The sequence below is a fragment of the Callithrix jacchus genome, chromosome 4 (assembly GCF_049354715.1).
Source record: "Callithrix jacchus isolate 240 chromosome 4, calJac240_pri, whole genome shotgun sequence".
In the NCBI taxonomy this organism is placed as follows: domain Eukaryota; kingdom Metazoa; phylum Chordata; class Mammalia; order Primates; family Cebidae; genus Callithrix; species Callithrix jacchus.
This window is the reverse complement of record NC_133505.1, coordinates 45963999-46086179: the sequence shown is the minus strand read 5'-3', so window position 1 is coordinate 46086179 and position 122181 is coordinate 45963999. Positions and strand designations below refer to the sequence as shown.

Sequence of the window (122181 nt, the reverse complement as noted above, 5' to 3'; positions counted from 1 at the left end):
TCAGAACCTCAGTTTCCTCTTCTATAAACTGGAGACCCTAATCACATCACAGGGTTCCCATGATGACATGAGCCAGTACATGACCGTCCTTTGAGGACTACGGAGTGTTCTACAAAGGTGGTATACAGCAATGGATTGGGAAAGGACAGTGGGAGGCTGCCTTTAACCAGTGGGCAGCTCAGTCCCTCATCAGGCAATCGGGTGAGGTCAGCAGGGTGGTTAGGAGGAGGCAGGCCAGGCATGGGCTGGCACCGGCTCACCAAGCCTGGGAAGAGTGGTTGGGGCTGATAGACTGAGGCCTCCTGCATGCCTCTCCCAGCTCAAGTTGAACAGTGTGGCATTTGATGGTGCTGCATCCTGGATGTGCTGTTGCCTCTGCACATGTGTGTGTACATGCGTGTGGGCACGGACCCAGCAGGGAGCCCCAGCTAACTTCCAGAGTCAGGAGGTGGCAGGTGTGAAGTCTTCGTCAGGAAACCTGCTTCTCAGATGAATTCTATCCCGCCCTCCTGTAACGTTCAGTAAAGGTGGTTGGAGTCTTTGGAGCATTTGGTCTGTCTGCGTGTCTGTCCTGATGTCTGTAAGCTGTGACTGTGCGTGTGGGCCTGGAGGGGCTGAGTAACAGTGCCAGTGAGCCCCACAGGGAGTGGCCACAGGGTCACCGTCATCACCGGGCTGCTGTGGTTATATACCATGGCCTGCACTGCTGGTGCCGATGGCAGTGGTGTTGAGGGTGGGTCAATGGTGGCCTCTTGGCTGCCCCTTTCACACACTGCAGCCATTTTTCCTGCAAGTCAGGCCTTTCCTTTGAGAAGGAATGGTGATAAGGGGAGGCTGGGAGGAGAAGCAAGGCAGAGGAGAGGCGTCCTTATCTCTCAGTACCTCGTGTTCACACAGCAGCCCCTCCCTGACAGCCCAGCTTTTGCAATATCAATTTCTTCCTCCAGAAAGCAGTTCACTTTTTCTGGTATGATCGGGAAGGTCACAAGTGGGAAAAACTCCCTCCTATGGGATTTTAATCTAGGTGGGGTGAACATACCCTGCTTGGCCTCCCTCCAGACCTTTGTTTAAACTGTCCCCACCATCTGGAACACCCTCCATTCAGACAGACATCTCACCTTAAAGCCTCAGCCTCAGCCACGCCTCCTTCTTTCCGCCTTCCTAGGTCTCGCATGACAGAACTGGTTTCTCTGTTACCGGTGTGCTCCCGGGTTGCAAAGGTGATTATGTAGAAGCTCCGTATGGCTTTGAGGCCAACAAATCTAGGTGGGCCAGACTACGTTACACCATAAATTGGATCAATGACCTTCTCTGTTTTAGACTGTCAATCCTTACGGTTTGACTTTGTGTGTCCTGAGACACCAGGGCCTGCTACAGTGGTGTCTTGGTAAGTGTTCAACAACCATCTCTCTGGGGGAAAGGCCTTGCTTTGCAGTCTGAGTGTGGAATGGAGAAGAGACGCTGCCAGCTTGTGAGCTGGTAGGGCTTAGAGTACACAGTTGCTGATTCATCTCCATGAACCATAAATGCTAACATCAGCTAGTGCCTAGCACATAGTAAGCCTTCAATGCCTATTTGAATGAATAAATGATTATATAAATGAATGAATGAAGCCTTGGGTGGGTAGGTGAAATTCAATCAAGTGGCTAGAGCAGTGGTGACTCATGGCTGGCTTTGGGGTGGTCGGGGGCAAGAGAGGGGGTGGTATCTGTTGGGCAGAGGCATTGGTGGCTGGCACCAGGCAGATCCAAAATGTCACAGCCCCCCACCCAGAGGGCCCTCCTGCCTCCCTAGGCTTCCCCCATGCCAGGCTGCTTTGCATTCCATCATAAATATCCTGTAATGCTGCTGAATGCGGTTTTCTTGTTGGGGATTTTGTTTCTTCAGTCATGACAAAAGCCTCACTAATGAGTTATTGGAAAAACCAAGCCCCGCTCCAGGACAAATGGGCTGGGTGAGCACAGAGGGGGAGGTGCCAAGTATGGCAGCCTCGGCTGGACAGGAGGCTGAGCGAGTCTGTGAAGACAGCCGTCTCGCAAGAGGGGATCTAGAGCACCCCAATAGCTTTCAAGTTCCCAGGGCTTACAGTTTGCATAGACTCTCTCCAGGAATCCTCCGCAGGCTGGCTGGGTAGTGTCATTAACATCCCACTCCTCCAGGGGTTTCTGCCTCAGGGCCTTTGTACCTGCTGCCCCTTCTATCTAAAACGCCCTTGCCTCCAGCTTTTTACCTGTCTCACTCCCTCACTTCACTCAACTGCCCAGAGAGACCTTCCCTGTCTGCCCTGCCTAAAGTGATATCACCCCTCATTCTCCACCCCCTTGTCCTAGTATCATTTTGTCTTCCTGGCACCCACCATAACCTGATGTCTTGGGTGATTTTCCCAGAAGAAGGCCCTAAGACAAGGATTGCAGGGCAAGTGATACTTGGTGACTCCGGGAAACACCCACAGGGGAATGGGGAAGTGAGACAGGGGAGGGAAGGAAGCCCATAAGGGGTGCAGCATTTATCCATTTACCACCGTGGGGAGCTGGAGCTCAGTCTCACTGGGGAACCCTGGGGGACAGGTTAGGACATGTCCTCTGGGACATCCTGCCTGAGGGGTGAGGGAGCTGGTATTTATGCAGCTCCTGTGGGTCACTGCCTGAGGGCTGCTCCGGGGGACCTCGGGGTCCCTGCTCCTTCTGGCTGCTATGTGGGCAGGCAAAGAAGGCCTTGGACAGAGGCACGCAGTGATCCACCCATTTTTCCATTTAACCCCTCTAACAGCCCTATGAAATAGGCACTATTTTTTTCTTTTTTTTGAGCCAGGGTCTCACTCTGTTGCCCAGGCTGGAATGCAATGGTGCAATCGAAGCTCACTGCAGTCTCAAACCCCAGGCTGCAGAGGTCCCCCCAAAATCAAGATGAGTCTGGGCAACACAGGGAGACCCTGCCTCTACAAAACATTTAAAAAATTAGCTGGGCGTGGTGACATGCACCTGTGGTCCCAGCTATTTGGGAGGCTGAGGTGGGAGGATTACTTAAGTCCAGGAGTTTGAAGCTGAAGTGAACTGGGATCTCACTGCTGCATGGCAGCCTGAGTGACAGAGCAACCTTATCTCAAAGAAAAAGAAAAAAGAAAAGAAACTGAGGGGGAGGCCAAGGCAGGCGGATCACGAGGTCACGAGATCGAGATCATCCCGGCCAACATGGTGAAACCCTGTCTCTACTAAAAAAAAAAAAAAAAAAAATTAGCTGGGCATAGTGGCATGCGCCTGTAGTCCCAGCCACTCAGGAGGCTGAGGCAGGAGAATTGCTTGAACCTGGGAGGCAGAGGTTGCAGTGAGCTGAGATTGCGCCACTGCACTCTAGTCTGGCGCCTGGCGACAGAGGGAGACTCTGTCTCAAAAAACAAAACAAAAAAAGAAACTGAGGCCCAGAGGGGTCCTCAGGGTCATGATGCCATTGAGTGGCAGGTTGGTACTTACTACTGTTTAATGTTCTTTCTCGTGTTCCATTCCCCACGGTCTGTGCAAATGAACGTGTGAGTGTGTGTGGGAGACAATCTGTGTGTGTTCCTCCTTTGCTCATTTGTTCATCATGCAGAGCTCAGGGACCTGTTGTCCTCTATAGATTGAACAGAAATTATATAAATAATGTTAATATCGTCTTGATTATGTGAAAAGCTGTGTATAGAAGAAAGATGGAAAGGATCGATAATACCATTTTAATGATTATCATGGGTGACGGGATTATAGGTGATTTACATTTCTGTCTTTATATGTTTCTGTTTCTCTCCAGTTTTCTGCAAGCAGCATGTATTATTTTTACAATCAGAAATAAATGAATGTTATTTTCAAATACAGTTTTTAAAAAAATAAGTTCTTTTTGTGTTTCCCCTGCAACCTCCTCTGTGTGCGGGCCAGTCAGGCCTCACCCGGGGTTTGCTTTGCCTGACCAGACCTCTGGGAGGTCTCCTGCGTGTGCCTTTCAGCTTAGACCCCTTCATCCAGAGGCCCTTAGACTCCTCTGCATTGGCGTGGGTTTGAATTTACTCTGCAAAATCCGCATGCAATAAATGTCATAGTTGTTTTTTTTTTAAGTCCAATAAATTCTGATCCCAAATCTCCAATTGCCACCGTGCTGAGAAATCAGACTTAGTTATGTTTAGGGGGATTCTCTAGGGTCACAAGAATTTGGGACCCAGGAAAAGAGGCCCTGTGCCTTGTGGTTGCCATGGTAATTGACTTCTGTTGCTGTGGCTCCTGAACCCTGGGTCAGGCCTCAGGCAGGCCCCGCTACCCTGGAGAGGTCTTCACAGTAGCCCTCTCAATGACCACAAGTGGGCCCCAAAGACCCTCAGCCCCTCAGCACACAAATAACCCCATCTGGCACTGCAGGCCAGAGGCACACAGACAAAGGCCCCAGCTCTGTCACTTCCCAGCTTGGGGAGGCCCCATCTCCCTTCTCCTTCCACTTCACTCTCCATCAGGAGACCTCCACCTCTTAAACCTAACTGAGTTGGGGCATCCCTCTGCTTTGACAACAAAACCCAAGGCTACTTAAGACAAACTCCCACCCCCAAAACACCCACACTCAGACACTGACTTCAGTTCTTTTCTTGGGATGGACGATGGAAGGTCATTATTGTTTTGTGCAAAGGGAAAACACAAAACAAAACTTCAGCATAGATCCTGGCTGCACAACTCATGCCTGAACCTTAATTTAAGGCTTCTGAGACCTCTCCTTGCCAGGTCAACCAAAGACAGAGGAGCACTTCCGTGCGGGGGGTATAGGATGGAGTCAGGGCAGTCCCATTTCCCACTTTGTAGAATCAGGGTTGGAGATGGAGGTGTTGAAGCCCAGGAATTGGAGTCAGAGAGACTCGACATGCAAACCCAAAGTAGATGCTCAGTAAATTCTTCTCGTATAAATAAATCCAATTTTGGGCACAGTCCTTCACATCTCTGAGCCTTACCATCTTTATCTCAAGAATGGGCATCCACTCTGTCAGCAATGGCTTGATTACCCGGCACCCTTTAAGGTATGTGGGATATAGCAGTGAACACAACAAAGCTCCTCCTTGACAGACGTTCCATCTTAGTGGGTAAGACACAATAAATGGGCCATGTCATATCTGCTCCACTAGGATGGGGTGGCACCCAGCCTTTGTCCCCTCATCCTAACTTCATTGCCCTGAGTGGACTTCTAATTGCCTCCCCACCTCAGCCTCCCAGAGTTCAGTGATTACAGGCATGAGCCACTGCACTGTGCTCCTCATTTTCTTAATCTGTACACTGAGGTAGATGAAACCTCATTCAACCACCTTACAACATTTTTGGGAGGGTCAAATTCGGGTCTTTTATTGGCTGTAGTGCTATCATTAGGCCATGTGGTGGAGTAAAAATAATTAGGAGCCTCAGCTTCTGGCATTTAATTTGCTGTGTGACTTTGAGGCAGTTCCTTAGTTTCTCTGGTCCTTAGCTACCCACTTTGCTAAATAAAGGAATGCATTATGATTCCTAACAAAACTAATAATGTTTAGTATGCTTACTATCTGCCAGGCACTTTGCCTCTCATGCTCCATATGCATTTTCTCATTTAATTCTTCCAACAGCCCTATGAGGGCTGTTCTTTGTTTGTTTGTTTGTTTTTTTGAGATGAAGTCTTGCTCTGCCACCAGGCTGGAGTTCAGTGGCACCATCTCAGATCACTGCAACCTCCAACTCCCTTGTTCAAGTGATTCTCCTGCCTCAGCCTCCTGAGTAGCTAGGACTACAGGCATGCGCCACCACACCCAGCTAGTTTTGTATTTTTAGTAGAGATGAGGTTTTCCCATGTTGGTCAGGATGATTTCCTGACCTTGTGATCTGCCCGCCTCAGCCTCCCAAAGTGCTGGATTACAGGCATGAGCCACCGTGCCTGGCTAGATTGACACTGTTCTTTTTTTTTTTGAGACAGGCCTCACTGTGTTGCCCAGGCTGGAGTACAGTGACTTGATCATGGTTCACTGCAGCCTTGACCTGCTCGGCTCAAGGAGTTCTCTGCCTCAGCCTCCCAAGTAGTTGGCACTACAGGTGTGTGCCACTATGCCTGGCTAGATTTTTTAAATTGATTCATAGAGATGAGGTCTCCTTATGTGGCCCAGGCTGGTCTTGAACTCCTGGGCTCAAGCAATCCTCCCACCTCGGGCTCCCAAATTGCTGGGATTACAGGCATGCGCCACCGCGCCTAGCCTTGCACAGGTCTTATCACTGTTTTTCGGATGAGCAACTGAGATACAGAGAGGTTAGGTGGCCGGCCCATGGTTGCCCAGCTAGTAAGCAGTGCTGGGATGAAAACTAAGGACTCCTGAGCACTGCTGTCCAATAAAACTCCTGCGATGAGAGAAACGTTCTACATCTTCGTTGTCCAACACGTAACCACGAGTGTGACTGTGAGCACTTGAAATGTGGCCAGCGTGACCGAGCAACTGACATAGATAGCCACTAGTAGCTATGCTTTGGGCAGTGCAGCTCTAGTGTGCCAGCTTTTGGTCCGCCTTCTACGTGACAGGTGGCACCAAGTAGGGGTAAAGAGTATAGACTCTGTCTCTGGAGCCAGATTCTCTAGTTTGATTGAACACAACTTACCAGATGCATGTGACTGAACCTCTCTGTTCCTCGGTTGCCCATCTCTAAAATGAAGATGACAAAGCATAAAAGCGAATGGTCTTTATCCTGGGCATCTGATGCTTATGAATTGTAGCACCCTTCTTCAGATAAGCCTTGGGTTAGGGGATAAAAAGGGGGACAGATGAGCAGGCCAGACCATCCTTTAGTGACTGAGTGGGCTGGTCCCTGGGGGTTCCTTCCAAGCCTGTACCAGGCATGGATCCCAAAGGCTCCCTGGGATGGTGGGCATGGAGGGTCCCTAAGGAGAGCTGGGAGAGCCACATAATAAGACAAGTTAATCAAAAGGGCAGCAAGTCCCCAGGGCTCACAGCTCTGTTCTCACAGCGAGCATGCATGGGAGAACAGCGATGACTCCTTCCCCCAGTCTGTGAACCCTCGGCAACGTGGCCTGCAGGAATGGGGGCCAGACCAAGAGTGACCTGGAGGGTGAGGGACCAAGACAGGAGTTGGGGGCAGGGGTTTGAGGGTGGGTTGGGAAGAGAAGGAGCGAGGGAAGTGAGGTACAGAGTAGGATGACATGCCAGCTTGTCCTGGGGTCAGGTCAGAGCCGAGGGAGTGGCAGTAGGGCCCCCACGTTGCACTGGGGGTGGCAGGTGGGCGCCAAGTCTGTCGTATCCTATGTGAATAGCGCCCCCTGGAGTTTATGCCACGCAGCGGTCGCGGGTGTGCTGAACGCCTCCAAGTTTATGCCAGATTTTCCACCCAATACCCTCTTTTACATGGATCAAAAAGAGGTAATGGCTAAAGAAAAAATAATTGTCTGGGAGGGTTAAACAGAAAGGGAGCAAGGAGAGTCACGGGCCCTGTCCCTGGGGCCCGACCCCGGCCCCTCCCCTCCCAATACAGCAGATTGGCCCCCTCTCCTCCCCTGCTCCTTTCCCCTCACACCCCAGCCGGGCTTTTCAAGTTGGAGAACATTTGATCCTGCTTCCCGCGGAGCTCTGGGGAGAAAGTGAGAAAGACCAGCTCAGCGAAACTTGATGCGTTCCACTGGGGCTGCTGAGGCCCGGGAGCAGATGGCAGAGGACAGAGCCATCCTCAGCCTGGCAGAGCCCCCGTGCCTCCAGGAACGCACCTGATTCAGACCTCTCCTCCCAGACAGCATCCCGGAAGGAGGCAGCAGTGGGGGTCCCTGCCCCCTGCCACTTGTTTACACAGGGGTTTCCCAGGAGTTCTGGGCCTCACCTGCCTTCTTCCCTTCCCCAAGAATCGGTTTTCCTTCAGCCTGCACATAACTCCAACATTTCTTCTTATCTCTTCATTATTTGTATTTGTCCCTAATCTACATATGGTGTGGATAGTTTGGGGCTCTGTTATCCTGGAAATTTAAGTCTTGCCCAAAGCCTATTTTTGTTTGAGTTGGTCAGTTCACCAACTCAGTTCATTTTATTATTTATTTTTTTTGAGACAGGGTCTCACTCTGTCACCCAGGCTGAGTAGCAGTGGTGTAATCATGGCTCACTGCAGCCTTGACTTCCTGGGCTCAAGGGAACCCTCCCATCTCAGCCTCCCAAGTAGCTGGGACCACAGGCACACGATGCCATGCGTAGCTAATTTAAAAAATTTTTTTTAGAAATCAGGTCTTACTATGTTGTCCAAGTTGGTTTCAAACTCCTGAGCTCAAGCAATCCTTCCACCTTGGCCTCTGGAAGTGTTGGGAACACAGGCGTGAGCCACCGCACCCTGCCCCAGTTCATTTTAATGAGCATGAAACAAATAGCTACTGTGTGTTTAGCTTGGCACTGGACACTGCGAGTGGTCCAGACATGAGTAGGACACTCACTCTACCCTTGAGCTCACAGCACACATGGAAACAGAGCACAGTGGACGAATGCCCACTCTAAGCCTGGGGTGAGAGGGTGTCATCCACGAGGCCAGAGTAGCAGGTGGGGCCTTTGGAGAGGAGCTGATTTCTAGGTGCCCTGAAGTCTCCTTAGTCAGAGGTATCTCTCTGGGGGAGGCCAGTAGAGTCAGATGGGGCTGGGACTTCTTGCTGGGGTGGAGCCCGGCTTCCAGAGAGAGGGTGCTCTTCCCTGTGGGTGCCAACGGCTGCATGCCAGCTTCACAGTATCTCCTTCAAACAGGCCTCTTTCCCAGGAGCCCAGAAAGACATTTGCATTAGGAGAAAATGCCCAAATAAAACATCAGGCTACCTCCCTTGGGCTTCGCTGAAATTTGGAAGGCTTCAGGCAACTAGGCTTAAACAAAGGATAGGAGGCCGGGTATGGTGGCTCTTGCCAGTAATAACGGCAGTGTGGAAGGCCAAAGTGGAAGGATTGCTTGAGGCCAGGGGTTCAAGACCAGCCTGGGTGACGCAGACAGACCTCATTGCTACAAAAAAATAAAAAGTAGCCAGACGTGGTGGCGTGGGCCTGTGGTCCCAACTGCTTGGGAGGCTGAGATGGGAGGACCACCTGAGCCTGAGGGTTTGAGGCTGCAGTGAGCTCTGACTACACCTGGGCAGCAGAGTGAGATGTTGTCTAGAAAAAAAAAAAAAAAAGCTCTCAGTAAGAGCCTAGAAGGCAGAGTCACCACCTAGTACCTTCCTCGTTCTCCATCCTCTTCACCTTTGCCCATGTAGCGAACACTTGGTTGCTGTTATAGTATATCTTTCCCTTGATCTATAGCGTGGCTGGATTTTTATTCCAGGATCTGTAACTCTATAATAGCAGTCTTCCCCCATCAGACTGCAGGCCCTTAGGGCCAGGGCTGTCTCTTCCATCAGACTTGGGCTACCTGAGAGCAGGGCTGTGTCTTTACCGGTAGGATGCCTGCAGCTCAACTGGGTGCCCCTGTGAGATAGGCAAAATGCTTGGCTCAATGAATATTTGTGAAGTTAATGAATAGTCAGAAGAACTCCACTTTTCCAACCCATTTCCTTCTTCCCAGACCTACCCAGTGGGGAAGCAGAGCCTGGTAAACCAGTGTTTCTTACATCTGCTCAGAGTGGGAAGACCATATATTTTAAAGTCAGTATTAAGACAAAATTACTTGTGATCTACTGAGCTATCAGCTCAAAAAAGTTTACAAAACCTCCCCTTTTCCAACATTACTGTAGACAAAGGAAGCCCAGGTGACCCTCACTTGGGAAATGGTGGCTCCAGATATCAGGCCTTGGAGAGTTCAAAGGCTTTGGAGTCTGGTGCTGTGAAAAATCTCAGAGGTGATCCAAGCACATTTGCTGGTTGTGGAAATGAGAATCCAGAGGCCAAAAGGGGAAGGTCACACAGTGAATCAGGGTGTAGTTGTGACATAGTGGGAGAAGTAGTTGTGACATGTGCCAGAAGTGGGAGAGGACTCCTGTCTCCTTTGCATTCTTCCCCACATCCAACATTCTAGAATCGGTGACTTCTATCACGCCCTGTTAAGCTAGTCAGCAAATGTCTGCTCACCACTCTTCACATCTGTCAAATGGAGGGGGCCACGTATCTTAACTTACCTCGCAGGAACATTTTAAGAACCAGATAGGATAACAGATGTGGAATTCCTCGGAAATTTCAAATATGAGGGCACCCATGGAGATGGCCGTAAAGTAATTTACAAGACAATCTGAATACATTGGCCTTTCAAGCCTGGGTGTGGTTCCTAGTCTTGCAATCTAGCCTCATCAGTATTCATTCATCGATTCATGTGATAAGCATTTACTGAGCACCTACTACTGGCCAGGTACTAGGCCAGCAGCTGGGGATACTGTGGCACCCCCTTCCTTGCACAGCAGCCAGAGTGAGCCTGCTAAGTTAGTTAGATCCCTTCCCTGCTCTGCTGAAGACCCGGTCACAGCTCTTATTGGGCTCAGAGTAAACCCAACATCCTGTGATAATCCCAAGATCCAAAGACCTGCCCCCTAAATCTCTCTGATCTCAGCTCCTTCTACTCGCCCCTCACCTTCTCAGCAGCAGCCACATCTTCCTCACCACCTCAGGATGTTAGTCCTCACCATCCCCTCTCTCTGCAATGTCCTTCCCCTAGATACTGGTGTGGTTAGGTCATGACTCTTTAAGGTCATGACTCAAATGTTAGTGGGGTCTTTCTGGATACCTTCTCTGACAGTTCAGCTCTTAACATTTCCTACTCCTTTCCTTAGCTTTAGTGTTCTCCTTCATACTCTGTACTAGCCAAATACTGTATTTTCCCCATTTCTGTAGTCCATGGTCTGTCTCTTCGCTAGCTTACAGCTTCCACGAAGGCAGGGATTCTTGCCTGGTTTGTTAACATTGAGTCTGCAGTGCCTACGGCAGTGCCTGGCACATGGTAAGCACTCATTAAATATTTGTTGAATGAATGAATGGTGAACACATAGACAAGGTCCCTGCTCTCATGCCGCCTGCTTCCTACCAGCAGAAGGCCTGCTGGGGGTGTGGGACGAGGAGGGAGTGGTGTGGGCTACACACCCTGAGTGACATATGTCTACAGGGCCCCTTTTCTCCAAGGGTGTCACGGTGGGATTGCAATATCACCAGTCTTGAGCCACCACAGTTTATAACAGGAGTTCACTGCCTACTAATTAGCAGCTGGAGCCATTAATTGGCTATTTGTTAGAGCCCGAATTAATAAACTGGTCTTTCAGCGGGGTCATAACTCTCCCGTTCCTCGTCCCCTCCCAGTCATCCTTCCCCCACATGACCAGAAAGCGTCTTGCTCTGAGATTGAATCAATACCTGCCACTGTATAATTTTCAGAGACAATTTCTCTTGCAAGGCGACGACACCATCTAGCAGACTCTTCCCCTCTCTCTTTCTTTCTCTCCTCTTCCAGGCTGTCACTCGCCAGAGGCGAGCTAGTGGCAGGAGGAGATGGGAGAGCTTTCTAGTAACATGCTCTGACAACAAACTACAGCTGCCCTGCTTGGTCAATGCCTGGAGCCCCTGGTTCCCTGGCCCCTGGCTGGTGATGCAGCCTGGTGCTCAGCAGTGAGTTCCTGAAACCTCCTGGGGCCCAAGGGCTAGGTTTTCTTTGAGGCAAAAATAATTTTTCTTTCTAGAGGGAAGTGACCTTAGAATGATCTTGGGTGGAACCCAAGACTTGGCAACTGGGTGCTGACCACCAAGCTCCAGACAGCCTGGCCTCAGGCTCATCCTGTGCCCTATGGCTCATCTCAGCTCTAACAGTCTAGCTCTCATGTCCCCCTGCCCTTTGTGCAATTTGGGGGCCAGAGTATTGCTCTCTGCATCTGTAAAGGGAACAGAAAACACTTCTTGTGGAAACATTACTAGATATCTAGGCCCTTGCACCTCTTTGGTATAGAACAGTGGGAGAGGGCAAAGTCACCCAGCCAAGCTACTGAGATCAAAGCTCAGTTTGGCCCCTCAGCAGCCAAGTGAGTCACAGCATCTCCATGAGAATAATAGCCTTGTCTCACATAGTGGGTATGAGGATTAAATAGTTAATACTACACAGTGCCTGGCACACAGTGTCAGCTGTTATTACTCCACTTCTCTCAACCTCTCTGGGAGAGAGGGATCTTAGTTTAAACCTGGGGAAACTGAGGCCTAGAGAGGTTAGAACTGGAACGCAGGACTGATATCTAGGGCTCTTTCCCTTCTCTGAGGTTGCCTCCCATTGTCAGACACCAGGCTCTGTCAAGGCAGCAGGCAGGGCATACTTGGGGGAGGAGATGGCTGAATTTACAGGCACACACAAACAGGCTGTCAAGGTATTTACACTGCATATAATTAGCTGCAGAGTATTCACAAGTGGATTAGCTACAGCAAATGTTCAATCCCAGCCTGGCTAATTTGGTTCTCTGTTACCCCCACCCCCTCCATTATGAACCTTCTCTCTCCTCCAGGCTGGTGTGTGAGTTCAGAGAGGGCAAACTCAAGAGAATGTCAGCTGAGTCAGTGCAGTTCCCTCACCCCAAAGCCAAAGGGGAGCAGTTGACTGCTGTTTGGTGTTGGAACAGCTAATTGGAAAATCAGAGGGCAGTATCCCATGACATGGAGAAGTACACATTCAGCTCAGAATGGGCAAAGCCAGGAAAAGCCACGGTTGCCGTGATCACGCCCTGAGAGCTTCCTGGAAGAGGTGGCGACTTCCAGGAACCCTCTAATAATGGGAAGAGGATGACAATAGAAGAAGCTACTCCTCATCACTCCCTCAGTTGGCACCACTTCCTTTTCTGCCTGGATGGGAGCAGTGGTTAGGAAGAGGCATGGTGGCTGTGTATCTCTGTGGGACAGAAAATGAATTTTTTTCCTTTGAGGTAACAGTGGGAGCTGGGGAGTGAAAGGATATCTACCCTGAGGGTATCCCAGGTCTGTGATATCTGGCTATGATGGGCATCATTCATGAATTCACTGAACAAGTCTGCAGCTGGCATCTGCTGGGTGCACTGCATTGAGCCTGGACCCCACCCCCAATATCGACCTTGGATCCACGGGGTAGGAAGGAGAGAGAAGAGGGAAGAGGGCAGGAGGGAGACACAAACGAGTGGAGGTGGGCTAGAGAACAGGAGGAGTCTTGGGATGTTCTCGGGCTTCCCGGAGGTGGACAGAAAGGGGACTGAGAAAGGGCGATGGAACCTCCCAAGCCACCAGGCACTTCCCGACACCTCCCGCCCTCCTGCTCCCCTCCTAGCAGTCGGGAGTGCGCTCTCCCAAGGGGCTAAGCCTAGGGGAGTCAGGGGAGGAGGGACCCAGCAGAAAATGGGCCTGGGGAAGGAGTGGTTATTACTATTATTTTTAAAAAATTTATTTGCCGAGACAAATTAACCCTTTTTGGGTGTGCAGATCTTTGAGTTTTGACAAATGCATAGAGTCATGGAACCACGATCAAGATACTGAGCAGTTCCAGGGGGCGAGGGGAGGGAGGTTTGTAGTCTCCCCGCTTGTTAGCTGCTGCGATTGTCCGCGCTCCCACCGGCCGCCCTAAAACAATCCTTGCGCACACGCTGAGATATATAACGGCGACAGGTGGAGCAGGTGAGATTAGCAGGACCCGGGTTGGGCGCCGGGCGCGATCAGAGGCGCCGGCGAGGCCACCGGTCTAGTTGGCCAGCCTACGCCCCTCCCCGCGGGCGTTTGGGAGGAGCGTTCTCCGCACCCCTGCTCCGCAGGGGCCCCTTCGCGGCGGCTGAGACCCGAGTGCCGGACACCCCCGGCCGGAGCGGGGCCGGGGCTCGGCAGCCGGAAGGTGTGCCCCCGGGGCGCTTGGGGGCGCCTGAGGTCCCGAGGGGAGGTAGGCTGGGGAGAGCCGCGAGCCGAGGAGAATGTGGGGTGACTTAGGGGAGCTCTGGCGGAGGGGTCGCGCGAGCAAACCTGTTGGCAACCTGTGGGCCGCAGCAAGGGCAGGAGCTCTAAGCGCGACCTCTCCGCCAGCTGCTCGGGCCTGGCCCCCGCGCGGGACCCAGGGAGAGGCCCAGATGCCTGGAGAGGGGCGGAGGCCTCCGGAGCGCGGGAGGCAGCCTAGCAGACCCACAGCCGCGGCCCGGCTCGCGCGGCCTCAGGACCCCAGGAACCGCAGGCGCCCGGCCTTTTCCTAGGGCCCCCGCTTCAGTCCCGGCTCCCGAAAGTGCTGAACATTTACGAAGTGTGCAGTGCCCTGAGGGCTGGGGTCCCCGGAGCGATCTCCCCCCGTTCTTCCCGGGGGCGTGCTGGCCTCGTTGCACCGGGCTCGGCCAGCCAGGCTGGGTGTGCAAGGAGGGCGAACCGCGAGTGTGCGAGCGCGCGGCTGCACAGCCCGCTCCGAAACCCACGTCCCTCCGCCACTGTCCTCTGGATAGATGGATCCATTTCTGCTTTCTGACATTTTCCTGCTGGGCGGGGTGGGGGGGGGGCGAAATGTTAGGGGGCGGAGAGAGGAAGAGAGAGAGAGGTGGGGGAGAGGCGAAAGGGAAAGACTAGAGGGAGAGGGAAGAGGAGAGAGAGAGAGAGAGGAGAGAGGGGGGGGAGAGAGAGAGGGGAGAGAGAGAGAGAGAGAAAGAGAGGAGAGAGAGAGAGAGAGAGGAGAGAGAGAGAGAGAGAGAGAGAGAGAGAGAGAGAGAGAGAGAGAGAGAGAGAGAAAGAAAGAAAGAGAGAGAGAGAGAGAGAGCAGGCAGTCTGCTTCCCCCAACCCTGTTTTGTTTTCTCTAATTGGTCCTGGGGGAGGCGAGGAAATTGGACAGAGGCTGGGCCAGGCGAGCTGGGCTGCCTTTAATTGGCTCCTTTTTTTAACTGGAGGGGAATCAAACAGGAGAGCGAGCGACAACGGGTGGGAGAGCGAGAGACCGAACGAGGAGACGCGAGGAGGAGGGAGGAGGAAGGGAGGGAGGGAGCGGGAGGAGCGCGGAATGAAAAGCTCGGAGGGGCGAAAAAGCTGCACAGCAAAGCCCAAGTTGCTGAGCGAGCGGAGCGCTCCGGCGGCCCAGAGCCGAGCGGCCGCCGCGCCCCGGAGCCCGGCCCGGCCCCGCCCGCTCTGGGCCCCCGCAGTCCGAGGCCGCCGGGCGGGGGCGGGGACGACCAACTTGGGGCGCGGCGCAGCCCGGCTCTACCCAGAGCTCGGAGCCCGGGAGTGCCACGGCCGCGGCCAGACAGCTGGTGCGGAGCGCAGCGAGCCGAGGCGGCGAGCGGCGCCCGCGCCGCAGCCCCGGCCTGGGCGAGAGAGCGAATATTTTTCAAACGACTCAAACTTTCCTCCTTTCCCCATTTTCTGGGGCCCCTCTTGCCTGGAATTGTTCTCCAGATTCCCGCGGGGCGCCGGGCTGCGATTCCTCCCACGGGTTTGTCGGCGGCTCGGCTAACTTCGCGGACCCGGGGACCCGCGGCGCTAGTCCCTGGGCCGAACCTAGCCCGCGCTGCTCCCCGACTCTGGAGGGCCGGGTCCGGGGCTCCTTCGCTGGCCGCCGCGAGGGCGTTCAGCCCGGCCCCCCGGAGTGGGGCCGCTGAGGCCCCGGCGGCGGCCGCAGGACTGGAAACAGCGGATTAACTCGAGCGGAGCCCGGGCCTCCCCAACTCCGCTCCGCTGAGGGGCGGCCCCAAGGAGGGGAACGACAAGTTTGTCAGTCGTCCGTGGTCTGTTGGATCGAAGCGCCGCCACTGCCGCCGCGGAGAGGTCCCCGGCACCCACCATCCGGTGCGGATAGCCCTGGGGACCCGGGGCGGCTCAGCGGCACCCGGGGCTTGGCCAGCGCCCCCTGCGTCCCCACGCGAGCAGCAGCCCCACCAGAGGAGAAACCTGGGTCGCCGCCACCTCCGCCTCTTCAGCCTCCTGGTCTCGGTGGCCGTGCTCTCTGTCACCTCTCAGGGAAAGGGGGGGATATAGGGGCGTCGCGGGTCCCCGGCGAATGCGCCCCCCGCTGCCTCTCGGGCTGCGCCGCCTCGCGGGGATGAAGTACCGGCCGTGAAGATGGAGGTGACCTGCCTTCTACTTCTGGCGCTGATCCCCTTCCACTGCCGGGGACAAGGAGTCTACGGTAAGAGCCCGCGTCCCGCTCTACCTCGGCTTAGCCCGGCGCGGAAACTTTGCAAGAGGCGCGAAGTGCGCGCTGCCGGGGTTCGGTGGAGACCTCGACTCGGACTCTGGAGTGGATGCCCGCGTCCCCGCCCTCTCCAGGGCTCGAGGAGACCGAGCTGCTTCGGAGCACAGGGGCCGTCCTAGGGTCTGGTGTGAAGCCGGGATGTCAGGGGGAGGTACCCACTTTCCCACACCATGCTAGAGGCGGGGATCACTAGGAACCCTTGAGAGCATTCGGGAGACCCGGACAGACCCAGCCCAGGACTGGTGCAGCGACTCGCACCGAAACCCGTCTTGGCACGGCCTCCGGAGTAGAAGCCAAGCGATGCATGTTCCGGAGTTGAGCGCGGCTTGCGGGCGAGCCTGCTGTCAGCACGGCGGCCGGGCGGCGGGCTCGCCTTCCTCGCTGTCGCTGCGGCTTCGCTGCTTCTACTCACGGCTTGATAGCCTGATCCAGATGCTGGCATCTCCTGGCTCCGGCGCCGACGACCCCGACATCTCTTTTTAGACCTTCCCTGAGCCAGTTCTTACTGTCCCCAGTTCCTAGCTACAAACTCAACCCCACCTTCCTTCTTCCTGCGTACACACACACACACACACACACACACTCAGCCACCATCCCCAGAAAACGGCACACATCCACCGGGATACGTGTCCAAACTCTGCCTCTTGCCACCCAGCCTTGCTCCTGCGTCTGCATGCCTCACTCTGGTTACCAAGGGAGACTCTGGTTACCCCTTCCCCCCTCCATCCCCTGGGTTTTCCCAGGGAAGGCCCAGGGCATCATTCATTCAGTCACCCGGTGCTCAGACTCCGGCAGTGCCTTAACCCCGTAGCGCAAAAAATCATTCTCAGGGGCCCAGGGGCCCTTACTTTGCTTTATCCTGACTGCAGGATGGCTTGTCTAGATCCCTTTTTAGTGATGTGTGGCTGGGGTGGGCAGGATTTTCTCTCTCTCCTTTTCTGTTGGGTCAAAGGGTTAATGATTCCTCTTTAGATCAGGGGAGTCTGACCTATTCTTTGTGGGGTGGCATAGGCACTGACCACCGGCTGCCAGCCTCAGGTGCTGAGACTAAAGCATCCTGGATGGTGAATGGCCTCTCTGCCTGTGCCTGGCAAGAGGAAGGTGTGTCCTGAAGGGTGTCTGGGAGGTGACATGCTCCTGACCCTACTCAGCTAGCTGGCTTGGGCTTAATTCTCTGGTAAGACTAGCCCAGGCATCTGGCCAAACTCTGCTTCTTAATTAGTTTGTGTATCTCTTACTGCCTGGCCCCTCACAGAGGCCAGGAAAGGCAGGAAAGAATGCAGCAGGGACTGGGAGAGGCTGGGTTTCGGGGAGGAGGCCACCAGGCAGGTCCTGGAGGCCTTGCCTCTCCAGGGCAGATGAAGATGCCAGTGGACTGGGGGTTTCTCTTTCTTCTTTCTCCCTAAGTCTTCCCTACAGCTCCACTGCCTCCTCCAAGGTGCCTAAGAGAGATGCTGCTGAGGTCTTTGACTTCTCACCACAGCCCTGGGGGTTGGAGAGCGTGATGGAGAGCCCTCCCTGCGTGCTGCTGTCCTCTGCTCCACCCCTCCTTCCCTGCACCGTTGGGTGCATTTGACAAGACCAGCTCCTGGTCATCCCGGTCACCCATCCCTTCCAGCTTCTCTAACCTTCTCTAGGCTGCATGAGGGTCAGCTCATCTTCAGGAGATTCCTCTGTTCCTAGTCTAGTAAACCCCCCAATGAGAGTGGGGTTTTGGAGTCAGTCTCTGTGGACCCTCATTTCAGAGTACTCTAGGGCCAGGATTCATCCAGAGGCTTATCTATACTCTTTTTCTGTGTTTTCTCTCCTCCCTTCTGTGCCTAGGTACCAGTTCCTCTCACTTAGAGCTAATCAAAGTGGGCTGGGTGCACTGGGGCCGACCCCAGACCCTTGGGTGACATTCTACTTTTCCTTTGAGAGCTTGGCTTCAGGGAGTGTTGGGGCCTCAGGGGAATTGCTGGGTAAAAAGTCTGTATTGAGGTGGATGAAGGCAGGGAGAAGATTTAGGAGGAGGAGGAGGATGACAGGAAGTCACCGAATTCCTGGTGATGCTAGAAGCTTTGGCCAGATGTAGCAGCAGAAGGGAGGATCTTTGTAAGACCAGGGCTGATTTAAGAAGTAGGTCAAAGAGCTGGGACTAGTTCTGCCCCCCTCCCCAGCAGTCTCTCGGTACCCCCAAAGCAGAAGAAACGGCATGAGAGTCCAGGCGGCATGCAGGGACCAGGGATGGCCATCTGGCCAGGCATTGCATCCAGCACTCAGTGTGGTCCCTGGCCCAACAGCAGGAGCTGGGCAAGTATTTGTTGAATGAAGGAAGGGCCAGAGTTGGGAGCAGGTTGGAAATTCTTTCTCCACGAGAAGTCTCTCTAGGACTTGGTTTCCAGCAGTGCAGTGGGGTCTCTGCTTAGGGCGAGTCACAGAGTCCTAGGTTGGCAGCCCTAGAAGAGAGAAGAGGCTGGAAGCCTAGTGTTACTCAAGACACAGGAGAAAAATGCGTGTCCTGGGGAGGGAGCCCCTGCCCCTCTGCCTCCAGGCCTGTGTGGCTGAGGGAGGGGCAGATTTAACTCAGAGGCTGAATAGAGGGGAGGAAGGTGAGCAAGTGGTAGAGGGCGAACCTGACAGTATTTGGCCTAAGCTGTGTGTCTCTGCTGAGGCTGGTGGGAGGCAGGTGCCTGGAACCCTGCGTCCTGCTTCCCACTGAGGTCCACCGCCTGCCCCAGGATCCATGGTCTGCAATAGGCCTGGGGAGGCAGCACCCTCAGTTTGCCAGGTGGCTTTGTTCTTTGGGGGCACAGATGCTACAACAGCCAAGTACTGGACCAGATGGTCCATTTGGAGCCGGTTCCCCCTTCCTCCTCGCCTCCCAATCTCTTTGCCCAGTTTGTTGTCCTCTGGGGTAGATCTTCTGATCTGTTTTCTGGCAGGCCAGGGGGCCCCAGTGGCCTAGTTCTGGGCAAAGGCAGTAACCAAGTGATGGAAGAGGAGTATCTTGTGTTCGGATAGCATCAAGGAACACCCCTGCCTTCTGTCCTGGCTGCTTCTCCTCCTCTCATAGCAGCCAGACCTCTAGCCAGGGGCAGGTCGGTGGGATTCCTCTCCCTTATAAAAACACAACAAACCTCTGAATTATTTAATATGCAGAAGTGGGAATTGACATTATCCTTAAGACAGGTTGTTTGCAACTTACTGGTGGAAGTCAAAATATTTCACCAAAGGTGTCATCAGAAACTACTATCCTATGCTAATTTTTATAGGAACATGAAGACAGATGTTGAATAATTTGACAAGAGCAACATAGCTTACAGATTATCACCAAGTCAGGTTTTTTTCCCTCCTCTGGGGAGCACGGAGAAGAAATTTCAGGAAGTGAGTGTCCCAGTGTCATCTCCTGGGTGTCGATCCGGGTGTGGGCACTTGAGGTTTTTCACTAGAGTTCCTAGCCCACGCTTGAAACTTTGGTTCCACGGGGCTAACAGAGGCTCAGAGTTCTCTTAATGTCCTCAAGAAGATCCATGCTTCTGTTCTTTCTTTCTTCTCACTTACAGAAATTGCACAAGCAAGGGAGAGCACCTTGTGACCACAAATCCAAGCTGCTTTGCCGGTATTAACCTCCCCACCCCAAGTTGATGTTGACCCCTTAGCCAGTCTGAGGGCTCCCCAGAGCCTTGGTGTCAGGCTGGAGAGTCCCCCCACCCTCAGGTCAACATCTTCACGATGTCCCATCCTATACATTACAGGCTGGGAATCTGTGCTTCATGGGCGGGCGGGGGCTCTAGGTCAGGGGAGGTTGGTTAGAGGGGATTTTATTAGGAAAGCATCCTTAAGGGAGTGAGCAGGGGATAGCTGGGAGCTACTTGGCTAGGCCTGGCTGTGAGCCGCTGGGGCCAAGGTGGCAAAGCCTCATTTAGAGCCTGGTATATTAGCTCTGCTTTGCTGAAATGTGGAGGGACAGGCTGGGGGAAAAGGGGGTGGGATCTGTAAGGGAGAATGGAGGGAGCTAATCACAGCCGCCAAGGCCTGGCAAATGAATGATGCAGGAAATCAATACCTGGGGGCGGGAGTGGAAATCCGGGCAGTGGTAGCAGCCTCAGCTTCTCCCAGCTGCCCAGGAGGCATGGGGGAGGGTGTGGGAGGAGTGAAATAGAGACAGGAATGTGGAAGCCATCCCCCAAAATGCCACCCCCCCCCTGCCCCTCTTCCCTACTTTCATCTCATGGCTGGGCTCATGGAGGGGTGGGCTAGGAGATGACCCACCTGGTGAAGACAGAGGACCTAGGAGATGGAGTCTTGGGCCTCTCAGACCCAGAAGAGCCCTGCCTCACCTCCTACCTCTGGATACCTAAGCCTGACACGGTCCCAGGTGCCAGGTGTGTGTGTAACTGCCTAGGGGCCCTGGCCAGTGCAGCGGGTGCTGCTGCTCCAGATGTGGCCAGCAGGGGGAGGGCTTGGCCACCACATTGCTTCTTGCCTTTCCTGGTCTCCCATGGGCCTCACCCTGTTTGAGGGATGAATTATGCTCATTCCTCAACCTGCGACTGAAAAGGGCTCCGTAGGGCCTTCTGGAACTCCAAGCCTCCCTCCAGCTCCCACATACTCACTCCAGTGTCCCTAGGCACCTGCCCGTGGCCAAAGCCACACTTCCTGTACTCTCAGCGGAATCAGGTTTTCCCTAGGCCTGCGTGGGCTCTTGCCCTGCTGAGGTTGTGGCAGGGGGTGCTTGTGCCCTTGCAGAAACGCCTCCATATAAACCTGGGGCACGGCCCCTCTTCTGCATCTCCTCCCTGTGGTCAGAAGACCCTGCTTTGCAGGCATACATCTGCTGCTAGAAGGTGCTATGTACCCATGGGCTTCTCTGGAATTTAAATGCTGATACAGGAGGCAAGAGCAATGCCTAGCTCAAAGGAATGAACATTTTTGTTTTTCAACAATGAAATCTCATTTTTCCTCAAGTCTATGAATAACACTATGAGTAACTACTATGAGTAACATGTGCTCTTTGCAAAACAATCAAGGAATACATCGAAGTATAAAGAAAGAAAGAAAACCTCACTTGATAACCCATCATTCATTTGGTCATGGTTTTTTCAGGCATCTTTTTGTGTGAGGGGGAGTGAACCTTTTAGGGAGGATTGTTGATTTTAACAACAATCCCTTGTAAGTGTGTAAGTGCCATGTGACTTACCATGTCGGCAGCCTTTGCTTCCATGACATTCTGAGAGGTCAGCACAGTGAGTCCTATTGTCTCCATTTAACAGATGAGAAAACTGAGGTTCCAAGAGTTTTATTGGCCTGCTCAAGGTTGCACAGCTGGTAAGAAGTAGCCCTAAGACTCAATCCCCGTGGATCTTTTGATTTCCAGGGAAGGAAAGCAGTGTGGTGTTCACTCTTCATTCATTAAATGTTTTCGAACCTCTACCTTGAGCAAGACCCAGTTCTGGGCATTGACAGGGAGATGAATAAGATGGAAGGAGAAGGGAATCACATATAAGATGGGGAAGATTTTGATAAATGCCATGTGACAAGGGCAGGTAAAAGGCTGTGAGAATTTGAAGGGTGAGGTAATTGCTTCCAAGGCTTTGTGGAAGAGGAAGCATTTGAACTGGCCTTGACAAATAGAGGTAAGGATTGAGAGGGGCATCCCAGGTGGTGGGTACATTGTGGCAAAGGCCTGGAAGCTAAGGAACCTGAGTGTGTGAGGAGTTAACTGTTCAGCTGGGCTGGAGTATAAGCTGAAAGGGAATTGGGGCTGTTAGGGCCAGAACGGTAAAGGGATAACATTAGAAGTTGCTAACACTGACTGTGCAGGCTGCAATCAGGAGTATGCGTTATCTTCATTCTCATCACAACTCCTTAAGAGAGTCATTCGTCATTCCCTTGTCCAAGTGGCAGACCTGGACTTGAACCCAGAACTGCTCACTGCAAAGCTGTAAGGAGGACGTTGAATAGGGAGATGAGTTGATGCAAGCCATATTATGGGCCAGGTGGCCATGCTGCTGTGTGTGGAAGGAGGCTGTGCTGAGGAGACTGTCAGGAGGCTTTGCAGTTGTCCAGGGGAGTCATAGGGAGCTTTCTGCAGGAAGTGTGTTCCGGGCTGAGAAATAGCCACTGCAAAGGCCCTGGAGTAGGAACCTGCATGACCTGTTTGAGTAAGAGTGAGAAGTCCAGTGTGGCTGGCACAGAGTGAACCAGGGGGAGAGGGGTAGAAGGTGGGGCTGGAGAGTTAGTAGGTCCAATTGTTTGGAGCCTTGAAGGTGATGCAAGGACCCTAGATTTCACTCCACATGAGATAGGAGACCATGGCAGGGTTTTGAGCAGAGAAGGGACATGAACTGATACCTTTTTAATAGAACCTCTCTGGCTGCCATGTAGAAAATAGATTGTAGGGGTTTGAGGCTGTTGCAAGAGGCAAGACACAAGATTGTACCATCGTTAAGCACTAAAAGAGTATTGGAAAGAGTTCAGGCAAGGAATAATAGCTGCAAACGTTTCTGAGTTTGGAGCTGGGAGACTGAGCACACAGTGATAACAGGGTGAACAAAAGCCACTGGACGGCAGGCAGGTTTGGGGAAGTGAAGTAGTTAAGAGCCTCAACTTCTGCATAAGAAACCTGGGTCTGAATCCCAGCTCTGCCCCACACCAGCTGTAAAAGCGCAGGAAGTTACATCTGCTTTCTAAACCGTGGCTTCTCCACTTGTCAGATGGAGATAATCGTACTCACTGCGTGGGCTTGTAATGAGACGGTGCCCAGGAAGCTCTGAGCACCGTGCCTGGCATGTAGCAAGGCCTCAGTAAATAGTTTTAATGACAATGTGAGTGAAGTTTTGAACTTTATGGGATTCTGGCGCTGGGACATCTGGGAGGGATGTTGGCAAATCGCGTGGACATGAGCACTGAGCTCAGGGGAGAGATCAGCTTGGGAGAGGTAGATTTGCAATCTGGATTTATGTCTGCAGAATGATGTGGGTAGAAACCATGAGGTGGAAAACAATTACCAGGGAGGAAAGAGTAGAGAGAAGGGACTGGGCTGAGGCTAGAGCCCTGGGGAGCACCAATGCTTAGGGGCAGGAGGCAGCCTGAGTGGGGACGTGGACCCGAAAGTCTGAGACAGAGTCTGTGAGAAGAGGAGGCAGAAGGAGAAAGGGCCAGCAGGGGACTGGGGAGCTTAGTGCAGCTGCAGCACGGAGTGAGGCTCCTCAAACCTTCCCGTACACAGGTCTCCCCTGGGATCTTGTGGAAACGCAGATTCTGATTCAGTGGGGCTGGAGTTGGGCTGAGATTCCGTGTGAATCTGGGTGGCGCCGATGGCTGCTGGACTGGGGATTGCCCTGTGCATAATGAGGGCTTAAAGTAAGAAGACTGGACTCGGGTTGGAGGGCCAGGTGGGCTGCCTCTGAGGGTTCTTGCCCAGTGGCCTCACCTCTCTGAGCCTCAGTTTCCCCATGTGAAATCTGGTTCAGGCATACTTACCTCTTGGGATTACAGAGAAGCCCAGGAGTGATAGCACTTTGTAAACCTGAAGGTGAACTATGGGGACTCTGTTTCACGAGCGCAGAAAGGGTGGCAGACAGATGGCAGGGAGCTCTGGGTGTGGGTGGCTTGTGGAAGTAGGAGGAGGCATAGGCTGCGCTTTTGAGAAATGTGGCAGGCCAGGGAGGCTGGAATAGCAGCTCCCCTTACCCAAGCCCAGCCTCTTGCCTGTGAAAGGCTGGAGCTGCAGGGGTGGGTGACCTTGGTGGCTCAGTGGTGGCTTGAGCAGACTCGAGGGCACTGCTTGGCTGGCTTTGAAGATTCCACCCCAGGCTCTTCTTGGTTCCTTTCCAGTACCAGAAACTCAGCCGAGATACGTTAATTCTCTGGAGGATTGGAAGCTGTGCAGAGAAGTGGTTCTCAGCCCTGGCGCATGTCACAGCCACCTGGAGAGCTTTCTCAACAACAGATGCCTGGCTCCACCCGGACCTCCCGAATCAGAAACTCTGCAGGTGGCATCAAGGCATCTGTGGTCGTAAGAGCTGTTTAGATGATGCTTGCGCACAGCTGGTGTAGACGGTGTGTCTGGAAAAGCCAGGCCAAAACAGATGTCTTCTTCCCTTGGGCTTTCTGAGGGCATTTCCTGGTTTTCCAGGTCACTAGCCAAGCTTGGTTTCAGCCAAGTTCATCTGGACTCTGGAGTCTTAGGAAAAAAAAGTTCTACTGATTATTTTCTTAACTGTGAGCAGGGAGACTTTCACTTTAGTGGTTCCAGGCCAAGAGCTCGGGAGACTGGCCCCGCTTCTGGCTTCTAACCAAGGGACTTCCAGTCCTAAGTCTAGAGAGACTGAAGGAGTCTCCTTCAGAAGCATAGTTTTCTTTGATTTTTATTAGGTAAATTATGTTACCTAATGTGGGTAACATTGTGAATAAACAAAATGTGGGCCTTTTGTTTATTCTCTTTCCTGTTTGGTTAATAACAAAGTGAGGCCAGGTGCAGTGTAATCCTAGCACATTGGCAGGCTGAAATGGGAGGATCACTTGAGCCCAGGAGTTCCAGACCAGCCTGGGCAACATAGAGAGACTCTGTCTCTATTAAAAATAAATGAAAATTTCAGAGCTGGAGCACGAAGTAGCAATTCAATGTAAAATCAGCAAAATGTATTTTGAGACAGGGTCTCGCTCTGTCTTGCAGGCTGGGGTACAGTGGTGTAATCATAGCTCACTGCAGCCTTGATTTCTTGGGCCCAAGCAATCCTCCCACCTCAGCCTCATCAGATGTTGGGTCCACAGGTGTGCGCCACCATGCCTGGCTATTTTTTTTTTTTTTGATTTTTAGTAGAGATGAGGTCTTGTTATGCTGCCCAGGCTGGTCTCAAACTCCTGGGCTCGAGTAATCCTTCTGCCTTGGCCTCTCAAAGTGCTGGGATTATAGTTGTGAGCCACCATGGCTGATCAAAACCAGCAGACATTTAATGAGTACCTACTAAGTGTCTGGAAGGGTAGTGGGTCCTGGCTGCAGAGGTGAAATGACATCTGTCCCTAAGGCTTTCACAGCTGAGCTGGTGAACTCAGCTGTGAGCTTTTCTAATGCCCTCATTTTCCAGATGGAGGAGCTGAGGTTCATGTTGATTGACTTGCCCAGGGCCCTACAGTTAACAGGTGGTGGAGTCAGGGTTCGAACTCAAGACTGCCCAATGCAAAGTCTAGTGCCTATCTACTTCCCCAAGTGTGAGGTTTCTGAAGGCATTCCCTGGCAGATTTTTGTTCTCCAGCCTGTGCTGTGGCACATGCGTTGGCCCCAGGGAGCAGCATGAGGTCCCCCAGGCCTGTGTGCTAGAAAGAAGGACGTTGCCAGAGAGGCTTAAACAAATGCTGTTGATGTTCTCAAGCCTCCAGGTGGGTTCTCCAGGCTCCTTTCATCTTTGTGCTCTGCTGTCCTTACGGTGGTAGTTCTCAAACTTGGCTGCATGTTAGAATAACCTGGAAGGTTTAAAAAATCCTGATGCTGACGGGGCACAGTGGCTCACACCTGTAATCCCAACATGCTGGGAGGCCGAGCCAGGTGAGTCACCTGAAGTCTGAGACCAGCCTGGCCAAACATGATGAAACTGTGTCTCTACTAAAAATACAAAACACTAGCCAGGCATGGTGGCAGATGCCTGTAATCTCAGCTACTTGGGAAAGTGAGGCAGGAGAATGACTTGAACTGGGGAGGCCGAGGCTATAGTGAGCCGAGATTGTGCCACGGCACCCCAGCCTGAGCAACGAGTGAAACTCCATCTCAAAAAAAAAAAAAAGTCTTGATGCCCAGGCTACACATCATACCCATTAAATCAGAATGTCTAGGGGAGTGAAAACCAGTCATCAGCATTAAAAAAAAAAAAAAAAAAGTCCCTACATGATTCCAGTGTGCAGCGAGAATTGGGAACCCTGCCCTTTAACATGGTGCCTCAAGGTCATCAACGGCTGATGGGCCTCAGCCATCATGACACATTCCGGGAAGGAAGACAGCAGGAACCTTTAAAAGGCCCATCAGCTGAGGCTACTGTCCTTAAGGAGCTTTCCCAGAAACACCATACAGTGACTTCTGCTTACATCTTCCTGGCTGTTCTTAGCTTCAAGGGAGGCTGAGAAATAGGGGTTTTTAGATGGGCACACTCCCATCTGAGAAACTATCTGCATTCAGTTACAAAGAAAGGGAGAGTGGATATTGGGTGGGTCATGAGCAGTCTTTGCCACAAACACCCATTTTAGGGGCAGTTGGTGTCTTGAATGAGAGGGGATTTAGATGAATGTGGCTGCTTTCCTCCCCACCTCACCCAACTCTGCCAGCCTAGCTCAGGTAGGGGTGGAGGTAGGAGGATCCTGGCTGCTCTGAAGATGCCCAGAAGAGATCTGAGGGAAGACAGAGACCCAGAGCAGGGAGGTGACTTGCTTGGGTCACCCAGACATTGAAGTGAGAGTCCCACCAGCTTCCCATCTGCCAGTGCCTCTGGACACTGTCTTCACACGTCCATGGGATTGTTGATTTCTCCTGGTTGGTACCTCTTTTCACTAGCAGGTGTCTCCTTTCAGCCCCAATAGCAGAGGAGCTCTGTGGTTCCAGAAGCAGCAGCCTCCTGATTTCTGGGAACAGAAACTGAGGGGCTGCGTGAGAGGCCGCGGGCTGGAGGTGGTCCAGCTCATCTTTCTGCCTTTCAGCAGGCCCATACCTACGTGAGACCAGGCAGCCCCACTGCTGTTTGCTCAGTGTCTCTCTTCCTTCATTTTGGGAAGTTCTTCTCATTGACCTTATTCCAACTTGCGGTAACAACTTATCAGAAAGAAAGATTCAGGAACTCAGACCTCTGAGTTGAACTTGAGTAACTCCTTGGCCCTGAGACTCTCCCCAAGTGATTAAAAAATTTTTTTGAGACAGTCTTGCTGTTTCACCGGGGCTGGGAGTGTAGTGGTGCCGTCTCAGCTCACTGCAACCTCCATCTCCTGGGTTCAAGTGATTCTCGTGCCTCAGCCTCTGAGTAGCTGGGATTACAGGTGTGTGCCACCGCACCCGGCTAATTTTTAGTATTTTTGTAGAGACAAGGTTTTGCCATGTTGCCCAGGTTGGTCTCGAACTCCTGGGCTCCAGCAATCTGCCTGCCTCGGCCTCCCAAAGTGCTCAGATTATAGGTATGAGCCGCTGTGCTGCTCATACTGGCTGCCAAGTGATTCTTTAGAAACTCTTGATGAAGGCATTTCCCCATCTCTGAGAGGGATACTGAGAGGGATAACGGGTAGAGATGGGGGAATGAATTGACTTTCCGTGGGCTCATCTACTTGGGTTTGGTTCTAGTGTTCTAGTAAAATGCAGGGGACCTTGAGGAGGCCAGGTCACCTTCTGGCAAGAGACATAAAGCCCAGAAGGCAAGCTGAAGGTCTGTGCCATGGCAAGACCTGAATTCCCTTTTCTTTCTGGAATAAGACCACAGGGTAGACACAGAGAAGGCCACAAGGAAGGGCACAAGGATGTGGCAACGAGTGAGCTCAGCCGTCAGCCAGTGGCCTTCAGTGACCCAAAGCAGATCTTCCAGATTCAGTGCCCAAAAAAACTGAGGCCACAGAAGGCAAGTGGCTTGTCAAGTTCACACGGCAAGTAGGAGCCAAGGCTGAAGTTAAGAGTCATGTCAAAGGACTTTCTACGGCTGGGTCTTTCTCATTCTCCTGTCACCTTCTAGGCTTGGGAGAATCCAGGGCGTGTCTACATGGCATTTATAAGCTCATTTTGTGCCCACATCTCTTGAATCCTTCCCCCTTCCCTATAAACCTCATTTTTTATTCTCAGATCTCATTGCATTCAGACTACGGGATCTGGGGTTCATTCTGGGTCTAGAGCTCTGGTTAGATGTTAGAGGCCCTTGTTGGAAGTGTCAGGGCACCCCCCACCCTTGTGGGTGGGAAGCTGAGCCTGCTCCAGTTCCAGTGTGAACTGGAGGTTGCTGCCAGTCTCCACCGGGCCCAGCATCTTGTCACACTGCCTACAAGTTCCACTTCAGAGTTATTAACAAGTTAGCTGGCAGAAGCACTGCCACTGTTTCTAGAAGTCCCTCTGGGAATGCCCAGCAGCCCTAAGCCTTCTCCCCATGGCACAGGTTGATTGATCAGATGAGTTGGATCTTGAGCCATGGGATTCAGGCAAGGAGGTTTCCAGGGGAGTGATGGGTGGAGGAAGAGGATGATGTGGGGTATTTGATAAGTGTGGAGAGGGGTCGTTAGGTAATCTGTGGACTCTGTGTTGTGGCCATGTGAGAAATTTCATGGTGGACACCGTGGACAGTCAAAACACACTTGGACTCGTAGTCTTAGTTTGGGTTCCCCCAGAAGCAGACTGAGATAAGGAGCTGAATGCTGCGATTATTTAAGAGTCAAGTGCAGGGAACTCTGGTAAAGGAATGGAGAAGCGTGACCGGGAAGCAAAGGAAACCAGTGAAAGAAGCCGTATCAATCAAGTCAGTCACCTCAGTGTCCCATGGGGGAACTCCAGCACATCGCATGAAACATGTACTTCACAGTTATCCCACCATAGGGATAACATCTAACCAGAGCTCTAGACCCAGAATGAACCCCAGATCCCGTAGTCTGAATGCAGTCACCTCAGTGTCCCATGGGGGAACTCCGGCACATCATGTGAAACATGTACTTCACAGTTATCCCACCATAGGGTGAGGGAGCTGGGGCATGTATACACCTACCCCGCATCTGTCACTGGGCGAGGCTGCTCCTGGGGGCGTTAATTCCCGGTACTCCTAAACCACTGTGCACACAAGCAGTGTGAGCTCTAGTGGCTAGAGGCGGCCCTCAGGCAGAGAGGCACCCGCAGGCATTGGCAACTGGGAGTTGGCTGGCAGTGCATTGAAATGTTTAGGAGAGGGGGTGCAGGTGGGCCACCAACAGTCTGTATTACAGCTTGCCTAAGCCATGGCCTTGCTTTTTCAGAGCCGGCCTGCTATGTGGAGCTCTTAGTTTTAGGTCTCGTGTTCTGGGCTGCATGTAAAGCCTCCATTCCAGGCTGAAAACTCAACCCTGCAGCCACCAGATCTGTGCACTGCTCATTTACTTCCTTGGATTTTGTGGCCGGGACCCAAGTGTGTCGATTTCTCTAAGACTCTCCTGATAGCATTCAGGCTCTTCCTGAAGGATGGCTTGTACTTGCGGAGGACAGGGTTGAGCATTGCTAAGAACAGATCCAGAATCTATAGGGTCCTTTGGGCATTGCCATGAGAGGCCCCATGTTCTCTATCTCTCTGAATTCAAAACCATGGAAGTGTGGAGTGTCTAGACGAGAAGACTGCTCCTCCTCCCTGTAGGCAGGATTATGGGTGAACCAATTGTTAGGGGTTGGAGGGTAATAGGTCGACTGCATTCTGTCTACTTCCCTGCCCAGGAGCCATGGGCTATGACCAGAGTGGCCTGCACCCCTGAACGTGCCTGAGCCTCATGAGTCCAGTTCAGAGCAGCACTTTCACCCTGTCTTATATTTCTATCTCTTCACCAATAACTGGGACCTGAGATTAAGGAACTAATTCAGTATTTACTAGTGCCAGACTCTGTTCTAGGTGCTGAGGGTAGAGCAAAGAGCAAGACAAAGAGATGTTCTAGAATCACAGACTCATAGAGTGACAGAGCTGGGGGAATTTTAGGGCACATCTAATCATTTGTCAGGAGAGAAATCTGAAGCCCAGAGAAAGCAAGAGAGAAGTCCTCAGGCCACACAGCAGAGAGAGGGCTCAGCTCGGAGTCATGGAAGGTCAGAGGTAATGGGCTTAGAGGTTGCCTGTTTCTACCTGCTCAGTTTTTGTTGTTGTTGTTGTTTTATTTTTGTTTTGAGATAGAGTCTCTCTCTGTTGCCCAGCATGGAGTGCAATGGCACAATCTTGGCTCACTGCAACCTCTGCCTGCTGGGTTCAATTGATTCTCCCTCCTCAGCCTCTGGGTAGCTGGGATTACAGGCACTCACCACCACGCCCAGCTAATTTTGTATTTTTAGTAGAGATGGGGTTTCACCGTGTTGGCCAGGCTGGTCTTGAACTCCTGACCTCAAGTGATCCTCCCACCTTGGCCTCCCAAAGTGCTGGGATTATAGGCATGAGCCACTGCACCATGCCCACCTGCTCAGTTTTTAGAGGCAGGAACCAATGGCCAGAGCCGAAGGGTCTCACCGAGCTGGTGACCCTGCTGTATGTGGCAGTGAATACTCTCCTTGTTCACACCCATCTCCCAAGCCAGATCTAGATTCTCATTTCCTGAGAGGTGTGTGTGTGTGATGTGGGTGACAGTAGTAGGCAGGAGACATAAGTAGCTTTCTTTTTGTTCAAGCCATGCACCTCTGCTACTGTGCCTGCTGGCAGAGTGGCCTCAAGTGATACTAGGAAGAGCTTGCTACTGAGGGGTGCCCTGATGTGTCCAATGCACTGACACCCTTGACTGGTTCACTCCCTCCTTTCTGGGGATTGAGGGAGCAGGGGCTGCAAAGCTGGCTGGGGTGAGGGTGGGCTTCATCCCCCCATATTGTCCCCTCCCCGCTTCTGTTGGAGATCAGTGTGTGTGTGTATGTGTCTGTGTGTATGTGTAAGTGTGTATCTGTGTAGGGGACCACTGGTATGAGAGAAATTGCTCTCACTGGGTACCTCGACAGAAGCTATAATACATTCTCCCAGTTCTCTCTAACCCAAGCAAGTGCACATTATTTGTGTTTTTTGTGCATATAATACACACTGGCATGTGTACGTTGTAGGTGTGTATGTGTGTGATGATGTTACACACAAGAACATGTATGTATGTGCAGGGAACTATGCATGTGTGTGGCAGGGGGGCCTGTAGACCTGTTTGGGGGCTTCTCTGGGTCCACCTTTGTCCCACTGCCCCTCCAGATGGCCTCTGGTCACCTTTGCCTTGTTTCCAAGGTAGGGGGTAGGCATGGACACCCAGCACCCTGGGTCATCAGTCAGAGACTTATGTCCAACCTAGGTATGGCCCCCAGCACCCATCCCAGGAGAACTGAAGTGGCGGGCTGGGGCAGGCCGAGGCTGGCCTGGAGCTCCTGGCTAATTTTCCTGGTCTCAAATCGATCCAGCAGCTTCTCCTGAGTCTATTAGCAGTCCGCGAGTGAAAATATCCCCCATCGAGAGCCCTGACCTGAGACAGGGAGGAATCCATAGCAATTTGTTCAAACAGAAGAAAGCGTTTCCCTCTGATTTGTATTCCAATTTATTCCAGGCAGGAAGGGGGTCAGGGTAGGAGGGCAAACGCAGGCACTGCCAGAGCTGGGCCCAGGCTCGTCCCCCTTAAACCCCCATGCCAGCCGGGGTGGCAGCTGGTCCTGCCCAGGGTTCCTGGGGGTGGGGGCCTGAGGAGGAAGGGTGGGCCCCAGTAGGGGACAGGGAGGGAGGTCTGCCAGCCTTCCCAGCAGGCCCTGCTTGGCTGGAGAGCTCAGTTGTGGATTTGGTTTTCACAAAACACAAAGCTGCCTGCTCGGAGCCTCTCTCCCGGGCACTGGGGCCTGCGCCAGGTGTGCGCTCACTCGCTGCGCCTGTGCCAGATTGGGGGCTGGGCTGGGTGCATAGAGACTGTAGCCTCAGCTGGGCCAAGTGGCAGGGGGGCTGCTGAGGCTCAGAGGTGCTGGTACAGCATGGAGAGCCCTGAGCACTGCTTTCTAATCCAGTGCTCATGCTTGCTTCCCAGTCTGAGAAAACAGGGGTTCTCTGGTGTCCTAACCAGGAAGTCTTTTGAGCACCTATGCTAATTACAGCTCTGGCTGACATTTATTAAGTACCTGCTGTTTGCCAGGCACTGGACTAGCACTGCCACTTGTCTAGTCCTTGCAGGGTCCTTCCTCATGTGCCTCAGTTTCCTCTCTAGTGCTCCTCCCAACCGCTGCATACCTCTGTCACCTCCATGCATCTCTGCTCAGCCCTGCTCACTTCCTCTTGGGAGGTGCTTCTCCCTTCTGAAGCCCTAGTGGCTGAGGGTCTCAGGGCTGATGCCTCTGAGCAATCTGGCTTCCTTTTTCCCTAGTTGCTTCCTTTGGCCCCACCTTGCACTCCCCATCAGGGCGCAGGCCTCCACAGAGCCACTGGCAGCATGGCAGCTGGAGAGGAGGATTCTGGGAAGGGTCAGGCAAGTGTTCCCCCACAGCTCACCTTCCATCCCCACCTTTGCCTTCCTTGGTGTGTCAGTGCCCCCCTCCCCGCCAGCCACCAGGGAGGGGAGTAACCAGAGAAGTTCTTCACACCCAGGTGTCAGCAACTAGCAGCTCTGAGGTCAGCTGTCGCACATGACTTGCCAGGCTTCATGACACCATCGGGGTCTAATTTCAGTAACTAAAAAAAATGAAGTTGATGAATAACCATCTCTTGCTCAGATGGGAGTGTAGGGAGGCCGTGTGGCCTGAAGGATAGGAGAAGAGTCTTTTGAAACAGATCTGGGGTGGAGTTCTGCCTTGGCCACTCACTGGCCGTGTGATCATGGGCGGGTGTTGCACTATGCCTCAGTTTCCCCATGCACGAGACAGGGCGAATGCTGGTACCTTCCTCAAAGGGCTGTGGTAAAGGGGAAATGAGGAATGTGTGGGAAGCTGCTTCAGCCCGGTGCCTGGCCTGTGGGAGTCAGTGACCACGGCTGTTGGAAGGAGACTTTGCTGAGAGAGGAATTCCACCGCCGCTGGGGCCTGGCTTAGGAAGCTGCTGCTGTCACTGGCCGAGGCACAGAGGCTGCCACCAGGGAGGCAGCATGGGAGGCTCTGTGTGCAGGCATGTGACACAATATTGGGACAGACAGGGAACAAGACGGAGGCCCTGGCCCAGGAGGAAGGGTGGAAGAATTCCAGACTTCCTCCCATTTTCCTTTCAGGGAAGTTTACAGCAAGAATCTTCCGTTAGCTACTTTACAGGGCTGGGAACAGGTGTTTTGCACCAGCTCTTTACTGCCACCCACCCACTGTCCATTCCAGACCTCACTTTCCTCCCAAGGAGCAGCCTCCCTCCTCCCACATCCACAGCCCCCAGGTATCTCCTGATAGGAGCTTTCCTGTCCCTGGCTGTGACTGACCTTGGTCCAGTCATTCTTCCCCATCCCCGAGTCCTTCACTTTTCTCCCCCAACCTACTAGATTCCAAGTCATTTACAAGTTGTTCAGAGGCTCAGCATTATAATCAGATCCTATGGAGCCTGTCACTTACGTGGTTTCTAAAATTTTAGCCCAAAAAGGAGAGGAAACCCTTCAGTGATGGAGAAAAAATAAGAGGCTACATAAGCAGGAGGGCAGGTATTGTGTTTCCCGGTTTATAAATATACCTGATGCTAAAGAAAATATGTTCCTAAACTTTATGTTTCCTGAATTGATGCTTGAAAAAAAAGATTGTTCATCCCTATAAGGGATTTAATGTGCTGTCGCTCCCAGGGGTGCTCGCCTTTTGAAAGAGAATAAACAAGTGACTATTTAACATGCAGGGTGTTGATGAGTGTTAGGAACACACAGAGCAGGGAAAGGGATTGAGCATGATAGAGGTGGGGCAGGCATGCTGTCTTAAACGGGGTGTTCAGGGAAGGCCTCTCAGAAGAGTGCTGAAGGCAGGGATGGAGCAGGCTCTGGAGAACTGGGGAAGAGCAATCCAAGCAGCGAGGCAGGCTGTAAGTGCAAAGGCCCTGAGGTGGGAGAGGGCTGGGCCTGCTTGAAGACTGAGGAAGACAGCAATATGGCTGGAATGGGGAGGGTGGCAGAACTGGAAGTGGGGCTGGGAGCAGATGGCAGAGGGCGTGGTGGGCTGTTGAAAAAGCACTGGCTTTGACCCCAAGTGAGATGGGAGTCATGGCAGGGGGAGCAGAGGTGAGGTGGGGTCCCCTGCCTGCTGGTGGAGAACAGGCTGCCCCAGGCAAGGGAGGACGTGTGGAAGACCGGTCAGGAGGCCGCTGTCATAGACCAGCCAGGCCTCGGTAGTGGGACTAAGACTAGGGTAGCATTGCAGAGGGCAGATTCCCGATTGGTTCTGAAGGTCAAGCTGACAGAGCTTTCCGGTGAATTGGGTGTGGGGTGTGGGAGGAGGAGAAAAGTCATGGATGACTCCCAGATTTCTGGCTGATACTTAGTTAACAGGAATCAATGTGTTCCCACTGGTAGAGATGTCAGGGGCGAGGAGTGGCTCCAAAGCCTTGTGGGTACTGGGGGGCAGTGAAAGTTACTGCTGGAGGTCAATGGATAGAGGGGGCATAAAGCTAATGAGGTCCCCCTTACATTTCTGCTCCCTGGTTCTTCAACCTCAGAGCTGATTTTCCTGTGGTCTCCTGGGTTGAGGCCAAGACCTGGCATGGAGGAACCAGGTAACTTCATATGCAGAAATGGCTTTAGGGGTTGCTAGAAGTTGGGTTGTAGCACCCCAATCTCCCTCTGCTGCTGGGTGGGGTACTTTCCAGGAGCTGGAGCTCTACCTAGGGATCCACAGTGACCAGAGGTTGGGAGGGTCAGAGCCTGCCTGGCTGTGGGAGAACACCCAAAAATGCTGTCCTTCCTTCCCTCCCTTTCTGTGCCACTGTGGGCTAAGGCCTCACCAGCTCTCAGGCTGCAAGATCAATTTTGCTTTCGTTATTGTTATTGTTATTATCCACTTAAACAACTTCATAGAAAAAAAAAAAAAGAAGAAGCCCAATGATCATCACACATTAACCATTCATTCTAAATTCCCTGCCCATACCTGTCAATTTATTTTTACATAGCAGTAAACAGTGGTCCGTTCTGCTTTCTCGGCTGACTTTATCTCCTACGCACGTCTCCTGCTATTGACTGAGCCCTCAGACCTGTCACTTTAATGGCCTCAGGGCACCCCCTACATCGATGTGCTGGAGTTCAGGTCACCATTTCTCTGCTGCTGAGCCTTTGGGCAGGAGCCAATTTTCCTTTCTTTTAAATAGCTCTGCCGTGAATATCCTTATGTGAATTACTTTTTCCTTTTAAATTATTTCCTTGGGGCCTATTCCCCAAAGTGAGATTGCCTAATAGGTCATAAGATAGGAACAGGTTTATGGGTCTCATTTCGCACTGCCGGGTTGTGTGACAGAAAGTTTGAGCTGCTGTTGTGCACAGCCCAGCCACAATGGATTTCACCATTTTAATTTATTTTCACTGGTTTAATAGGTGCATTATGGTCTGCTTTTTAACTTCCAGTTTGCACCTCCTGATGCCATACTTGGGTCTTTTGGCGCCTAATAATAATAAGACCTGATCTATGCAGAACTTTACAGTTTACATGATACTCTCTTAAATGTCATCTTACTTAATGACACTGTGAACCTAATGTTACTGGCCTCTGTTTTATATGGGGAAATGGGGGCTTATGCAAGTTTGGTGCTGGAGTGGAGCCTCTCACCTGTTCGGGCAGATTTGGTTGCTTTTCCACTGCACCGTGTGGAAAGGATGCCCTCCCACCTACCTCCGTCCATTCTTTTTTTTTTTTTTTTTTTTGAGACAGAGTTTCACTCTCATTACCCAGGCTGGAGTGCAATGGCGCAATCTCGGCTCACCGCAACCTCCGCCTCCTGGGTTCAGGCGATTCTCCTGCCTCAGCCTCCTGAGGAGCTGGGATTACAGGCACGCACCACCGTGTCTAGCTATTTTTTTGTATTTTTAGTAGAGACAGGGTTTCACAATGTTGACCAGGATGGTCTCAATCTCTTGACCTCGTGATCCACCTGCCTTGGCCTCCCAAAGTGTTGGGATTATAGGCGTGAGCCACCGCGCCCAGCCTCCGTCCATTCTTATGTGAGTGCTCAGCGTCCCCAGATGCCCACTTCAGCCCAAATCCAGTATCCTAGATGTATTTCCTCCCCTTGGCCCCTACATCCAGGCCTGTGCCAGAACCCCAAGTTGAGCCTGTGCTTGAGGGTTGGGGGTTAGCCCTGCGGGTCTTGGAGGGAGTCATGTTCCATCCCTTTGCCCCTGGACTCTTTGATCAGGTGGGGCTTTGGGGGCTCCTTACTTTAGCAAAGGCACTGCCCCATCTCCACTTCCTGGCCCAGGCTCTGCCTTCTGGGTTGGAGGCCTGTGTGACATACTGGATCTGGCAGTGTGTCTCCAGTCCCACCCTGGTGGTGCCCTATCCCTAGCAACTGGGCTGCAGACTCCTAGAGACCGGGCGCTGTCAGGCTTCACCCTGGAATAGGAGGGCCTTCTCAGGGCAGGCACACTCTGAAGTATGAGTCTGGTTTTATTTCAGTCCCTTCTAACTGTACTTCCAGTGTATCTACTAGGCAGTGTGCACTGGGCACAGGGCATTCCAGTTAGTGGAATTAGTGGATTTCACACACAATAGGGAGCCCTGTTACATTCATTTTATAATTAGGAAGCTAAGGCTCTAGACTAGATGGGTAAATGATTTTGCCTCAAGTCACCCAGAAATTACTGTTTCTGTGGTCTTGGTTCAACAGGTATGCTTTGATGGGTGCAGGCCTGGTCAGATCTAGACCCTGGGCTGCTTCCAGGGACCAGTGCCAAGTGAACCACAGTGTTGGGGCCTCCAAGACCAGCAGAACTTGGTGGGGCTGGAACTTTTCCTGCTGAGATCCAGGCAAGGAAATTTTACATGAATAACCATGAGTAATCCTATGTCCATGGGATCCATATCCCTGGGCCAGGAAGGCTCAGACCCTGGGATCCTGGGAGCCATTCTCTGCCCTGATGGGTGGAAGCCTGTCTTTCCCACCATCATCCTGCACATCTCATGGGGAGAGTGTTCCTCCCAGTGATTGCTACTTTCAGCCTACCTTGATATTCTGATCTCTCAGGATTACAAACTTTCCATAATCCTCCAAAGTAGACCTCATTCGGTTTCATATTTTTTTCTTGCAAGACTTTGGAATAGGTTCCCAAAGCCTCCTGGTCTATATTATTAAATGGAAATAGAACTGAAATTTATTAAGTAGCTGCTAAGTACAAGTCATTGTGTGATGTACTCAATGTGCATTGTCTCATCAAATCCTCACAACAACCCAAAAGTTATCTCCATGGAAGCCTGAGATGTACTATTACCCCCATTTTGCAGATGAAGAAACTGAGGCTAAACAACTTGCCCAAGGTCACTCGGTCACTAAGTAAAAAGTAGAGCACTCCTCCCTGCCCCTCATCCTATACCACTCAGCAGCCCCTTCGGATTTGCATTTAAAGACTCTGAACAAGCAGTGCCCAACTTGAGGTATAGGCCTTTCTGCATCTTTCATGAGTGTCCTGCCTGTACTGGTTAGAGATGGCCTATGTTTCTCATCATTAACAAATTTTTTTTTTGAGACAGATACTCTCTGTGTTACCCAGACTGGAGTGCAGTGGTGCGATATCTGCTCACTGCAATCTCCACCTCCCAGGTTCAAGTGATTTTCCTGCCTGACCCTCCCAAGTAGCTGGGATTACAGGTGCTTGCCACCACGCCCGGCTAATTTTTTGTATTTTCAGTAGAGATGAGGTTTTACCATGTTGGTCAGGCTGGTTTCAAACTCCTGATCTCAAGTGGTCTGCCTGCCTCAGCCTCCCAAAGTGCTAGGATTACAGGCATGAGCCACCGCGCCTGGCCATCATTAACAGTTTTAATCCTGGCAGCCTGGGGCCCACCAGAGAGAAAGTCCCTTTATAGTTTTCCTCCGGAGACTTAACAGACCTCATTAAAGGGCTTTCCTGGTGACCTGTGCGGACATCCTCTAGTTCTGTAAGTGGATGTGCAGATTAGACTTCCACTGATAGACCATGAAGAGTCTGTGAACATCACCTGTCACTCTCAATACCTGTGTGCCTTCCAATGAGACCAGGATGTGGGTGCAGTGGTGCTGAACATCCCCAGGGAATGGGACATAATGGACGGGTCACCGCTTGCAGCAGAGGAGACTTGTAAGGGCACTAGCCCCTCCCGGAAGCTCCAGGCTCTGCAGTGAGAGGCTCTGCAAATGGAACAAGGCCCTGCGAACTGTAGCAGGCCTGCATCTGACTATGAAAGCAGAGCTTGTTTTTCTCTCAATTGTGGTGGCAGGGTGGCGGCCTGCACACTGATCCTTTCAGCTATGGCTGGCTGCTGTATTCAGTGACAGCGCTCTTATACACCAGAGGTCAGAGACTCATGCACTCTGGTTAGGGAGAGATTTTTGCAGCCAAAGGGAAAGTTGGCCGAATATGAGTTTGGTTTTGATTAGCAAAAAAGGCCTTGTGGTGGGGAACAGGCTTTAATATGGTTTGCAGCAGGGAGAGGGCAGAGGCTCTTTGCCCAGAAGGGCTGTGCCTCATTTAGCTCTGTGTCCCAGCGCTGAGGGCAGAGATTTCACGTAATAGGTGCTCAGAAAATGTTACAGAGCAAATCAATGAATCAATGGCAAATTAAAAGGTGATTGTGTATGCCCTTTGAAGGACTGGGAGGACAGGGAGCTAGAGGGAGGATGGGGAGGGAATGGACTTGGACATGGGTCTAATGACCTGAGAGAGAATGCCTGGAGCTGGATGGGCCAAACGTCTGTCACTGCTTTCCCTCAAGATGTTCTGCGTTAGGGCAAGGCTGAGGGAGATGGTGTGGGTGGGTCGGGACTCTTTCAAGCTGGCTTTCTGAGCACAAAACTGGAGCCTCCCCCAGCCTCAGAGCACCCATGAGAAGTCACCTGGTCTACCCCCGGCTGGCAGTGAACAGAGGACAGGCTCTAGCCAGCTCTGCAGAGAGCGGGGCTGTGGTAAGGGCAGAGCAACCCCCGGTGCAGTGAGCACAGAAGGGGGGGTTAATTTTCCTGAGGGGCCCACGCTCGATGGCTCACAGTCTGTAGAGAGGCTCAGAACACCATCCCTGGCAAAAGGAGGCCCAGGCAGAGCAGGCCAGGCGCCTGCCCAGGAAAGCCTCCTCCCAGGCCCCAGGCCGCCATTCTCTGAGCAGCTAATTAAAAGAGAAAAGCCTGTTAATATTTCAGCACTGTTAACTCCGCTAAATTATTAAGTGTCCATTTGCATTACATGCATAAAAGGATCAATAAACATGTGCATACCAGGATCTGGGAGGGCGAGAGGTGTCATGGTGAGGGAGGGGTGGTTTCTGTGGATGCTGCATAGCATCGGTCCCAGCAGGAACATGGAGACTCCATCCTGAGCTGTGAGCCCTGCGCTGGGCTAGGCACGTGGGAAGTGGAAATGCATGGCGGTTAGTGTGAAAGACGGAGAGTCAGGCAGACCTCAGGCCAATAGGGTGTCCTTGGGCAACTTATATAACCTCACTGAACCTCAGCTTCCTCATCTGAAAAGTCCAAACCATAATAGGGTTATTAGGATCAATAAATAAAAGATATAAAGCACTCAATATGTTGCTGGCAGAGTAAACATCAATAAAGGGTAGTTATTGCAGTTAATGTATTCTGCGGATGGGGGTGGGGGGAGACCTGAGACATAGCACGAGTCTCTGGTTCACAGCAATCCCTCCCTGTTCCCTCTCTGCCTCTCAGCAGGCCTTTATAGGCGTCATTCTCCTTCAACTTTTCTAGCTGTTCGCTTCCCTATCGCAGAGTCTGAGTGCCGTAGCTCCCTGTTCCTCAGCACCAAGTTTAGCATCTCATACTAAAGGTTTGTTGAATGATTGCCTGATGGAAGTCAGGACAAGAACATAGATCCCAATTCTTTGCCACCCCATCCAGAATACTCAGTGATGCTTCTGGGAGGTGGCTGGGGTGGTGGCACCTGCTCTGTCATCTGTGGGCAGATAGAACCAACTCTGGGCGGGGCATTTTGCAGCCCCTCCTTCTCCTTTTGCCCCCTTGCCCCTCCCTCACCCTGCTCTTTGGTGGTTTTCCAGCCTGTAGACTCACTTCTCTGGAAGGAGCCAGAAGCAGGAAGAAGGCAACAGTCCTCTTCATTGATAATTGTCTGAGCTTTTGTTTTTTTGAGATGGGGGTCTTGCTCTGTCACCCAGGCTGGCATGCAGTGGTGCAATCATGTCTCACTGCAGCCTCGATTTTCTGGGCTCAAGCAGTCCTCCCCCTTAGTCCCCCCAAGTAGCTAGGATTACAGGCATGTGCCACCATACCCCATAAATTTTTACATTTTTTAAAAAAATTAAACTTAAAATTTAAAAATTTAATTTAAAATTTAAATTCTTTTCATTTAAATTTTTTTTAATTTAAATTCTTTTGTAGAGATGGGGTCAGGCTAGTCTTGAACCCCTAGCCTCAGGCAATCCTCCTGCCTCAGCCTCCCAAAATGTTGGGATTACAAGCATAAGCCACTGTGCTCAGCCTAAAGGAATTTTTTTTTTTTTAGATGGGGTCTCACTCTGTCATCCAGGCTGGAGTGCAGTGGTATGATCTTGGTTTACTGCAACCTCCATCTCCTGAGTTCAAGCCATCCTCCCACTTCAGCCTCCTGAGTAACTGGGAACATAGGTGTGCACCACCACACTGGCTAATTTTTTATATTTTTGGTAGAGACGGGATTTCACCATGTTGCCCAGGCTGGTCTCTAACTCCTGAGCTCAAGCAATCCTCCTACCTCGGCCTCCCAAAGTGCTGGGACTACAGGCCTGATGGTGCTTTTAATCCAGGTTTTCCTCTTGTCTTACTGTCTGTCTTGTGTGGCCCTCACCCTGGTGTTGTATCCATGTGCATTTGACAGCATCCCTACCTTTGGCTAGCAGCTGGGCATGGATTCTCTTATGGGGGATGGGGGTCTTTGATGAAATTCCCCCATTTTGGTGGGAATGCTTTTCGGATCCTTATTTGGCAAGTTGGAGTCTGTCTTAATCTGACTCCCTGAGAGTTTGTGGCTTCCTCATTGGGCCTGCTGGGTGCTGGAAGCCCCCGCCCGTATATATATGTTTAGGGTATATACTTTTTGGGAAGGGAAAGAGTAAGCTGTTGGGCCAGAAGCATTCTGCCTCAGCTGTTCTCATTAGGATGCTGCCCCAAGGGTGACATCTCTCATGCCTCTTGGCTGTTCTCAACTAAGTCACTGGGGGTGGGGGGACATGTTAACTCCTCAGCTGGTAGTTTTGTATTAAGCTTTTCTCCACTAGTTTTACAGAACATTGCTGCCTCTCAAGGTGTTTAGGTACTCTGCAAAGAAGGGTTTTTTTTTGGCCAAATACATTTAGAAAACACTGAGTTAAACCAATTTACATGGATGTGTTTACCGCAGGACTTTTCAGAGCCTTTAATGATCTACTTTGTGTGCTAAGTCTTTCTCAGAGAGTGAGAGCGAGAGAAAGAACGTGCAGCATCCTTACTTGACAGTGAAAATCATCTCTGATGGACGATCAATGAACACTCTGTGGCACACAGGTTGGGAGAGGCTGTTTTCCTTTTCTATGGGGTTTTGTTGATAGAAATCAGGAGATAAAATAGGAAAAATCTCATAGACCAGAGGCAAGGAAACACACTTGGTTCTGAAATCCTGTTCGGTTTTCTATCCACCGATACAGTGTCAAGCAAAGGTAATCAAATCCAGCTGTGCCTCTGAAATTTCTGGGGACAGTAAACAGAGTCCCAAGCTAGCAGGGGAAGGCCTGGGTTTGAGTCTTGGCTGTGCTGCTGACTTCAACAAGGCATTTCCTTGTCCCCTTCCAGGCACTGGTCCTCTTCTCTGCCAGTGGGGCTAAATATGACTTTCCCTTTCTGCTTCTCAGAACTGAGGCAAAGAGCTTGGAAATATACAGTGGACCCCAGGAAGGTACCAACTGTCATCTGTGGCAGAGAAGGCCGGGTCCTCTCATGCAAAGGGCTTGCACGCTGCAGGGGACGTGAGTTCATGGGAGGAGTGCAGGATCATTTATAGAATAATAAGGCTGCCTGACAGTTTTAGATTCCATACTGAGTACCAGGCACTCTTTTAAACACTTTACATGAGTTTCCTTATTAATTCCTCACAACCTCATATTACAAATGAGAAAACTAAGGCTTAAGTAACTTGCTGAAAGTGTACTAGTTCCATGAGAAGAGGGATACTCAGAGAAGGCTCCAGCCCTTCCCGCTTCCCAACCTCTCTGAAGCCCTGAACAGCCCCCAGCATGAATTTTGAACATATTAATGAAACGTCCCTACCCGTTTAATGTCTGCTTTGAGCATTTCCATCCCTGGGTTGCATGTGTGGGAGCACACAGCAGGTGGTCCCCTGTATCTATCTCTTGCTCTATTTCATATCTTGGGAGCTGTCATTCATGGAGAGAGCACATACTATTTGGCCAGGTGTGTTACATATATTGCATCAACCCCTCACACCAGCCCTGGGAGAAGGCATCATTGTTCTTATTTTATAAATGAAGAGGCTGAGGCTCAGAGAGGTTAAGTAATTTGCCCAGCATCGCCCAGCATAAGCCAACTAATGGGTAGTAGAGCCAGGAATGTGTCCCTGGAGTGGTCTGACTCCACAGCTCTGCTCTTTCCATCTCTCTAAAGCAGACCTTTCCTCGCCCCATGGTTCCTTATCACATCCCTCTGTTTTCGAGTCGTCACAGCATTTAGCACACTCTGAAACCATCCTGTCCATGTCTGTTTCCTTTTCTGTGATCCATTTCCCCAGCAATGCTCTTTGAGAGCCATCCCTTGTTTGCTTTTCATGACAGTATCTCCAGCACCCAGCACAGCGCCGGACCCAGCAGCGTTTGTTGTTCAACAGACTGAATGAAGGGATTATGTCATGATGCATCTTGAATCATCCCTGCCCTGGTTCCCTTCCGAATCCGGAGATGCCACTGCAGGCAGTGTCTTCCTAGGGTGTGTGGAGCTGGATGGAGGCTGAGGTTCAGTGGGGCAGACCCTTTGGGGTTTAGGGTCAGAAACATGGTTCTGACCATTCCAGGGCTGACCTGAGCTATTGGGAGGCTGACTTATGTTAAGGAAACTCCGTGGTGGGTGATGAGCAAATTGAAAAGCTGAGGACAAGGGGAACTAAGTAATTTGCTACTAGTGAGGACTCATTTCGGAAGGAAAACTATGCCTGGAGCCAAACCAGCAATGGGAAGTGGCTCATCAAGTAAGAGAGAATCAGTGAGTTGGGTAACTGTAATAGTAAGTAGATTATCCTGGATAATCTCAATGGTTAAATATCATCCCAGGATGGCGGATGCTGTTTTCTAAGAATTGAGGTGTAATTTAGAAGGTGTAATATGGTGAAGGCCAAAGCAGATACCTTGATATGTTTTTACTTGTGTATCTGGACACTGTGTAACCACCACCCAGATCAAAATTCCAACATTTCCATCTCACCAGATGGGATCCCTTCTGTTCCCCAAGAAAGTTCTCTTGTGTCCTTCCCAGCAAATAATCTCCCACCCCACCCGAGGGCAATCACTGTTAGGCCTCTGTTACCCTAAGATCCATTTTTCTGGTTTTAAGTTTTAAATAAATGAAATCACACACCATGTATTCTTTTCTGTCTGTACAATTACAATACGCTGTATGTTTGTGTCTGGGTTCTTTCACTCCAGTTGCGCCTATGAGATTCAGCAGTGTCACGTCTATCTGTAGTTCACTTTTTTCACATATGGGTAATACTCCTTTGTATGAAGATACCAGAATTTATTTACTCATACTATTCTTGGTGGACATATGGGTTGCTCTTGTTTTTAGCTATTACGAATAAAGCCACTATGAATATTCTCGTACTTACTGTTTGGTTTCCATAAGTACTCATTCTACCCAGGAGTGGAATTGCTACATCATGGGGTATGTACCTGTTTACCTTTAGTGGTGCTGCCCAAATTTCTTCCAAAGTGGTTCTAGCATTTTAGAGTTGGGCGGTCTTAATGCTTAAGGCCATCAAAGGGAGCTGAATCATTTTTTCTCTTTTTAGACAGAATCTCACTCTGTTGTCCAGGCTGGCCTGCAGTGACATGATCATAGCTCATTGCAGCCTTGAATTCTTGAACTCAAATCATCCTCCTGCCTCAGCCTCCTGAATAGCTGGGACTGCAGGCACACCCCCCCATGCCTGGCTAATTTTTGCAGTTTTTGTAGAGACAGAGTCTTGCTATGTTGCCCAGGCCGGTCTAGAAATCGTGGGCTCAAGTGATCCTCCTGCCTTAGCCTCCCAAAGTGCTGGGATAATAAGTGTGAGTCACCGCACCTGGCCTGGAGCTGGATAATCTTAACAGTGTCATCTCTGATACCTACTCATGGCCCCATCTCCAGTGGGGAAATATACCTGTCAGGTGACCAGAGGCCCTGTGTCTACTGATCAGGCCCTGTCTTCCCTGGCCTCTTCTAGCTGTGCCCTAAGAAAGTCCAGCTCTCCAGCTCGTTTTCGGTATTCCTTATCTGTCACCAAAGCTTCTGTCATTACAACACTGCCTTGCTACAGGCAAGCTACAGTGTCCAAGATTACAGCTTATCTTCCATTGGAGCCTGCTAAATCGATGTCTTCCTTGTTGAGAGGCACCTCAGGCCTCTTGGTCTTATCAGCACCCAGCATGCACATCATCTCTTGGTGGGTTGTTTCTTGATGAGATTTCCTGAGAACTTTGGTCACAGATGGCTATCTCTTTCACGTATAGTGATGCTCATGCATTTTTATTGCACTAGGTTTCGGGCCCAGTTCCCAGATTCTAGAGTGCATCTTATATAGGGACTATGTGCTGATTACAAAATTCATAGGAAGTGTGAGTTTGTGAGTTGAAAAAGACCGTAGAAGTCATCTAATCTACCCTTCCTATGTGTGGGGAAACTGAGGCCCAAGGTGGTAAATTGACTTGCCCAAGGCTTACATTGCTTGTCTCCTGACAGCCAGCCAGGTTCATTCCTCTGGGGTAGCCAGTCAGGCAGGATGGTCACTTGGACACTCAGACTCTGGGTTGGTGGCAGCTACCACTGTTTACAGAACCTGTTGCTGTTTACAGAGACCCTCATGGTTAAACATAGCCTGTGTCACTCCCAATTGCTGACCAAGTTTACCACCCTGCTACCAGGCTACCTCTGGGACTCTACCTCTGTGATTAGCTCATCTCCATTCCATCAATGTTGGTGGAAGACCCTATCTGTAGCATCTGTAAAACTTATGATGACTCCATTAAGCATTTTTCATTTATCCCATGTTATCATCACATCTACCATTGTGAGTTCTTAGGGTTGGTAATGTTCTCTTCATTTTAGAGATGAGAAAACTAATGTCCAAAGATCACTAGTGGTTTACCCTGTGTAATATAATTTGGGACTCTGCCCTGTCAACTAGCATGGAGCCTCCCTGTTCCCTGAGGCCTGGTTTAAAAGCTACACCTTCTGTGGTTCTTCCTCCAGAAGATGGTGATGCCTGTCCTCTGACATCCTAGGGCATTCTGTATCTCTCTTATGTCACCCGGCAACTTCACCATGGGGTATCCTTATAAATGCATTCATTCAAGGTTCACTGAGCACCTGCTATGTTCAAGGCCTTGTGCTGGGGATCCCGAGATGAAGCTCATGGTCTGGCAGGCAGAAAGACAAGAATCCTGAATTTGACAGAAACACAGGTCTGATGCTTTGTTGTTGCGCTGTGGGGGAGGGTGATGCACACTCTGACACATGAGGAAGGAAGGCGCCTGTCAGTCATGGGACATTTTCTGGAGGAAATTGTACATTTTCTGTATAGGCTTTATCTTCTTATTTATATTCTTACCTCTGTTAACTGAAGAATCTTGAGACTTATACATTTGGAGAAGAGAGCTTTACTTCTTATAGAGGGTTGCATCCCACAGGGTGGCCATCCTGACAGGCTGGGAAGTGTAGCCTCTGGCAGAGACTGAAAGCAGTCACTTTGAAGGAGGAAAGGTGAGACAGGAATTTCTGCTGAACAGGTGGGCCAGGTATACATATTCAACAGGTTATGGGAGGAGCTATGAATATTCACAAAGGGGGGATGCATAGATGCATAGTAAGCAAACATGCATGTTACATACACCTCATGTTCACTTTGGGGTGCAGACATTTAAATGTACCACAATCTGGCCTATGTGTCAAAAGGTGACACGAAAGCCACAAAGGCACTTAGTGGGCAACCTCTGGCAACTGGTCAGAACCAGTCCATGGTTGCTGGTCTTTTATCAGGAGAAAGCTACTGAAATCAGACTCTTGTCCGATCAAAGCTGTAGTTAAGGCTGGTGGAAGAGGAGGCCGGGTAGTCGGCGTCTGGCGGCGGAGGGTCTGCAATTGTTTCAGTATTGCTTATCTCCAGGCCAGTGCTTGTTCAGCTGCTAGAGAAAAAGGAACGCCTTGCGGCAGCTAGAACATAGGTTCTTCTTTAAGTGTAGGGGTGTGACTTCCCCCTTGCCTGGCATGGCCTTGGGTCCTGTTTATAATTTTTTATCTCTTAGCCACAGAAAGTCTGTTCCATCACTCTTATGGCTTCTATTTTAACTATTTATCCTTGTGCCCCCTTCAGAGCAGGGATGTTGTTTATACCTCCTCGTGTAGCTCATGCCCAGTATCAGCTCTTCTACCTCTGCTCTCTCCCTTCTCAGCTTTGAGCAGAACCTGTGAAGTTGGGGTCTTTTCCTTTTCCTAGAGCTTAAGCCTTGGTGGGCTGGGAGCCGATTTGCCTTTAGAACGGTGGGGCTGGACACCGAGGCAGGGGCTGTGACTTTGGCAAGTTCAGTCATCTCCCACTGGCCCATCCAGCCATATCCTAGCTTTGGTCCCCTGACCTGGGCCACAGCCCAACCCTGGGCACTGTGCGAGAGGTCAGGGAGGAGCCACAGCCTTTTGCGAGCTCCCAGGCCCCAACTTCTGTGAAAACTTCTCTCTCTTGAAGAGGAAGCTGGACACGGGCTCAGAGAGCAATGAAAAACAATGAAGGCCTTCGGGGAGGGCAATGTGCAGCTGGGGTGTGTGTGTGTGTGAGAGAGAGAGAAAGAGAGAGAGAGAGTGTGTGTGTGTGTGTGTGTCTATATGTCTTAGCTTAGGCTCTCTAGAAGCAAAGCATGAGATGGTTGGGGCTGGGGAGTTAGGGTTTAGGCAAGCAATTTGCTGGGAAAATGCTCTCAAGAGAAACTGAAGGAATGAGTGAGGCAGCCAAGCAGAGAGGTGGCTCAGGAAGCGTAGCCTCAGCCTGTTCCCAGGACAGCTCTGGAGAATGACAGTGCCACAGTCACCCCACCTCTGTGTGTGTGTGTGTGTGTGTGTGTGTGTGTGTGTGTGTGTGTGTTGTGGTGAGGAGGGAGTAATCTCCTAGGCACCTCTGGCCAAGGCAGCAATTCCCTGGGGAAGGTGAACACCCTGAGCTGTCGGCCGCTGGGAATGGATGCATCTGTCACCTTGGGGAGCTGAGAGGGGCGGCCACAACATCTGCTGTCAGGACTGCTAAGATGGTGATATTAACTGAGTGATGCCCAGTTTGTACCGATGACAAAGCCCCTTCACACAATCAGCCCACTGGAAAGCACAGCTGTCTTGCAAGGGGTGGGGGAACTGTCCCTTTCCTGAGTTCCTGGCCCTCCTGGTTCTGGCCTAAAAATCCTGGGAGGATTCTTTCCTGGACTCAGCAGGGTCAGGCCTCTGAGGAGTGGTCTGGGGAGGTCTCCCCAACACACTCAGAAGGGAGCCCCAGAGCTCCTCCGCCTTAGGGCCTCTTCTCTAAACCTCCTCCATCCTCTCCCACCAGCTCCAGCCCAGGCCCAGATCGTGCATGCAGGCCAGGCATGTGTGGTGAAAGAGGACAATATCAGCGAGCGTGTCTACACCATCCGGGAGGGGGACACCCTCATGCTGCAGTGCCTTGTAACCGGGCACCCTCGACCCCAGGTAAGCCCCCAGCCCAGGCCTTGCTTGGGCCCCTCCTGCCCTCTCCCTGCCTGGGCTGAGCAGTTAAGAAGAGGCAGCAGGAGCTGAGGACTAAGAATGCACCGCAGCATGGAGGCAGAGAACAAGAGACTGGGGCTGGGGAAATAGCTGGAAAATGAACTCTGTGGGGAAGGGCTGGAGGCTGTGGGCTCCTTCACCTGAAAACACTGACAGCTGAGGAGAACACTTGGATGCCAGTTGTTCAGCTCCACTCCATTCCACGGATCTGTTGAGCAGGCACATCCTTCTAATTGTCTGTGGACAGACCATGTGCCAGGCGCTGTGCCAGGCACTTTCTCCAGTGCTTTCCCTTTGGAGCCTCACAGCTGTGCAGTGAGGAAGGCATTAATGCCCCCATTTGTAGCTGAGGAATCTGAGACTCAGCGAGGTTGGGGTAAACTTCCAAGGGCACACAGCTCTTGTGAGGATGGAAGCAGACATTGCATCCAGAACCAGTGTTCTCTTAGCTCGGTCTGCTTCCTCCCAGTATGTCCATCTTTGAGTTGGGGGCTCCAGTAATGACAAGCAGCATAGAAATCATGATCTCGGCTGGGCGCGGTGGCTCACGCCTATAATCCCAGCACTTTGGGAGGCCGAGGCGGGTGGATCATGAGATCAAGAGATCGAGACCATCCTGGTCAACATGGTCAAACACTGTCTCTACTAAAAATATAAAAATTAGCTGGGCATGGTGGCATACTGGGAGTCCCAGCTACTTGGGAGGCTGAGGCAGGAGAATTGCTTGAACCCAGGAGGCGGAGATTGCAGTGAGCCAAGATTGCACCATTGCACTCCAGCATGGGTAACAAGAGCGAAACTCCGTCTCCAAAAAAAAAAAAGAAAAGAAAAGAAAACATGATCTCTACTTCAGAAGGCTTCTGGCAGGTAAGCTTCACACCCTTGAGGTTCAAAGATCTCCAAAGCAATTAGAAAGAAACAGAAAACAAGGATCTGGAAATGCCAGATGAATTTTGTCACAGACGAAGTGTATGGCTTGGGCAGGAAGCACCGGCCCGTTATCACTGAGAGCTGAGGGGAGGAGGCAGGGAGGAGGTGGACTGACGGGACGGGAGGAATTTGCCAGTGAGCTGCTGTGACCTTTAATAGCAGCAGAAAGGGTGACAATTGGATGCTAGAAAGGACAGTGAAATACAAAATTCTTTTTTCTGGATACTTTTGGGAACATAGATGGCTTTAGTAGGTTTGGTCTGGAGACAGGCAGATGGACAAGAAACTGTGACCGCTGCTGCTGCTGCTGCTTCTCGAAGGCATGTTTTGGGAGGGAAAACAAGCTGCTGGATTTAGGTCAATGTCTGTGTCAGGTGTGACCATTAAAGGGGGGACAGTCCTCCCTAAAAGCCAGTGAGGCCGCCGGGTCATCTCTCCCTCAGGCTGCACCGGCCATCTGTGTGTGTCCCCTCACATGTCCCTGTGGGTGGTGTGTGGTTGTGGCTATGTGTTTGTGGACCTGGTTTTCTCTTTCCACCAGTGCTTTCATTCATTCCACCACCCAGGCTCAAACCCTTGGGCTCATATTTGACCTTGCACCTTCTCATTCCTCACGTCTAGCCAGACTCTGATTCTGAGGCCTTACTTGTTTTCTTTTTGTCGTTGTTTGTTTCTTGAGATGGAAGTCTCAGTTTGTTGCCCAGGCTCAGTGCAGTGACATGACCACAGCTGACTGTAGCCTTGACCTCGTGTGCTCAAGCAATCCTCCCACCCCATCTGACCAAGTAGCTGAGCCCACGGGTGTGTGCTGCCATGCCTGGATTGTTTGTAATTTTTTGGGTGGATATATGGTGTCCCTATGTTAGCCAGGAGTGTTTTAGTCTTGAATTCCTGGCTTCAAGCATTTCTCCTGCCTTAGCCTCCCTAAGGGCTGAGATGTGAACCAGAGCACCGGCACGCCTTTCTTTTCATGTCTCTTGCATGGGTCTTCTCCTCTCTTTTCTTCATTCCCCTTCTAGGTCAGCCTGTCGGTCCTGTCCCTTGGACCACTGCTGTAGACTCTAACTGACCTCTTAGTCTCTCACCTCACCCCTCCTTCATCTTTCTTTTTTTTTGAGATAGGGTTGCTGTGTTGCCCTGGCTGGAGTGTAGTAGTGCAGTATGGCTCACTGCAGTCTTTACCTCCTGGGCTTAAGCAATCCTCCCCGCCTCAGCCTCCCAAGTAGCTGGGACTACAGGCCTCCATGCCTGGCTAATTTTTTTTTTTTTTTTTGTAGTGATGGGGTTTCACTATGTTGCCCATGCTGGTCTTGACCTCCTGGGCTCAAGGGATCCTCCCACCTCCATCACTCAAAGTGCGGGATGACGCACATGAGCCACTGCACCCAGCCCCCGTCAATCCATTCCTGTACTTTGCTACCAGAATGATAACCCCTGTCGTGCTACATCATATCACTCCCCTGCTCAGAGACCTTCAGTGGCTCCCCATCATTTACCAGATTCATTCAAGCTCCTAGGGATGGAATCGAAGACCTTCTACAGTCTGGCCTCCACCTGCCTCTCTTGTCTGATCTCCCACTGCCAGCCTCCTCACACCCTGTGCTCCAGTCAGACTTGCCTCCCCACCATCCCCAAGGACAACTTGTTCATTCCTGCCTTAGCCAAGGTTGCTTGCCTCTCCTAAAATGCCCTCTAGCTTTTTTGCTTGTTTCATTTTAAGAAATATTTATTGAGCACCTGCTACATGCCAAGCAAAGTTACGAGTCCTGAAGATGCCCCTATAGTTTCTGTTCTCATGGAGCATCCAGACTACTAGGGACAAGGGAACTAGCATCTCACGGCCCACTTAGTGGTCAAGATGAGGGGGACTGAGGGGACATGGAATGCTTCACTCCAGACAAGTCATGAGAATGAGGGCTATTGGGGGGCCAGAAATGCAGACAGAATCTACAGTGATGGCAGGGAGCAGAAGTTGAGGAACCTGGCCTGTGAAAAGACTGGCACTGCATACACACTGTATGGATAGTCATATTAACATACACACAAGGGGTTTGCATTGAGGCTATAGGTCTATCCATGGCTGGGAGCTGGAGCTGAACTCTACCTAAAGCTGGAGGCTCAACAAGAGTGGCATCATCCATGAATGAGGACCAGAAGATCTCTGTCCCACAGCCCAGAGTCACAGCAGGGAACAGACTGTCCTTCAGGGTGTGGCTATAAATGCAACCACCTATGGGATAGCATAACCCTAAATCTGTCTGTATTTTGGAATATCCAAATAATGAGGAAACCCTAACTTGAGAAACCAACATAAAAATGTGTTGGAATCTATGAACCCATGATCTTGGGTGTCGGCAGCCACCTGTACCCAAGTAGTGGATGAGAACTACACCACACACAGGACCATAAATGTCCAAGTAGGACTTCTATGGAAAATAATCCCACTGAGTACAAACCTGTGGAGTTAACTTTTCACACATTAAAAAAATATAGTGCCAAGAGAGTCAGTCCGTAGACCCAACAAGGTGAATAATTCACAACCGAGGAACTAGAGAAAATAGAGCAATCTGAAAGGATCTTCAAAATAAAAAAATCTAAATATTGGAAGATAATGGGACACCACACATAGGTGATTTATATACTTTCTTTGTAAACCTCATAAGAATCTTGCAGAGTGGGTATTATGCTGTATTAGTCATGTATTACTGCATAACAAATACTCCAAAACTTAGGAGCTTCAAACAACAAACATACTGTCTCACGGTTCCCGTGGGACAGGAACCCGGGAGCAGCTTAGCTGGCTGGCTGTGGCTCAGCGTTCCTCACAAGGCATCAGCCAGGGGTGCAGTCATTGGAGAATAATTGAGGCTGGAGAAGCCACTTCCAAGCTAACTCATGTGGCTGTTGGCCTGAGGCTTCAATTCCTCCCGGAGTGAGCCCCTCCATTGGCTGCTCAGGACCTGATAGCTGGAGTTCAGTGACCAGATCTTGGCACACTACAACCTCAGCCTCCCGGGTTCAAGGGATTCTTTTGCCTCAGCCTCCTGAGTAGCTGGGAGTACAGGCGCAGGCCATCATGTCAGGCTAATTTTTGTTATTTTTAGTAAAGACGGGGTTTTGCCATGTTTGCCAGGTTGGTCTCGAACTCCTGACCTCAGATGATCCACCCATCTCGGCCTCCCTAAGTGCTGAGATTATAGGCGTGAGCCACCGCTCCCAGCAGAATCCATGCTTTTAACCCCAGCACTGCATGCCAATTTAAAGGCTCTTCCCTCTAATCCCGGATTCCCCAGCTCTTGACTCCACGGCGTCCTACCCCATCTGTGCATTCCCACGGGTCTGCCTGCATTCGATTCCTAGGCCTGCGTATGCCCCAAGTGCGTTTGTGAAAAAGTGGGGAGAGGGGGTGCCGTTGCAAGGTACTCAGCGCTGAGGTCCCCATCCCGTGTGAGTCTGACAGTCTGACTCTGTCCCTCCCGGCGGCCCAGGTGCGGTGGACCAAGACGGCAGGCAGCGCCTCGGACAAGTTCCAGGAGACGTCGGTGTTCAACGAGACACTGCGCATTGAGCGCATTGCGCGCACGCAGGGTGGCCGCTACTATTGCAAGGCCGAGAACGGTGTAGGCGTACCAGCCATCAAATCCATCCGCGTGGATGTGCAGTGTGAGTCGAGGCCCCTCTCTCCCAGAGCCCTGACAGCCCAGCCCAGGCCAGAGGGTGCCCCAGGGCTGAGGTGAGGCAGGCAAGTGGGGATGGGGTGGGATGGAGAAGTAGACCTCAGGGGAGGTGCCTAAGAGGTATGGGTGGTGTGTACCACCCTCTACCATCTACACCTTCCCCACCTGTAATCCCATATGAACCTTGCAACATCCCCGTGAGGTAAGCAAGGAGGGCAGGATGGGTTGACTTACACCCCTTCCACAGATGGGAAAACTGAGGTCCCATGTGATTTGCCCACAGGCATGGAGTGAGGTAGCCTCAGATCTCAGATGAGGACACAGATCTCTTCCCCGTGGTCCACTGCCCTTTCTACTGTACCTCATGCCTCTGCTTTTGTCCTGTGGCAGCTCTGAGATTTCCTTCCCTACTACATTACATGTAGGACCAAGCCCCACTCCACCAGTCCTTGATGCTAGCTGAATGAGAAGCCCCCAGTCCCTACCCGGTCTCCACGGGTATCCCTTTAGCCCCAGGGGCCTCTCTTCCTGAGTCATCCATCAGGCTGACTCAGGTACCCAGAAGATCTTGGCCCAGGCCCAGGAGCCTTTCTGGCACCATCTTAAGTCTTAGAATGAACCTACCTATTAGCTATGTACCCTCCCACTCCCTAATTGGGACTTAATAGAGTGATAAACAGTGGCACCCCAGACCTCTCTTCTGTCCCTCATCAGCTGCCCAGGGTCCTCTTGACCCCTGGAGCTAAGGGCCGTTTCTCAGGCTATTAGCACTGGAAAATGCTGGCAGGCATAGCCTGGGCCCCACCAATGCCCACCTCCTCTCCTGGCTGGGGTGGTGACTTCTATTCCAGTGGACTGTGGAAAGGTCAGAATGATGGGCTGCTGGAACATTGGATGGAGGATGTTGGAATGTAACCTGTCAGTGCCTATGACTCACAACCATACATTAGGATCTCTAGAAAACCCTTTAAAAAAATGAATGCCTGGGCCCTACTTCCAGAGATTCTGATGTAATTGATCAGGGGTGGGGCCAAATATCGATTCTTTCTTAAACTTTTAAATTATTTTTTAAACTGAGGATTAATCAATAGAGTATACTAATCTTAAATGCAAAGTTTAATGGTTTTTTTTTTTTTTAACCTATGTATGTGTGTGTGTAAACACCTTCCAGTTCAAGAGATAGAACATTTCCAGGACTCTAGAAAATTCCTTCATGCCCCTTCCCAGTCAATAATTCCCCCCCGAGACAATCATTGTTCTGACTTTTGACACTTATCAATGAACTCTGCCAGGCATCAGTATTAAGAAGAAATCTTCACGTAATGCTCTTGTGCAAAACAGGGCCAAGAACTACTAAGCTACCTTAGTTTACCAATGAGGAAACAGGCCCAGAGAGAGAAGAGACTTAGGTGGGTCACACTACAAATTAACAGCTTAACTAGGATTTGAGGAAGCAGCGTTTCCTCCATCCCATGATGGGAGACTGCAAAGCTAGACACCCTGGGAAGCACAGCTCGGAGGAAGTCTGGGAAGGCATCAAGTCCTGTCCCCTTGGCCAGGTGCTGTGGCTCACACCTGTCATCCTAGCCCTTCGGGAGGCTGAGGCGAGAGGATCACTTGAGCCCAGGAATAATTCAAGACCAGTCTGGGCAAGGTTTCATACAGTGAAACCCTGTCTCTACAAAAAATACAAAAAATAGCTGGGTGTGGTGGTACATGCCTGTAGTCTCAGTTATTCAGGAGGCTAAGGTGGGAGGATCGATTGAGCCCAGGAGGTTGAGACTGCAGTGAATTGTGATTGCACCACTGCACTCCAGCCTGGGTGACAGAGTGAGACTCTGCCTCGAAAGAAAGGAAGGAAGGGAGGGAGGGATGGAGGCTGGGTGCTGTGGCTCATTCCTGTAAACCCAGCATTTTTGGAGGCCAAGGCAGGCGGATCACAAGGTTAGGAGATCAAGAAATGGTGAAACCCCGTTTCTACTAAAAATACAAAAATTAGCTGTGCACGAAAAACGTGGTGGCATGTTTCCTCCTTGGTAAACGGAGGTAGCTTAGTAGTTCTTGGCCCTTGACACGTGCCTGTAGTCCTAGCTACTTGGGAGGCTGAGGCAGGAGAGTCGCTTGAAACAGGGAGTTGAAGGTTGCAGTGAGCTGAGATGGTGCCACTGCACTCCAGCCTGGTGACAGAGTGAGACTCCATCTCAAAAACAAAACAAAACAAAACAAAAAGAAAGAAAAAAGAAACAGTCCTGTCCTCTGCCTCTAACAGGTTGGTCAAGCTTACAGGGCCGGGAGGGCATCTGGCAATCTGGAAACATCTCTTGAGGGTGGCTCAGCTTTTCCTGAGGGCTGCCAGGAACCTGAGCCCCCCACTTCGGGGTCACTCAGTCTTGACTCCATGGGGGCTGTGCCCTTGCAGACCTGGATGAGCCAGTGCTGACGGTGCACCAGACGGTGAGCGATGTGCGAGGCAACTTCTACCAGGAGAAGACCGTGTTCCTGCGCTGTACTGTCAACTCCAACCCACCTGCCCGCTTCATCTGGAAGCGGGGCTCCGATACCCTGTCCCACAGCCAGGACAACGGGGTCGACATCTATGAGCCCCTTTATACTCAGGTCAGGATGGGCAGCTGGCTCGCCCCACGCTTTTTCTTCTGCACCCAACAGGGGAGGGTGGCATGGGGGCTGTTTTTGAGACTGCCCTGACTTCAACAATTCTATTCTGACTTTGGAGGCACACGTTCTGGTTGGAGTTCAGACAGCCTGGGGCAGAAAAATCAGGACCAAAAGGCCAGGGAGCAGCAGTGAGGACAGGAGTGTCCCTGAGGCAACGTGTCCTCCAGGAACATTGCTAGTTAGGAAAATGCACCCCTTAAGGGCAGACAGGTCATCCCAGCCTGCTGCTGGCTGGCAGAGTATTGGGAACCTATGGCCAGGCACAGCAGGACCTGCAGGTGGGGAGATGACCAGCAGTGGCTACAGGCTGGCCTTATGTCTGTGTGGGTGGTAAGAGCAAGTTCCCTTCTTACTCCTCCCATTTCCCAGATTGGAGAAACCAAGGCCTGGTCCTTGCCAGTGTGCACCAGGTCAACCTCAGGCCCAGAGAAGCCCATGATGAGGCACTGCCAAGGCTATGGAGAGTGTAGCATCCAGCCCAGGCTCAGGACCCCTGGGGCTAATTGGTGAGGGTGGGGGGGTTGGGAAGATAGGAATTACACAGGCATTTGTGGTAGGCGCTGATGCTGGGTGAATGAGTATGTGGGATCCCTGGAGACTCAAGCAGGCACCTCACCCCAGTGGTCCACTGCTGCCCAGGGGGAGACCAAGGTCCTGAAGCTGAAGAACCTGCGGCCCCAGGACTATGCCAGCTACACCTGCCAGGTGTCTGTGCGTAACGTGTGCGGCATCCCAGACAAGGCCATCACCTTCCGGCTCACCAACACCACGGGTACAGGTGTTTCCCTGCCAATACTCCCTGCCTACCGGAGCTAGTTCCCAACCAGGGGATAATGCCCCACCCCACAGGGACTGCAGGCACATTGCCACTAATGTCTGGCCCCTCCTCTCCTCTTCCTGCTCTGCCTTCTCCCCTCTCATCTCCCCCGAGGACATCTCTGGCCTCTACGGTTTTCCTAGCCCCCTATTTTCCCCAACATCCAGCCCTGCCTCACAGACCCCTAAGACCCCCTCCTTGTCCTCAGCACCACCAGCCCTGAAGCTGTCTGTGAATGAAACTCTGGTGGTGAACCCTGGGGAGAATGTGACGGTGCAGTGTCTGCTGACAGGCGGTGATCCCCTCCCCGAGCTGCAGTGGTCCCATGGGCCTGGCCCGCTGCCCCTAGGTGCTCTGGCCCAGGGAGGCACCCTCAGCATCCCTTCAGTGCAGGCCCGGGACTCTGGCTACTACAACTGCACAGCCACCAACAATGTGGGCAACCCTGCCAAGAAGACCGTCAACCTGCTGGTGCGATGTACGTGGCCTTAGAAGGGGTGGGAGGGATGTTATGAGGCAGACAGGGTCTCTGGCCTTTGGGAGCTCCCAGTGAATTCGGAAAGGGGCCTGTCTGCTTCTCCGTGGTAGGTGAGGCACGCAGAGGATGTTCCAAGCACTTTGATTTCCCTGCAATTCAGCTAACTGCCAGCAGATGGCAGAAGAACTAAAATTTGTATGAAGCTTTATGACTTGGCAGGCTACCCTCCACAATCCAAAAAGTAGAAAGGGCTACGATTGATTACCTATATATATATATTTTTAAGATTGGGAAACTGAGGCTGCAGAAAGCTAAATGGGGATATTCTTGGTTTCAAGAGTAATTTCCTGGCTTTCTCCCTGTACAGTGGTTTCTATGTGATTAACTGAATTTAAGTGAAAATAACACACATTTCCATATGTCCTATGCGGAAATCTTTATTAGGAAAGTGAATCTGAAGATAATTAATAAATGTAAAAATGATAGAAAACTTGGAGCTCAGTCTAAACAAGTATAAACATTTTTCTTACTAAACCTCAGCTTCATTAATTATCACTGACTGCACACTATGATGTTGATTTTGACACTCTGAATTGAGAAAACTTAAAATTTTTCTGCTTGTGTGGCTTTAGGGATTTTTGTTGTTGTTGTTTCTTTTCTTTTTTTTATATTTTGGTTACCCGAGAGCATAGATTCAAGTTGCCCTGAGTATACACTCCCCTGTTGATTTTTGTTGTTGTTTTTAAGGATCCGGGCCTGTTTCCAGCTCTTTAGCACTTTTTAAAGGACAGCTTTTGCCGAACTCCACTGAGAGTCACTGATTACATGGGACTCTCTTCATTCATTTCTTACTGACCAGTCAGTCTTTTTCTGACTCTCCTCACAGAAAGAAACTACCTCTCTATGACTTTTTACTTAATCAGAGCAAGAAAGAACGTTAAAAAAAAAAACTGTGCCTAATGACTCCTTTTTCCTTCCATGGTACTTTCCCATCACAAGATTATTTTTTTCCACCTGATTCCATTTGGCCTTTTAAGCCTGGTTGGTAAAATCTCAATTTAAATCAAATACTTATGGTCACCTCTTAGGGTGACTGTAGAGCCTGCCTTTCCCAGCACAGATCTGTCTTATGGCTGTTATGCCAGTTTCCTGTTCAGAAGTTTGGGTAGCTGATTAAAAACTCTATTTAGCTCTTGGCTTATTTCAAATATGATCCACATTTTTTAAAGAGGCCATACCTTTTTTTCTTTCTAAATGTTGTGTTTTCCTGTAATTGCATGTAAAGTGGTTGTATTGGTCTCTTATTACAAAAATTACACACACATTACGAAGAGTCAAACAGCATAAAAGGGTGAAATGTAAGAATTAAATTGCCTGTCAATTCTCCTCAGTTCCACTCTCTAGATAGAAGCATTATTATATTCTAGTGCATGCTTCCAGATGTGTATTTTGCATATTTAAGATTTAAAACAATGATAAAAACAAAGGAGTTAGTGGTCAAGAGCTCAGACTCAGTGTGAATTCAAGATTGGCTACTTTTTTGGGCAAGTTACTTAAACTGTCTGAGCCTCAGTTCCCTCCTTTGCAAAATGGGGGTAATAAAGCATCTCCCTCAGAGACTCTGGGATGGGTTAAACTAGTAAATCCATGTAGAGTGCTTAGAACAGTGCCTCTCACATAGTGTATGTTCTGTTATTACTAAACCTGCTTTTCTGCAGTGACCTTTTGTGAACTTTTGAAGCTCATCTGAACAAACGAAACAATTTCCAAGCACAGAAAAGTGATAGTTTCACCTGGAGGAGTTGTAGCACCCTACCTCCAGAGGGGCCAGTTAGAGGGGAGAAGCTGGGTCTAGGTTGGGGTGGGACATGGACCCCTGGAGTCAGGTAAACCCCAGCTACCCTACCCTCCCCATCCACTCACAGCCATGAAGAACGCCACATTCCAGATCACACCTGATGTGATCAAAGAGAGCGAGAACATCCAGCTGGGCCAGGACCTGAAGCTATCATGCCACGTGGATGCAGTGCCCCAGGAGAAGGTGACCTACCAGTGGTTCAAGAATGGCAAGCCGGCACGCATGTCCAAGAGGCTGCTGGTGACTCGCAATGACCCTGAGCTTCCCGCGGTCACCAGCAGCCTAGAGCTCATTGACCTGCACTTCAGTGACTATGGCACCTACCTGTGCATGGCTTCTTTCCCAGGGGCACCTGTGCCCGACCTCAGCGTCGAGGTCAACATCTCCTCTGAGACAGGTGGGCAACTGGAGGGGTACTGGGGAAACGTGAAGGGGTGGACAGGCCCACAGACAGGAGGTAGTGGGGAGGCAGCAGCTTGGGAAAGGGAAGCCAGAGTGAGGAGGTCACCATTTGTTCATGCCACATACTTTTATTGAGTCCCTATTATACGCCAGGGACTGTGCTAGGTCCTGGGATAGAGTGGTGGGCAAAACAGGCTCTGCCCTCACAGAGCTTAGGAGGAAAGGCAAACATGTTTCAGATAGTCTCACAAATAAATATATCATTACAAACTGCAATAGATGAGAGTCTGGAAAGAGTTCCCTGAGGGTGGTGCCGCCTCAAAGGAAAGGACTCCTTGTTAGCCTGTAGGGTATGTAGAAGGCATAGGAGTTGGAATGTGTTAGAGTGAGGTCAGGGACCCAGGGCTGTTTCCTCCATTTGGATCACAAGCCTGATGCCTAGGCCATGGAAGCGTTTTAAGGCCCTGGAAAAATAAATTAATTGGCTCCAAAATATGAAGAGAAAACTGCAAAATTAAAGACAATAAATGCATAAATGTTGATAGAGTATATATTATACTAACTAGATCACTGGGCCTCAGCTTGCCTTGTAGAGCTATTTACAAATAAGAACTTAATATTTAAATTATATTTAATGTAGAACATGGGTACATTTTAGTTTGCTTGGTGTGATGTGCAATGGAACCCATGGAAGGCCTCAAAAGATCCTCCGTTTGGGCAATGTGTTGGTTGAATTAGGTGAATAAAAGAAATTAGGCCAGGCTCAGTGGCTCATGCCTATAATCCCAGCACTTTGGGAGGCCAAGGTAGGTGGATCACCTAGGTTGGGAGTTTGAGACCAGTGTGACCAACATGGAGAAACTCCGTCTCTACTAAAAATACAGATTAGCCGGGCATGGTGGTGCATAACTGTAATGCCAGCTGCTCAGGAGCCTGAGGCAGGAGAATCGCTTAAACCTGAGAGGCGGAGGTTGCAGTGAGCCAAGATCATACCATTGCACTCCAGCCTGGGCAACAAGAGTGAAATTTCATCTCAAAAAAAAAAAAATTAAGAAATTAAGTGTTATTAACCAAAATGAACCTAATTAACACTGGCTTAAACTAGCTAGATGTGTACTTCTTCATCATGTCAAAGTCTGCTGGTGAGCAGTCCGGACTAGTGTGGGGGGTCTGCTCCACCAAGTCCTCAGGGCCCCAGGCTCCTTCTGGCTTGCTCTTCTGTCATCCTTAGTATGTGCCACCTTGCCCATGAGGGCAGTCCAGCTGCAGCCATTAACCTGCATTCTTGTCTGCAGGAAGGAGAAGAGGGGTACAGCTTCTTCTTTTAAACACCTTATTTTCCTTGGTATCCCATTGGTGAGAATTTAGTCACATGGCTATAGCTAATGATAATATAGGCTGGGAGATGTAGTCTTTATTCTGGGTGGCTGTGAGCCCTGCTGAAAAGCAGGTATCCTATTACTTAGGAAGAAACAGCGAGGATGTTGTAGGACAGACAAGCAGCCGGTGATAACACCCTAGGGCAAGAGAAGATGAAGTCTTTAAATAGGCCAGGGCCAGAAGTAGGAGAGAAGGACCAAGAATGGATGTATTTAGAAATGTTTAAGATGTGGAATCCCCAGAACTTACTAGTGCTGGGGAAGAAGGCATATAGGCCAGGGTGACTTCAGGTCTCTTTTTGAGTTGGGAGACCCTGAGGTGGAGACCCAGGAGTGGAGAGGATTTGGGAAAGTGAGTTCTGCTTTGGAAATACTGGGGGACCAGTGGGAAGTCTGGGATGGGAGAGAGAGGCTTGCACCTAGGGGAAGGTAAGCAGGAGCTGGAGGGCAGAGGCCAGGAGGGGAGCTCTAACTCCGGCCCCACCTCTCCCTGGACCACCCTCACCCCCGCAGTGCCGCCCACCATCAGTGTGCCCAAGGGTCGGGCCGTGGTGACTGTGCGCGAGGGATCGCCTGCCGAGCTGCAATGCGAGGTGCGGGGCAAGCCCAGGCCTCCAGTGCTCTGGTCCCGCGTGGACAAGGAGGCCGCACTGCTGCCCTCGGGGCTGCCCCTGGAGGAGACTCCCGACGGGAAGCTGCGGCTGGAGCGTGTGAGCCGAGACATGAGCGGGACTTACCGCTGCCAGACAGCCCGCTATAATGGCTTCAACGTGCGCCCCCGTGAGGCCCAGGTGCAGCTGAACGTGCAGTGTGAGTCCACTACGCCACCCGGACTACCTTCCCAGCCTTCCTGCCGCCTCCCAGCCGGCCTGTCCCCCTCTTCATCCCCCCACCTCCAGTCCAACCAGACCCCACCACCTACTCCTGATACCCCGAACGCTCCTTGACACCCCCATACTGTAGGACAAGGAAGTCGGTGTTCTGTGCTCCACTTCCATCAAGTATCTCCCATCTTCATTTTCAGGGGCCTGGTGAACAAAAAAAAATTACTTGATTTTGACAGGTGGAAATGTGATTTTGAAGGATGAGGAAAGACCCTCAAGGGGAACACTGTTTGATAACAAGATTATGAAAATTATCACCATGTGCCAAACCCTGTTCTAAGAGTTTTAATGCGCTAACTCATTTAACCCCCCATAGCCCTATAATAGATGCTATCATTCCCCCATTTTTACACATAGGGAAACTGAGACATGGAGAGATTGAGTAACTTGCCTAAGGTCTCACAGAGGCAGGGCTAGGATTTGAACCCAGCCCATCTAGCTTCAGAGATTGTGCACAAAACTCCTGCCTTATCCTGAATTTCATTATTTGGGCTGGGGGTGGGGTAAGGGGCCCACTTAGGCGTGACTGGAGGCCGGGTCTGGGAGACATGACTGGTGGGAATGGCTGGGAGGGAGTGGGTATCTGCAGGTTGGGAGGTAAGAGCGTGGCCATTGGAGGGATGTGTGCATCCGCCCTGGGATCTTTCTGGGCGAGGGCTCACGGCAGTAGAGGCGAGCGCATTGCCTCCCCACGGGCTGCTCCTCAGACACCACACGCTGGGGGGAGGACCCGCTGACCGCCGCTCCCGCCCCCAGTCCCGCCGGAGGTGGAACCCAGTTCCCAGGACGTGCGCCAGGCACTGGGCCGGCCTGTGCTCCTGCGCTGCTCGCTGCTGCGAGGGAGCCCCCAGCGCATCGCCTCGGCCGTGTGGCGCTTCAAAGGGCAGCTACTGCTGCCGCCACCACCCGTTGTTCCTGCCGCCGAGGCCCTGGACCACGCTGAGCTGCACCTCGACGCCGTAACTCGCGACAGTAGCGGCAGCTACGAGTGCAGCGTCTCCAACGACGTGGGCTCGGCTGCCTGCCTCTTCCAGGTCTCCGGTGAGCGTCCAGAGGGTCCCGCCCCACCCACTACGCCCACCAGGTGCCAGGCTCCGCCCCCATCCCAGCCCGGGTGATTCCTTCCCTGGTGCCCCCCCCCGCCCCCCCGCCTTGAAGCCCGCCTACTCCAGGCTTAGCCCAAGCCTATCCAAGGCCTGCCCAGGCCAAGGCCAGGCCCCGCTTCGTGTCCCGGATCCCAACCTGGACCTCCCAGCCCCGCCCTCCAGGTGCAGGCCACGCCCCCCGCTCACACCATCTCTTGAGGTGGAGGCCTTCCCCTTCCAAGGCCCGCCAGTGCCTATACCTGACCTAAGCCCCGCCCAGTTCAGCTCAGTGCGCTTACTGGGCTTGTGAGAACTGCGCCCCTTTCAAACACAGCCTTCCCCAGGCCCAGGCTTCGTCTCTCTACCCACACCCGAACCAGGCCTAGACCCGTTCAAAGCCGCTCCGCCTGCGTAAGGCATAGGCTCCATCCCTTTCAGCTTGGCCCAATCCCAGCTTTGTGCTTCCGGCAGTTCCAGTAGCAGACAGCGTCCGCTCCAGCCCCACTCCCACCAGCATCAAGCCCTGACGATGGCCCCCCGCCGCCACCTCATCCCTCGTCCAAGACCCCTGAGGCTACAGATGGGGAACCACTTCGGGAGCCTGAGGTGTAGTTTAGAGGAGAGAAGATGCCCCTCAACAGCTTCTCTGGAACGTTGGGGGGCACTAGACCAGACAGCACACATTTCCTGAACTGGCACCCTAGAGGTGCAGGCCCTTCGGAGCCCAGAAACCCCTCAGCCCCACCTCTTCAAGGCATTCTCAGATGGGCTGTCAGGGGCTGCAGATGGCCATGGGTGGGTCAGAAAGGAGCAGAGGTGGTGGTGAGGGAGGCCTAGGGGAACACAGAGGGGCTGCCTGGGTTGTTGATGGTCGCCCTCCATGTGGGGAGAGCTGCCTCCCTGCCAGAGCTGGTGGCAGTGCCCCTGGAGCAGAGCCTGGGCATACCTGTCCCCCATTCCGTGGCACACACAGCTTTCCCAGCAGCCCCCAACTGACTGGGTGCCCCTTAAGCTTCTGTTTGAATTCCCCCCACTCAACATCAGGGGGATAGGATGGCAGGTCACTGGCCCTCTCCCCATCTCCCCCCCACCCAGCCCTGCCAGCCAAAGGCCCCTGTGACATTTCCCACCTCCTTCCCTTCTCCCCTGTTCTCCCACACTTTCCCTGCCTCCCCACCTCTTTCCTCTCTCTCTTCCCCTCTGCTCCCTTCTCTTTCTTTTCTCCCAATATCCTGGACCCTTCTTTGTCTTTCACCCATTCTCTTTCCCCATGCCATGCCTTCCCTCATTTCCCTTGTCTGTGTCTTCCCAAATTTCTCTTTACTCTGTTTTTCTCGGCCTTTCTTCCCCTTCTCACCTCTTGGAATTTCCAATCTCTCTGTCTCCATCTCCACTTTCCTTCCTACCTCATCCTCCTTCTCCCCAATCCCCTCTTCTTGAAAACATTCCTCTCCTCACAATACTCCCTTTCTCTTTGTTTCTCCATCCCCTCTCTCTGTTTTCCACCTCATCCTCTTCTGTTTCCCTCTTCAACACCTCCTCTCTGTGTCTCCCCAACCCTTCACGGCCCAATGCCCCCCTCCCCACCCTCTTAGCCAAAGCCTACAGCCCGGAGTTTTACTTCGACACCCCCAACCCCACCCGCAGCCACAAGCTGTCCAAGAACTACTCCTATGTGCTGCAGTGGACTCAGAGGGAGCCTGATGCTGTCGACCCTGTGCTCAACTACAGACTCAGTGTCCGCCAGGTGGGCCAAGGGGAGCAGGGGCCTGGGGGCAGGTGGAGGGTGGCGTGGCTGACCCTGGAAATGCTCATCAAGGCCAGAGGAAGGGTCGTAGATGGGGCCCAGACACGTTGCCCCCCTTAGAGATCACTCTTCAGGGGCAGGGAGAGAAGTTTTGAATATAGCAGCGAGAGGTTGGAGGTTCTAAGGATCTGTCCCTTCTGGAGGGAAACTCTAGGCACAGCTCTGAGAAGTGGGCAGGCAGGGTTCTGCTGGGTTCATGGTGGAGGGAACCAGCACTGCTTACAGAACGTAGAATCTACTCTTGGGTCAAGAGCTTAAGAAGCGGTGTGGAAAAGGGGAGGTCAGTCTCATCCAGGGAGCCTCTACCAGGCAAGGCCAGAGTCGCTCTGCTGTTCTCATGCCCAGTCTGATTCCATATGGTTCTGCTCAGCCCAAGAGGGGTTAGGTGGGAGGGTGAGAGTTTGACTCGGGGGCAGACTGCCTAGGCCAGAACCCAGCTTTGTGTGAGCTAGAGCAAGCTACTCTCTTTGGCCTCAGTTTCCTTATCTGTAAAATGACGGTAATTATATTTTGCCTCATAGGATTGTTGTTCTGAGGACTAAATGACTTAATGGAAAATGTTTAGAACTGTGCCCAACACTTAATGGTTCAGGGTGTTGCTATCGTCACTTTTATTATAAAGGCAGCCCTGGGAGGTGGGAAGCGGTGACTGTCCTGTCTCACAGATGAGGAAACTGAGCGCCTGACCTCCGGGCATCTGGGAACTCCCTGTGCTTACAGCTCAACCAGCACAATGCAGCGGTCAAGGCCATCCCGGTCCGGCGTGTGGAGAAGGGGCAGCTGCTGGAGTACATCCTGACCGATCTCCGTGTGCCCCACAGCTATGAGGTCCGCCTCACACCCTATACCACCTTCGGGGCTGGTGACATGGCCTCCCGCATCATCCACTACACAGAGCGTAGGTGACGGTGGTGGTGGTAGGAAGGATGGGCCCATTTCATGCCCAGGGACCCCATCTACCATCCCCATGTGGTTCCTAAGCTTGGGGTTTCCCACCATGCACTCTCCTACCTTGTCACTGCAGGCCAGACCCACTGGCCCCCAGTCCTGCTCTGAGGACCCTGTCCTCTGGTCCCAAGGAGGGTATCCTCTGTAGAGCCCCACACCTCAGTTCTGACTTGGTTTCCCTGCTTGCTTTCTCAGCCATCAACTCTCCGAACCTTTCAGGTGAGACTCCCCAATCCCCTATGACTTACCCTTCCCTTTAGGGACACAAAGGCTCTCCTGGTGAAAGGAGATAGGCTATTATTGAGATAGTCAGAAAGAAAATGAATTCTCCCTGTGTTTCCATGAGGTAGGGCCGGCAGCTAGAAGGAGGAGCAGGGCTGGGCTGGAGATGTTTGTATCTGGAATTTATTCCGGGGTTTAAAGGGCAGGCAGGAGGGGAGAGGCTCACTGTCCCGAAAGAAAAAAGGAGAGGCTGGGCTCATTTATACCCACTATTGCCTGGGTCAGTGGTTCTTAGTCTGTGACCCATGGACCTCCAAAAAGTCTATACATAGAATTCAGGCAATCTATAAACATGGAAAGGCATACAATTATTTCTTTTTTTTTCTTTTGAGACAGAGTCTTAGTCTGTTGTCTAGGCTAGAGTGCAGTGGCACCATCTCAGCTCACTATAACCTCTGCCTCCCAGGTTCAAGTGATTCTCCTGCCTCAGCCTCCCAAGTAACTGGGATTACAGGCATGTGCCACCATGCCTGGCTGATTTTTTGTGTCTTTAGTAGAGATGGGGTTTCACCATGTTGTCCACGCTGGTCTTGAACTCCTGACCTCAGGTGATCTACCTGCCTCAGCCTCCCAAAGTGCTGGGATTACAGGCGTGAGCCACCATGCCTGGCCTCAATTATTTCTTTATTTTCCCCATCTTCTAGCAGAAATTAAACATCTCCTTCAATGATGAATGGAGGACCCAAACCACAGTAATAAAATCAGCACCCATGACTTTGTCAGCAGTAGAAATCCCGAGTTTTCACCTCACCCGACAGTTGTTCCAGATAGCTCTAAATATCGTTTATGTCCATTTGTATTTCAAAACTATAGTTATTAGACCTGATACTAGAGCTTGTGATTTAATTAGATAAGAAGCCTACTTACGATTTTATAACAAATTGAAAATGTTTTGACAACTGTATTTCAATATAATTGATTTTCTTTATAATCCTATATATTTCATTTTATGTGTCTAAAATCATTATTCTGAGATGATCCTTAGGCTGCGCTAGATGACAGAAGGGCCTATGGCACAAAAAGGGTTAAGCACTCTTGCTACAGCAACAAATTCATTGTGGGCCTTATGCCTGATCTTTTGAACCCTGGAATCCCGAGTGCCTTGCTCAGCTGCAGGGGAGCTGCCTCAGGGTGGTGATGGGGGCAAGGCTGGACCTGAGGGGCTGAGGAGGCTGACTCTTTGTCTCACTCACCCTATAAAATGCAGACAACACCTGCCACTTTGAGGATGAGAAGATCTGTGGCTACACCCAGGACCTGACAGACAACTTTGACTGGACGCGGCAGAACGCCCTCACCCAGAACCCCAAACGCTCCCCCAACACTGGTCCCCCCACTGACATAAGTGGCACCCCTGAGGGTGAGGACCTGTCCTGCTGCCAGAAATGGAGGATTGCTTCGGAGGGGTGTCCAGGCCCAGGGCACCCCAGACTGGGGATGAAGGGAGTTAGCCCCAGTCTGAGGGAGATACAACCCTGTCCTCAGGGATCCCTGGTCTGAGGGGAGACACAGCCCCATCCTCAGGGAGCCCCAGTCTGAGGGGAGTCACAGCCCCATCCTCAGGGAGCCCCAGTCAGAGGAGAGACACAGCCCCATCCTCAGGGATTCCTGGTCTGAGGGGAGATGCAGCCCCATCCTGATAGAGGATCAAGAAGAAAAGGAATTACAGTGGAGCCAAGGATTCAGGAATGCTGACCAGACTCCTGTGCTGTGCTGTGAGGCAGGGTGCGTGGGGTGAGGCACCTCAGGTTCAGCCAGCAGAGGCTTAGGCAGAGAGGGAATCAGGTAGGAAGAGGCCCGGGTGTCTCGGGGCTGCTGGTGCATCTCCCTCTTCCCCACAGGGTACTACATGTTCATCGAGACATCGAGGCCTCGGGAGCTGGGGGACCGTGCAAGGTTGGTGAGTCCCCTCTACAATGCCAGCGCGAAGTTCTACTGTGTCTCCTTCTTCTACCACATGTATGGGAAACACATTGGTGAGCTGGGGGGTCAGGTAGTCTGACCAAGTGTGTGCTGGGGGATGGGAGGGAAGTGGGGTCTGCAGGAGGCTGTGGGCTGGCCCAGGTGAGGCCTGAGCTTCCCCAATTGGCTAAATGAGAGGTCCATGGAGGGGGTCTGCATGGAAAATTGGCAAGAGAAGTTGAAAGCCAGCTTGTCGGAGGTTTTGAGATAATCAAGGAGTCCTGAGCCTGCAGATAGAAAAGACTCCAGCAGGGGCCGGGTGCAGTGGCTTACGCCTGTAATCCCCACACCTTGGGAGGCCAAGGAGGGTGGATCACCTGAGGTCAGGAGTTCAAGACCAGCCTGCCCAACATGGTGAAACCCCATCTCTACTAAAAGTACAAAATTAGCTAGGCATGGTGGCAGGTGCCTGTAATCCCTGCTACCCAGGAGGCTGAGGAGGAGGATCGCTTGAACCCGGGAGGTGGAGGTTGCAGTGAGTTGCACTCCTGCCTGGGCAACAAGAGTGAAACTCTATCTCAAAAAAAAAAAAAAAAAAAAGAAAAAGAAAAAGACTCCAGCAGGATGAGATGGAAGTGAAGGAGATGAAGAAGGCAACTAAGAGGATGCAAATGTGGGTGCCTGCCAGGTGCCAGGTGATGTCCTGGGTGTGCCACATCCTCAGTTGCATTAACCCTTACCACATGAGGGAGGTGTTACCATACAACTCAGAGAAGTCAAGCATTCGCCCAAGACCACACAGCAAGCCAGGTCTGTGTGACTTCTCCAGGTCCTAAACATGAGATGGGAAGGGTGCTGCTTTCCAAGTGTGGGAGTGAACAGAAGGAATGCCCTTTGGGAAGCAATGGCTCTGGCAGGAATATCACATAACCAGTGAACTCATCTGTCAGCCGTCACTTCCAGAGCTCTTGCTCGGTCCAGGTAGCAGGTGCTGCAGTGAACCAGGTGGACGAGTTCCCCATCATCTTGGCATTTACAGGCAAGTGGGAGAGGCAGGTATTAAACAACCCATGGTACCAGCTAAGAGTTAGTGGCCCCTGTGTCAGGGGAGGACAGAGGCTGAGACTAGTGGGAACAGGGAGACCTGACCCCGCGGCATGGTCATGAAAGTCTCTGCTGAGGACATGATGATTTTAAAAATCGTTTTTGTTTACTTGTTTATAGGAAGGGTAATACATGCCACAAAGGTCAAAAGGTACAAAAGGGTACATAATGCAAATACCCTCCCATCCCAGTCCTCCTGCCAGAGGTGAGCAATAGACTAGGTTTCAGGGCAAATTTTCCAAGATACTTTAATAGAAACCAGTACATATGGGCGCAGTGGCTCGTGCCTATAATCCCAGCACTTTGGGAGGCTGAGGGAGGCAGATCACCTGAGGTCAGGAGTTGGAGACCAGCCTGGCCAACATGGCAAAACCTTGTCTCTACTAAAAATACAAAAAATAGCCAGGTGTGGTGGTGGATGCCTGTAATCCAGCCACTCAGGAGACTGAGGCAGGGAGAATTTCTTGAACCCAGGGGGTGGAGGTTGCACTGAGCAAGATCCCACCACTGCACTCCAGCCTGGGCGACAGAGCAAGACTTCTTGTCAAAAAAAAAAAAAAAAAAAGAAGAAGAAGAAAAAAGAAACCAACACACACACACACACACACACACCACACCACATGCACACACAAACACACCACACACACCGCACACACACAAACACACCACACACACACACACACACACACACACACACTCTATTTCCTCCCGTTCTGCACATACTGTCCGATGCTTCCTTTTTCCCTCGAAATTGTACATCATCTTGGCAATCATTCCTTGTCAGTTTGCAGAAAGCGTCTTCCTTCATTGTTTTCCTCAGCTGTGATGGTAGAGTGACTTAAAGCAAATGTAGATCTAAAGGCTGGTCATGGAGAAGTTTCCACAGCTAGGGTGATGGTTCAGGCTGAACTGACGAGCAAGAATGGTGTGGGATAGAAGGTTCTGCATCCATTGGGGCCCCCAAACCATCTGCGCAAATCATTTTGTCCACGGCTTGGTCTAGACTTCATAAGAAGCTTCTTCTGGGGTGGGTGAGGGTGGATCACCAGGACTTCCCCACCCTGCCCAGTCCTCTCATTTACATTTGGCTTCCCCAGGTAGGGCAACCAATTCTTTCAGGTTTACCTCAGTCTTTCCCAGTTTTAGCACTAGGTATGTTTTATGTGGTGAATAAAGCTAGCCCTTCAAACTCAGGATTTCTCTAATACTGATGCTTAGGACAAAGCTCAAAAAAGAAAAAAAAAAGTGAGTGAGTTTAAAGAAAGATATTGGCACATGTGTTACATAACTTGGTCAAGATAGTGAGGGGGAGATTTTGGAGGCATTAGCCTGGGGGTGCTCAGCCCATTTGCCCACAGCCATGGGGACTTGGAATTATGGGGTTATTGAGGGGTGCTGGAGGAGAAGGAGGTGACCATGACTTGGTTAGGAGGGCCCAGGCCGTATCAGTGGCCCCTCCCTGTCCTTTCCAGCTCGCCTCCAGCCCCCACTGATATGAAGTACCTGGCTCTGAGGAAGGGGAATCAATCTTACATGGTGCCTGTTGGCTGGCATTTCCATGGCACTTCCCACAGACAAAGCTGTACCATCTGTGACACCAGATAGACAGACCCCTTGGTGGGACAGAGCTACCAAATGTTACCTGCCTGGGATAAAAGGAATTGGCTTGGACCAAGGAGAGCCAGCGAGATACAAGGTCTGGGGACAGCTGGTGCCCAGAGCTGCCAGGCAGGGTGGGCGGGGAGGAGGGAGGAGGGAGTAGGATAGCAAGAAGCACCCCCTCCCCCATGGCAAAGCCAGGCAGATGCACCTTGAAGTTTTCAGGCATGTGGGGACACCCTCGCCAGTAGGGGATGGAACCTTGAGAGGCTGAGCCAGCACCTAGTAGAACAGGAGGCACTCACTCACCCTGGCTTTCGCAAGGCCCAAGACCCAATATCTTCCAGGATCCTCACCAGCCTCTCTCTTCTCTCTCCTGGAGAAATGGCCCCTGTCCGCATCCTGCTGGGATCTAGCCTCAATCCCCATACCATTTCTTCCTCCTCCACTGCCCTGCCCCAAGGACCCCGATGGGAAAGCCTGCTTTTTCACCATCCCCTTCCCTCAGCACCCCATCAGCTCCAATGTCCCCCCTGCTCAGAGGCTTCCTGATATCCCTTTACAGAGGACACCTAGGGCCCAAGACCTTTTGAAAAGGGCCTACTCAGGCTAAATGGCTTACACTTATAATCCCAGCGCTTTGGGTGGCCAGGAGTTCCAGACCAGCCTGGGCTACACAGCAAGACCCCATCTCTACAAAACAGCTTTAAAAATTAGCTGAGTGTGATGGTGCATGCCTGCAGTCCTAGCTACTTGGGAGGCTGAAGTGGGAGGATTACTTGAGCCCAGAAGTTTGAGGTTGCAGTGAGCCATGATTGTACCACCAAGACCCTGTCTCAAAGAAGAAAAAAAAGAACTTTGCTCACTACACTCTTCCATATCTTTCTTGCCACATCTAACCTCAAACAGAACTGTATGGCTGAGTGATGAGAATCACGTGGCTCTCTGACTGTGTAAAGATGTGCCCCACCCTCACTCAGGCTGATAGACTCCAGCTCTCCAGCGACTGGGCTTTTGCTCAGGCTGTCCCCTGTGCTTAACATGCCCTGTCTTACCACATTTCCCTGGCCAAATCCTTCCCATTCTTCAAAGCCTGTCTAAAATGCCACCTCCTTCAGAAGTCTTCCTGGGTTTGAGCTGGGAGCCCTCTATCGCTCCTGTGAACTCTGAGTCTTTAACCTGCAGCTCCCCAGGCCCAGACCACTCTCCGCTCTGCAGTATGGCCATCCCTGGGATTCACATCTTCTCTTCCTATTCATTCCTTATAGGAAGGTCTGTGTCAAATTCCTATCAGTTCCCAATAGTTGAATTCTGAATGAAGAATTTGCCATAACTGTCATCAAGGACTTTCACAGAATCTCAGAGTTGGAAGGACCTCAAGGTTCATGAAGCTCAAATCCTATCATTCATCTATTCATTCACTTAACTAATTGAGCATCGTTATATGCCGGGCACTGTTCTAGAATACTAGAACAAGACAAAGACCCCTGCCCTTGAGGAGCTTACATTCTACTCGTGCCAAGCTTTATAAAGAAAATAATGCAGAAAAAAGAACAGAGCTATTTTACATGGGATCGTCAGGGACTTCCTTGAGGAAGAGAAGAGTGTTCCAGGCTGGGGGAGCATCACAAACAAAGGCCCTAAGGCAGGAACTGGCCTCAGGCATTTAAAGAAAAGCAAGGGGACAAGTTTGCTAGAGCCGAGTGGGAGCCAGGAAAGAGTGGAAGCAAATGAGGTCAGAGAAGCTGACAGGGCCCAGATCAGGTGTGCAAGGCCAGGAGAGGACAGCGATGGGAAGCCTTAGAGGGGACTGAGCAGGGGGTAACATGATTGGTGACAGGGGTCCCCTCCACAGCACCTCTGCTGGATAGTCCTCCTGTTCAGGGACGGGATGCTTCCCCAAGATAGCCCACCCTTTTGCTGGGCAGATCCAGTGCATCCAGGGTCTTCCTTAGATGGAATTCAAATCGGCCTCATGCCAGTTTTCAGTTGCTGGTGTTTATTCTATCCCATGGGGAATGCAGAGCACAGACTGTCACACAGACTGTCCCCTCTGGCCTTCTCTCTCCGGGGCCTTACTGGACCCAACATGCTCCTAGGATAGCAAGAAGCATCCCTCCCCCATGGCAAAGCCAGGCAGAGGGCACATTGACTGGATATTAAATATTTTAAATGTTTAATGAGTATTAAACCCCTTTGTCTACCTCTGCAAGTCATATACTGCCAACAGGGACACACTGCGCTCTTTGGAAATCCTGCTCTGTGCCCAGAGAGAGGTCTCACTGCTCTGGAGAGAGGTCTCACTCCCCTGCCTAGAGGGGAAGGGTGGGGTGTGTGTGCTTGTATGTGTTTGGAAATGGGGAGATTAGCTGATTAGCAGGGCAGGAAAGAAATGAAAGAATTGGCAAGTCATCCTGATGTACTGAAATCCTGCTGAAGTCTTCTCTTCCCCACATTGAGGGTGTCCCTGCAGGAAGGGGACATTGCACCCATCTGGGCATGGGGAGGAGGTCCTGCCAACAGGGACAGGGCTACAGGCTGTGGTGGGAGAGGAGGGCTTGGTAAATGTGGAAAGGTGAGGGTGCCGTGATCAGAGCTCACTGCATACTGTCTTCACACCCACCACAGGCTCCCTCAACCTCCTGGTCCGGTCCCGGAACAAAGGGGCTCTGGACACGCACGCCTGGTCCCTCAGTGGCAATAAGGGCAATGTGTGGCAGCAGGTCCATGTGCCCATCAACCCCAGTGGGCCCTTCCAGGTGAGTCCGCAGGGCCCAGAGGACCCTGCCAGGCATCGGTGGTTGCTGTGGCCAGGAAGTGCTTCAGAAAGGCTCGTCCTTCTTCCTGGGGCTAAGGGTGGAAAGAGGCAGGGTAGGGGAACTTCCAGGTAGATGAAGGGGAAAGGTGGGATGAGGGGAGCGCTCTGGTGCCCAGCAGAACCTCCTCAATCCTTGCTCCCTGCTTTCTGACCCCACCCCAGATTATTTTTGAGGGAGTTCGAGGCTCAGGCTACCTGGGGGATATTGCCATAGATGACGTCACACTGAAGAAGGGAGAGTGTCCCCGGAAGCAGATGGATCCCAATAAAGGTGCAAGACGGGAAGGAGGCGGGGGAGCTGAATCTGGGGGCAGCTGTGTGTTGGGGGGTGGTTCCTGTCTGTTGGGGGAGGGCGTTTGTATCTGAACAGGGGTTCAGAATGGCTGAGTGATGAGAATCACGTGGCTCTGACTGTGTAAAGATGTGCCCCACCCTCACTCAGGCTGTGGGACATATGTAAACAATGAGAAGCCCAGCCCCCATCCTGGTGGGGAGCACAGTGACCTGTTTACAGTATCAGAGCACCTCCTCACTCAGGCTGTGAGACGTATGTAAACGATGAGAAGCGCAGCCCCACCCTGGCAGGGAGCATAGTGACCTGTTTACAGAATCCGAGCGCCTCCTGTGCCTGTGTCTGAACACACCTATGTGCACCTTTGGCTCCAGAGTGAACGTGCGCCTTCCAAGGCCAGATGTTTCCAATACTAACAGCTCCCACTTACTGAGCAATTATGTGTACCAGGCAAGGCACACAAACTTGTATATGCACGTCCTTCGGGGTAGCACACACCATTGGACCCATTTTACAGGTGAGGAAACTGGGGCCCACTGAGGTCAAGTAAATCGTTCTGAGTCTCAGTGAACCTGAACCCCTGCAGGCTGAGCTAACCCCCACCCCACCCTACACCACTTCATGTCTGTGCTGTGAGTATGTCTGTGTGCACTGAGGCCAGTGCCCACTCTCAGGCCCTCCAAAGAGGTGGGCAGAGTAACAGCACCCTGACACTGCCGACCTGCCTGCCACTTTGTGCCCCTGCCAGAGCTGACCAGAACCCTGGCCCATCTCCTCTTTCTCTCCTGTTGCAGTGGTGGTGATGCCGGGCAGTGGAGCCCCCTGCCAGTCCAGCCCCCAGCTGTGGGGGCCCATGGCCATCTTCTTCTTGGCGTTGCAGAGATGATGAGAGCTGCGTGGCCCCCCTACCTTGCCCCCTGGTACACCAAAGTGTCCACATTGTACCAAAGACTGACCTCCGCCAGCGGGGGTGCCCAGGGGCAGGGCCAGCCTGCCAGGGAGGGGGCCTGCGCTGGCTGCAAGGATGAGCAGAGAACAAGGACTGAGGCCGGGCACTGAGGCCCCAGAGACAGTTCACACGCACACACGCACACACTCATGCTCACACACACGGAGATATATTAAAGCACAAGTTTCTATCTGACCTGCCAGCACCTTCTTTACTGCAAAGACAGGGGACTTGCCTGGATGGCATCCACCAACCCAGGGACCTCGGCACAACATATGCCTTGTCCTGGCTACACTCGCGGTATGCTTCTGACTTTCCCCTGTCCCCTAACTCAAGGCCGAACTCCAGCCCTGCGGCTTTGCCAGAAGGGAGCCAGAGGTGGGACAGACATGGAGCCCCTCCCTCGGTCAGTCTGTGGGACTCCTGGGATGGGAGATACAGGGATCAGAGGAGGACCAGGTGGGACTTTGCAAGCTCTGTGACTGTCTCACATCCAGGGGACAACAAGGAAGGTAGGGCACCTGCTGTATGCAACTCTGTCCAGAGTGAGTGCCGGATGGTGGAGACCCTAGGTCACCCCAGATCCCCTGACCCGTTTCTGGGGCACCATATTTCCCTCCTCAGTGTGCACCCTTTGAAGGGACCCAGCGCAGGGTCTTGGGCCTGGGTGGTCTGAAGACTGATACCTTCCCCACTCCGCCCCACAAGCAGTGGGACTCCTGAGAACACCTCCCAGCTGGGTCTCAGAGAGGCTGGGGAAGTGGTGGTGGCCAGGCCATCTTCTGGGGTGAGGCTTGACTTTGAGAACGGCAGAAGAGAAGTCCTGCTTCTGTGATTTGGCACCCCCATATCAGACACTGAATTTGGAAGTGGAGAGGAGCCTCCATTTCTTATCCACTTGGCATGAAAGGGTGCCCTAGATAGGAGGGTGTGTGCAGGGCAAAGCACCACAAAGCACTGTCTAGTTGAAAGTTCCCTTCCCCACCCAGGGACTGTGAAGGAGGAGGAGCTTACAGAGCTGGGCTTGGTGGAGGGAGTGGGCGTTCATCCCCTCACTCCCTGGGAGCTGTGAAAGGGCTCTCTGTCCTTGGGTCCTGGGTTAGGAGGCTGAGATCGACATGATGGGAGCTAGCTCTTTCCTCCTTGACATCACCCCTGAGCCCCTACCCAGCCATCCCATGGGACAGAGGAGGCCCACCGCCTTCTAGAATGAGTCTTTATGCATATGTGTATGTGTGTGTGTGTGTGTTGTACCCGTCTGTCTGGGTACCACTGTGGGTACATCATTGGGCAGGAGTGTGTGTGCAAACACAGGTCTGTGTGTGCAATTGCATATATCTGCCTGTGAGGCTGGGTTGGTACACCTTTCTGTAATTGTCCATGTACATCAGTATGTGGTCCATCTTCCTTAGTGATGTGTTTGCTTGTTGGGTGCTGGCTGAATAGACTACGTCCAGCCCTATTCTATAGTCTCAAGCTGCCTGTGATGGCCTGAAATTCCACCTTTTATCCCCTATGGATGACAAAGAGCTTACAGATGACGGATTGAATGCAAGCACCTTTGGTGAGGGGCGTCACAGGGCTCCTCCTGGAGCATTTGGTGGGGACAGCTGCAGAGAAGAGGCCTGGAACTCGGGCAGCACTGCAGCGCCAGGAGGCAGGCCGGGAACCGAGGCAAAGGCTGCCCATATCCTCCCTCTGCCAGGCCTGTGTTATCATCATCACCAACAGCTGGTGGGTGGCCGGGCCAGGATGCAGCAGGGCCCTCTGATGCCCGATCAGCATGGCTGATGGCGCAGTCAAGGCCTCTGTCCGAAATGAGTCGCTCCAGGTTCTCAGTGTACACTTCTGTCGCGTCTGTCGGGTATTGTTCCTTAATCATCCCATCTGTGCAGAGTCTGTTGCCCCAACTAGACTGTGAGCTCCTCCTCTGAGCCTTCCAAGTCCTCCCTCCACCTCTGCCATCTCCTGCTCATGCCCAGCACAAGTGAGCCTGGTGTGGAAACCACTCCATTGCCCAGTGGAATGGATTCTGTCATCAGCAGTTCCTGGCCTTGGCTGCAGAATAGAACCACCAGAGTCCTTTAAAAAGCGTTGCGGCTTGGGTCCCACCTAGAGGTTCTGATTTAATTGGACTGGAGTGCAGTCAGACATCAGAAATGTTGAAAAGCTCCTCGGGATCGCCTGACAGTAGGAACCACTGGCTTTTCACCTAGTGCGTGCTTCTTCTATGCCTCGCTGGGGCAGGCATTGGAGCACCACAGATGAGTAGCCCCAAGTGCTTCCTCTTTGGCGTTCCTGAGGCACCCTGTGCCTGCTTCCCTCAGAGGACCTTCCAGTCCACCTGCCCCCCCACCCAAACCCTAGCTGCTCCACCAGGGGACTTGTCTCCCCTGTTTGCCTCAGGATCCAGAGCCTGCCACAGTGAAGGTGCTCAGTACATGTTGGCTGAGCTGAACTGCATACATGTGACCCCAAGGTTCCTGGTCTTTATGGACAGATGACACAGGGTGGGAGGATAGGCAGGGGGATGCTGCTGGAGGTCTCAGTGGGTGCGGATGGCCCTGCCTTGGGGTAGCTTGACCTGGAATTGACAAAGTGCGTCTGCTGGAACGCTGAGGTCCCCATGTGTGAATGAGTGAGGCTGATCTGTATGTCTGTGTATGCCAGCAGGTGGGTGGGGGGATGTGGGTGTCAGTGTATGCCAGCGGGTGCTGTGAGTGTCTAGGCACGTGTGGTCTGTGTGTTTGCGTGTTCCTCAGTGGGAATGAGTGTCTTTGTGTATCACTAGGCGACTTGCATGTCAGGGTTTGTGTGTGTGTGCCTGGGAGCCAGCGTCTCTGTATCAGTGTTGCTCATGCTGTGTGTCTTTGTGTGCCATGGTGTGTCAGTGTCTGTGTTGATGGGTGGCCCATGAGTGACCCCCGCCAGGGGAGACCAAGTTGCTGCACTCAGCACATCTCCCCAGTGGCAGCCTCGCCCTCTGGGTGACTGAGGGTGACTGAGGCATTTTGTGGCCTTAAAATGGGGTGTTCAAAGTCAGCCCTTGGTGTGCTGGGGCCCTTCCATCCCTTGTCCCCTTTAGGTTGATGAAAAGGACTCCTGGGGCCAGGTGCTGTATAGCAGCTTATGGAAGCTTCAGCTTCTGACCTGACTTTGGGACCAGAGATGGTTTCCTAGGGTGCTTAGTGAAGCCTGAAGACCAAGCCCCCTCCTCCTGGAATGCTCCTTCCACCTCTGTCCTTCGGAGATGGGCCTGACACCTTTTTCTCATTCATTCTCCTTTTCCCTGTGCTCTGGGAAAGCCCCTGGCTCAGGCTGTCAGAGCAAGGATGAACTTCCAAAGTTCAAACCCCTCAAGGTGCAGATGAAGAAGCTGAAGCCCGGAGTGGGGAAGGGAGTGGCACAAGGTCACACAGCCAGTTTGAGTGGAGCCAGTCTTGGGAGAGCCAGGTACTACAGCCCTGGGGGTGTCACACCGCTTGTCACTGCCCTGCCAGACAGCTGCAGGGAGTTTGGCTGACAGTCCTGTCTCCAGGGTGCTGGTGGGGAATGTTACAGATGTTGCTGGGATCCTGCCTTGGGACGGGTGCTATCTCTCTGCTCCAAATTCTGGCCTTTCATCCCAGGCTGCAGACCCTTCTGCCCCATGGCAGGCCTGGGTGCCACACAGCGGCAGCCACCCTCTGACCACAGTGTCTGTAGCTGTTGCCCCTCTCCCAGGCCCCCAGATAAAAGAGACCCTGTTTCCCCCGCCCTCCCCTATGACTTCACAAGAGGTTGGGCTGGGAATGAAGGTCAGCAGATCCTCATGTCCTCATCCTCCTGACTTCCCCAAAGACCAGGAGGGCCTCGAGTGGGCCTTGCAGAATCCTTATTTTTTTTTCTTGCTGAGGAGCTTGAGGGGCTGAGGAGTATCCCCAGGGTCTGACCTCTGCTCTGGTGAGTCCCTGTAGAGCCACTGGCTGAGTTTGGGTTCTGGGTTCAGGAAGCACCTGCCTCTCTGTCGAGTCAGTGCTGTGTCTGAGACTGTGGTGTGTGTGTGTGTGTGTGTGTGTGTGTGTGTGTGTGTGTGTGTGTTGGGGCAGAAGGACCACTCTTTCCTGGGGATCCCTTGACCCTTATAGTTAGAAGGGACATTAGGGGGCATCCAATCTGGTACCCTTGTTGTACAGGCAAGGTCCAGAAAGATGGCATCTGCCAACCCCACCCCTTGCCCTCTTGTCTGCTCTCATTTCCCAGGGACCCTCCTAGCAATGCCCTCCATCCGAGCCCCCTCCCACCCTCCTCCCAGCCATCCACATAATCACCATCTCAGCCCGACTCTGGTGGCCCTCTAGTCCCCAGTGCTCTCCATGCATCCTTCCTGCCCCAGAGTAGCCAGTTCACCAAGGCCTTTAGCCTTTAGCCCCAGCCCAGGAGAAGGGGCAGGGAGGGAAAGGGCTGCTCCAGTCCTGAGGGCTCAAAGACTCGGGAAAAAAGCCAGAACTCATGCCCAGGCCTACATGTCTGACCACCCCAGCCCACCCCACCACCAAGGTAAAAGCACAACAGGAGACCCCTTATTAATGGGTGAAATGTACTGGGGTTGTTTTTTATTCACACGACCCTGTCCTCACCCCTTTGCCTTGCTGTCTGTCTCCACCCCAGCCTCTGTTCCCCTTTGCCTCTCTCACCTCCAGGCCCCCAAATGTAACCTCCAGTTGCGGACGCGGTTGTTGTATCAATAAAGCTGCAGTGTTCTAGCGCTCAGCATCAGCTGTGTGTGTTGGCTGGGCAGACTGGGCCAGGGTGGACGCTGGGGCACTGGGGGCTCCTCTCAGCTCCCTGGGGGCAGCCTTTCTTCTCTTGGCACCTGTCGACAGGAATCCTGCTCTGTGGCCTTGACAGTGAGGACCTGCATCCTGTTCTGCTCCCAGTGAACTGTGTCCTCATTCATTTGTTCATTCAACAGATGCCAACCAAACACTGCCTTTGTGGGAGCTCCTATTCAATGGGAGAGATGGACAATTAAGCTAATAATGACACCAAGACATATATAATTATGTGTATAATTATATATAGGGCTGTGAAGGGAACTTGGTGCTATGAAAGAAGGTAAGAGAGGGTTCTAATTTGGGTTGGGGATTCGGGGAAGACTTCTCTAAGAGATATTTAGGAGAGACAGAAAGAATGATTGGGGTTAGCCTGCTGGAGCTGGGAGAGACTTCTGAGCAGAGGGAACAGAATATGCAAAGGCCAACAGGGGCCAAAACCTTAGAAGGCTGAAGGAAGGGGAGGAAGGGCAAAGGAGGAGGAATAAAGCTAATATGATGGTTAAAATGCCCTTTCTCTTCTCAGCACCCAACCCTACCATCCTGCCTACACGCTGAGTTCCTTCCCGCTTAATCTCTATTCTGGCTCCATAGATCCCACCCTGTACCCCACTTGGAGCTGCCTCCCTTATTTAGCACCAGCTGGCTGCATCCTTGCCCCAAAATCATGTTAGGCCAACCTTTCCCTTTATCCCAGACTTCTCAGAATTCCAGAATTTCAGAGCTAAGAGGTCCTTAAAGGTAACTTATTTCAACCATCTACTCCTATATTATAGGAGAGATGAACTTGCCAAGGTCATGGGGAGAGGCAGTGATGAGCATTTGACCCCAAATCAAGGGCATGGGTGTCATGGTACAGACTACATCATATCGGGCAAATGACAGGAAGGGAGTCTTTCAGGTTACTTGGTTACAATGATTCAGGCAGGAGGTTGGGTAATTTCACTTCCACGTTCCAGCTGGGGAAACTGAGGCTCAGGTGCCAAGACCAAGGGCTCCCTCTCCCACCTAGATTTTATTGGCTCTTATGTTGGGTAACCTCTTGCTGCCACACCTGGGCTTTCTCTTCTAATGGAAGAGAAAGGGTCTAAGGGACTGAGCATCTATTAGTTGGCTCCTTGAATACAGGAAGAGACACTCGGTCAAGTTCACTCAAGTACAGGAGCTTTATGGTGAGAACATACACAGCGAGGGGATGAGCACTCAGAAATCCAAATAGGAGTTGGAACAAGGAGGGTTTTCCTGAACAAGATGGGCATTTTGGATTCAAGGTAGCTCTAGGATCATCGGCTACAGAAGTTCATGGTGCCTCACCTGTGGTAAAGATGGCTGCAAATCCCTTGTTTATCCTTCCTGTAGACAGGCAGAGTCTAACTCCCTTCCTCTGGAATCTGGGTTGCCCTTAGTGCCTTGTTTGTGCAATAGAATGTGACACGCTGAGTTGAAGACACCTTGGAGCTTCAGCTCAGGCCTCTTGGAATATTCTCTCCGGGAGCCCTGAACTACCACATAGAATGTCCAGTTGCTCTGAGACCACCATGCTCCGGCTGACCATCCCAGCTGAGTCCAGCCTTCCAGCCATCCCCACCATAGGCACCAGAAGATGTGGGAATACAGCTGCCCCAGACCGTCCAGACTAGCCTGTCTGCCACCTGAATACCTCTGTGGGTGTATGGAACAGAATTGCCTAGCCAAGCTCTGTCCAAATTCCTGACCCATAGTCATAGCATATAATAAAAGTTAGGGTTTTAAGCCCCTGAGGTTGGGAGTAGTTTGTGACAACAGCAATAGATGACCACCCTGGCATGACTCAGTCACTCCCCAGCATCTGCTGCTTTTTGTCCACGCAGTTCCTCTCCTGACTCATGGTGTCTGCTTCCTCATAACTTCAGCTTTCCAGGCATCATGACCTCTCCAGCTCAACTCTCCTTCATGGCCTTCCAGTAGCAGCTGCCTGCATTCACTGACTCAGCTGCTCAGGATAATGGGCTGATTGGATGGGCCCCCATTTCAGGTCCAGCCACACATACATCATTGGGCAATCTGTGGGTTGGCTGCCCTTGAGTCAGATGCCACCCTGATCCGACAAGCTGAGCTGGAGGAGGGGTCATGGACATAAAACAAGGCTAGCTGTGGGCTGCCATTTCTAGGCAGCTTGTGGGTGGACCCACTTAGGAGGGACAGGAGGCTGGCAAGTGCCGTGAATGCACCTTCTTGCATCTTCCCTCTTTCTCCCCTCCTTTAGTGACCATTCATTCTCAAGGCACAGTAATGCAATTTACGCACCATGAAAGTCCTCCAAGTGACTCTGTCCAAGGGCAGGTCCCAATGCAAACTCTACAGGTAGGTCAGGTATTAAGGTAACTTGATTCAGGTAACTTACAGGAATCAAGTCCTGTGTTATCAGGACTTTGACATATATATTTTTAAAGAACATAGCCAATTTATTTAGCTTATTTTTACTTATTTTTTTGAGACAGAGACTCACTCTGTCGCCCAGGCTGGAGTGAAGTGGTGCTATCTTGGCTCACCGCAACCTCCACCTCCTGGGTTGAAGCAATTCTCCTGCCTCAACCTCCAGGGTAGCTGGGACTGCAGGCACGTGCCACCATGCCCAGCTAATTTTTGTATTTTTAGTAGAGCTAGGGTTTCACTATATTGGCCAGGCTGGTCTTGAACTCCTGACCTCAGGTGATCCGCCTGCCTTGGCCTTTCAAAGTGCTGGGATTACGGGCATGAGCCACCACACCCAACCTATTTATTTAGTTTTTAAGACAAGGTCTCACTCTGTCACCCAGGGTGGAGTGCAGTGACACAATCTCAGTTCACTGCAACCTCCACCTCCCAGGTTCAAGTGATTCTTGTGCCTCGGCCTCCCAAGTAGCCAGGATTGCAGGCATGTGCCACCATACCGACCAAGCTGTTCTTTGTATTTTTCGTAGAGATGGGTTTTTGCCATGTTGGCCAGGCTGGTCTCTAACTCCTGGCCTCAAGTGATCTGCTCACCTTGGCCTCCCAAAGTACTGGGATTACTGGTGTGAGCTACTGTGCCTGGCCAGGACTCTGATATTTTATTTTCATTTTACAGATGAGCAAAGTGAGGCTCAGAAAGGTGATGCGGTTACCCTAGCTCAGAAAAGTCAGAAGAGGAAGAACATAGAGGCAGATCTAGGTTTTTGACTTCTGGTGAGATGTGTGTTCACATCAGCCAGAGTCCCTCCTCTTCTTCCTCTCCTTAGGGATCACTCTGCTGTTCTCAGCAGCTCTTCCCCAGGGGCTGGGAGAAGCAGGGCCCTTTCCTGTGAGACGCAGGCTTCAGTCCTCTGCTTCAGATGGAGACCGTCCCTGTTCCTGCTTTTCTATTTCTAGCTGCCTGACCTTTTTGCATGTCCTTTGTTGAAAGCTACTGTAACACCTTTTTAGAAGGAGGTTGGGTATAAATAAATCCAAGAAAAAAGTCTCTTCTTGCAGTCATCCCAAACCCGGTGAAGGCATCCTTCCATACTGCTTCTTGAACCCCCACTCCCAAATTCATCTTTCCTGGGCATGTGGCCCCATCAGCACCCAGCGTGGCTTCCTGCTCTGAGGTCCACTTGGGAGGGCCCCCGATCGCAAATCCACCGTATCCATCACCCTGTCTTGTCAGCTGTTTGGTCTTCTCTAAAGAGTTTTGAATTGCCCATTTCTCTCAGGTCCCCTGGGGCCAGCCACAACTCAGACTCAGCACTCTGTGAGGCCTCATTCCATCTATATACGCTGCCCTCCCTCTCTGTCACCCCCCCTGCCGTTCCTCCAGAACCACCTGCCACTTCACTCTCATGTGAGAGGCAGTGAGAAATAGAGTAAAATGTGAGTCAGAGAGGCCGAGAGTGCCCAACGTCCACACAGTGGGAGTCTCTGCTGCCATTTAAAGATGTCCATAATATATTGTTGAGAGAGAATGGCAGATTAGAAAGCACATGGCTGTTACTATCTTTTTATATAAAAATATCTGTGTATATATGAGCGTATGCATTTTTTTGTCTGAAAGCCTATTCACTGGAATGTGAATAGTAGTTATCTCAGTAGTGAAATTTCAGATGCTTCTGACTCACATCTTTAAGCCTTCTGTATTGTCTGAATATTTTTACATGAACATGTATTATTTTTAATAACCAGAGGGAAAAAAGTCTGTTTTCTCGTGAAAAGAAAAGCCAGAAGTCAGCAAGGACTATAGATTAGAAATAAAGGTCATTTTCCGTTCTTAGCATTATTTTTATAACTGTACATCACAGAGTTTGGGAAAGGGCTTTGAACTTGAAATCTTTTCCTGCTGATTTATTCAAATAAAAATACTCATGCAATGGGGTAGGTGAGGGAGAAGAATTGGGTTGAGTTTACCAGGGGCAAGGAGGAGGGCATGTCGAGCCAAGCTTTGAATAAGTGAAATTCTAAAGAAAATAACAGAACCTTCTGCAACAAACATTAACATTTAGTGTTATAACTGATGCTCATGCAGTGTGTGCAACGGTGTGTGCATGATGCATGTGTGCTTGCACATGTGTGTGTACATGCCCACACATGTAAGCCCTAACTGAGATGCTCAAGGTCAGTGGTTGCTGCAGTCAGAGTGGGAAGAGCCCAAGAAAGTGTAAAAACTACAGCTCCTGGCTGGGTGCGGTGGTTCACACCTGTAATCCCAGCACTTTGGGAGGCCGAGGCGGGTAGATCACGAGGTCAGGAGATCCAGACCATCCTGGTAAACATGTTGAAACCCCGTCTCTACTAAAAATACAAAAATTAGCTGGGCATGGTGGTGCGTGCCTATAATCCCAGCTACTCAAGAGGCTGAGGCAGGAGAATCACTTGAACCAGAGAGTCAGAGGTTGCAGTGAGCTGAGATGGCACCACTGCACTCCAGCCTGGCAATAGAGAGACTCCATCTCAAACAAAATGAAACAAAACAAAACTACAGCTTCTCTGCCTGACCAACTCCTCACCTTCCTCCTCAGCCTCTCTTGTCCTCACCCAGACTCAGGGCCCAGGAGGGGAAACTGAGGCATAGAGCGAAGGAAGGAGCAGGGAAGAGGATCTGGTCAGCCAGAACTCCTGTGTTCTGTGACTCTATCCCAGGCCTCCCTTTTACCCTCTCCCTCTTTTGACTCAAGAATCACAGGTCCCTGGAACTCCCCAAAAGCAGGAGAGAGAGAGGGAAGAATCAGTCAACTGAGGATCAGTATTCTGGACTACTAATGCATTTAAAAATAAAAGAATAAAATATAATAATGCGCACAGCACTTCCAAGTTTATATCGATTTTTCCTATCACCCTCACACTATTCTTGAGAAGGTGTCAATAATGCCTACTTTACAGGTGGGAAAACTGAGGCTTAGAGAGGAGGAGAAACTTGCCTAGAGTCACACCGCTGCAAAGGCTGGAGCTGTGACCAGGAGCTGTCTCTTAGCCTGGTGACCTTTCCATAGCTACCTTTATGTCTTAAAAAACGTGTTTCAAAAGTAATGTCACCCAAGCACCATGTGTTCATTAGGGGGAAAACCTCTAAGGGAAGAAAAATGAAAATTACAATGCTTTCAGATGAAATTTGGGGGCTTCTGAGTGTGGGAGGCGGGGCATGTGATGGGGGAGGCCAAAAGGAATGGAGTCCCCCTTGGCAGTGCCCTGGGCTGACTTTTTCCTGGAGCTAGTCCAGAAAGGGGTGCCGGAGGCAGCAGGTGGGTTCTGAAGAGGCCATGTAGAGAGGGAGGTTGGGAAAGAGTAGCCTGGTTAATGGCACAGGCCTCAGAGCCCCACAGACCTGGATCTGAATCCTCCCGGCCCTTCCTCCACTGGTAGCTGTGTGGGTGACCATGGATAAGCTACTGAACCTCTCCGAGTCTGAGTGTTTTTCTCCATCTGTAATGTGAGGATAAGAGTGAGGATGAAATGAGATAGCTTGTTTAAAACACTTGGCACAGTAGCTGGCACAGAATAGGTGATTAGCAGGTGTTACCTCATTGTCATCATCATCATCATCACCATCGTTCTGTTGGAAGGGCGACATTTAAAGCACATAGGAGCCTCTGCAGCATGTCCACAGATGTGAAAAGCTGGATGGGTATCCTAGGGCTGGATGGGAGGAAACTCTCCTTCCCCCATGGCTGGGCCAGTTCCCCAAGGCTGCCTGAAGGAGGTCCTCCTCAAGGTTTAGATAGACAAAGGCCAGGAACACAGATGCAGGGAGGCAACTGCTTGACTTTGAGGGAGACCAGGGGCCTTGGAGACAACCAAGGGTGCAGATGAGCCTCTGGCTCCCCCTTCCTCTTTAGGACACTCGGGGCATTGACAGCCCTGGGCAGCACTGGCATCTCCCTCCCTCTGATGAATTTGAGTTGTCTCATGAGGCCTTGCTCCACATAAGCTGAGTGTGTGGGCAAACTCACCCCACAGTGAGGGGGCAGGATGGGCTGGCCTGTACAGCCTGAGGAGGGCATGCAGGGAGGAGGGGAGGGGGCAAGAATTGGGGCCACCCCTTTCCTAGACTCCTCCTCCACCCAACCAGCAGAAGGTTCCCTTGGAAACCTCAGGGCCTTGATTAGCAATGTCCAGGGCTTTGCCTTCTCTCCTTTCCTCCTTCCCTCCCTCCCTCCCTCCTTCCCTCCTTCCTTCCTCCCTTCCTTCTTCTTTCTCCCTTTCCTTTCCTTTCCCCCTCCCTTCCCCTCCCCTCCCTTTCCCTCCTGAGTGTGGGGGCGGGGCATGTGATGGGGGCTCCTGAGTGTGGGAGGCGGGGCATGTGATGGGGGAGGCCAAAAGGAATGGCCTCCCTCCCCTCCCTTCCCCTTCCCTTCCCTTCCCTTCTTTTCCTTTCCTCTTTCCTTTCTGAGTCTCTGTCACCAGGCTGGAGTGCAGTGACACAATCTTGGCTCACTGCAACCTCTACCACCCCGGTTCAAACAATTCTTCTGCCTCAGCCTTTCAAGTAGTTGAGACTACAGACATGTGCCATGATGCCCGGCTAATTTTTGTGTTTTTAGTAGAAACGGTTTCACCATGTTGGCCAGGATGGTCTTGAATTCTTGACCTCATGATCCGCCCGCCTCAGCCTCCCAAAGTGCTGGGATTCCAGGTGTGAGCCACCACGCCCAGCCAGGGCTTTTCTAGATGTTAAAAGTTCTGAAGAGGAGATGAGGAGATTTCCAGGGTCCCACACTCATTTGTTTTGTTGTATCACTTCTTGTAGGAAATTTTTTCTTTTTAAAATCTAACTTGATCTTTTCTGCTGCAGCCTGGCCAAATGCTATCACACCAAGCTTCTCTGTCCCTCCAGCATCCCCCATGGCTGACCTGCCCACGGGGAGGGAGCTGCAGGCTTTACTGCCCTGAGTGAGTCCCACATCCCCTGTGGAGCCCAGCACTGGGCTCTGTGCATAGCAGGTTCGAGGGCTGCAAGCATCTGCTAATCTCTACCTGCAGACGAGGGCTAGAGGCTGGGTCCTGTTTCCACAGAAAGAGGGAGGAAAGAGGGAGAGAAGCTGGAGAAGAGGCAAAGAGAAACAGAGGCTGAGCCCAGAGTGGGAACAACACTGTGAGGAATGCCTGGACCCGCATTCTGGCTTGTGACTTGAATAAGCCAGCCCTCCTTCTGGGCTTGAATGTCCCGGTAAACTGGGAGAAGGCTAGGGAGGCTTGAAGCTGAAGGTTCCTTTGGCTCTGGGATTCAGTGACATGAAGTAGTGGAGAGTTTCTAAGCAATCCAGAGAAAGGGGACCCCCACAAAAGGGTAAATGGAAAACAGGACACAGCCCTGCTTCTGTTCATCGTCCTGAGCATCTAACTGTCCCCACCCCAACACTGGGGACCCATGTTGCCCAGGCCTAAGTGGGAGGTCCTTAACTTTCTTCCCCTTCCCACTGAAATCCCTGAACTGGGACCCACTCCCGCCAAGACGCAGGCAGGTGGCAAGAGCTGCGGGACTCGCGTCTTGGCTGGGATCCCGATGGGGTGTGGGCACTGAGCGGCCTGTGACCGGCAGAGGCAGAGGAAGTGTTGGACTCCAGGCTTCGGGCTGCACGCCCAGGGGCGGGCAGCCTGCTCGGCGCCAGAGGTGTCAGCCTGGAGATGAGTGGGGTCTGGCTGCATTCTGAGGCAGTGGGATCTTGGCGAGGTGGGTGGGTGTCAGGAGCAGTGGAGAGCCAAGCCAAACTTAGGAAGGACAGAGCTACAGGGAGGACAGCCACAGGGTGTGGGAGGCTGTCAGTGGACCTGGGCTGGGGGCTGCTAGAATTGGAGCTTGGAGGGAGACTCCTGCCCTCTTTGAAGCCCCAGAGCATCAGAAAAGCCATGTCCTGCCAGGACCCTCTACCCTGGTGGCAGGCATGGCACAGTACATCCAGGAGGTTCCCAGGAGATCACTGGCCTTGCCCTGGACACCCTGTCCAGGAGGAGGGAGGAGTGAGGGTGGAGGTTGGAGAAGGGTAGAGCCTGTCCCTTCACTCCCATCGCCCTGAGTCCAGAGATAAGGACAGGATGCGGGTTGGGGGATGGAAAGTCCCACTGTCACTCTCCCTAGGGTGGACTTAGAGGTCCTTTATTTATCTAAAACTTGAAGATCAGAGAAGGTTCTGGATGGGCCAGTCTCTCCCTGCCACTACCCTCCTTCAGGACACGACTCCCTGGGGGCTCCAGTGGAAGTGGTATTGGGGGGTTTGGGGAGTATGCGGCATCCAGGTGACTTCTGGCCTCTGGCCTGGAGGGAGGAGGGGTCCAGATCTCCATCTTTGGTGAGCAGGCCCGGCTCTGAGGAATTTGTTCCTCCTCTTCTGCCAGCCTTGCCACACCTGGCCCCCAGGGTCTGTCTGGCACAGGGCCACAGCTTTGGAGGTCTCCACACATCTTTCTCCTTGTCTCTCTCACTCACCTGTCTCCATGGGAACAGCCTCCAGGTCTGGAGAGGTGACTGAAGTCTGTGGCCCTCAGACCTGAGCAGGGTCTGGCCTCTCCTGGCTGGTGAGAATTGAGTCAGTTTTGAGACCCTGCTAAGGTAATAAGGAGTAGAGGGAACCTGTAGTAACCCCTCCAAAGGCCGGCCAGATTCCCCCTTATAGTAGCCTTCCAGCCTCGCTTGAATTCTGCCAGTGACCAGGAGCTCAGAGCTTTGCCAGGCTGCTTACTCACTGTCAGCCAGTAAGCAGTGAGGACTTTCCCCTCCCAGCCCTCTGTATCCTGGGCCACGTTAGGGGAAAGGGCACAGAAGAATGGAGGCAGGAGGACTGCTCTGCACCCCTCAGTGTTCCAGAATGAACTCAGGAACCCCAGGCTGTTGCCCTTGAGTCACTCCATGGAGGCTGTCACTCTGTCTTGAGAGATCGTGTAATGCCCAGTGGGAGAAGCGAGACTGGGATCCTGGGATCTGGGTTCTGGTCTGGACTCTACCACGGATTTCCTTCTCCTCTCTGGGCCTCAACCTTTGCACTCCTCATGCAAACTGGGAGGAGTTGGGATTGAATGATTTCCTTAGGGCCTTCAAAGTCCCACTTCCAGCGTTCTGTGTCTTATTTGCTATTAGCGTAAAGGATCAGGCATAAGGAATCATCACCAATAGCCCCAAACAGTTTTGTATTTTTTTTTTTGTCTGTATCTCTTGGTTAGCAGAGATGGATTTCTGCAACACACATTTAATCCCAGGGTCACTGCCTGCATATGGGACACAGCACCTTTGTCTGTCCCATAGGCTTTGTCCAGGTTCTGAGGCTTGTTTAAGTTCTGTTCTTTCTTCCAGGAATTGTGTCCTCCTCAAGCCATGGTGGATTTCTCACTTTCCTACTGTCCCATGAGTCACCCCAGCCCATCTCCCAGGTGCCCTGTGCGCCCTGGATCCCACCCTCATCCTGATTCCAGGAACTCTGGCCTCCTTCTTGCCTCTAAACCCCAGGGACACCTCCTTTCTCTCCACTGTCTGCTTTTCCCTTCCTGGAACCTAACTCTGGGAGTTCTCCTTCCTACTGGGTTGGGGGAGGACGTAGTTGCATTTTTTACTACATGGGGTTTGTTCATTCAGTCACTCACTTAGTCACTGTGGCAGCCACAGTTGGTTGCACTCATGAGGAGACTCAGGAGGATAATCCTATCTTGTCCCTCCGGCCCTCCCCCAGCTTCCTGCCCATGGGCATGACTGTGTGACACGTCATGCCTGAAACAGTGCTAGCTGACCTGTAACCATGGTGCATCAAGCTCAAGAATAAAAATCCACACTCTGAAGATGGTGCAGTAAAAAGCTGGAATGAGCCTGGGTCCTTGATGACTGATTTTGCCATCAAACAAGCCCTGAAATCACGCCCCTCCACACTTCCTGCTGTATTAATGAAATATTGTGGTCTTTTGCTATCACTATAAAAGCAAAAATTTAAACATTCACTCAATTGGCCATTCAGTTACGTATGAATTCACTCACACATGTATTCACCTTCTTGTTGTGTTGACTAGGATAGAGGTTCAGATGCCCTAACAGCAATCTCCAAACAACAGTGGCAAATTAAATATAAATGTAGTTCTCTTTTACATAACAGTCTGGCTGTAAGTAATCAAGGGCTGGGATGTCAGCTCCAAGGTTTCGGGGACCCAGGACACTTCTAGCTCGTTGCTCCAACATCCCTGGGGTGTTCTCTTGTTCATATGATCCAAGATGTTTCACCACCATGTCACAGTTCAATAGGAGGGAAGGCGGAAAGGTAAAGGGAGGGCCTGGTTCTTTTTTAAAGATATGACCCAGAAGTTAAATATCCCACATGTCACTTGCATCTCATTGACCAAAACTTAGTTGTATGGCCACTCCTAGCTACGAAGGAGGCTGGGAAATGCATATTCTAGTCTAGGGTTGCTGTTTGTCTAGCTATAAATTGTCATTTTGTTTTGCTATAAAGGCGAAAACAGATATTAGTAGGGGGAGGTAGGCAATTGGCAGTCTTACTACTATTTTTCATTCACACCAGTCATTCATTCATTCAACACACATATTGAATATGTACTATGTCAAAAGCACTGGGTTAGATGCCAGGGTCCCAGATTTCAGGTTCCTCATGATTTAGTGGGAGGATAAGGTAAGTCTAAACATTCGAATCCAACAAATTTTGTGAGCACCTGCTCTGCCCAGACATAATCCAAACTGAAAAGCAAAAAGCACCAGTGACATTACATTTTAGGTCAGTCACTGTCCCCTTTTACTACCTGCCCCCTCATGTCCCCTCTCCCTGACTGAGCCCAGGAAGGGATGACAGTGACAAGAGCAAGTGAGAGCTTGCCCCTCAGAACAAATGTGTGCTGAGAAGAATCCTTCTTGGTTCCTGACTAGCAACCTGCTTGCTGAAATGTGCTCTCACGTTTTGCTCTTGGGTATGACGGACATTGGAACTGGCCTCTGCCTTGGGGACTCCAGATGTTAGCAGTGTGGGGAGCAGTGGAGAAGACACGGACCTCCTAGCAGGGATCCTGCTGCCGAAGAAAGGCTGTCAGTTTCCCACCCTTGGGGTAGTGTGGTGGCTCAGTGTCTTTGGGAAGCAGAGAGTCGATGAGAAGGGTCCCTACTGCATGCCTGGCACACAGCGAGTGCACCATGGGAATTTCATAAATGGGTGAATGAAGAATCAATGAATGCATGGTAGGTAGATTGTATTTTTCAATATGGACCTCAGAAATATTTCTGGTCCTACGTTAGCTCTTCCGTGACCTGGCAACTCCTCCTGAAAAGGTCGATCTGGGCTGGGCAGGGTGGTTCATGCGTGTAATCCAAGAACTTTGGGAGGTCAAGGCAGGTGGTCACGAGGTCAGGAGATCGAGACCATCCTGGCCAACATGGTGAAACCCTGTCTCTAATAAAAATACAAAAATGAGCTGGGCTTGGTGGTGTGCACCTGTAATCCCAGGTACTCAGGAGGCTGAGGCAGGAGAATTGCTTGAATCCAGGAGGCGGAGGTTGCAGTCAGCTGAGATTGCACAACTACACTCCAGCAAGACTCTGTCTCAAAAAAAAAAAAAAAAAAAAAAGGCAGATCTGTTTTCTCTTCTCTTGAAAATTGGGCAGATTTGTGACTGCCTTCATCCATAGAATACTTTTGCAGAAGTGACACTGCACAAATTTGGAGGGCAGGTCATAAAAGTCACATAGCTCTGCCTGGTTCTGCCTGTCTGTTTATCTGTCTTTCAGGACACCCCAGTCACCATGCTGGGAGAAAGCACAGGTTGTATGGAGAGACCACATGTAGACGTGTTAGACAAAGCCCAAATAAAGTCTCAGCCCACAACCAGCATCAGTCCCCAGATATGTGAATGAGTGAGTCTGAGATCATTTCAGGCCCCATCCTTCCACGCAGCCCAGGTGATGATCCTTCCAGCCAGCCTGGATGATGCCAGCCCAGGCTAGAGATCTTTCCCCACCAAATCCTGCCCAAATTGAAGAATCTTGAGCAAAAGATATGTTGCCGTTGTTCTAAGCCACTAAGTTTTTGTAGGGGTTTGCTCTGCAGAACAGTATGGTAGATTTCAAGTGGTCACACGTTCTTTGCAGCTTCTCCCACCAAGACAGGGAGTCTATTCCCCCACCTCTTGAATCTGGCCTGGCTTTGACCCATAGAATACACCTGCGGTGATGTCGTGCAACTTCTGTTTTTAATTTCTTGCTGCCCTGGGACTGCCATGTGAAAGAGCCAAGCTATCCTGCTGGATCAAAGTCCAGCCAACAGCCAGCATCAACCTCCTGACATGTGAGTGGGTTCACATTACCCATCCTGCCCCAGTCAGGCTACTGGCTGCAGACACAGGAGTGATCCCAGGAAGAGTCCAGTCCAGACCGCTGATCACCAAATTAGTGGTAAATCAAATGGTTCTTGTTTTAAGCCACTTTTCTTAGTACACATCAATAGATAAGTGATCATATCAACTTCCTATTTCCCAATCAACCTATGAACCAATAGGTATTTTGAGTGCCCAGGGCTGTGCCAGGTGTGGGGATGGGCATAGTAGAAGACAAGACTCTCATCCTCCAAGAGTTGATTGCCTGGTGAGTCAAGGCTCACCCTGGAGTATACTGACAAAGCAGATTCATTCTCCCTTCCTCATGCTGATGGAACTGCAGGCCAGGTGCTTACAGCTGCCCAGCTGCACCATGCTTCCCAGCATTCTCCAACGGCAAATGAAAGGAAATGATAGAGGCTACTTCAGTCCAGAGCTTGTAGGACAGTGGGGCTGTCCTTCACCCTAGGGGGTTGATGGAGGGACAAGATGGAAGGAGCCAGGGTCTCCACATCACTTTTGGAGGGAGCTGCTCACCACCCTAGACTCAGGCTGCTATGGAGGAGGTTAGAAACCTCTCATGTATATCTGCATTTTGGATTCTCTATTACAGGAATGTAGTTTTCCCCCATGTAGTAAAGCCAGTCTGTCCTGCAAGGCGGCCTTCAGTGGCCATGTCTCTTCTCCAGACTGGAAGCTTGAGCTGGGGCTGAGGGCTGGGAGGCAGTGGGTGGTGGGTGGTGCTTTCTTCCTGCTAGAGCCTGAGTCCAACAGAGCAGGGACTTAGTTCTTTCTATTCACAGCTGGATCTCCAATCCAGTGCTGGAACACAGCATGACAGATAGGAGATGATTCAGAAATATTTCTTGATGGGTAAGTGAACCAGGGCAGAAATAGTGTTTCCTCATAACTCTAGGGGATTCCTAAGGACAAAGCTCATGTCTCCTGCTGCAGACTAGGAGCTTCTCTGGTACAGAGGCTGCGTCTCCCTCAGACTGGGGCTCCCTGAGGACGGGGCTGTGACTCCCCTCAGACTGGAGCTCCCTGAGGATGGGGCTATGATTCCCCTCAGACTGCGGTTCCCGGAGGACGGGGTTGCATCTCCCCTCAGCCTGAGGCTCCCTGAGAACCAGGCTGTGACTCCCCTCAGACTAGGGCTCCCTGAGGACGGGGCTGTCTCCCTCAGACTGGGGCTCCCTGAGGACGGGGCTGCATCTCCCTCAGACTGGGGCTCCCTGAGGACGGGCTGTGTCTCCCTCAGACTGGGGCTCCCTGAGGACCGGGCTGCGTCTCCCTCAGACTGGGGCTCCCTGAAGACCGGGCTGTGTCTCCCTCAGACTGGGGCTCCCTGAGGACCGGGCTGTGTCTCCCCACTTTGACTGGGGCTCCCTGAGGACGGGGCTGTGTCTCCCTCAGACTGGGGCTTTCTGAGGACGGGGCTGTGTCTCCCCTCAGACTGGGGCTCCCTGAGGACAGGGCTGCATCTCCCCACTTTGACTGGGGCTCCCTGAGGACAGGGCTGCGTCTCCTTCAGACTAGCGCTCCCTGAGGACAGGGCTGCATCTCCCCACTTTGACTGGGGATCCCTGCATTAAGGCTTCCTCCTCCCTGACTCTGCAGATTTGGAGCAGTGTGTTAGGGCGGCTGCGTCATGCAGGGCAAGACTCCAAGACTCTTGGGGTCTGTCCCCACTGTCTCCCTGCCAGGGCCCTGTGTGCCGTGGGCAGTGACTGTGGCGGGGGCTGCAGATGGCATCCAGTGATGCTCGAGGGTGGTTAAGGATGCTTGGAATGAAGTTTAGGCTCATTACAGCTTGTTCAAGAGAAGAGCCAATTAGGGAGGCAATTTTCCTTGAGCAGTCTGAAGAATGGAGTAAAACGGTAGCCCATCAGACAGGAAGCCAGCAGCCGCCCCCAACTCGGCTGGCCTGCTGGGGGCTCCAGTCCGCCTCCTCACCTCCTGGGAGCGCCCAGCCATCTGGATGTGAGCCACTGAGCAGAGAGGGGGGCAATGGAGCCCCACAGAGACCCCGGGGCTCTGGAGGTCTCCAGGAGCAGCCCCTCTGCCCTGCAACTCTCCACCAACGTAACTGCAGCTTCTCAGCCTAATGCTCCTGGTGATTGGGAAGTTCTTCTTGATCACTAATTGCCTGCTTTGGGGCTGAAGTTTCTTTCTATTATACCCTTTGTGAGAAAGGAAAATAGGAAGTGCTTTCAGGAGAGGCTCAGAGGCTCCTCTCACCTTCCCTTCTCCACCCAGGAAGTCTGTGCCTTGTCACAGGTAGATGGAGGAAAGATGGTTTTCTGGGAGTTCTGTGTTGGCCAGGACTTGAGGGGAAGCAAATGAAAAGAAATGTGGCAGAAATGATTGAACAAAGGTAATAAAGGGTTTGACGAGAAGGAGTCAGAAGATTTCTCATAGTCAAGGGAAGGGAGCCACCAGCAGGCAGGAGAGCCTTGGAGACATCTGGAACCCAGGACTGGCACCCTGCCACCGTTCCATTCTTGCTCCTGCGCCTACTGACCTGAGGCCCTCAGACCCTCTCCCTCACATGGCAGGCAATGTGCTGCTGGCCGCAGCCCCCTTGCTTTCTCATGTCTCATGGCATTGCCATCAGGTAAGAACTGAACACGTCCCAGCTCCAGTTTGAGAAAGCCCAGGGAAGAATTCCAATGGGCCCAGCTTTGAGAATCCGCCCAGCTTTCAACTGTTCATCTGATGGCCAAGGCATGGGCGACCATGATAAACACCCTCTAGTAGAACCACAGAGTGGGATGGTGGGATCAGTTCCCCAAAACAAGAGGAATGCCAATCCCAGAAGCAGGGCCCTGGCTAGGAAGCCTGTATCATAGTTATCAACTACAGGGGCAGAGCTGTCCCTTTCCCTTTCTGTATGGCTGGCATCTCATCGAATAGTTTATCCTATCTCCTTTATTTCCCGAAACAAGCATGAGGGAAGTTTCCATTGCTAAAACCTAAAAAAAAAAAAAAAAAAAAAAAAAAAAAAACTGGGTTCAATGGGTCATGTCTGTAATCACAATACTTTGGGAGATCGAGTTGGGCAGATTGTCTTAGCTCAGGAGTTTGAGACCAGCCTGGGCAAGATGCTGAAACCCTGTCTCTACAAAAAAATATAAAAATTAGCCAGGCATGGTGGTGCACACCTGTTGTCCCAGTTACTCAGGAGGCTGAGGTGGGAGGATCTCTTCAGCCCAGGAATTAGAGGCTGCAGTGAGCTAGATTTGCACTACTATACTCCAGCCTGGGGAACAGAGTGAGATCTCCATCTCTTAAAAACAAAATCACGATTTACAGATGAGGAGATTGGGGCTTAGGTAAGTTAAATAACTTGTGACAGCTCACACAGCTTTTAAGTGAGAGAGTCAGGGCATGAACCCAAAACATTTGGTGGCAGGATTTGGGGAGGAAGGAAGGCATAGTCTATGTGATGAGATAAAGCTTGGAGATGTAAAATGAAACTCCTAATACCAGGCAGCCTGTGCCAAGTGTCCAAAAAACAGTTCACACAGAGTTAAAGGCGGTCAGAGCCAAGAGGCAGAGTTGGGCGGGCTCGGGGAGTCAGAATGGGCCTCCCAGAGGAGGTGGCATTTGCAAGCATAGCAGGATGGTTTGGGCTGCTCTGGAGAGAGGTCCTGGGCAAAGGGGTGCAGGGACTAGTAGCCCAAAGTTGGGCTGTTGCAGGGAGTAAGGGTGAAGGGACCCAGGTGAGCCTGGCAGCGACTGCGTCAGTGGCCAGTCAGGGAGGTGGGCTGCGGGGACCCTGTGAGCGGGGCCAGACTTCACCCTGCTGGCACTAGGACACGGGATTTGTTAACTAGAGGTGTAGACAGCAGGGAAACAGCATTTCTGGAGTTGGATCTGGAATACTTGCTGAGCACAGCAACGCACACCTAAGCTAAGGGCGGGCGGGGGAGGGGCAGACAAAGCAGCCGAAGTCTGGATCTCTGCCACCCTGTGCCCCATCCCAAGGCAGTGTGGGGCTTAGACTTAGAAGTGAGCCCTCCAACTAGTCTAGCCACCTAGCACAGCACCAGACACACAGTAGGTGCTCAACCAAGAGGGGTAACTGACCTAGCCCACACTGCCAGGACTCCTGGTAGCCTGGGGTGGCGGCTGGAGGCTGTACATCTGAGGACTAACAGAACCTCCAGGAGCTAACTGGGGAGAGCAGAGATGTCTGGTTGGGTCACTGCTCTAGCCCCCTCTCCCTGCACATAACAGGGGCTCACTATATTTTCAGTGACTCTGCAAGGTTGGCCTCACAATCCCCATTTTACAAATGAGGAAACTGAGGCTGGGAGAATTAAAGGGAGTTGTCCAAGGTCACACAGCTAGAAAGTGAAGGAATCGGCGAGGTGCGGTGGCTCATACCTGTAATCCCAGCACTTTGGGAGGCTGAGGTCGACAGATGACCTGAGGTCGGGAGTTTGAGACCAGCCTGACCAACATGGAGAAACCTTGTCTCTACTAAAAATACAAAATTAGCTGGGCGTGGTGGTGCATGCCTGTAAGCCCAGCCACTGGAGAGGCTGAGGCAGGAGAATGGCTTGAATCCAGGAGGTGGAGGTTGCAGTGAGCGAAGATTGCACCATTGCACTCCAGCCTGGGCAACAAGAACAAAGCACTGTCAAAGCAAGACAGCCAGAAGAAAGAAAGGGGAGAGAGAGGGAGAGAGAGAGAGAGAGAGAGAGAGAGAGAGAGAGAGAGAGAGAGAGAGAGAGAGAGAGGGAGGGAGGGAGGGAGGGAGGGAGGGAGGGAGGGAGGGAGGGAGGGAGGGAGGGAGGGAGAGAGAGAGAGAGAGAGAAGAAGAAGAAGAAGAAGAAGAAGAAGAAGAAGAAGAAGAAGAAGAAGAAGAAGAAGAAAGAAAGAAGAAGAAGAAGGAAGGAGGAGGAGGAGGAGGAAGGAAGGAAGGAAGAAGGAAGGGAGGGAGGGAGGGAGGGAGGAAGGAAAGAAAGAAAAAAAGAAAAAGAAAGAAAGAGAAAGGAAGGAAGAAAGAAAGAGAAGGAGAGAGAGAAAGAAAGAAAGTGAGGGAATAAGGTTCTGCTATTTTCCAAACCCAGTCTCCTCAACCAGCACCCACTGCTGCCTGCTTGGAGATGGTGGGGGCCAGGAAGATGCATGTGAGGGCTGTTCTGCCTCCCCCATCAGACTCAGTCATGAGCAGTCTGTTTCATTCTCTCTTTCCCCTTGCTGGTCCCTGCTCAGGGTTCAAACTCTTCAGACCCAGATAGGGGCCAGAGGAGATCTTCAGAGGCCACCTCAATGACCTGGGTCCATGCCAGGTTGCCGGCACTTCCTGGGGAGTCTGAGGGAGGCAGCCTTAGAGCAGCAGGCGGCCTGCTGATTAGGACACGGTCTTTATGACTCACTATTCCAAGATGTCATTTTCTAGACTTGGGGTTGGGGGTGGGAGTGGAGAAGGCACACACACAGTTGTTTTTAATTACATTTGGTTTGCTAATTTCTGATAGAAAATAAATATTTACCGGGAGCCATATTTCTTCATTTCACGCCGGCTGACTCCTGAGTTTATCGGGAGCCCAAACAGATACCTCCTGCTTACCTCCCCACCCTCCCAAGTTCCTACCCTGACATGGAGTCACACACCCGGAGCCTGGAGGAGGGGGTGGAAGAGAAGAGATGGAAGGAGTTGGAGAGGTAGAGGGGGCCAGGCCTGGATTCTGTGGGAAGCAGGGCTGAGTTCCAGTGTGGACAGAGGGAAGAGGATCTGAGGACACGAAGATGCTCCTCCCTCCTCATCCTCACATGGGCAGTGGCCAGCTCATGGATGGGAGTCTGGAGGTCGGGTGCCCTCAGCTCTGTGCCAGCCAGCCCCAAGCCTGTCCTCCCTTTCCGGGCCAGGTTTCTCCTAATGGGACGATCCCCAAGGACACTTCTGCCTTGCACATCCTAGGATGTGGTGATTCTGGCCCTCAGTAGCGTCCCTCCAAGGACTGGCCTCTGAGGCCTTTTTTAGGTAATACGGATGGGCAGGAAGATTTAGAGATCATCCTGTCTGCTGGTTGGCCTCCAGATGGGCCTTTGCAAGGGGGTGGGAGGAGGGAGACGAGTAAAGGAAGGGGAGAGGGAGAAAAGGTATGGGTGGAAAGGAGGGAAGTGAGGGCTGAATTCCCCTGGCAAAGGATAGGGGGCTAGGATGTGGCCCCCAGGAAGTAAGGACATCTAATTCTTCTCTCTGCTGAAGGTAGAAGCCTTTGGGTTTATAGGGCACACACATCAAAGGAGGTGCCTCTCTGATGCTGGAGGGGGAAAAGGATAGTAGGGGACCGTTAGTTGAGGGTTGGGTGCCTCAGCAGCGTGGACAAATGGAGTAGAAACAGCTTCTTGATCTCAGCACTTGCAGCAGTTCCTTATCGTGGAGGCTGTCCTGAGCACTGAAGAATGCCTAGCAGCATCCCTGGCCCTACCCAGTAGATGCCAGCAGCATCCATCCTCTGCCCCCAACTCATGACAACCAGTTGCCTGCAGATGCTGTCAGATGTTGTGTGTGTGCGCACACGAGTGTGCAGAGTTGCCCCTGGTTGAGAACTGTTTAGGATAAGGGGAGGTGAGGCTGGGAAGGAGAAGAGAAAGGGAGGAGTCTCAGGAGGATGAGGAGGAGCTTGTGGGGACTCTGGGCTGAGTGGTGAGGGAGCCCCTGAGGGATGGGGAAGAGATAAGGAGATTTGGAGGCTGCAGAGTGTAGAGTCCCCTGCCCCCAGCCTGGCTTATAAATCCATGTTAAGCCACGACTGGGTTTTTTTTTTCCAATTACATTTCAATTTAGCTCAATTACTTTTCCATTATTGTTCAAGCGACTCGGTTTTAATTGAAGCTGCTGGCTCTTATCTCTCTCATTCCCCCACATACAAGGAGGGAGGGAGAAGGAGGGTGTGGGTCAGAGGGAACCCAGGTTGGTGGAGTTCTAAGGGCAATGGGCATCTTCAGCAGAAAGATCAAGGCTTTCAGAGGTGGGGCAAAGTAGGAGCTCTCTAGGGCATTGCAAAGTGGTCCTGCAGGGGGAACAAGAGAGCTACAAAGAAGGAATGGTGAGACCATGACGTCGACCAAGTACCAGACAGTACCAAAGGTACACTTAATGTAGCCAAGGTACATTTAGTCAGCACAGTCCTGCAGGGGATGTACTATTAGCGTCTCCATTTTGCAGATGCAAAAAGTAAGGCCCAGCAAAATTAACGAATTCATTCTGAGTCATAATCCTAATGAATAGCAGAGTTGGGAGGGAATTCAGCACCCTGGCTTTTCAGTTTGGGTGCTTAACCTCAGGCTACTCTCTCAATGATTATGTCCACTGGCCCCTCCCAATACCTGTTCCAGCTCCCCGACACCCCCTCCTTCCCTCCCTCCCAAGCTCTGAGTCTGACTCAGTTCCTTTTAGGGCATTTGGCTTTCCATCTTTCTCTAATTCCTGTCCAGGCTTCAAGACCCGGCCCTCCCTACCTTTTCCAGGAAGTCTTCCCTGATTGCCCTTACCCTCGTGTATTTTTACAGCCCTGAGCTGCTGTCTACCCACCAGTGTTATTAGCTTCTGTGGGGCTGGGGGTGGCAGCACGGAATAGGGTGGGGATTGGAAAGGCAATGCTTTCGAGTTGGACAGATCTGAATTAAGCAGCCTGCAAGCTGTGTGACTTGGGCAAGTCATTTAAGCTCAGTGAGTCTCCGTTTTCTTGCCTGTAAACTAAGTATTAATAACACCATCTCTTGGTTGTGGGTGTTCTGAGAATTAAATGAAATGAGATGAAGTCTGCAAAGCACCAGCAAGGGAAAGGCCTAAGCAGGGAAAAGGGGTTTCTTATGTCGACCCTGAGATGCAGGATGACCCTGAGATGTAGGATCAGTCCCCCCACTTCACAGATCAAACAAATGAGCCCCAGAGATGTGCTCAAGTCCTGTAGGGAATAGAAGAGAGACTGGGCCTGGGATCCACATATTTTTCTTTTTCATTTTATTTATTTATTTATTTTTGAGATGAAGGTTCACTGTTATTGCCAAGGCTGGAGGGCAATGGCACAATCTCCGCTCACCGCAACCTCTGCCTCCCAGATTCAAGAAATTCTCCTGCCTCAGCCTCCAGAGTATCTGGGATTACAGGCATGTGCCACCACACCTGGCTAATTTTGTATTTTTAGTGGAGATGGTGTTTCTCCATGTTGGTTAGGCTGGTCTTGAACTCCGACCTCAGGTGGTCCGCCCACCTCAGCCTCCCAAAGAGCTGAGATTACAAGCGTGAGCCATTGCACCCAGCCGGATCTACATCTTCACCCTGAATGTCATCAGTTCTGCAGCAGAGGAGACAGGGGAGGAGGGGTATAAATGGCTGTGAACTTTCTGGCCCATAGGGGTGAGGAGCCTGACTTCTTACTCTTCCTTCATCTTCCTTGCTCTGTCTGGGGGCCCAGTGGAGTCAGAGAGGGCCCACCCTGTGACTCTCACAGACTTTTCAATACTTAAGACATCCAGTCCCCTGCCATGCTTTTGCAGTGTGTACATGCTTTTCTCGGTTGAGAGATGCCTTCCACTACAAGTATCAGCATATTAGACCAAAGGGGCTTAAAACTGTTTTTCTTTTCTTTCTTTCTTTCTTTTTTTTGGAGACAGAGTTTCACTCTTGTCGCCCAGGCTGGAGGGCAATGGCCCAATCTCGGCTCACAGCAACCTCTGCCTCCCGGGTTCAGGCAAGTCTCCAGCCTCAGCCTCCTGAGTAGCTGGGATTACAGGCATGTACCACCACACCCGGCTAATTTTGTATTTTTAGTAGAGACAGAGTTTCTCCATGTTGGTCAGGTTGGTCTCCAACTCCCAACCTCAGGTGATCCACTCATCTCAGCCTCCCAAAGTCCTGGGATTACAGGCATGACTTTTTCTTAAGTAGGGAAAAGTCTGGAGGGGGCGGTTCCTGAGCTGGTCAATGACTCAGGCTCTTCACAGATTGCTCTGCTACGCAGCCTTCAGTGTATTCATAGTGCCCATCAATTCATGGTCACAAGATGGCAGCCAGAGCACTCCATCCATCACAGCCTCACAAGACAACATCCTGAGCTGCAAGGAAGAAGAAAAAAAAGAGAGCTCTCCTCATGCCCTCTCTCCTTTCATCAGAGAGAAAATTCCTTGCCAGAGACTGTCCAGCCAACTTTTGTGTCTTATTGGATGGAACTGAGTCACCGAGCCACCTCTGGCTGCAAAGGAGTTCAGGAAATCCAGTCTCTGGCACCATAAACCTTAAGGGTGAACCCTTTGGGGGCCTCAGTTTGATGTGGAAAGGGTCTCCTGGACGATCCCCAACTTTAGGCATTGGTGGACTTTGATTCTTGTCCCTCTCATCTCAAGCCTCCCTTGATTCAAAGCCCAGTTGAGCAGTGTCTGTAAATAGCCTCAGGATAAACAGCTTCGGTGCTTACCTCTCTGGTTATAAGCTTTCATTCCCAAATTAGCTTGGTGTTCCCTGCTGCTTTCTCATCTGTTTGAAGCATTTAAGTTTATTTTGTTAAAATATATTTTATGCAGCACTTTTTGTTGTCTTTAGGAGGGTTGAGCTGAAAAGTGCTACTGCATCATTACCTGGGACCTAGACTCCAGTATATGGCAAAGAATATCAGATTTGGCCCAGGCCAGTGACTCACCCTCCAAGGCTGGGTACACAGCTGAAACTCAGCAAAACCGGGGTCCTCTGAGAGAAGGAAGAGGACATATGGCAGCCATGCCCGCAATCTACAGCCATTCTCACAGCAGCAATAATGATTGCTGAAACCACGAGGGCAGGGCCACAGGAGGCAACTGAGAAATGTGCCTTTTTAATCTGTACTTTGAGATTTATTGATATTTTCCTCGAACAGGCATTTTATTCATTTTTTTAATTTTGAAAGGACAAACTCACAGAAGAGTTGCAAATATTGTACAAAGAACTTTTATTTTGGGAACCATTTGAAATAAGTTGCAGACCTGATGCCCTATAACCTGCGAATACTTCACTGCGTATTTCCCACACACAAGGATATTCTGCTGCGTTACTACCATCTGATCCTCAGACCCCATTCATGTTTTGACAGTTGTCTCTCTAATGCCTTCTATAGCAAAAAAAGATTCAGTCCAGAATCACATGTCGCATTTAGTTGTCATGTCTGTAGCTTCCTTGACTCAGAAACAGTTCTTTGATCTTTTCTTGATTTTGACTTTAAAAATTAAAGGACAGTTATTTTGTAGAACGTTCCTCAATACGGATTTGTGTGTTTCCTCATGATCAGTTTCAAGTTACCCATCTTTGGCAAGAACATCACAGAAGTGATACTATGTTCTTTTCGTATCCCATCAGGTTCCAGTGTGTCCCATGTTGATGTTCACATGTTTGCTGGAAGTAAACATCATCGGAAATGGGACAAATTGAAACCTGATAGGATACAGTAAGAACATAGTATCTATAAGGTATATAGATAGATCTATAAGGCATGGCCTTTGACTTCTTGGAGTGCCTTGCAGCTGCTGTCCAGACCTGCACACATAAAACAAAGGCTAGTACAACCCCGAGCCCTGTGATAAACTGCACATTTCAGACAATTTCATGGTTTATTCATTTAGGGGAGAGAGCAATCAGAGAGGGCTTCAGAGAAAAGACTGCGATTGAGTATGGTCTCCAAGAATGGGAAGAATTTGTCAGAAACTGAAGGGAAGCATTCTAAGGCTGAAGAAAGATTATACGAAGAGGCTCAGAGCTAAGAGCAAGGCATGTGTGACAGAGGCAATGTTATGTCCTCAATAAAGCTGTGTTCTTTCTCTTGAGCACACAGAAAGACTTCATTTCCTAGACTCCCTTGCAGTTCAGCTGGACTACGTAACCAAGCTCTGGACACTTGAATATGGATGAAAGGAATGAACACTGCTTCTAAGCTTTCCACAAATCTTTCTGCATTCTCCTCTACAGTCTCTCCTTCTCTTGCATGGTAATCTTGGAGATGGGAATTTGAAGATGATAGTGTCACTAGATGGAGAGAGCCTGGGTCCTTAAATGACTGTGTGGAGCAGGACTCTACTGTGCCATGAGTGGGCAGTGAACCTTGGTTGTGATAAGCCACTGAGATCTGGGGGATATTTGTTACAGTATCCAGCGTACCCTGATTAATCTAGTATGCGATGGAGACATCAGGGAAACCATCTAGTTAACACAGAATATGTGGAAATGTGTAAGGAAAGATACATCTGGATGATAGTGGTGCGTGGAGTGCCAGGCTAATAAATTTGGATGATTTTCAGTAAGAAATAGGGAATACCTTAAGGTTTGTGAGTTGGGAAAAAAACATGAAAAACAGTGGTGTTTAAAGAAGAGGTGGGCTGGGCCCAGGGGCTCATGCCTGTAATCCCAGCATTTTGGGAGGCCAAGGTGGGCAGATCACTTGAGGTCAGGGGTTCAAGACCAACCTGGCCAACATGGTGAAACCCCGTCTCTACTAAAGATACAAAAGTTAGCAGGGTGTGGTGGTGCATGCCTATAGTCCCAGCTACTTGGGAGGCTGAGGCAGGAGAATCACTTGAGCCCAGGAGGCAGAGGTTGCAATGAGCTGAGATTGCACCACTGCACTCCAGGCTGGGTGACAGAGCGAGACTCCATCTTAAAGAAAAAGAAAAGAGGAGGTGGTTTCTGGGATAGCTTAGGGTGTAATGAAAGAAGCAGGGAAGCCATTTGGAGGCGGTTTTGTTCATCCAGGTACAACCCTTAAACAGGGTTAAGTTCAGGTTGACTGAAAACTCCCAAATAACAGTGATGAACACTCATTTCTCTCACATAAATGGAGTCGAGGGTTATCAGTCCAGGGCTCTGCCCTCCTCTGTAGATGGCTTCTGGTTTACGGCCTGACATGGCTGCTTGAATCCCAACAAAGTCGAATCTACTTTCCCGCCAGCAAAGAGGAGAAAGGAACAAGGAAGGGAGTGCCCCTCCCTTTAGGGGCGCTCCACAGAAGTTGCATGTGCCGATTCTACTTACATTTTCATCACACAGCGTTGCAAAGGAGGCTGGAAAAGTGGTCTTTTTTCTAGATGACTCCAGGTGCCTGCTAAAGTTGAGAATATGAGGAGAATGGATTTTGGGGGATAATAACAGTCTCTGCTCAGGGTGGCGCTGAGGCTGGAGAAATAAGGAGAGATCCAAGAATAATGAACAACTGAACAAACGGTCCGGAATTCAAATCCTGATTTCCCCATTTGGCTAACTATGTAATTTAGTCAAGTTCTTTACTTTGGTTTTGTCATTAAAGAGGAATGATACTACCTCTGCCACTGGGACATTAAATGAAATATTCAGTGTTAAATATTTAGTACATAGAGGATGCCCAATGAATGGTAGTAACTTATTTAGCTTCTGAGGGTCCAAAAAGGAGTGGAGCAAGAGGAGCTAAGGGCAAAAACTTGGTGCTCATTCATTCATTTATTCGCACATATACTCATCATCCCTTTATTGATCCAGCCACAGGGCTGAGCTCTGGAGATAGTCCGGAAACAAGGTTCTGGTCCCTTTGAAGAAGCTCCCCAGCCACAGAGATCGAGAAGTAAACAAGGAATGAAAACATGCCAGGGTGGGATCAGGCACAGTGGCTCACACCTGTAATCCCAGCACTTTGGGAGGCTGAAGCTGATGGATCACTTGAGGCCAGGAGATCAAGACCAGCTTCACCAACATGGTGAAACCCTATCTCAACTAAAAATACAAAAAAATTAGCCAGGTGTGATGGCACATACCTGTAGTCCCAGCTACTCAGGAGGCCGAGGCATGAGAATCTCTTGAACAGGGGAGGCAGAGGTTGCAGTGAGCCAAGATCACACCACTGTACCCCAGCCTGGACAACAGAGCAAGACTCTTTCTCAAAAATCAAACAGCAATAACAACAAAACATGACAGGGTGGAAAGTCTTGGCCCACAGGCTCTGCCAAATTGCTAGCTCTCTTGTTCTTAGTCCTCCCAAAGGGAGTGGCAGGAGCTCCCCAAGGTTCTGACTCAGGCTCAACACTTCTGCTCTGCAGCCTCTCCACCCTCAACCAGGGAGATGTAAAGTCATCAGTGGGGACGAGTTCTCTTCTTTTGTCTCAACGCTGGAGGGAACTTTCCCTCTGAATACAAAAGAGAATGAGGATGGGGCTGAATGGAGGAGGGGACAGACCTGGGTGTTTGTGTCAGCATGTTTGTGAAGGCTCGTGCCTTGGAGTGGGTGTTGGATGACTTTATAGGAAAGGTGGTCCTCAGCAGTAGACTGACAAGATGGCTGCCATTGTCCTGGGGTTCCCTAGTGGTAGAGTTCCAGACATTGGCTGAAGGAGTTGGATTTTTTCTCTTTTATGAGAATTTGGGTTCTGGTTCTGAGAAGACAGAGTAAGCATACCTCTATCCTGGCTCTCTCACTACACGAAACCATAATTCCTGAATTCATGGAGGACATATCATAGGATTCTGAAAGATAAATGGTGGATTAAGAAAGAATTAGAAGTCTCACCCCTCTGGTATTACCGATCCTGAAGTCAAAGGCAGCCCGAGACGCGCAAGTGCACAGAAAGAATTGCGGGAGTGCACAAAAAGAACTCCGGGAGTGCACAAAAAGAACTCCGGAAGTGCACAGAAAGAACTCCGGAAGAACTCTTTTTGGACCAAGGAGTAGGAAAGGAGACCCCTATGGGTCAGCAAGAGTAAGGGAAATCATGGTGTTTGTTTTTCTTTTTTTCCTTTTTTGCTGGCCCCAGTTGCCAAATACCGTAGTGGCAATGGCGGCTGTACAGCAATAGCAAATAGAGGCAGCTGAGCAGGTGCCTAAACCTATGAGAGAGGGAAGCTCTTAGCTCTGATCAGAGGAGCTGTGACCCCAAAGAGCAAAGAATGAACTCCTAGGGTTGCTGGGGGGTGGTGGGGGGGGGGGGTACTTGTCTTTGTCTTCAAACTGAGTGTGGTGGCACACATGTGTGGCCCTGTATAACTGCTCAGGAGGTTGAGGTGGGAGAATTGCTTGAGCCCAGAACCAAATCTGGCCCACTGGCCTTTTTCATAAATGAAGCGTTACTGGAACACGGATGTACTGTGTTGAATAAGATCCCCTGAAACTTCATGTCCACTTAAAACCGCCGAATGTGACCCTATTTGGAAATAGGGATTTTGCAAACATAATTAGTTAAAATGAGGTAATATTCTAGTAGGGTGGGCCCTAGGCAAAGTATGACTCCTGCTCTTATAAGCAGAGGAGAGGAAGATTGCGACACATCCATACAGAGAGGCATCGAGGGCAGAAGGCCACGTGAAGACTGAAGTAGACGTTATGCTGTGATAGGCCAAGGAATTTCTGGGGCTGGAAGAGGCAAGGAAAGATTGTTCCCTAGAGCTTTCAGAGAGAGCATGACACTGATGACACCTTGATTTCAGACTTCTAGCCTCCCTGAACTGTGAAAGAAGGTATTTCTGTTGCGTTAAGCCTCCTAGTTTGTGATAATTTGTTACGGCGGCCGTGGAAAATGAAGGCAATGGCCACGCTCATTCATTTATGTATTGTCCATAGCGGCTTTTATACTACAATGGCAGGGCTGAATAGTTGCAACAGAACCTGAATAGCCCCGCAAACCTGCACTATTTTCTATCTGTTCCTGTACCAAAAATGTCTGATGACCTTTGACTTAGATGAAATTGACCAAGTCCTTTAAAAATAGACCACCCAAGTGTAGCCAAGAAAAAAATTAAAAAAAAAAAAAAACAGGATAGTCCTGTATCTATAGAAGAAATTAAATTTGTAGTTTAAAACCTTAAAAAAAAAAAAAAAAAAAGAAAACTCCTGGTCTGCATGTTTTCACTGATGAATTCTACCAAACATTTAAATAAAAAATAACACCAAGTCTACATAATCTCTTCCAGAAAACAGAAGGGAACTCTTTCCAATTCATTTTATGAGGTTAACATTATCCTAATATCCAGACCATAAGACAAAAGAAACTACAGACTAACATCTCTCATGAACATGGAAACAAAAACCTTAAATAAAGGCCAGGTGCAGTGGCTCATGCCTGTAATCCTAGCACTTTGGGAGTCCGAGGTGGGCAGATCACCTGATGTTGGGAGTTCAAGACCAGCCTGACCAATGTGGAGAAACCCCCATCTCTACTAAAAATACAAAATTAGCTGATGTAATCCCATTACTGGGTGTATACCCAAGGATTATAAAACATTCAATTATAAAGACACATGCACATATATGTTTATTGCAGCACTGTTTACAATAACAAAGACTTGGAACCAACCCAAATGCCTATCAATGATAGACTGGATAAAGAAAATGTGGCACATATACACCAGGGAATACTATGCAGCCATAAAAAGGATGAGTTTATGTCCTTTGCAGGGACATGGATGAAGTTGGAAACCATCATTCTCAGCAAACTGACACAAGAACAGAAAACCAAACACCACATGTTCTCACTCATAAGAGGGTGTTGAACTATGAGAACACATGGACACAGGGAGGGGAACATCACACCCCGGGGCCTGCTGGGAGGGTTTAGGAGGTAGGGGAGGCATAGCAGGGGGTGGGGGGATTGGGGAGAGATAACATTAGGGGAAATACCTAACGTAGATGACGCAGCGGGGGAGGGATGCAGCAAACCACCATGGCACATGTGTACCTGTGTAACAAACCTCACAATCTAAACACATGTATCCCAGAACTTAAAGTATAATAAAAAAAAATCAGCTGGGTGTGGTGGCACATGCCTGTAATCCTAGCTACTCGGGAACCAGAGGCAGGAGAATCTCTTGAACCTAGGAGGTGGAGGTTATCATGAGCCAAGATGACGCCATTGCACTCCAGCCTGGGCAACAAGAGCAAAACTCCATCTCCCCCACAAAAAAAAAAAAAAAATCTTAAATAAAATTCTTAGAAAACTGAATACAACAATATATAAAAAGAACAATATACCATGACCAAGTGGAACACGCCCCAGCAATGTCAGACTGATTCAATATTCAAAAGTCAATCAGGGTAATCCATCATATTAACAGACCAAAGAAGAAAAATCCACATTGTCATACCAAGCTGAGATAATATGTGTGTGTCGTTTTAAGCTGCTGAGATGTGTGAGAATCTGAAACTCAGCCATGGATAATTAACACAACACAATTGATGTCCCCCCTCTTCCTCCCCTCTTCCTCCCCACCATCTCACTCCCCAGGGGTAACTGCTGGCCTGAATGTGTTGTTGATCTTTTCCATCTGTTTCTTTATATTTTACTCCATATGCGCATATCCCTGGACACTACTTGGTGTATTTTACATGTTTTAAAAGTTTGTATAAATGATACTGCATCATATGTGAATGTTCTGCTCCTTGTTTTTCTCTTAATGTTGTATTGTGAGGTTCATCCATGTTATGTATGTAGATCTTGTTCATGCACCCTCCTGCCGTATAGCATGCTAATGTAGGATTATGCTACAATATATTTATTCCTTCTTCTATTGATGGGCTTTTACACTGTTGCTGGGAATCTTCTTGTACATGTCTCTGTGTGTATATGTGTGGGAATTCTCTAGAGAATGGAACACTCCCTCGAATCCTTTGGGAATTAAGATGTCTTTTCTCTGTATAAAGTGATCACAATCAAGTTGTGGGGTGTGCATGTGGTTTATGAAGGCTGAAGAGGAAAATTAATAACATAACAGCAAATGGCAATGACCACAGGTCACTGAGCCCTGTGTCACCAAACTAAGTACTTGAAGTACTTAGCTCATGATAGAGTATCCACTGGAAGGGGACGCTGATGGTGTTGATTTCGAGTTCTACCCCCCCGCACCCCGGGAACCTCGGCCTCCCTCTCATCTTCTGCCTTGCCTGTGCAGCTTCTTTCTCACTCACTTTACCCACCCAGCTCCTGCAAATTGTGGCAAGAGCTCAAGAGAAGACATCAGGCATCAGAAAGAAGAGAGAACCCCTATCCCAGCCTCCACCAGGATGAGAGGCTGCAGGCTGCAATGAGCAGGGCAGAGAACAGGTGTGAGGCCACTAGGAGGGTAAAGAAGAGGCAGAAATCTTAGTAGAAGGGAAAGGCCATGCAGGTGATGACATGGCCTCTTTACAGAGCTCATGAGCATTTCTATCTGGACCAACATGACCCAAAGTGTAAGTGAGCATATCGCAGATTCCCTGCAATGCCAGCAAACACACACACACACACACACACACATAGCAATACACACACACGACCCAGGTAAGCAAGCACACACACCATATACACAAATACACGTGGGTAGAAAGCACACACACCTGTGCACACAGTGATACACATACAACACATGTGCACACCTCAGGTGTACACGTGCGCACACACTGAATGCTCTCACTCTTCCCTGGTCAAATAAGAGTGGAAAAAATTTAACCCTGAATCCTATCTTGTAAATTCCCAGTGCCCATCAGAATTTCAAAGGCTTCGAGAAGGTCAGCATTCAAGAAGCTTGCGTCCTTCTGCTGAGGACCCCTTCACCTGTTTCCTACCATTGACTTCCTAATTGGGTACTTAGTGTTATTTGTTTTTCAGTATCAATATAGTTTATATTGTTTCTTTAAACAATTTAGAAAAATGATTCATTACCCAAAAAAGTCTGATAATGCAGAAGAGGGCTGGTAATGCCAGCACTTTGGGAGGCTGAGGCAGGTGCATCACCTGAAGTCAGGAGTTTGAGACCAGCTTGGCCAACATGGTGACACTCCACCTCTACTAAAAATTAGCCAGGTGTGGTGGCTCATACCTGTAGTTCCGGCTACTTGGGAGGCTGAGGCAGGAGAATTGCTTGAACCCGGGCAGTGGAGGTTGCAGTGAGCAGAGATCACGCCAGTGCATTCCAGCCTGGGAGACAGAGTGAGACTCCATATCAAACAAACAAACAAACAAACAAACAAACAAAAGATAATGCATAAGAGTACAAAAGCAAAGTAAAAATCACAGAAAACTACAGCTAGCATTTGGGCACTATCCTTCTAGTATGTTTTTCTCATAAGTATGCACATGCACTTCTCTTCCTCATAAATGTTTCAGGACTTGGTCTTTTTTCCATTTGATAAGACACATTAAACATCCCTTAGTGGTTGCATGGTGTTTCATATTATGGGTTGTGGCAGATTGTATTTTCCAGAGACGACTGCAGCAATATCTCCCATCTCACACGCTCCTCTAGAAACTTGCCATTCCACCATCAATAAGCAGGATCTGTTTCCCTTCCCCTGGGCTGACTTTTGTGACTACCTTGACTACTAAACACCATGTGATCCTGAGGCTAGGTTAAAAAGAAATCCTGCCTTGTCCTCTTGGAATACTTGTATTTGGAACCCAGCCACCATGCAGTAAGGAAGTCCACATAGTCATGAGGAAGCTCCTGTAGAGAGAAGCAGAGGCCCCTGGTCCACGGCCCCAGATGAGCCCCCAGTCGAACCAGCACCAACTTGCTAGCCATGTAAGAGAGTTGCCCTTAAGAGACTCATCCAGCCCTAATCAAGCTGTCCCAACTGCTGCCACATAAAGCATGGGGTGACATTGCTGAGCCCTGCCCAAATTACAGCTACATGTAATAAGTAATTGTTGTATTAAGCCATAATGTTTTGAGGTGGTTTATTAAACAGCAATTGATAACTAGAACATGGATGTAAGTAAATATCACACTATTTATGTGTGTATATTTAGGTTGTTTTCAATGTTTTTGCGTTGACGTTTAGGTTTCTTCTTCAGTCATCCTGTCTGCCAGATGGCTGCAGCCCTGTCTTACATGTTTGATGCATCCAGTAGCAGGTTGGGCAGACACAGTAGGAACTCAATATGTGGTTATTGCAGGAGTTGGTGAAGGGGGATGGAGGGTCTGATAGGGATCTAGGGGAGGGGCCTGCCCTCTTCCCCTTGGCTCATGGGAAATGGCCTTTGGTCTGCTCCTCCTAGGGCGCCTGACTCACTGCCTATGTCACTGGCTCCCATAGGTCCTTGGGAAGGGCAGGCAAACATAATAGGGGCAGGAGACAGAAGTGGCCTCTGGGGTGATGGAGAGAAAAAGTGAAGGTGTCCCTTTCTTGTGTCCTTTCCCCAGGGGAACAGAGACAAACTCTGGAGTTTGCCTCAGAAAGACTGAAAGACTTCTTCCAGAGCCTGGACTTCTGGAATGAGCAGGCGGGAGGGTGGTATGGGGCTGGCTTGGTTTGGGGAGAGGCCACAGCTGCTGGCAATAATGCTGATGGGCCTATTGAAGTGGTGACTATGGCCTCCCCGCAAGGGGGACAGTGTCCCCCTACACACAAGTGCTCACACACACACATATGCACACACACACACGTGCATTCATTTCAGCCTCCCGCTGCCATAAGGAGACTGGGGCATTCAGAGCTGCCCCAGATCATGGGCAACCACTCAGGCCACCTGTCTGCTGGTGCTAGGCTGTGAAGTGCGAGCTGAGTCAGGATTGGAGGGGGAAGCTGCCTCAGAGCCAAGCAGCCATGTGGGAGGGAGGGAGCTGCAGGAGCTGGAAGACATAGCCACTGCCTGGCAGCCCACCTACCTCTGAAACATTTTGGACTGGGGAGTCTCCCTGCCATCCAGAATCAGGCCTGCCTCTGAGCTCAGACTGCTGCTGCTTCCAACTTAGGGCACTGTCCCCAGCAAAATGGGGATCATCTGAAGCCGGATGAAGAAATATGGGGGGCTTTTAAAATTATGATCCCTGAAGTCAGCTTCCGGAATCTTCTAAAAGCAGAGGTGGGAGAGACCTCAGGACAGTGGAATCCAGGGCTTTGCCTACTTGAATGTGCACACGAATTTCCTGGGATTTTGTTAAAATGCAGATTCTTACCCAGTGAGTAAGACCTGAAATTCTGCATCTCTGGCCAGCCCCGGGTGATGCCGACACAGCTGGTTGATGAGCCCTGCTTTGAAGAGAAAGGCTCTTATCCATTGATTCAAGCTCAGGAGCCAATAGAGCCAAATGGATGGGCTCCAGGCTACAGAGGATTAGAATGCAGGCCTTGCTTTGACCCACTGGATGGGCACCACATTCCTCTTGGATAGCTGCCCACGCCAAGGGAGACAAGCTGGGAGTCCCTGCTGGATGCTTAAGCTGAGACTGCAGACAAGCACTTCCTGCTGGGACGGGGGTGGGGTGGCGGACGGGGGCAGTCCCAGTGATGGGAGAGCTGCCGGGGCTGGGGAGCCCTTCCCTACCTTCGGAACAGGAGAGGCAGCTCTTACTGCAGCAAGACACCATGGCTAGGGCACCTGGCCAGGAAGGAGGGGATGAAGTAGCCTGGAGATGACCTCTTGGCTCCCACAGCCCCATGGCATCCCAGTCCCAGCTCACCTGCTACAGGCGAGAGGGAGGACCCTTGGGTTCACACAAACATCTCCATAGTTAAGTCACTTAGCAGCCCCCTTGTAGATGAGAGGCAGTCTTTCCTCACTCGCTCTTGGCCCAGCTGCCCCATCACAGTCTAAAACTTAGATAGAAAGAAAGGCCAAGGAGCCCAGGCCCTAGGGGCAAGGGACAGCAGCAGGACAGTTTTCTGCTCCAAGTGCATTCAAATCCACTCAACTCCTGAATGTAGGAGAGATTGGCAGGGAGCCCCCAGTCTGAGGATAGAGGCACAGAGCCTGCCTTCAGGGAGCTTCTAGCCCAAGGGGAGATTAACTACCCCTGCCCTCAGGGAGTCACTGATGTAGAGAGAAAGGCAGAGCCCCTATTCTCAGGGAGTCCCCAGTCTGAGGGAGGAGGCACAGCTCCTGTTCTTAGACCACACCTGGCCTGAGGGGAGCTCGCACTTTGGCTGGTTGTCATTTCTGCACAAGGCGAGGGCAGAAGAGGTTAGGATATGAAAGCTCTCTGATTCTAGACCGAAAGTCTGTGGAGATTACTGTGGCATGTGGAAAACTGATTTTTTTTGCTTTTGCTGGTAATGGACTGAAATGGCAGGAGAACTGGAAGCAGACAGCAGGAAGACTTCCTCCTAGAAGTGAAGGCACCAGTGTGGGTGAGGTCTGGTACAGGGAAGGATCTGCCTCCCCATCTCCACATTGTTTGGACATTCACCCCTGAGGCTCAGGTGGGATCTAGCATTGGTGGGTGATATGGTTTGGCTCTGTGTCCCCACCTCTCATCTCAAATTGTAATCTCCACGTGTCAAGGGAGGGACCCCATGAGAGGTGACTGGATCATGGGGGCAGTTTCCCCGACACTTTTTTCTTGTGATAGAGAGTGAATTCTCACAAGAATTGATGGTTTTATAAGGAGCTCTTCCCCTTCACTCTCTCTGTTTCCCTCTCCTGCTGCCTTGTGAAGAAGGTGCCTGCTTCCCCTTTGCCTTCAGCCATTGTAAGTTTCCAGAGGCCTCCCTAGCCATACAGAACAGTGAGTCAATTAAACTTCTTTCCTTTATAAGTTACCTAGTCTCAGGAAAGTTCTTTATAGCAGTGTGAGAATGGACTCATACAGTGGGGGTTGGGGGAGAGGAGGTCACCTTTCAAAGCTTCTTCACTTTGAGGAAGTGCAGTTCTTGAAAATAGACAGGACCCAACAAGAACCCCTGCCCAGGTGTTCAGGAAAACAGAACCTTCCCCACTTCTGAGTGCTGTAGCCCTCATCAACAGCACCCCAACCGAGAAGCCCCCTCCCCATTTCCTCCACCATCAGCAGCACAATGGCCAGACCTCTAGGCTGCCATCAGGAGGCCTGGCTTTACTTCCTAACTCTCATTCTGATTTGCTGTGTGACCCAGACCTGCCCTGAGCCTCCCTGAGTCTCAGGCACCTCATCTGTCACAGGGACAAGAGAGCCCAGCACCTGGGATGTTCTGGGTTAAATGTGATGCTGTCAGTGAAAGCAGCTGGGAGGCTGTAAATCATCCCTTAAGCCCAGTGGACTATCACAACAGTTTAATTGTTACTGGTGACAGCATCCAGGATCTCCTGTCAGGGTAATGTGACACTGCCTGCCCTCTGGGATCACAGAGTCTAAGGCAGAAACACAGGCCTTAACATGCAGGCTCCTTTTAATAGCCAAGGCCCATTCTCAGGAAGCCATTTAGAGCCAACCAGGCCCCATACCTCCAAAATTCAAGCAGCCCCACCAGGTGGGTCCTGGGGCTTGTGGAAGGCAGTCAGTCCACCTGCTCAGCCCCCTACACAAGGCCGCAGGAGCTGACAACCCAGAATCCTGAACATTAGCTAGTCACTGTCCTCTTTCTAAAAAACACAACTCTATTAAAATAACAGCATGATTTTGTTAATTATTCTCCATTGTAAGTGAGTAACTATAGGAAGACAATTCATTCAGCTCCCTGCTGCCTGGCTGAGTTTCCTAAAATCCCACTTTGCCCTTTTGTCACTACATCTCCTTCAAGAGCTTCCAGTGGCTCCCAAGATTACCGAGGATGAAGCCCCAGATCCTAGGTCTGAGATTTTGAAACCTCCCCTACCTGAACCCTTCCTGCTTCCCTGCACTGACCTGACTTCATACTCTGGGTGAACTGGGCTGTCTATTCCATATCCTTGTCTCTGCCTTTTTCAGCTGAGCTCATTTAAGACTCATCAAATCCAGCTTCCTCCATGAAGCCTGCTTTGATTGTCATAGTCCAGAGTTTCTCCAAGTGGACTTGCCCCATTGGCATCATAATCACATAAAATGCATGGCGGGTGGTGGGGGAGGAGGGGGTGTGAGACCTGATGGCTCAGACTCCCAGGAGTGGGTCTGGGAGTTTGCTAATTTAACAACCCTACCCCATTATGCTCCACTGCCCAGCCCTTGGTAACTCACTGTCCGGCTCTGAACCCCTGTAGCACTTGGGCCAGGACTTCTCACCCAGATATATCACATGATGGATCATGATGAACTAGACACTTCAAAAGCCCTCTCTCTATAAAATACCAACTCCTTCATAAACCATATTGAATGACATGAGGCTTGGGAGAAGTCAGGGAACTCTTCAAGACTGCCTTGAAGGAAAATGCTGATGTAGGCCCTACAGTAAGACTAAATATAGAGAAGGCAGGGAAGCTTACCTGAGACTCCTGTTTTAAGGCAGGAACTCAAGTGGCTGGTGTCCCCTGGCTTCCAGCAAAAGCTATTGCAAATCATCTCTGGAGGAAACATTCCAATTTAGTTCCCCAAGATTCCCACAGCTGAGGGTTAAGTGAAACAAATTCACCATCACAGTTCACCAAGTTCTGGAGAGGATGTGGGGAAATAGGAATGCTTTTACACTGTTGGTGGGAGTGTAAATTACTTCAACCATTGTGGAAGATAGTGTGGTGATTCCTCAAGGATCTAGAACTAGAAATATCATTTGACCCAGCAACCCATTATTGGGTATATACCCAAAGGATTATAAATTATTCTTTTATAAAGACACATGCACATGTATGTTTATTGTAGCACTATTCACAATAGCAAAGACTTGCAACCAACCCAAATGCTCATCAATGTTAGACTGGATAAAGAAAATGTGGCACATATACACCATGGAATACTATGCCGCCATAAAAAAGAATGAGTTCACGTCCTTCACAGGACATGCATGAAGCTGAAAACCATCATTCTTTGCAAACTAACAGAGGAACAGAAAATCAAACACTGCATGTTCTCACTCATAAGTGGGAGTTGAACAATGAGAACACATGGACACAGGGAGGGGAACATCACACACACTGGGGCCTGTAGGTGGTGGGGGGATAGGGGAGGGATAGCATTAGGAGAAATACCTAATGTAGACGACGGGATGATGTGTGCAGCAAACCACCATGGCACAGGCATACATGTGTAATAAACCTGCACGTTCTGCACGTGTATTCCAGAACTTAAAGTATACTAAAAAAAGAAAAGAAATGGAATGAGGAGATAAGACAATTAAACCTTAAAAAAAAGAAAGAAAGGAAGGAAGGAAGGAAAAAGAGCCACCAAGAGTGAGAGCCAGCAGAAACAATAAACCCCAGATTTGAATTCCCAAGGAGTTCGGATACTAGGGTTATCAGATACTGATTACAAAATAACCATGCACAAAACCTTTAAAGAAACAAAAGGTGGAATAGCAAAGATGGTCATGCAGCAGAAGAATCTCAAAAATAATGAAAAAGATTTTTAAAGAACTGAATATGCCTTGTAGTAAAAATCAGCTCAACAGATGGGTCAAACAGGTATTCAACGGACCTGAAGAATCAGTGGAGACTTTGCAGCACAGCAAAGGAGAAGTTAAGAGAAGTGGAAGCTAGGGTCTCAGGAGAAGAATGAGAATTGAGAAAAGGAAATAATTGAAAATGGCTGGAATTTTTCCCATTTTGATAAAAAATGTGGACTGATAGAGACAGGAAGCACCATGAAAAGCAGGAGAAGTTAACAAGGCTCATCTAGAGCACCTGGTGAGGCCCCCTGAATTTCACGGGTTCAGGGCCCTGTAGGTCCTAACTCTTATCCTGAAGGTAGGCCTCGGCTAAAAGAGAAACTCACCAGACATGGTGGCTCATGCCTGTAATCCTAGCACTTTGGAGGGTCAAGGCGGGTGGATCACCTGAGGTCAGGAGTTCAACACCAGCCTCGCTGACATGGTGAAACCCCAGCTGTACTAAAAATACAAAAATTAGCCAGGTATGGTGGTGGGCACCTATATCCCAGCTACTTGGGTAGCTGAGGCAGGGGAATAACTTGAACCTGGGAGGCGGAGGTTGTAGTGCGCCACTGCACTCCAGCCTGGGCGAAAGAGGGAAACTCTGTCTCAAAAAAAAACAGAAAACGAACAAACAACAACAACAAACAAAGAGAAACTCATGATACAGAACACCAACAAAAAGAGGACATCTTAAAAGGAACTAGAGAGAAAACAGATCTCATGCCATGCTTCCTTGTCAGTTTCTGCACAGGGGCATGCCCAGTCTCTCCAGCCAGACTGTAGTTCCTTCGAACCCAGGCATCTGTGTGCCATCAGGTGCATCATTCAACCTCCGAGTCTCGGGTTTCTTACTGGTAAAAAGGTTGAGGGGCATATTGTGAGATGGTCGAAAGAGGGTATTGTTTTTGGAGTCAGGCAGGCCTGGGCTTTTTTGCTTTCCTAGAGCTGATGGTAGGTCACTGGTGTGTGCGTTTATGTCACAGTTAAAAAGAATGAAGAGCAACGTGAGAAAACACCCAGGTGAGGATTCTGATGTTTGAACTATTCACTTAAGTACCCGTTCTGTGTTCAGACATTCCTTACACATCCTCTCGTGGAGCCCTCAAAACACCCTGGAAAGTGGCCATCATCTGGAGAGGGGGCCTCCGGGGCCAAGGCATGAAACATCTTCTCCCTCAGCTCATGCTGTACTTTGATGCGCCTCCTTCTATCTTAATGTTCTTTCCCCTCCTTCATCGCTGACTCCCACTCTCTCTCCCTGACACCAGCACACATTCTGATGTACTTGATAGTGTCCTTGAATACGTCTGCCTATCCTTGTTAAATGTGTAGTGTTGGTCTGTGTGAAAACGTGTTTATAATTTCCATAAACGATATTGTGCTATGGACCTTCATTGTCTTTCTGTTTTTCCTCCCCAACACTCTATTTTGACTATCTGTCCTGTATCTGTCGGTGCATCTAGCGTGTTGCTTTTCATTGCTGTTTGCCATTTCACAGTGTGCATAGCATCCCCACTTCACAGGGGATGTGACCAAGGCTCAGAGAGACTACATGACCTTGCCCAAGGTCACACAGCCAGTGAGGGGCTCGCTTCCGTCAGAGCCTTCACAGCAAATGTCTGTCGCTTCACAGATTCAAAGAGAGTTGCTGATTGCCTCTTCTTCCCAGGCCCACTGACATACCTACCTGTTCTGGGCAAAAAGAAGGTCTACTCCTTGGCATCCCCTGGCCTCCAAAGTACCCCACTCTTCCTGGTGCCTGCGTTCTTAAAGGCCTCACCCTCTTCTTTTAAACCTATTGAGTGGATTTCTGTTTTTGTTTTGTTTTGTTTTGTTTTGTTTTCACATGATGTCTTGCTCAGTCGTCCAGGCTGGAGTGCAGTGGCATGATCCCGGCTCACTGCAACCTCTGTTACCCAGGTTCAAGTGATTCTCCTGCCTCAGTCTCCCGAGTAGCTGGGGTTACAGGCATCTGCCACCAAGCCCAGCTAATTTTTATGTTTTAGTAGAGATAGGGTTTCGCCGTGTTTGCCAAGCTGGTCTTGAACTCGTGATCTCAGGCAATACACCCACCTGGGCCTTCCAAAGTTCTGGGATTACAGGCATGAGCCATCATGCCTGGCCATCAGTGGATTTCTTTTACAGTATTTAAATTAACATATTTCATTAGGTAACATACTTTAAATAGGTAATACCATTCATTGTATGTTTCAATATTAGAAGATATGAAAGAGTATATAGAGTGAAATCTCCCTCTTTGCTGACCTCCGACCACAGTTCCCCAACCTGAAAGCAAGTGCTGTTACCAGTATTTTATGAATCTTACCAGAGAAATTTTATCCATACACAAAATTGTTCACGTGATGTTCTCAGCCCCACTTTATGCAAATGCGAGCACACTCCTTATACTTTGTACCTTCTATTTCTGTCACATGAGACTGTGTCTGTAGAATTTTTCCCCATCAGCACTCTAAGAGCTTCTGCTTTCTTTCTGGCTGCATAAATTCCACTGTATGACTGTACCATCATTTTTCAACAGATCCCCACCGATGGACATTAGATTGCCCAACCTTTTCTTTTTAAAAATGCTACCGAAAACATATGCATATGTCCTTTCTCCCGGAGGCGAGTGGAGTGAATATTGCCATGCCCTGTTCAGACTCCCTTAAGACCCAGGACTCTCATTCCCCCAACTCCCAGGAGCCAGGAGTTAGCTGCTGAAAGCTCACAGCTGCAAACCTCTTCAGGAACTGCCTTCACTGACTTTTTTTTTTGAGATGGAGTTTCGCTCTGTCACCAGACTGAAGTGCAGTGTTGTGATCTCGGCTCACTGCAACCTCCGCCTCCCAGGTTCACACGATTCTCCTGCCTCAGCCTCTGGAGTAGCTGGGACTACAGGCACACGCCACCACGCCCAGCTAATTTTTGTATTCTTTTAGTAGAGATGCGTTTTCACCATGTTGATTAGGATGGTCTCAATCTCTTGACCTTGTGATCTGCCTGCCTCAGCCTCCCAAAGTGCTGGGATTACAGGCATGAGCCACTGCGCCCTTCACTGATTCTTAATCAGGGCCATGTCCCTCCCTGAAGCATAGACATCCACTGAGGGGTCTATAAGGGCCCCTTGCCTTAAATGGGGATGTCCCTGCAGGGCAGTCCCATCCTGGTGCTGCTGTGCGATCTGCATCGCAGTAACCTCTCCCTCTGCTCATCCTGCCTCCCTTGCTTCCCTGCCGGCTTGTTCCCAAGAATATTCCCCAATAAACCTCCTGTATGCAAATCTCTGCCTCAGAGATTGTTTCCAGGGAATCCAATCAAAGACAGAAAGTCTGCTTGTAGGGTAAATTCCTAGTTAGGAAATCAAAGAACCCATGTTTATATGTGCTTATAATTTGGGTAGATTTCAATATATTTTCAAGGGACTGCACAAAAAGCTATGTACGCAGCAGGGATGCAATAACTGTGCTGAATGGATCCCTTCCACCTGACCAGGGCTAGAGTGCTTTTGTAGGGATGGTCACAAGATTTTTCGGCACCCCAGGCATCTGGAGAGCTGGGCTGGAAGGGGGCTGCTTGCCCAGGATGGCATAGCTGGTGTGGCAGAGGCAGGCTCAGCCTGGTTCACAGCAGATGTGAAGACAGGGTCCAGTGGATGCATCATCCAGGGGACTGGGGGTGTTACAGAAAAAGCACATGCAATGGAGTATGCAGCGGGGGGCTCCATTCCTGTGAACCGGCACCACGTGGGAGGGTCCTAAAAGTGGCCCCAAGGTCATCTCCTTTTGGTGTGCTTGGGCACTTGGAGTTTTCCATTGGAGCTGGAAGGGTGGTTCCTCATTAGATGAAGCAGGCAGTTGCTAAGGAAATGGACCCAAGTCAGGTGGGGGGGGGGATGGGAAACTTTCCTTCCTTCCTCTCTAGAGGATTCTTTCTCCATTCCACCCAGTTACCTCCTCAAAGGCAAATCTAAGCCCAGCCATAGAAGGGGAGGGGGAAGGGAGAGAGAACCCTTCCTCGTGTTTGTGCCTGTGCATGTCCCAGCCTTCCCCCTCCGCAGCTCCTCCTGCGAAGGGCTGCCCCATTGCACAGCTGTGCAAATGGGCCATCTGAGGCATTAAGTGACCCGTTCCACATCACCAGTACCTTAGCCTCAGAGACTTGGCTCCACCCAGGTCTCCTGACCTCCACCTCGAACCCAAGTTTCACACCCTGGTATGGGATGGAGGCAGGGCACAGCAGGGAGGGGGCAGGCTGGGAGCCTTTCCCCTAGGACTGCCTGGGCCTCCCATCCCACCCCCAGAAGGTCAAGCTCTAGGGTCAAGATCAATGTTACTCAGGAAGGAGGGCAAGCAGACCCCTCTTTCATCTCAATACTGCCTCTTGCCCCAAGCCTGGGATGACAGAGTCACAGCCAATCACAGTGTCATCACCAGGCCACTGTTCAAAGAGTTTCTGACTTTAGGGACTGCAGCAGAGGGTGAGGGGAGGGCAGAATTCACAGAACCTCTTAGGCAGGGCCCGACCCATCTTCCATCTCTGATGTCCCCCAGACCGCCCAGTCTGTCCCGCCCACTCTCTTCTCACCTGAACTTCCCCCTCCTCAAACTCTCAAGGCCACGGTAAGGTGTTAGACACCAAGAAAGACCAATTCAGACTAACACAAGAGCCGTGTACAAGTGCTCCACAAGCTACTCAAATGCCCGCCTGACTTTTAGACTGCACAAAAATAATCTCATGCACTAAAATAACCTTTGTAGGCATTTTAACCGTCCTGACGTGTGTCCAGCCCTGAAAGCTAGCTTCAGCAGGGCTCTCTCTACTCCACAGGCCCTCAGCCTGCACAGCCTTTACCTCCCCTGCTCCTGTGCCTTGCAGGTCATCCTCTGCATAATCCAAACCTCCCCCAGGAACCCCGACTTTAGGGTGCCTCCACCATCCTCCTAGGGGAGATGTGCTCCCTCTCCCACCCAGGAACCCCTGCTGGCACTCAGTGCCTGGGGTGAATTGTGCCCCTACCCACCTCCATCAAATTTCTATATTGACATCTCAACTCTCAGTATCTCAGAATGTGATCTTACTTGAAAGAAGGTCCATTGCAGATGTAATGAGTTAAGATGAAGCCACACTGGGGTAGGGTGAGCCCTGAATCCAATATGACCAGCTCCTTAATTTAAAAATGGCCATATAAAGAGAGAGAGGTCCAGAGGGAATAATGTGAAACCCCCAAATACAAGGAACCCCACGGTTTACCAGCAGACCACCCAGAATCGAGGAGAGAGGCCTGGAAGAACTCTCCCTCCCAGCCCTCAGAGGGAGCCAGCCCTTCCCACACATTGGTCTTTACCTTCAACCTCCAGAACTGTAAGAAAATAAACTCCTGCCGGGCGTGGTGGCTCATGCCTGTAATCCCAGCACTTTGGGAAGCCAAGGCGGATGGTCAAGAGATCAAGACCATCCTTGTCAACATGGTGAAACCCCATCTCTACTAAAAATACAAAAAATTAGCTGGGCATGGTGGCTCGTGCCTGTAATCCCAGCTACTCAGGAGGCTAAGGCAGGAGAATTGCCTGAACCTAGGAGGTGGAGGTTGCGGTGAGCCGAGATCGAGCCATTGTACTCCAGCTTGGGTAACAAGAGTGAAACTCCATCTCAAAATAAAAGGAAAGAAAAGAAAAGAAACTCCTGCTGTTTAGGCCACCTGGCCTCTGGTTCTTTGTTAAGCCAGCCCTAGCAAACTAGTGCCCTCAGTGAGCACTCAGTCTGCACAGGCTAATACTCAGCTCCTCACTAGGGTGAGCTAATGCAGTCCTGGGTGCTGTGAGCTAGGTGCCTGTTACCCTCATGTATACTTTGGGAAACTGAAGCAAAGCCAAAATGTGTACGCAGACTGTCTGACTCCAGAGCCTATGTTCTTAACCACTAGCCTCTACGTCTGGGGATGATGATGATGATCAATGATGACTGATGATGATTGATGATGATGATGATGGAAGGAAGACCTATAGAATCCCTCCAGGCTCTGACCTCAGTGTTTGGTGATTACCACAGTAACACAAGAGAGAAAGAAATCCTCCCTCCCATAGCCTCAGGGGCTTGCCCAGTTTCCTAGCCATTAAGAGGCAGGGCCAGGATCTGATATAGGACCTCCTGTCTCCTGTAGACAGACACCCTATTGCAGTTCTGTGCAGGTGTGTGCATCTGTCTCCTGGCCCAGCTGTGCATGCCCTGCCAGGCAGGAGGAGCTGGGCAGTCAGGTCTCAGTGCCCTGGGGCCCAGAAGGGTGTCAAACACACAGCAAGGGCTCTACAAATGCAGATGGGAAGAGAGAACCCACCTGTGCTTCCGATGAGGGCTCCATGGCTCTCATAACCACATTTCACACGCAGCTCCAAGTATCGACAGAATTCTCGTCTCAGCCTGCTAAATGCCTGCCTAATTTTCCACTCTATTGACAGACTCCATTTTACTTAACTGGCCCCTGTTGTGTAGCAATTGGATGGTTTCTCATCCTCTCCTAAACTAAGAGGAGGTGCCAGGGATGCCCGCGCTGTGGTGTCGCTGCATTCCGAAGGAGCCTTGAAAGAATGTTTCTGTGCCACTAGCAGCAGCGGGCCAGCTGTGGGGAGGCTTGGGGACAGGCCTGGGTCTGTCCCCGGGGCTCAGTAGACATCACCCTGTCCCCAG

The 122181-nt window shown here is 50.9% G+C and overlaps 1 protein-coding gene and 2 long non-coding RNA genes across 7 annotated transcripts; 2 read left to right on the top strand and 1 right to left on the bottom strand.

Annotated features, from left to right (window-relative positions):
* Positions 1–727: 727 nt before the first annotated feature.
* Positions 728–11052, bottom strand: LOC118152674 (uncharacterized). The gene is made up of 4 exons (XR_004741407.3): positions 9741–11052; positions 6615–6748; positions 3471–3609; positions 728–1262 (listed from the first exon to the last, which is right to left on the bottom strand). It is a non-coding gene; the product is annotated as an uncharacterized LOC118152674 (long non-coding RNA).
* A 2417-nt stretch (positions 11053–13469) lies between these two features.
* Positions 13470–78509, top strand: MDGA1 (MAM domain containing glycosylphosphatidylinositol anchor 1). 5 transcript variants are annotated; one of them, XM_035295528.3, is made up of 17 exons: positions 15732–16044; positions 47671–47810; positions 52286–52460; positions 54894–55090; positions 55790–55922; positions 56176–56445; positions 58371–58700; positions 60598–60894; positions 61725–62009; positions 63649–63800; positions 64581–64758; positions 65004–65027; positions 66298–66450; positions 66932–67066; positions 72324–72454; positions 72676–72784; positions 73600–78509. In XM_035295528.3, the coding sequence occupies exons 1-17, from the start codon at positions 15978–15980 to the stop codon at positions 73689–73691; spliced, it is 2868 nt and encodes a 955-aa protein (XP_035151419.2). In that variant the 5' UTR covers positions 15732–15977; the 3' UTR covers positions 73692–78509. The 5 variants fall into 5 exon arrangements, with proteins under 5 accessions (XP_078226786.1, XP_078226785.1, XP_078226784.1 ...); XM_078370660.1 differs by lacking the exons at positions 15732–16044; positions 73600–78509 and adding an exon at positions 13470–13576 and having other exon boundaries at positions 72676–73015; XM_078370659.1 differs by lacking the exons at positions 15732–16044; positions 73600–78509 and adding an exon at positions 13730–13787 and having other exon boundaries at positions 72676–73015.
* A 208-nt stretch (positions 78510–78717) lies between these two features.
* LOC144582328 (uncharacterized) lies at positions 78718–83839 on the top strand. Its single transcript, XR_013534789.1, has 3 exons — positions 78718–78851; positions 80814–80911; positions 83716–83839. It is a non-coding gene; the product is annotated as an uncharacterized LOC144582328 (long non-coding RNA).
* Positions 83840–122181: the final 38342 nt, after the last annotated feature.

Bases quoted from the DNA above. Each gene is read 5' to 3' on its own strand.
- MDGA1 (XM_035295527.3), top strand. From the start codon at position 15,978: ATGGAGGTGACCTGCCTTCTACTTCTGGCGCTGATCCCCTTCCACTGC. The intron at 58,701-60,597 runs GTGGGCAACTGG...TCACCCCCGCAG, and splicing joins CAACATCTCCTCTGAGACAG to TGCCGCCCACCATCAGTGTG. The intron at 63,801-64,580 runs GTGGGCCAAGGG...CTGTGCTTACAG, and splicing joins ACAGACTCAGTGTCCGCCAG to CTCAACCAGCACAATGCAGC.